At 38.4% G+C, this 116534-nt stretch overlaps 24 protein-coding genes, 1 long non-coding RNA gene and 1 other non-coding gene across 64 annotated transcripts; 16 read left to right on the plus strand and 10 right to left on the minus strand.

Moving 5' to 3' along the window:
- Positions 1–326: 326 nt before the first annotated feature.
- Positions 327–8421, plus strand: LOC103338882 (protein argonaute 1-like). 2 transcript variants are annotated; one of them, XM_089041072.1, is made up of 22 exons: positions 327–491; positions 821–1635; positions 1739–1947; positions 2024–2173; positions 2278–2411; positions 2586–2695; positions 3133–3239; positions 3880–4018; positions 4090–4206; positions 4337–4444; positions 4552–4623; positions 5691–5813; positions 5897–6062; positions 6170–6432; positions 6538–6680; positions 6811–6873; positions 6950–7013; positions 7165–7300; positions 7390–7463; positions 7548–7642; positions 7733–7764; positions 7928–8421. In XM_089041072.1, exons 2-22 carry the CDS (start codon positions 847–849, stop codon positions 8137–8139), a joined length of 3306 nt encoding a protein of 1101 aa, XP_088897198.1. In that variant the 5' UTR covers positions 327–491; positions 821–846; the 3' UTR covers positions 8140–8421. The 2 variants fall into 2 exon arrangements, with proteins under 2 accessions (XP_088897198.1, XP_088897197.1); XM_089041071.1 differs by lacking the exon at positions 7733–7764 and having other exon boundaries at positions 329–491.
- Positions 8422–11732: 3311 nt separating this feature from the next.
- Positions 11733–19290, plus strand: LOC103338881 (protein argonaute 1-like). Its single transcript, XM_008242147.2, has 22 exons — positions 11733–11966; positions 12992–13677; positions 13764–13972; positions 14062–14211; positions 14303–14436; positions 14593–14702; positions 15033–15139; positions 15406–15544; positions 15619–15735; positions 16052–16159; positions 16233–16304; positions 16549–16671; positions 16759–16924; positions 17039–17298; positions 17398–17540; positions 17641–17703; positions 17793–17856; positions 17944–18079; positions 18171–18244; positions 18331–18425; positions 18551–18582; positions 18707–19290. Exons 2-22 carry the CDS (start codon positions 13000–13002, stop codon positions 18913–18915), a joined length of 3189 nt encoding a protein of 1062 aa, XP_008240369.1. The 5' UTR covers positions 11733–11966; positions 12992–12999; the 3' UTR covers positions 18916–19290.
- A 589-nt stretch (positions 19291–19879) lies between these two features.
- Positions 19880–24367, plus strand: LOC103338879 (sucrose synthase 6-like). 2 transcript variants are annotated; one of them, XM_089055889.1, is made up of 14 exons: positions 19880–20104; positions 20221–20353; positions 20448–20602; positions 20711–20909; positions 21026–21144; positions 21237–21549; positions 21669–21842; positions 21973–22089; positions 22194–22360; positions 22452–22676; positions 22859–23425; positions 23512–23650; positions 23791–23924; positions 24074–24367. In XM_089055889.1, exons 1-14 carry the CDS (start codon positions 20004–20006, stop codon positions 24243–24245), a joined length of 2715 nt encoding a protein of 904 aa, XP_088912015.1. In that variant the 5' UTR covers positions 19880–20003; the 3' UTR covers positions 24246–24367. The 2 variants fall into 2 exon arrangements, with proteins under 2 accessions (XP_088912015.1, XP_008240368.2); XM_008242146.3 differs by having other exon boundaries at positions 19881–20104; positions 24089–24367.
- Positions 24368–26578: 2211 nt separating this feature from the next.
- On the plus strand, positions 26579–29633 carry LOC103338878 (uncharacterized protein At4g15970-like). Its single transcript, XM_008242145.3, has 5 exons — positions 26579–27152; positions 27870–28232; positions 28362–28843; positions 29124–29221; positions 29447–29633. The coding sequence occupies exons 1-4, from the start codon at positions 26838–26840 to the stop codon at positions 29155–29157; spliced, it is 1194 nt and encodes a 397-aa protein (XP_008240367.2). The 5' UTR covers positions 26579–26837; the 3' UTR covers positions 29158–29221; positions 29447–29633.
- Positions 29634–30257: 624 nt separating this feature from the next.
- Positions 30258–32004, plus strand: LOC103338877 (uncharacterized). Its single transcript, XM_008242144.3, has 2 exons — positions 30258–30839; positions 31660–32004. Exon 1 carries the CDS (start codon positions 30406–30408, stop codon positions 30781–30783), a length of 378 nt encoding a protein of 125 aa, XP_008240366.2. The 5' UTR covers positions 30258–30405; the 3' UTR covers positions 30784–30839; positions 31660–32004.
- A 228-nt stretch (positions 32005–32232) lies between these two features.
- Positions 32233–35970, minus strand: LOC103338876 (Rhodanese/Cell cycle control phosphatase superfamily protein). The gene is made up of 7 exons (XM_008242143.3): positions 35419–35970; positions 35177–35326; positions 34834–34996; positions 34395–34486; positions 33721–33824; positions 33023–33295; positions 32233–32868 (listed from the first exon to the last, which is right to left on the minus strand). The coding sequence occupies exons 1-7, from the start codon at positions 35863–35865 to the stop codon at positions 32715–32717; spliced, it is 1383 nt and encodes a 460-aa protein (XP_008240365.2). The 5' UTR covers positions 35866–35970; the 3' UTR covers positions 32233–32714.
- A 236-nt stretch (positions 35971–36206) lies between these two features.
- Positions 36207–44718, plus strand: LOC103338875 (transcription regulator NOT2/NOT3/NOT5 family protein). 7 transcript variants are annotated; one of them, XR_016128560.1, is made up of 17 exons: positions 36207–36509; positions 36589–36720; positions 36839–36976; positions 37368–37418; positions 37866–37955; positions 38034–38180; positions 38315–38425; positions 39114–39170; positions 39838–40578; positions 40823–40990; positions 41495–41660; positions 41978–42123; positions 42822–43100; positions 43202–43336; positions 43430–43611; positions 44206–44328; positions 44489–44718. XR_016128560.1 is itself a non-coding variant. In XM_089055869.1 (16 exons), exons 1-16 carry the CDS (start codon positions 36417–36419, stop codon positions 44270–44272), a joined length of 2703 nt encoding a protein of 900 aa, XP_088911995.1. In that variant the 5' UTR covers positions 36212–36416; the 3' UTR covers positions 44273–44330. The 7 variants fall into 7 exon arrangements, 1 of the variants encoding a protein (XP_088911995.1); XR_016128561.1 differs by having other exon boundaries at positions 36222–36509; positions 36860–36976; XR_016128564.1 differs by having other exon boundaries at positions 36241–36509; positions 36844–36976.
- A 985-nt stretch (positions 44719–45703) lies between these two features.
- LOC103338874 (tetratricopeptide repeat (TPR)-containing protein) lies at positions 45704–51663 on the plus strand. 10 transcript variants are annotated; one of them, XR_016128570.1, is made up of 5 exons: positions 45704–46356; positions 46518–46655; positions 46761–46776; positions 47150–47283; positions 51332–51663. XR_016128570.1 is itself a non-coding variant. In XM_016795896.2 (4 exons), the coding sequence occupies exons 1-4, from the start codon at positions 45772–45774 to the stop codon at positions 47167–47169; spliced, it is 759 nt and encodes a 252-aa protein (XP_016651382.2). In that variant the 5' UTR covers positions 45704–45771; the 3' UTR covers positions 47170–47476. The 10 variants fall into 10 exon arrangements, 2 of the variants coding, with proteins under 2 accessions (XP_016651382.2, XP_008240358.2); XR_016128571.1 differs by having other exon boundaries at positions 51335–51663; XR_016128569.1 differs by lacking the exon at positions 51332–51663 and adding an exon at positions 47545–47927.
- On the minus strand, positions 48235–51590 carry LOC103338873 (Kinase interacting (KIP1-like) family protein). Of its 12 annotated transcripts, none has more exons than XM_008242131.3 (4): positions 51397–51590; positions 50653–50767; positions 50213–50430; positions 48235–49474 (listed from the first exon to the last, which is right to left on the minus strand). In XM_008242131.3, exons 3-4 carry the CDS (start codon positions 50394–50396, stop codon positions 48420–48422), a joined length of 1239 nt encoding a protein of 412 aa, XP_008240353.2. In that variant the 5' UTR covers positions 50397–50430; positions 50653–50767; positions 51397–51590; the 3' UTR covers positions 48235–48419. The 12 variants fall into 12 exon arrangements, with proteins under 12 accessions (XP_008240353.2, XP_088912001.1, XP_008240354.2 ...); XM_089055875.1 differs by having other exon boundaries at positions 50213–50426; positions 50653–50763; positions 51397–51538; XM_008242132.3 differs by having other exon boundaries at positions 50653–50763; positions 51397–51538.
- A 294-nt stretch (positions 51664–51957) lies between the features above and the next one.
- Positions 51958–55922, minus strand: LOC103338872 (dehydrogenase/reductase SDR family member FEY-like). The gene is made up of 8 exons (XM_008242129.2): positions 55477–55922; positions 55095–55215; positions 54827–54944; positions 54589–54725; positions 54265–54366; positions 53573–53665; positions 53295–53367; positions 51958–52585 (listed from the first exon to the last, which is right to left on the minus strand). Exons 1-8 carry the CDS (start codon positions 55698–55700, stop codon positions 52323–52325), a joined length of 1131 nt encoding a protein of 376 aa, XP_008240351.1. The 5' UTR covers positions 55701–55922; the 3' UTR covers positions 51958–52322.
- Positions 55923–57886: 1964 nt separating this feature from the next.
- LOC103338922 (Cupredoxin superfamily protein) lies at positions 57887–59948 on the plus strand. Its single transcript, XM_008242194.3, has 3 exons — positions 57887–58109; positions 58421–58665; positions 59209–59948. The coding sequence occupies exons 2-3, from the start codon at positions 58464–58466 to the stop codon at positions 59688–59690; spliced, it is 684 nt and encodes a 227-aa protein (XP_008240416.3). The 5' UTR covers positions 57887–58109; positions 58421–58463; the 3' UTR covers positions 59691–59948.
- A 1161-nt stretch (positions 59949–61109) lies between these two features.
- On the minus strand, positions 61110–63365 carry LOC103338871 (uncharacterized). Its single transcript, XM_008242127.2, has one exon. It carries the CDS (start codon positions 62465–62467, stop codon positions 61322–61324), a length of 1146 nt encoding a protein of 381 aa, XP_008240349.1. The 5' UTR covers positions 62468–63365; the 3' UTR covers positions 61110–61321.
- Positions 63366–69359: 5994 nt separating this feature from the next.
- AGD15 (ARF-GAP domain 15) lies at positions 69360–74207 on the minus strand. Of its 2 annotated transcripts, XR_016122166.1 has the most exons (9): positions 73860–74207; positions 73702–73760; positions 73068–73158; positions 72640–72694; positions 72060–72150; positions 71757–71958; positions 70781–70961; positions 70396–70492; positions 69360–69760 (listed from the first exon to the last, which is right to left on the minus strand). XR_016122166.1 is itself a non-coding variant. In XM_089041709.1 (8 exons), coding segments are annotated over exons 1-8 (732 nt in total). In that variant the 5' UTR covers positions 73911–74207; the 3' UTR covers positions 69965–70490. The 2 variants fall into 2 exon arrangements, 1 of the variants encoding a protein (XP_088897835.1); XM_089041709.1 differs by lacking the exon at positions 69360–69760 and having other exon boundaries at positions 69965–70492.
- Positions 74208–74347: 140 nt separating this feature from the next.
- LOC148915458 (BolA-like family protein) lies at positions 74348–74939 on the minus strand. Its single transcript, XM_089041710.1, has one exon. The coding sequence runs from the start codon at positions 74819–74821 to the stop codon at positions 74495–74497; it is 327 nt and encodes a 108-aa protein (XP_088897836.1). The 5' UTR covers positions 74822–74939; the 3' UTR covers positions 74348–74494.
- A 74-nt stretch (positions 74940–75013) lies between these two features.
- TRNAF-GAA (transfer RNA phenylalanine (anticodon GAA)) lies at positions 75014–75086 on the minus strand. Its single transcript has one exon. It is a non-coding gene; the product is annotated as a tRNA-Phe (tRNA).
- A 75-nt stretch (positions 75087–75161) lies between these two features.
- LOC103338869 (uncharacterized) lies at positions 75162–76182 on the minus strand. Its single transcript, XM_008242125.2, has 2 exons — positions 75991–76182; positions 75162–75854 (listed from the first exon to the last, which is right to left on the minus strand). The coding sequence occupies exons 1-2, from the start codon at positions 76091–76093 to the stop codon at positions 75322–75324; spliced, it is 636 nt and encodes a 211-aa protein (XP_008240347.2). The 5' UTR covers positions 76094–76182; the 3' UTR covers positions 75162–75321.
- Positions 76183–76358: 176 nt separating this feature from the next.
- On the plus strand, positions 76359–78985 carry LOC103338867 (pentatricopeptide repeat-containing protein At2g13600-like). The gene has a single exon (XM_008242124.3). The coding sequence runs from the start codon at positions 76965–76967 to the stop codon at positions 78723–78725; it is 1761 nt and encodes a 586-aa protein (XP_008240346.2). The 5' UTR covers positions 76359–76964; the 3' UTR covers positions 78726–78985.
- A 1756-nt stretch (positions 78986–80741) lies between these two features.
- LOC103338866 (RING/U-box superfamily protein) lies at positions 80742–84464 on the plus strand. Of its 4 annotated transcripts, XR_514620.2 has the most exons (3): positions 80742–82151; positions 84148–84209; positions 84300–84464. XR_514620.2 is itself a non-coding variant. In XM_008242123.2 (2 exons), the coding sequence occupies exon 1, from the start codon at positions 80997–80999 to the stop codon at positions 82140–82142; it is 1146 nt and encodes a 381-aa protein (XP_008240345.1). In that variant the 5' UTR covers positions 80742–80996; the 3' UTR covers positions 82143–82151; positions 84148–84464. The 4 variants fall into 4 exon arrangements, 3 of the variants coding, with proteins under 3 accessions (XP_008240345.1, XP_088897724.1, XP_088897723.1); XM_008242123.2 differs by having other exon boundaries at positions 84148–84464; XM_089041598.1 differs by lacking the exons at positions 84148–84209; positions 84300–84464 and adding an exon at positions 83221–83837.
- Positions 84465–86617: 2153 nt separating this feature from the next.
- LOC103338865 (uncharacterized) lies at positions 86618–89455 on the plus strand. Its single transcript, XM_008242122.3, has 3 exons — positions 86618–87320; positions 87632–87747; positions 88198–89455. Exons 1-3 carry the CDS (start codon positions 87180–87182, stop codon positions 88982–88984), a joined length of 1044 nt encoding a protein of 347 aa, XP_008240344.1. The 5' UTR covers positions 86618–87179; the 3' UTR covers positions 88985–89455.
- An 8-nt stretch (positions 89456–89463) lies between these two features.
- On the plus strand, positions 89464–89849 carry LOC148915459 (uncharacterized). The gene is made up of 2 exons (XR_016122100.1): positions 89464–89578; positions 89698–89849. It is a non-coding gene; the product is annotated as an uncharacterized LOC148915459 (long non-coding RNA).
- An 83-nt stretch (positions 89850–89932) lies between these two features.
- Positions 89933–90629, minus strand: INH3 (inhibitor-3). Its single transcript, XM_016795621.2, has one exon. It carries the CDS (start codon positions 90512–90514, stop codon positions 90170–90172), a length of 345 nt encoding a protein of 114 aa, XP_016651107.2. The 5' UTR covers positions 90515–90629; the 3' UTR covers positions 89933–90169.
- Positions 90630–91302: 673 nt separating this feature from the next.
- Positions 91303–95713, minus strand: STT3B (staurosporin and temperature sensitive 3-like b). The gene is made up of 6 exons (XM_008242120.2): positions 94492–95713; positions 93719–94255; positions 92913–93367; positions 92551–92673; positions 91865–91924; positions 91303–91739 (listed from the first exon to the last, which is right to left on the minus strand). The coding sequence occupies exons 1-6, from the start codon at positions 95428–95430 to the stop codon at positions 91610–91612; spliced, it is 2244 nt and encodes a 747-aa protein (XP_008240342.2). The 5' UTR covers positions 95431–95713; the 3' UTR covers positions 91303–91609.
- Positions 95714–96531: 818 nt separating this feature from the next.
- Positions 96532–99316, plus strand: LOC103338862 (DNA-directed RNA polymerase II subunit RPB7-like). 2 transcript variants are annotated; one of them, XM_089055607.1, is made up of 6 exons: positions 96532–96754; positions 97396–97587; positions 97696–97746; positions 98312–98377; positions 98470–98538; positions 98930–99316. In XM_089055607.1, the coding sequence occupies exons 1-6, from the start codon at positions 96656–96658 to the stop codon at positions 98990–98992; spliced, it is 540 nt and encodes a 179-aa protein (XP_088911733.1). In that variant the 5' UTR covers positions 96532–96655; the 3' UTR covers positions 98993–99316. The 2 variants fall into 2 exon arrangements, with proteins under 2 accessions (XP_088911733.1, XP_088911732.1); XM_089055606.1 differs by having other exon boundaries at positions 96533–96771; positions 97422–97587.
- A 168-nt stretch (positions 99317–99484) lies between these two features.
- On the plus strand, positions 99485–105001 carry PARC6 (plastid division protein). 2 transcript variants are annotated; one of them, XM_089055600.1, is made up of 12 exons: positions 99485–100002; positions 100498–100611; positions 100727–100864; positions 101239–101343; positions 101440–101562; positions 101919–102287; positions 102469–102564; positions 102725–102922; positions 103058–103123; positions 103206–103979; positions 104218–104408; positions 104529–105001. In XM_089055600.1, the coding sequence occupies exons 1-12, from the start codon at positions 99739–99741 to the stop codon at positions 104611–104613; spliced, it is 2523 nt and encodes an 840-aa protein (XP_088911726.1). In that variant the 5' UTR covers positions 99485–99738; the 3' UTR covers positions 104614–105001. The 2 variants fall into 2 exon arrangements, with proteins under 2 accessions (XP_088911726.1, XP_008240341.2); XM_008242119.3 differs by having other exon boundaries at positions 99486–100002; positions 102725–102844.
- Positions 105002–105375: 374 nt separating this feature from the next.
- LOC103338860 (succinate--CoA ligase [ADP-forming] subunit alpha-2, mitochondrial) lies at positions 105376–109345 on the plus strand. The gene is made up of 7 exons (XM_008242117.2): positions 105376–105814; positions 106380–106589; positions 106935–107105; positions 107340–107463; positions 108239–108300; positions 108726–108807; positions 108926–109345. The coding sequence occupies exons 1-7, from the start codon at positions 105593–105595 to the stop codon at positions 109063–109065; spliced, it is 1011 nt and encodes a 336-aa protein (XP_008240339.2). The 5' UTR covers positions 105376–105592; the 3' UTR covers positions 109066–109345.
- A 264-nt stretch (positions 109346–109609) lies between these two features.
- RHL1 (root hair initiation protein root hairless 1 (RHL1)) lies at positions 109610–114966 on the plus strand. Of its 5 annotated transcripts, none has more exons than XM_089055601.1 (12): positions 109613–110033; positions 110127–110237; positions 110962–111048; positions 111138–111340; positions 112071–112186; positions 112360–112586; positions 112824–112917; positions 112981–113053; positions 113194–113242; positions 113460–113494; positions 114118–114159; positions 114559–114966. In XM_089055601.1, the coding sequence occupies exons 1-12, from the start codon at positions 109713–109715 to the stop codon at positions 114617–114619; spliced, it is 1419 nt and encodes a 472-aa protein (XP_088911727.1). In that variant the 5' UTR covers positions 109613–109712; the 3' UTR covers positions 114620–114966. The 5 variants fall into 5 exon arrangements, with proteins under 5 accessions (XP_088911729.1, XP_088911728.1, XP_088911730.1 ...); XM_008242116.3 differs by having other exon boundaries at positions 109615–110033; positions 113004–113053; XM_089055602.1 differs by lacking the exon at positions 110127–110237 and having other exon boundaries at positions 109611–110033.
- The last annotated feature ends 1568 nt before the right edge of the window (positions 114967–116534 follow it).

Here is a 116534-nt window from a genome sequence, read left to right on the forward strand (position 1 = left end):
ATTGTTTAAGAAGAAGGTCATTTTATTTGTTTGGCGGTGGTGGTGGTGTGCACAAGTGAAGCACCAAAGAAGAGGACGAGACTCCAGAGGTGGTTTCTTGCCGCCTTTCACTGGCGGAGGCGGAGTTGTCATTTTCAAAGACCTACCAGCGGTCATTGTTAATTGCGGGTTTCACTAAGTTTTAAAATTCAAGATACCGTTACATAATATATATTTATTTATTTTATTAAACTAATACTAATTCTACGTCTACCTCTAGTACCTCTACCCTCAAAAAAAACAAAAAAACAAAAAAATTCATATTGTACTACAATAATATATTTTGTATCGTACCACATCATATTCATTGGAAAATTTCATCTTTCTCCTCTCTCTCTCTCTCTCACAGAGAAAGAATACAAGAGAAGAGAAAGAAGAGAGAGAACCCAGAACCAGGAGAAGCAAAGCAATTGCTCCTCTGACGAACTGCCGTTTCATTTCAATTTTCTGAGGTCAGTTATACAACCTCTCCCTCTCCCTGCCTCTCTCTCTCTCTCTCTCTCTCTCTCTCTCTCTGTGCATAGGGGTTTCTGTTTTTGCTTTTCTTAATTATTTTATTTTATTTTATTCTTATTTTAAAGGCTTATATAAAGTATTTGCTTTGCTTATTCAACGATATGTATGGGTCTGCTCGATTTGGCCATGAATTTCAGTCTCAAGTGTCTTTGAATGTTGATTTTCTTGCTTATTTAGTCTCAAATAGTTTTTGAGCTTCTTCTTAGAGTGGGTAAGTTCCAAATCAACTATGGTTTGATCTGTGTGCTGTGCACTCGCTCTGCAGTCAGCCATCAATAGTTGGAAACCATCATGGGGAGGAAGAAGCGAACTCAAAATCCTAGTGGAGGTGAAACCTCCGAGCCTCAGGAAGGTAGTGGGGGCAGTGATCAAGCCTTCCAAAGGACTTCCCCTTCACCTTCACCTTCACCTTCACCTTCACCCCAACAACACAATGAAGGACCAAGAGGAGGAAGTTACCAAGGTGGAAGAGCCTGGGCCCCGCAAGGACCACAAGGGCCACAAGGACCACAAGGACCACAAGGAGGCCAGAGAGGCTATGGTGGTGGTGGTGGCCGTGGCCGTGGGATGCCACAACAGCAGCAATATAGTTATGCTGGGACCTCGGCTCAGGCGCATGAATATCGAGGTAGGGGCAGGGGTGGTCAGGGAGGAGGAGGCCCAAATCAGGCAGGAGGAGGTCGTGGCGGTCATGGCGGCGGCGGTCGTGGCCGTGGGGGAGGAGGACCTTCTTATGTTGGTGGTCCAGCCAGACCATCAGTTCCCGACCTGCACCAAGCGACCCCTGCTCCATATGTTGCCGGGGTCACCCCTCAGCCCACAGGCCCCACAGCCTATGCACCCTATACGCCCTATGAGCCTCAGTCTTCAGAATTGGTACAGCCTTTTCAACAGATTTCTATCCAGCAAGAAGGTGCTCCTGCTCCTGCTCCTGTCCATGCAATTCAACCCATTCCAGCCTCAAGTAAGTCTGTGAGGTTCCCTCTTCGCCCTGGCAGAGGCACCACTGGCATAAAATGTATAGTCAAGGCAAACCACTTCTTCGCTGAATTGCCAGACAAAGATTTGCACCAGTATGATGTGAGTTCTTTTACACTCCATCTATGTCTCTATCCTTCTGATATTGTTCTAAAACTTATGTTGATCATGGTTGCTTTCAAATGCATATATTACTTATTAACAGGTTACAATTACACCTGACATTGCATCACGGAGGTTGAATCGGGCTGTGATGAAGCGGCTGGTGGATTTATACAGGGAATCCCATCTTGGAAATCGGCTCCCTGCCTACGATGGGCGCAAGAGTCTGTATACTGCTGGGCCACTTCCTTTCTCATCAAAAGAGTTTAAGATCGCACTTATGGATGACGATGATGGATCAGGCGGGCAAAGGTGGGATACTCAGTGCTCAGTTTGTATTTGTACATAGGTTTTGTATACAGTCTTCTTACTCATCTTCTTGATGCAGGAGGGAGAGAGAATTTAAAGTGGTGATCAAATTTGCTGCACGTGCTGACCTGCACCATCTAGAACTCTTTCTGCAGGGGAGGCAAGCTGAGGCTCCTCAGGAAGCCCTTCAGGTTCTTGACATTGTTCTGCGTGAATTGCCTACTGCTAGGTATACAATATCTATCTTCTAATTGTGCCCAATACATGCCAATAATTGCACATTACTTTGACATTGTTCTAGCGCTAACTCTGTGTTGTCTTGATTGATTGTAGTTACTATCCTGTGGGGCGTTCATTTTATTCCCCTGATCTGGGGAGAAGGCAGTCACTTGGTGAGGGTTTGGAAAGTTGGCGTGGATTCTATCAAAGTATTCGTCCAACACAGATGGGGCTGTCTCTGAATATTGGTACCTGATCTTTGAAGTTTTTTAATTGAAATTTTATGCAATTATCATGATTTTTTTTCCTCTCCTGTTCACCACCTATTATCAATTTGACTGTCCCACAAGTGATGCATACTGTGTACATTTTCTTCCACTGCCATGTTTTATGTTACATTGACAAAATTATCAATGGTCCAGATATGTCCTCCACGGCTTTCATTGAGCCACTGCCGGTCATTGAATTTGTCAATGAGCTGCTCAATCGAGATATTTCATCTAGACCATTGTCTGATGCTGATCGGGTGAAGGTTAGATTTTTCTCATTGTCTTGGTCTTGATACTTCTGTCTGCAGTGCTTGTGATGATTTGTGTTGATAATTTTGGTTTATATTTTTTTATTTCTCCTAGAGCTTCCACTGTGGCATTGTGCTTGTGTTGGATCATGTTTTATGCCACACCTTTTGAATGGTGAAGTCCATTTATTTTCCCGCAGGTGTAGGATCCCGCAGCAGAAGCTCCCTCTTATTTTTCCTTTCTACTTATGTTGTGTCAAAATCAACTTTCATGTTATCCTTCTAAAAAAATAAAAATAAATAAAGGCTAATATATTCATTGTGACAAAGTGATCTTGTTTGTTTTATGCAACTTTCTGGATGGGATGTCTACACAGTCTATGGAGAATTTGAATTTTGCCTTAATTTATAGCAGATATCAGAATCACAGCCTTCTATTTGTGCATGAACAGATAAAGAAGGCTCTACGAGGAATCAAGGTTGAGGTCACTCACCGTGGAAATATGCGCAGAAAATACCGCATATCTGGTTTGACATCGCAGGCAACAAGAGAACTGACGTGAGTATTGACATCTTATGTCTTCGTTGGTTACGTGTGTCCATGTAGAAACATGAGGATTAATGTTTGCTTAAGATTATATATTTTAAGAAAATATCATAAACCCCCATACTTTGGGGCCGATTCTAGTGCCCCCACCCTAAATGTCTAATTTCATCAATGTTCATCCTAAACTATGGATGTGCTTTTTATATGCTCGGCCTTGCCTGTCAAAAGTGGAAGGATAGAGAAGGAAAAATAAGAGGAAAGTGAAAGAACAAAAATAATACACTTGAATTGAAAGTGAGTGAGAAGAGAGATGATAGAGATGCGCGTGATAGGAGAAAAAATACATATAATGGTGTATAAGTTAAAAACTAAAATCAATTAAAGTAGTTTTTAGTTTTACATTTCTCATGCCTCTCTTCACCTTTATGATCTTTTATCTCCCTCTCTCTTTTCTATCATCTGTCTCATTTGTCTCTCAAATAAGAAAAAGAAAACTGAAAATTAGAATCTTTATCAAACAGGCCCTTAGTTTTTCACCTGAGGGATGTACCATGAAATCTGTAGCTGATTCTTAAAATTAAACCAATTCATATCAGATGCATCCAAAACTTTTTAAAAAATTTATTCTGATGTTGTTCCTTGATTTTTTTAGTTTTCCACTTGATGAAAGAGGTACTATGAAATCAGTTGTTGAGTACTTTCATGAAACCTATGGTTTCATTATTAAGCACACCCAACTGCCTTGTCTACAAGTGGGAAATCAACAAAGATCTAATTATTTGCCCATGGAGGTAAATAACTGTAACTATTTTTGGTAATTATAAACTGGGAAAGCATGCTAATAGGCCGTTATTGTGTTCAGGTCTGTAAAATTGTTGAGGGTCAAAGGTACTCAAGGAGGTTGAATGAGAGACAGATTACTGCTTTGCTGAAGGTGACCTGTCAGCGTCCTCATGAAAGGGAACTTGATATCATGCAGGTTTGATATTGTGGAAATTTTCTTTCTTGTAGTGAAATTAAAGGTTGTCACCTGATGTTTGACACTCCATAGGACTGATATGTAAAATATACTCACTTGGTATGTGTTGGTTGAAATTTTCACTCCTCAGACAGTTCGTCAAAATGCTTACCACGCAGATCCTTATGCTCAAGAGTTTGGAATTAAAATAAGTGAGAATCTCACTTTAGTTGAAGCTCGCATCCTTCCTGCACCAAGGGTAAGAGATATTTAATTTTCTGCTGTCTAATAGTTTTTTCTAACTGGTGCCACCCTTTGTTCCTTCACTATTTGGATGGTAATTAAGTTTTGAATCTTGTGTCGCAGCTTAAATATCATGATACGGGTAGAGAAAAAGATTGCCTGCCTCGCGTTGGACAGTGGAACATGATGAATAAGGTATCTTTTGCATAGATTTATGGTCTCCTTATTTAGAATACCTCTTTAATTTAAGAACAGATGAAGCTGGATATCTATATGTATCTGTTTGCATGCGTACCCAATTAATTTGGCCGCGTCCTATGAAATCTGTTATCGACTTTGTGCTACATTAGCATGTTTGTTTCCCTGTGATGGAGATGTTAGGGGTTCCTGTTAATCCTGTAGCACTGGCTTAGAAATTAATTGGTAAAACTAAAATAAGTAGGTGGTGGTGGGTTCAAGAAACATTGTGTTTGCATTGTGAAGGAAAGCAAGTATTTCAATTTTTTCCCAGTTCTTTTTCTTCTTTTGGCGGCTGGGTGGAGGGAAAGGGAAAGTGCAAGACAAGCCACAGATATTATGAGTCAGGTGATCATTAGAAATTTAGCAAAGTTATGGCTTGTTTTGAAATTGCTTGTGGAACAATAATGGTCTTGGGCACTGGTCGGCTGCTGGCTTTCAACTATCATTAGTCAAGATTCTGTTTAAGAGTTATCACCTCTGCAATATGAAGTGGATTGCATATCTGGAGTGGCATGTGGTCTGAAATTTTGCTTCTTCTGGACTAAGTTGCTAACTACATCAGTTGTTGATTTGGTTGGCCTTGCACATGCTATCCTGCCCTATCATCTGCTGGCAATTAAAACACATATTTTTTGTGTTGAGTCCCAGTGGGTTTTCAAATAACAAGTGTTACAACCAATGGTTGTAATTTTTTGGGGGCTGTTGATTCAGTCATGCACTAAATATAGCTTTTCCAATGGGTGACATTTGCCTGTTGAGCAATGTAGCTATTTTAGCCACTAATTGGTCACTTTCATGTTGAGTAGGTTTAATTGATACTGCTCATGCATGATTTTGCTTTTCTATACCCTAATACATTTCTTGTGTGTTAGTGTATGCGTGTGTTTTTTTTCATTCCCCAGGAGGGAGGAAGATGATTGTGCCTTTTGTTGAAGTCATTAGTAAACTTCCGTAAGAGTTTCAAAATAGAGAGATTATGTTATTCTCTTTAGGCTTTTTTTATTTACTATATATTGTTACAGAAAATGGTTAATGGGGGCACAGTCAACAATTGGATGTGCATAAATTTCTCATGGAACGTGCAAGATGCTGCTGCCCGTCGGTTCTGTCATGAACTTGCTCAAATGTGTAACATTTCTGGCATGGTATGAGGCCTGTGATGCTCTTATATTTTTCCCTTCTCTTCTAAATCTGAGATGTCTCATGTTAGTGTTTGATTTCTCTCTAGGCATTTAATCCAGAACCAGTTCTTCCACCTATTAGTGCTCGTCCAGATCAGGTAGAGAGGGCCCTAAAAACTCGCTACCACGAAGCGATGACCAAACTCCAGCCACAGGGCCAGGAGCTTGAGCTGCTTATTGCTATTTTGCCTGATAATAATGGCTCTCTTTACGGTTTGGAACTTGAACTAAATTCACCACATTATGCCTTTTCAAAAGTTGTCATTATTTAATCTTAGCATTAAAACTTGGACTTAAATATGTCATGATTTGTTATCCAGGTGATTTGAAACGAATTTGTGAAACAGATCTTGGCCTTGTTTCCCAGTGCTGTTTAACGAAGCACGTATTTAAGACAAATAAGCAACAGTATTTGGCAAATGTAACATTGAAGATTAATGTGAAGGTTGGGGGAAGGAATACAGTGCTAGTTGATGCTCTGTCAAGGCGAATTCCTTTAGTCAGCGACCGACCTACCATCATTTTCGGTGCTGATGTCACCCATCCTCATCCTGGAGAGGATTCAAGTCCATCAATTGCGGCTGTGAGTTACTGACCATACATATGTGCTTTAGCTTGCATATGAATTTATTCTCTGTTCCACCTTGAGTAGCTTTTGACTGTTTCAAGATTTTAATTTAAAAATCAGGTTGTGGCTTCTCAAGATTGGCCTGAAGTTACAAAGTATGCTGGTTTGGTTTCTGCTCAAGCCCATCGACAGGAACTCATCCAAGATTTGTTCAAAACATGGCAGGATCCAGCAAGAGGGACAATGTCTGGTGGCATGATCAAGTATGACTCTCTCATTCATTTAGGTTCTTGTAGTATGTAGCTGTCTTCATTATGATTATTTAATTTAATTTTTTTTAATAAACGTGTTTTGGGTAGTAGGATTGAGTTATATTTATTCTTTTGAATACAGGGAATTGCTCATATCTTTCCGTAGATCAACTGGGCAGAAACCTCAACGCATCATATTTTACAGGCACGTCTTATATTATGCTGCCACTGCATTTCATCCATTCTTTTTCTTATCTAATGGTCTATTTATTGCTTTACAGGGATGGTGTCAGTGAAGGACAGTTTTATCAAGTTTTGCTGTATGAACTTGACGCCATTCGTAAAGTAAATCTACTTTGCTAAATTATCAATTTCTCCAGTTTTCATTTATATATTGTAAATTTCTTTTAAGTTTTGCAGCTGTCTGGAAATTGATAAACGTCAGTCAATCACTTCCTCATCTTAATGTATATATTTCTGTTCTCTGTGAACTCAGGCATGTGCCTCTTTGGAGCCCGACTATCAGCCTCCCGTGACTTTTGTTGTGGTTCAGAAGCGACATCATACCAGGTTGTTTGCCAACAACCATTCTGACCCCAAAGCTGTTGACAGAAGTGGGAATATATTACCTGGTATTCATTCTGCTTGATTTGAATTTTTTTTTTCCATGATTTTCAGAACATACATATGTGATATAAAACAGTTTGACATTAATTTACAGGTACCGTTGTCGACTCCAAAATCTGTCATCCAACTGAATTTGACTTCTACTTGTGCAGCCATGCTGGAATCCAGGTAGTGATTGGTTAATTCTATGTTTATATATACTCTAACAAGTTTTGGGAGTGTTGTTAAATTGGTAGTCATCATGTCAAACAGGGCACTAGCCGTCCAGCTCATTACCATGTGCTATGGGATGAAAACAAGTTTTCAGCTGATGGATTGCAGACCCTTACAAATAACCTTTGCTATACGTAAGTTTTTGATATATTTCTTAATTTCATGTTCAATGTATTGGTTATGTTCTTTTCTGGGGGGTTAATGATTGTGTTCAACTCATGCAGATATGCAAGGTGCACACGTTCTGTGTCCGTTGGTGAGCTCTCTCTCTCTCTCTCTCTCTCTCTCTTTCTCTCTCTCAAATAAACACAGAAGTGACAAAACACACATCCTCTGTCTTATGCATTTGTATTTGATGCTTGTTATTTTGTGACAATTATTAGTCAATGGTAAAATTGATGAGTTATGTAATTTGGCAGTGCCCCCTGCATACTATGCACATCTTGCTGCATTCCGAGCGCGTTTCTATCTGGAACCACAGACGTCAGAAGGGGGGTCAGTGACAAGTGGTGCGAATGCTGGACGTGGGTACACGGGTGGACGGGGCACGCGAACACCGAATGCAAATGCTGCTGTGAGGCCTTTACCTGCTCTGAAGGAGAATGTGAAAAGGGTTATGTTCTACTGTTAGGGATGGATAGTCTGTCTGGCCTGGGCCCTAAACCCTGGTGCGGTAATCATAATAATAATGGGCACTCACTTCACTTGATGGTTGTAATTAAGTTAAGATAATATAGTCGTAGTAAGTAATGATGATGTATGTGTTTGCTTGCTAGTTGCTGCGCATCATCCTGGCTGGTGATGTGTTAAGTATGTGATACATGAGTTGAGATGCTGAATAATTTGTCCGTCCACAGGGACGGGGACCTTTCCTTTGCTTGTCTATGACAATGCATATATGTTTTGAGTGACTTATCCTGGGCTGGGCCTTGTGAATTGTGAACTGATAATGTGTTTTGTTGAACCGGTTGCTGGTGACTCATCTGATGGAACTGGAAAAGCTTGAAGCTGTCTGAGATGGTATTTGGACTGTGCCTGCCCGCCTGCCTGCACTGATTAAATTAGATTATTAAGGTTTAAGTGTACAAATACTGATGAGTAGTTTTGTTTGGTTTGGACACTGTTTGTTTAGCAATATATATTGAGGCTCAATTGGAGCGAGGGGCCCAATTAGGGCTGGCAATGGGTCGTGTCGTGTCGGGTTCGTGTCGGGATATTAAACGTGTCAAGAATGCTCAACCCGAACCCAACCCATTTAATAAACGTGTCGTGTCGGGTTCGGGTCGTCTTTTATCGTGCGGGTTTCGAGTCGTGTAACGGGTTGATAAATAATAACATGCATGTTATAAAAGTCACAACTGAAAAAATTTAAATAAAATAAACAGCGAGAGGAGAGAAAATATAAGGAAAAGAAAGAAAAAAAAGGATAGAGAGAGGAGAGAAGAGAGAATGAAAACAAAAAAAAATAGAGAGAGGAGAGAAAAGAGAAGGAAAACAAAAAAAAATTGAGAGAGAGAGAGAGAGAGAGAAGAGAGAAGGAAAGAAATAAAAATAAAAAAGAGAGGAGAGAAAACTAAAGAGAAGGAAAAGAAAAAAATAAGAGAGGAGAGAAAACTAAAGAGAAGTAAAAAAAGAGAGGAGAAAAGAGAGAAGGAAAAGAAATTAAAAAAGAGAGAGGAGAAGATAGACGGAAAAAAAAGAAAAACAAAAGAAGAAAAAGAAACATTATAAATATCAAAAGGCATAGTATATAATTACAAAGTTGTATCTAGCATGGTGGATAAGGTGTTGGAGAGTAATGAGGATGGAGGAGGTTCGAAACTCCATATGTGTGTTTTGAAGTCTCTATTTCCCTATATTTTTTCGCGGGTTGGCGTGTCTTACACGGGTTGACACGACCGTGACACGACCCGTTAATAAACGGGTTACACATGTATTTTAACGGGTTGGCGGGTTGACCCGAAACCCACCCGTTTAATAAACGGGTCAAAACGGTTGACCGAAAATTACCCAATTATTAATCGTGCGGGTTCGAGTCGTGTTTTTTGCGGGTTTGAGTCGTGTAACGGGTCGGGTAGGAAATTGCCACCCCTAGGCCCAATGGGCAAATGGGTATATTTGTAATTTTGAGAAAGCATCAGTCCGTTAGTACCGTACAAATGTCAGGGAAAAGAAGAGGGAGGGAGGTGCGAAGTGGGCGAAGTGGCGGTTTGTGTCGCTTTATCGAGTAGAAATGAAAACAAAGCCGTCTGTGTTGTGGTGTGGCTCTTTTCTTTGGACATTGGGTGGGCGTTGGGTTGTGCAGTGCAGTGCCCTGTCTGTCTGTGTCTGTGTCTGTCTGTGGTGTATTATCGAGACGGGTCGCGGGTCGTAGCCAATCTTGTGATTTGGAATTGGAGTTGTTGAGTGGACTGAACGACTACCCGTTGACCATCACCTTTTCATAAATTAATTAATAATCTCATTTCTCTCTCTCTCTCTCTCTCCTCCCCCGTAGCTTGCTTATGCCACGTCACTATCCATGTAGACATTTTATCTTCTAATCATTAGAGCGACCAGGTCCAGCAGCACCTCTTCTTTCTCTTCACCGTTTTAAAATTTAATTTATATCCGACGACGACTAGCCATCTTCCTTAATTAATCCCACTCTCACTCTGCGCTTAGATATAAATCATAATTATAAAAATAGAGAGACATTGATGGATGATATTACTGTAGCGTAGGAGGATCCATGAATAATAATTATATCATCCAATAAATATTTAAGCCTGAATAAAATCCACCCAACCAATGGAACTTAACTTATGCATGCGTCGCCGCCCACGTACCATGTTTATATTTGCGGCATGCATGCGGTGGGGGGGGTCGAAGCAAGCAAGCTAGTGATTGAAGTATCAGTCTTAACATTTTTCTTTTTCCTTGCATAATATTAATATACGTCATTTAGGTCTTCTTAACTTCCATAACAAATCATTTTGATCCTTTTTTACTTTTGACTGTGTGGTTACCAAGGCCAAATAATATTTTAACTTGTGTTGTGATGATCCTTGTGACAAAATTGGTCACTAATCTGAGCTATATGGACATTTTCATCTTTCCATGTCACCATCAATGCTGCACATGCCAGTAACCCCCACCTCCCAACCAAATCTCCCTCTAATTTTCCCTTATGATCAGTTACCAATCCAGCCCGAAATTCATTTTGGGTTGGCAAGTTACGGGTATGATTTGATTTTTGTACTAATTATATAGACTTAGTTCAGTTGGTTGACTTCGTTCAGCTCTACTCACGTGAGTAGAAGTTCAAAATCCCCAAGCACCTCGCCCCCCCAAACTCGCACCCAATAACTTGTACTAAAAAAAATCATATATGAATTAGGCCGGTCAATTGGAATACATTTTACTGTGGGTTTTTTTTTTTACCATTCATGATTTCATCTCATTGCTAAAAGCTATGTAGAGGTAAATGTACCATTAAACTTCTACTAAATGCGGAGTTTCATGCCTTTTTAAAATTTATTTATTGGAGAACGTCTCATATACACTTAACAAAATTGTACCCAACTCATTAACACGATTTATGTATGAAAAATTGTGGGTTGATATGCAACTTAATAGATAATATTGATAAAAGGATGGACCCGTTAGTTACCCACTAAAATAACAGATTGTTTCATGTGACCACGTTATGTATAATACCTAATATTTTTTGACTTTTTAATTATAAATTATATTAAAAAATTTATTTAGTAGTCTAGTGAATTTCATTTTTTAAAATTACGGGTGAAATGGTGTTAACATTTGTTTGTTGGGTCGTGTCAAACTAATATTTGTTTTGTTGTCTTAATGGATGAAATGACTCGTTTTGGATAATTTTGCCAGTTGTGTTTATGTTTGGACTTTCTCACCCGTTAGCTTAATAGGCCGTTTTATGTCAACTAGTTAAAAAAATTAGTTGGGTCATATATACGATGGATTAAATCCTTTAAGGAAAGACTCTATTGAAAAAGAAAAATAAAAGAATCCAGGATTGACTATAACTCAAATTTTTAAATATATTTTTAATTATAAAAGCATCGCAATTGAATAATTAAATAGATAGAAGAGAGTATAAAAAAAGAAAAAGATAGAAGAGAAGAGTATTTGGTTAATACAAAGGACGCAGTGGTCATTTCGAAAGACCTACCCCTCGGTGGGGTTATATAAAAGCACATTGCGAAACGCGTTGCTGCTTTGGGTTGGGTTTGGGTTTTTTAACACACAGGCACAGCATAAATATATAGAATATTCAAGAGTGTGTGAGAGAGAGAGAGAGAGAAAGAGAGAGAGTAACTATCGAGTGGGCAGGGGAAGCCCCTTTTCTTTTTTCCATTTTCATCCTTCTCTCTCGCCTCTGAAGCACCAAAAGCAACCACTGCTGTGGTCTTGTACGACGTTCATCGGTATTCCGCTTTTACGGTAAACACCCCAACCGAGTCGTTTTAGGGTTTCCTACTGTCCTTTTTTTCGTTGATATTTTCTTTTTCGTTCTCACTTTTCTCTTTCTTTGCAAATTTGTGGTATGGATCTGCACTTCTTTCGCCATAAATTGGTGTTGCCTCCACTCTCTGGCGTAAAGATCTGTTTTCATTTTTCGTTTTTGTTTTGTTTTTTGTTTTTCCGTAAGGCCTTGTCGTCGCTCTCTTTTTATTTGGGTTTTGTTTTGTTAGATCGTTAGATCTCGTGCATTTTGGCAATGCTGGGAAGCATAGGTGTCTGTTTGGCCTCATAATAAGTTGATTTTTTAGGGTTTATAGTGAGTATTTCGATTTCTTCTTTCTATTCTTTTTTTTCCCTTTCTGGGTTTGCTATTGAACTTTGAGGTTTGGTGTTAGAGTTCGTGAGTTTGTATCGAAGTAGCCATTTTCTGTTCTGTTTTTTATTTTCATATTTTGTTGTATTCATTTCAGAAACATAATTTTACATGAAATTCCTCCTACATTATGGATTTTCGAAATGATCACTCCACTTGTTGTGAAGTAAATAGCAAACACCCACCCATTTGTTTGTAGTGGTGTAGAAGAGAACCAAGTGGATATACACACTGCAGTCATTTCGGAATTCCAAGACCCTTTCAAAAACGGTCCGTCAGGAAAAATATATTCCTTACTTTTCAGTCTGATTGAAGATTTTTATTTCAATTTTTTGAAGAAAAACTCAAATAAAAGAGCATTTATGGATATAGTTTTTGTTTGTTTGCTATTATTTCTGGCTAATAAGTATATTTTGGTTTAGATATGTAACTTCCGGCCTTTTGAAAGCCCGTGTATATATGTCTGTAATGATTTTATGGAAAACCCTAGCGTGCTTTGCGGCTCTACTTTGTGCATTAATTTCTTTTAGAGTATCCATTCTTTTGCTCTGTGTCATTATTTTGTTTTGGGTTTGTAGCTTATTCTTTTCTAGTGTTGCTTTTGATGCATTCTTGCTTTCTCTTTGTGTAGAAATCATTATGGTGAGGAAGAGGAGAACTGAACTTCCTAGTGGAGGTGAAAGCTCTGAGTCGCATGAACCTTCGGGGGGTAGTGGTCGTGGTTCTCAGCGGGCTGCTGAAAGGACTCCACCACAACAACAGGGTGGAGGAAGCTACCAAGGTGGAAGGGGATTGGGCCCCCAGGGAGGACGTGGAGGCAGCTATGGTGGGGGTCGTGGAGGCCGTGGAGTGCCACAACAGCAGCAGTATGGTGGGCCCCAAGAATATCAAGGCAGGGGAAGGGGAGGGCCGACTCAGCAAGGAGGTCGTGGAGGATATGGAGGTGGTCGTGGCAGTGGTGGTCGTGGAGGACCACCTTCTCCGGGTGGCCCAGCCAGACCACAATTCCCCGAGCTGCACCAAGCAACCCCAGTTCCTTATCAAGCTGGGGTCACCCCTCAGCCTGCGTATGAGGCGAGTTCGTCGTCATCGTCCCAGCCACCCGAGCCTTCAGAAGTGGTGGCGCAGTTTAAGGACCTTTCCATCGAGCAAGAGACTGCACCTTCACAGGCTATTCAACCTGTGGCGCCAGCGCCCTCAAGTAAGTCAGTCAGGTTCCCTCTTCGCCCTGGTAAGGGTAGCACCGGCATAAGGTGTACAGTCAAGGCAAACCATTTCTTTGCTGAACTACCAGACAAAGATCTCCACCAATATGATGTGAGCTCTTTCGTCCTATGTGTCTGTCTTCTTATATTGTACTTGTTTGACAGTTGATAATATATTCTTTTTCTTACACATATTAGGTTACTATTACTCCAGAGGTCACATCGAGGGGTGTAAACCGTGCTGTGATGGAGCAGCTAGTGAAACTGTATAGGGAATCCCATCTTGGAAAGCGTCTTCCAGCTTATGATGGACGAAAGAGCCTGTATACTGCTGGACCACTTCCTTTTCTTTCAAAGGAGTTCAAAATCATTCTCATTGATGACGACGATGGACCAGGTGGACAGAGGTACTGCTGCTCATAATTTTAGTTGCATATTTATTATGCGTGCACTCTTCTTTACCATTTATTTTATCTTGGTTTTCTTCTTGATGCAGGAGAGAGAGGGAGTTCAGAGTAGTCATCAAGTTTGCTGCACGCGCTGACCTGCACCATTTAGGTCTCTTTTTGCAAGGGAGGCAAGCTGATGCACCTCAGGAGGCGCTTCAGGTTCTGGACATTGTTCTACGTGAATTACCTACTTCTAGGTAAGCGATGTTTCTTCTATTTGTGTTCATGACACGATGACACATTCTTGTTTGATTTGTTTGAGAGCTAATTTGTCCTGTTCGGTTTTAGGTACTGTCCTGTGGGCCGTTCATTTTATGCCCCTGATTTGGGCAGAAGACAGTCACTTGGAGAGGGTTTGGAAAGTTGGCGTGGTTTCTATCAGAGTATTCGTCCAACTCAGATGGGGCTGTCTCTGAATATTGGTACCTAGTTTTATGCTATCTTTAAATGTATTATTATTTATGCACTACTTTCATGAATTTAATTGTTGTAAGAGTGATGTGTTTCGCTGCATAATTATTCCACACTCCTTGCTCTGACGTGTATACAATTTTGCTCACCAATTATCTGTTCTCCAGATATGTCATCTACTGCCTTTATTGAGCCATTACCAGTTATTGAATTTGTAACTCAGCTACTGAATCGGGATGTTACACATAGGCCACTTTCTGATTCTGATCGTGTAAAGGTTAGGTTTTGCTCATTGTCTTTGTCTTGGTAATTTGATTGTTTCTCTTCTGAGTGTTTGCTCCAAAGTATGATAATGATTTTGTTGGTATGTTTAATTGGTTCCATTTTTCGTTGTCTTTTTGTTTGTTAAATTAACTTTCATGTGTGTCAAACTTTTTGGCTGGGGTTTCTCATGTAGTTTTGTAAGAGGTTTATGTTCTTAAAACTATATTGTTTTTAAAATCTTATTCCGTTGAAGGTGCATGTATCATGATGAATGTACAATTTAATTTCCCATTAATTTTCTATATTATATGTCATCACCATTTTATTTTACTTGTGTAAACAGATAAAAAAGGCTCTTCGTGGAGTCAAGGTTGAAGTAACACACCGAGGAAATATGCGAAGAAAATACCGTATATCTGGTTTAACGTCGCAGGCAACTAGAGAATTGACGTGAGTAATAGTCTCGTAGGCTATCATATCCTTGTATATTTCTTAATGTCATATTGTTTTTGAGGTCACATTGAGATGCATGTATCTTAGGCTATACCACTTAGATGTATGCATCCTATGCGCAGAAAATGCGTATTATATTTCTTAATGACGAGAGTGTATCTTAGGCTATCATATGCTTGTATTGTTCTCAATGTCATTGTTTTTAAGATCGCATTGAGCTGCATGAAACTTGTTTCCCTGACATTGTGTTTTTGTCTTGTCAGTTTTCCTGTTGATGAAAGAGGAACTATGAAATCTGTTGTTGAGTACTTCTATGAAACCTACGGTTTTGTCATTCAACATACACAATGGCCTTGCCTTCAAGTTGGAAATCAGCAGCGGCCGAACTATTTACCCATGGAGGTGAGTCGTTGCTATAATTACTAGCCTGTAATACTGTGGGGTTATGCATGCTAATAGATAGTCATTGCTTTCAGGTTTGTAAAATTGTCGAAGGGCAGAGGTACTCTAAGAGATTGAATGAGAGGCAGATAACTGCTTTGCTTAAGGTGACCTGTCAGCGCCCTCACGACAGAGAACAAGATATCATGCGGGTGCGTTATCTTTTGCTTCTTCTATTTTCTTTCCTCCTCCCCCCTTTCTCTGTCTCCTTCTTTCCCTCTATATCTCGACATACAAGAATTAATTTTATTGCTATAGAGTTTCTTTTGAGCTTGGCTTATCCTGGTGTTGCATATGTCACTAGTGTTGATTCTGATGCTTTCACCTTGTGATCCTTAACTTTGTATCTTGTGTCATAATTTAAGTGATGGTGTTACTTGATATTTTATTGGCATGTTATGCTCTATCTCGAAATTCTGTTGATGGTGATATTTTAAGTTCTTACATTTATGTCTATGCAAATATCAGACTGTCCGTCATAATGCTTACCATGAAGATCCTTATGCAAAGGAATTTGGAATCAAAATTAGTGAGAATCTGGCTCAGGTTGAAGCTCGCATTCTTCCTCCACCCTGGGTAGGATCTGTTATTGTTTTTTGTCCAAAAATGTATTGTGGATGGTACATCTATATTGACTTTGGTCTTGCAGCTTAAATATCATGATACTGGAAGGGAAAAGGATTGCTTACCCCAAGTTGGACAATGGAACATGATGAATAAGGTACTATTCTGCATCAATGTTATATTATTGTATGCAGTATACGTTTCACCTGTACAGTGCTGATGCCACCCCTCTAGACCATTGATTACATTGGCTTAATTGTGTGGTCAATGCCTTGTGGTTGTGCCCTATTTTTCGACCAAAGAACAAAGAGGCCTGTTTACTTATCTATACATCGAGTTTTTTAATTCCTTTAATTCCCATGTCTTGTTGAATTATTACAGACCATTTCTTATTGTTGCAGAAAATGGTGAATGGGGGAAAAGTAAACAATTGGATTTGCATTAATTTCTCAAGGAATGTCCAGGACAGTGTGGCCCGTGGATTCTGTTCTGAACTTGCCCAAATGTGTTACATTTCTGGCATGGTACGATGCGTTTCTGCTGGCTTTAATTATACTTTACAGTTTCTATATTTGTAAATTCCTGATTGCTGAAATGTTGCTTGTATTTAGGCTTTTAATCCAGAACCAGTTCTTCCACCGTTCAGTGCTCGACCTGATCAGGTGGAGAAGGTCTTGAAAACTCGGTACCATGATGCGATGACTAAGCTTCGGGTCCAGGGCAAGGAGCTTGACTTGCTTGTTGTTATTTTGCCAGATAATAATGGTTCTCTTTATGGTACGTGTTTGAAATCAATTGACTCCATTCTCTCATTATTTTTCCTTAGAATAATGTGTAGACTTTTATTGGCCTAAAGTTTTTGACTCATGTATGTTATGATATCTGATCCAGGTGACTTGAAACGAATCTGTGAGACGGATCTTGGCCTGGTATCCCAGTGCTGTTTGACGAAACATGTATTTAGAATGAGTAAACAATATTTGGCAAATGTGGCATTGAAGATAAATGTAAAGGTTGGGGGAAGGAACACAGTGCTTGTTGATGCACTGTCAAGACGTATTCCCTTAGTCAGCGACCGGCCTACTATAATTTTTGGTGCTGATGTTACCCATCCTCATCCAGGGGAGGATTCAAGCCCATCAATTGCAGCTGTATGTTATCGAACATATCTACGAGCTTGTAGATATATTTGTTTTGAATTCATTTAGAGTTGGGCCTTAATTATTCAAATGTATTTCTTTATAACACAGGTTGTGGCTTCTCAAGACTGGCCTGAGATTACCAAGTATGCTGGTTTGGTTTGTGCTCAAGCCCATCGCCAGGAGCTCATCCAGGATCTTTTTAAAACCTGGCAGGATCCTGCGAGGGGGACTGTATCTGGTGGAATGATAAAGTCAATCTCTCTCTCTCTCTCTGTGTAAACTTTTGTTATTTTTTTACTATGGATTCTTAGGAATTGAAGAACTGAATTTTAAAAAAAATTATTAATGCAGGGAACTGCTTATTTCGTTTCGTAGAGCAACAGGGCAGAAGCCACAGCGCATCATATTTTACAGGCATTTTTAAAACTCCTTTTGCCATTGTTTGCGTCTTATGTACTTCTCCTATGTCTAATGATGGTATGTATGCACCTTTTTTTTTTCAGGGATGGTGTCAGTGAGGGGCAGTTCTACCAAGTTCTACTATATGAACTTGATGCAATTCGTAAGGTAAAGCTAATATTGTTGAGATTAATCTTCGGTTATCTATTGTCGTGTATTAATCTGTCTTTCCTCTTGTCAATTTTTTTTCTTCAGGCTTGTGCTTCATTGGAGCCAAACTATCAGCCTCCTGTGACTTTTGTTGTGGTTCAGAAACGTCATCATACAAGGTTGTTTGCCAACAACCATCATGACCGCAATACAGTTGACAGGAGTGGGAATATCTTACCTGGTAATTAATCGTTTTAAATATGAAATGTTCTAACCATGTAGCTCAGTTTTCATGCTTGTGTTATGGAACTTTCACCCTATTGTTTCTTCAGGTACGGTCGTGGACTCCAAAATCTGTCATCCAACGGAGTTTGACTTCTACCTGTGCAGTCATGCAGGAATTCAGGCAACGAGTCTTCCTTGTGTTTCTCTTGAGTGTGTGTGTGTTTTAAGGAGAATGTTTATAAATGTGTTGCCAATGTGTTATGACAGGGTACAAGCCGTCCAGCTCATTACCATGTGTTGTGGGATGAAAACAAGTTTACAGCTGATGCACTGCAGTCACTCACAAATAATCTTTGCTATACGTAAGCTTGCTGATTTTTCCCCATGCCATATGCCCTAAACAACCATTTTAATTATTCGCAAGTAGTTTTGTATTTTTTATGCCTTAAATCTAGTACTGAATAGTTGACCTTTTGAACTCCTGCAGATATGCAAGATGCACTCGTTCGGTTTCCATTGGTAAGCTCTCACCGCTGATTCACACAATTGTATACATGTTTGAGCCAATATGCATCCACTGCTTTTATTTATTTTTTTGCTCGTGTTTATGTGAATACTGTGCTGATTAGTCTTTAATTGGCAGTTCCTCCTGCGTACTATGCCCATCTTGCTGCGTTTCGAGCTCGGTTCTACATGGAACCCGAGACATCAGACAGTGGATCGATGACAAGTGGTGCTCCTGGACGTGGGGGCATGGGTGCACGTAGCACACGAGCACCAGGTGCAAATGCTGCTGTGAGGCCTTTGCCAGCCCTCAAGGAAAATGTCAAAAGGGTTATGTTCTACTGTTAGAGGGGCCTTCCTTGGTAGAAGTTAAGTTGACAATGTTCCATAAGAATGTAGTAGATGCACACATTGTAATGTCGTTTTGGAATTTGCGGAGGGTGTTATAGGCTTGGTGCTCTCGTTAGGTGTTGTGGTCAAGAATCTGAAATTTCCCATCGCAACTGGTTTTTGGGATGCTTAGTTTAGTTATATGTTTCGTGAGATGGAATTGGACAACTAGTGGCTTTCAGTTATATTGAAAGGGAGGAAAAACAATTGGTAGACTTGAAATTGAATCTGGTGTAGGAAGGAAGTAACCTTTGGAAATGAATGCATTGCTCCGCTCTTGTATTTTCAGATGATTAAACATTTGATTGAAGTGGATTCTTGTTCTTGGTGTCATGATTCGAGCATTTAAAATTAGAGATTAGCATTGTAAAGATGACATTCCAAAGAAAAATTGTAGAGGAAAAAATAATTAACTCTGAAAACATCATCCTGCACTTGTACGTGAATATAAGAACATCGGTGAACATAGAGGAAAGAAGTAGGATAATAAATACTTTCATTTTCTTCTTGAAAAAGGAATGGCCCAGTCAAATGATTTAGGTTGGTGTGGTGTTGCTCGCTCGTTTGCTCGTACAAGTAGAATGAAGGAGTACGCATAGATTAGACAATTTGAGACAGCGTGTATGTAACCTTAGAGATTGAAACAACAAACAAGTAAAGAATCAAAATACACACGTTACGGAAAAGCCCAACAACGAATTACTTGAGATTCTTTCCCTCCACTTTAAAGATTAGATACAGGCAGAGACACAAAAAGGCCAAAATCCGATTTGCTAGCTTCTAACCAGTCTTAAAAATTCCTTTCTTTCCTACAAATGACATTAAAGAATAAAGTCTGGGTGTTCTTTCTTTCTCCTCCCATGGCAACTTTGTGCCAGCCATGCATATAATATATATACATTAAGTTCCCTATAACTTCATAACATCAAACCAACTTGAATATTGGTTGTATATCTATCTTTGTTTTAGTTTACTGAATATTCGTCTCTTTTTTCTTTTTTCGTAATACTGGTACTGCCTTGCCTTAAGCCTTGTTGATTTCATAAATGGCTTCTACCCCGGCCCTGAAGCGATCGGATACGATTGCTGAAACCATGCCAGACGCACTGAGACAGAGCCGCTACCACATGAAGAAATGTTTTGCCAGGTTCTTTATTTTAATTTGATCGAGAATGTATAATATATATTATACATATGTGTGTGTGTGTTAGCGAAATTTGATGCTGATCTTCTTGTTCAATTTATGTATATGGGAACAAAAAGGTTTGTTGCAATGGGGAAAAGGTTAATGAAGATGCAGCATGTAATGGAGGAGTTGGAAAAATCAATAGAAGACAAGCATGAAAGAAGCAAGGTCTTGGAGGGATTACTTGGTTACATCATCAGCTCCACTCAGGTATATATAATATATACTCGTACAGGCTATATATAGCAATCAGGGCATGCAATTTTAAATTTGAATTATTTACAATAAACATGAACTGGCGCAGGAGGCGGCTGTTGTTCCACCGTATGTTGCTTTTGCGGTAAGACCGAATCCTGGTTTCTGGGAATTTGTGAAGGTGAATGCTGATGATCTAGCAGTGGATGGCATCACTGCTTCCGAATACTTGAAGTTCAAAGAAATGATATTCGACGAGAACTGGTACGTATAGTATTTGTATTTGTATCTGTATGTGCAATATATTTTGCAAGCTGCAGCTATATTGAGTTGAGCTTACTTGCATGCATTGCTTTGCACTGCACTCCACAGGGCCAATGATGAAAATGCTCTGGAAATAGATTTTGGAGGCATTGACTTCGCCACTCCTCGCATGAAGCTTCCTTCTTCAATCGGGAATGGTCTCAACTTTATCTTAAAGTTAATCTCCTCAAGGCTGGCTACTGCCAACTCATCCGATTATGCCAAACCCTTGCTTGACTACTTGTTACAACTTCATTATCATGGAGAGGTACTTGATCTCATTACATTGTTTCATGTTAATTATTTTTAATATTAATTACTCCATCTTCAATTTGTGACCTGTATTTTCTTCTCATATTATAATTATCCATGTATACATGCCAGAATCTTATGATCAACGAAACTCTGGATATGGTTGCAAAACTTCAAACAGCTTTGATCCAAGCAGAAGTAGTTGTGTCTACACTCCCAAAAGCCACACCATTTCCGAATTTTGAGCAAAGGTCTCTCTCGCTCTTACCTTAATTGTTTAATAAATTTTAGGATTTAGGACTCACTTGTACGTATATATATTAATAGTTTTGATGATGATCAGGTTAAAGGAGTTGGGTTTTGAGAAAGGATGGGGGGATACAGCAGAAAGAGTTGTAGAGACAATGAAGATGCTCTCAGAAGTACTCCAAGCACCAGACTCAGCCAAGTTGGAGTGTTTCTTTAGCAGACTTCCTAACACATTCAACATCGTCATCTTCTCTCCTCACGGCTACTTTGGCCAGTCTGACGTTCTTGGATTGCCCGACACTGGCGGCCAGGTGGTTTATATTCTTGATCAAGTCAGAGCCTTAGAGGAAGAGTTGCTCCTCAGAATAAAGCAGCAAGGACTTGCTGTCAAGCCACAGATTCTTGTGGTGAGCTAGACTCCTGTTATAAACAAACAACTGATGATCCTTGTTGTCTTGCAACTTGCAATTCTAATTCATTTTTACTTGTACCTACATCATCATATACATACGTACGCTGTACACAGGTGACACGACTCATACCAGATGCTCGAGGAACAAAATGCAACCAGGAGTTGGAAGCTATCATCAACACTAAGCACTCCCACATCCTTAGGGTCCCATTCAGGACACACAGAGGCATTCTCCGCCAATGGCTTTCTCGTTTTGATATCTACCCTTATCTTGAGACATTTGCACAGGTATCAATTCTTCTTCACAATCTTCTGTCCTATAAATACATACATTAAACATACATACTCATTTATTTTTGGACCAACGTGTACAACTTTATTGATTTTTTTTTTTCCTTTTGTTCTCATTGTTAATTAGGATGCAACTGCAAAGATCTTAGAACGCATGGAATGCAAACCAGACCTCATAATTGGGAACTACAGTGATGGAAACTTGGTGGCCTCTTTGATGGCTGGCAAACTTGGAATAACTCAGGTGTCTAAGTTCAACCACCTCTCCCTCCTTCGATAATTGTTTCAAAAACAGATTAATTTTACTTTGAATCTGAAATTAACATGTTCTGAACATCTGTCCTGCAGGGAACAATCGCTCATGCTCTAGAAAAGACCAAGTACGAAGATTCAGATGCCAAATGGAAGGAGTTTGATCCAAAGTACCACTTCTCTTGTCAGTTCACAGCTGACATAATCTCTATGAATTCAGCTGATTTTGTCATAACGAGCACCTTTCAAGAAATAGCCGGAGGGTTAGTAGCACTAGTCTTTCTTGCCAAAAGGTCTACTTTCGTGATGCCATTCAAAATCATAATCAGTGTGTTTATTTCTTCATGTATGCAGCAAAGACCGGCCTGGACAGTATGAAAGCCATACAGCATTTACAATGCCAGGACTTTATCGAGTAGTTTCAGGCATTGATGTATTTGATCCAAAGTTCAACATTGCGGCCCCTGGGGCTGACCAATCTGTCTACTTTCCCTGCTCCGAGAAACAGAGACGCTTTACCAAATTTCATCCTGCCATTGAAGAACTGCTCTACAATAAGGCGGAAAACGATGAGCACACGTAATTAAACTCTCTCCCTCTCTCTCTTTCTCTCACTCACTGTCTACAATTGAGAAAATTTACTGAAGAGTCTGTCAACACACACACACACAGTTGTTGTACTACCCCACCACATTACTCTTTTCAATTGCCTAACAACAAACTCTTACAAAATTATAAATTAAAAAAAATGCTTGGAACAGAGGATATTTGGCAGACAAGAAGAAACCCATCATCTTCTCAATGGCAAGACTGGATACAGTGAAGAACCTCTCAGGACTAGTTGAATGGTTCGGGAAGAACAAGAGGCTGAGGAGTTTGGTCAATCTTGTTATAGTAGGAGGATTCTTTGACCCATCCAAATCCAAAGACAGAGAAGAAATTGCAGAAATTAAGAAGATACATGCCTTGGTACAAGAATACAAACTGACTGGTCAGTTCAGATGGATAGCAGCTCAGACTGATCGATATCGCAACGGAGAGCTGTACCGCTGCATTGCAGATACAAGGGGAGCATTTGTGCAGCCAGCACTGTATGAAGCTTTTGGTCTAACAGTGATTGAGGCCATGAACTGTGGCTTACCCACATTTGCAACCAACCAAGGAGGCCCTGCAGAAATTATTGTTGATGGGTTATCAGGCTTCCACATTGATCCAACCAATGGTGATGAATCCAGCAACAAAATTGCTGACTTTTTTGAGAAATGCAAGACGGATGGGGAATATTGGAACAAGATGTCAGCAGCCGGTTTGCAGCGTATATACGAATGGTAATTAGTTACTTAGTTATACTATACTTAGAATAATGCGTAAAGTTTTATGAATGAATGTTATATATTTTTGTTTTTGGTTGCAGCTATACATGGAAGATATATGCAAACAAAGTGTTGAACATGGGATCCACTTATGGATTCTGGAGGCAGTTGAGAAAGGAGCAAAAGCTTGCCAATCAAACATACATTCATATGTTTTACAGTCTCCTCTTTAGGCATTTGGTAAGTCCACTACTCTAACTCTGCTTGGATTTGGACTTTGCAGTATACTATATTTATGCATACATACATAATACATTATACATATACTTACTATGCGTAATAGTATGAGGCAGTAAAAAGTTGCGTTTTTCGTGCTGCAGGCAAGGAATGTAGGTGTCCCAAGTGATGGTTTCGAACAACCAACGGCCAAGGCGATAACTGCAGCTGGCCAAGCAACCCCAGTAATTGCACCACCAACCTCGCCAATCCCTCAGCTGATGACTTCAACACCAAGGTTTCATCATTATTTAGATTAGTAGCTTAATTACACTGCATGCATGCATAATATTGTGTTATGCTACTTTGATTTCCTGTTTAATAATATGACATTGAGAATTTTGGTTAGTTTTGCTTTACTTACTTCAAGTCTTGAAGTGAGAATAGATATTTTAATGGCAGGGAGAGGGATGAAGGTTTGGAGGAGAAGCAGAAACAGCAGCAGCTGGGCGAACTTCGAAGCCCCACGGCTCGCTGCATCTTGAATTGCTGTTGCGTGATCATTGGTTTTCTCATCCTTGTTTACTACAAGATCAGGAATATGTACAACTACAACTAATGGAGCTCGTTTTGTTGTGTGTATTGATGTAAGATGATCAACTCACAAACAAAACAAAGAATGAATGGTCATGTAAATTCTCCAATTTCCAATAAATTCAATAAACATATCATTAATTGTCACACTGTATCAATCAATCAATCAATCAATCAACTGGACAAGAATACAGAGGGAAGGGAAAGAAAGACATAATCACAGCTCACCGTATCTGGCACTGGCAGCCATGAATCATGGTTATTGGTGTTTGATATGACATGGTGTTTGATATGACATGGTGTTTAAAGGTGGTGTTTGATTGGTCATGGTTATTGAAGGTGGCTAGGATGTAGAAAGGGTCAAGTACCATGATGGAGCTCTGATACCACCTTCAAACACCATGTCCAATTGGTGTTTGAAGGTGGTTTTTCTTTGGGATTTGTTTGATTTTGGTTCAATTTGGGGTTTTTTGTTTGATTTGGTTTTAATCGGACCTAGTCAACCGGCCATACAATCTCAAGAAAGTAAATGGTTGAATGTTTTGTCGTGTTCCAAACATCAAATAGTACAATACATACATACATGTATAGCCTTCTATCAATCTTACTATTAAGGCTTTGAATGCTTGATTCAATATTAGTGGGATTTGACCCTCACTAATTTGGGCAAGTAAAGATATTACAAATATTTACAAAGATATTTCTTAATAAATTTGGACAAATTATCTTTGGAGATATGGGATGATTTGTTAGAGGAAAAAAAAAAAGGAATTTGATTTGGGAATACAGCTTGAATTTATGAGACCGTATTATTATTAATTTTCGTCTGGCGACAAGTTTAATTGATGTATGTGATTAATTAGTTAATAATCTCTTTGGTATCAAATATGTAGCTCAAATTTCTTTGTTGGACGTTAGCCCCGTTTCTTCACTCAAAAACAGAAGGTCCCTTTTGTATCGTAATAATGCAGGAAATGAATGAGAGCCACCCACGACTCCACGAGATAAGACAACATAAGCTTGTGGATGGATTCATGGATGGATGGAATATATTTGGGAATCTTTGAATTATAATAATACACTCGACTGGATTATATTTGGCAAATACAAATTATACAATACAATGATTGATTCATTAATTGCTCAACCTAGACTTTGCATATTCAGATCAAAATCAAAATCAAATACGCAAATTCCCTAAACCTAGACTTTTGCCTTCCTGCCTTCCTGCCTCCTTCGTCATCCTCATCCTCGTCGTCATCATAGATAGAGGCAGAGTTAGTCGGTGAGTGAGTGAGTGAGTCGTAGTTCTCGTAGATGAATTTCATTGGCACAAAAGAAAACAGTTTGAAAAGTCCTCTCCCTCCGTCGAAATATCTCTTTGTAAATTGTCAACAACATCTTCTCTCTTCTCTTCTGAATCGTGTCTAATAACAAGTCTTTTAGAAAAACAAACAAGAGTAATAATATAATATAATATAACAGAGGTAGCCATCAGTTGACTCGACCAAAACTCTCTCAAACTCAATTCAGGAAAATTCGTTCCTCTAGAGACTTTTACAACTCCAAATTCATTTTTTTTTTTAAATGTTGAATAAAGCTTTTTGATTGGTGTGTGAAAGATTTTACATTTAGCGGACACAACAGAAGAGGACATAACATGTATCAATTCCTAGTCACTAGTTAGAAAGGGCGGGAGGCCCCCTGCTGCCTTGTTTTGTCTGTCCGCTATGTGCAATGATTAAGTGGTTATCTTTATATTTCAATTCAAGTTAAAATATTATAATTATATATAGGATTTCGAGTCTCTGTATTTAGCGATTAAGCATTCACTCGTATTTCATTAAATTTAGACTATTATAATAATCTAATCCTTTTGAATATGACACACCATCAATTTTTTTCTTCTTCTCTAAACAGATGTTAACTATTTCTGTTAGTTCGGAATTTTTTTTTGCTTCTGCATTGGCGTCTGGTCCACTTAGAGCTTTTCGCTTTCTCTTTTTCGTGTTATGATCATTTTTGTCTTTCTTCTTGCTTGATTGATGGCCTCTCCCTATATGGATGGAAAAACGCGGTTGTATTAATCTTCAAACCCAACCAAGTAAAAAATAGATATTTTCTTTTTTTCGTCATGCATAAACTCACAAATAAAATTTAACGTCTGTTTAGAAAAGGAAAAAAATACTTGATGATGTGCCACGTTTTAAGGGATTAGATTATTATGATGGTCTAAATTTTACTACCCTAGTTAGTAGTTACCTTACCTAGTAGATAGTACCCTCCCTCTTCGGTTGCTTGGTTCGTTTTTCCATTTATATATAATAAAAAATAGGGGTGTCGGGGGTATTTTATATGTAGATTTATTTTATTTTATTTTATGAGAGAGGTTTTTAGGTTTAAAAAAATGAAGTAATATTATGAGAGACTTTGGAAAAACACAAAGCGGACAGCCCGGCAGAGAAGGCTAGCGATTCTAGCCAGGCAACGAGTAGTTGGCTTGAACGTATAAAGGATGCATAATTAGCAAAAACAAAGAGGAAGGAAGGCTAGCCAATCCAGATTCCAGTTCATAAATCATAATCCTAGACGAGACATCGACCACAAGTAAGTAAGAATGAATAAGTCACCGGTCGGCGGCGAAGGAGGAGGAGGAGTCTTCCATGACCCTGAAGTTGACGGCAACGGCAAGGCCAATACTATTATCAATAATACAACTAGTAGTATTGATCAGAATACGAAAGCAATAATATCCAGCGGCGGGATTGGGAGTGGGAGTGGATTGGTGACGAAGAAGAAGAAGAATATTGTGCGGATGACACTGCTGTTTGTGGGGATGACTGTGGCTTGCTTTATTTTCTACAATTCTGTCTTTCCTTCCAGATTTCTCCCCATATCCTTGTATGACTACACCGGAACCACATCTTCTCAGGCAAGTCAACTTCTTTTCTGCCATCAATCAAATTCGAATATTCAAACTCCTCTGGATCATGTCTTGATCCCAATTCTTTTTTTATTTTTCTTCTGGGGGAGTCATAATCCCAATCCCAACACCGGCATGCTCTGCTCTGCTCTACTTTTACTTTTACTTTTACTTCTTGCGTTGTGTGACGATGAAGATTCATAATATTATTATTATACACACAAGCATGACAATCAAATACTAGTCGCACACTGGTGGATTCTTTTTCCGGTCAAAGCTGCTGTAATTTCATTCCAAACTAAACCAGCCTTTGTAAATTCTAATATCTTCATTGGATCCATCCATGGATTTCCATGCCATCCCACCTTTCTTATTCAATCAATGCGGGCTTCATTTGGATTCTTTTCTTTTCTGTTCTCTCTTCTTAGTAAATATGATTATATCGTTGTTTGTTTCCTCTGTCTTTTTTGGTGTGTGGATGCTAGCTTTTTCAATTCAACTTCAACCAATAAATTTCACTCAAAAAGACATAATGCTTTTACACATGTATGCCCGGCTGTCCACTGGGCGGCCTTTACTCCCTTGGGCATGGGGCCTGCCCATCTTATCTTATGCAATTCCTTCCACTACCAACTCTTCAAGGTGGTTGGTGGGTTAAATGATTAAATCCAATCCTTTGCCATTGCTGGTTTGATCTTGACTTGGTGATGCAAATTGCAATTGCAGGGCAACGACCATCTATTGGATGCGGTTCTGAAAAATGCATCCATGAAGGACAGAACCATTCTGGTAACTACATTAAACGATGCTTGGGCTGAACCCAATTCCATATTTGATCTGTTTCTGGAGAGCTTTCACATCGGAAGCAACACAAAATGGCTGCTCAACCATCTGGTTGTGATCTGCTTGGACAAGAAAGCATATGCTCTTTGCTTAGCCTTACACCCTCACTGTTACGAGCTCTACACTGAAGGTGCCAACTTCACCAGCGAGGCATCTTTCATGTCTTCCGACTACTTGCAAATGATGTGGAGACGGATCAAATTTATGTCCAAAATTCTCGACAAAGGCTACAACTTTGTCTTTACGGTGAGAACCTTTTTTTTCTTCTAATATCCTTTGAGGAATGCTAGCTCTGTCCCCTCCCCATTTTGTGTTTTTCTGATTCAAGTTGAGTGAAATACGTGACACTTACTTTCGCAATCATCCAATGCACAGGACACTGATATCATGTGGCTCCGGAATCCCTTCCCACAATTCTATCCGGATGCGGATTTTCAAATCGCATGTGATTTCTTCGTGGGTGATTCTTACAGCATAAATAATTTTCCCAACGGAGGATTTACCTATGTCAAGTCCAATGAGCGCACAATTTGGTTCTATAAGTTTTGGTACTTCTCCAGAAAGGCGTATCCAAAGATGCATGACCAGGACGTCCTAAACAAGATCAAATCCGATCGCTCGATTTCCCAAATTGGATTGAAAATGAGGTTCTTGGATACCCAATACTTCGGTGGCTTCTGTCAGCCCAGTAAGGATTTTAACAAAGTTTGTACCATGCATGCGAATTGCTGTGTTGGTCTCGATAACAAAGTCAATGATCTTAGAATTTTGCTTCAAGTTTGGAGAAAGTTCATGGCATTGCCTCCCAACGCCGCCGCCACGGCACAGACTTCATGGACCGTTCCACAAAATTGCAGGTATTCCTAATTAATTATTTTTCTTATCTTTTTGAGACTTTTACATTTGAGTCGGTCCTCATGTCGTGGGTGGGGGCCCCACGATCTCACGGGCCCCACGCCATGTGATGAAATTGAAAGCAAAATAATTCATTTTTAAAGCATTTTCTTCTAGAACTAGAAGTTAGAATAGAACCATGCGGTTGGTTTCTTTTTATTTTCTTTTTGGCACTTTGTTGTAGAATCTAGAACTAGACGGTTTGATCCCTTTTACTGTTTGACTTTTTATTCGATTTCCAAGTACTTCCTTCCAACGCCTTGGAAAGCACTCGTGACAAGAGAAGGGAATATTGACGAAATTCTTACGATGTGTAGAGCTTTGTAACATATAATTTACAGGTAAGTCTTGTGTATAAATATATATATGTATTTTGTTTATAACTGAATTGCCTCGAATACATCTAACTTGTATACAAGAAAGAATCATGTGATGCCTCCGAAAACACTTTTACAATGTTTCATTATTTATAACGTTCCAACAAAAACATTAATTTGATATTCCTTGGTAACCAATTGGATCAACTTGCGTTTTGTAATTGATATTGACATATTGTCATATTTCAGGTTGAAGAAAAGGATTGCTTTGTCAAGTCCCTCTCCCATCCATGCCACCTGTGGAAATGGCACCTTGCTCATCAATCAATCACGTCATTTTACAACTTTTTTGGTTGTATGTTTGTTTTATTTTGTTTGGCGGAAAACAACGAAAACAAACTAATACATAAGGATTTATTCCAGTTGTTTTAGACAATATTAGTTTTTTTTTTATTTTAAGGAAGACAATATTAGTATTTTAAATCACAATATGAGCATGCATGAAGACGGATATCCACACCACACGTACATGAACAAAGGAAATATAATCCTACGTTTGAAATGACTCGTTCTTTTTTTAGTTATAGATATAAGAAAATACTAGACACACCGCATTTATATATCAAATTGTGTACAACTTCTCTATAATAGAGGTTGATTCTATTGTATTGGTGAGCTCTATCCCTATTGCCTCTATTAGAAAAATGATACACAATAATAATGCGATATATAAATATAATAAGCCTAACATTACCCATTGATATATATATACATACCGCGGAATATAGTTTTGAAAGCCACGTGACTCGGGAGAATAAATATTTGGGCAACCATTAGGCAATATCGTATTAATGTACATATATATCTAAAATGAATTGAAAAGAAATTAGGTCCAGGTCCATCCATCTATCCGCACATTTTTCCCTAAGTTAAACGAAAAGAATTAGTCCATGTTCATGTTGGGTTGGTCTATTCCACTGGGTTGTATTTGTTTGGGCCTTAAATAATCAGCATGTGACATGCACGTGGTAAAACCCTTGACTTGAAGGGATTTGGGATTTAGGGATTTGGGCATCAAACCAGGACCAGCCAAGAAACTTGAGAGAGAAAGAGGAAAAGGAAAATTGAAAACAGGGAGTGAGGGAGGATAGTGACTCGTGAATAACTCAGAAGAAGAAGAGGGCAAATCAAAGATTACAAAAGAAGGGATGTCAGATCCGTTCGAGAGAGTGAAAGCAGGCAGGCTGACCTTCAAAGATGGAAGTGTGGCCACTCGCAGCAAAGCCATCGACAAGAAGAAGAACAAGAAGAAAAAGAAGAAGCAGCAGCTTAATCCTAACGACGATGGCCCTAACTCTACTGGGCCCACCGACCTTGATGTGGTGCCTGAGGACGCAGGCGCAGAAGCAGCAGCCGGAGGACCGGAGGCTTACACCATTGACGCGGCGAAGCGCATGAAGTACGATCAACTCTTCCCCGTCGAGGCCAAGAAGTTCGGTTACGATCCCAAATCTGTCGCACACAAGTCCATCGAGGACGCTCTTGACGACCGTGTCAAGAAGAAAGCCGACCGCTACTGTAAATAGATATCAATTTCACACATATCGGTTTCCAATTCTTCTTCTTCTTCCCCAATTCCCAGGTCCGTCCCCTTCTTCTTCTTTTACTCGTTCGATTCTTTGTATTTATAATTATTTATTATTAGGGTAGGGATGTGCTTTCTGTATTTCTTAATGTTTTATTGAAATTATGCTTCATTGTGTGTTAGAAATTTGTTTCTTTTTATTGTCATTTATTTTAAGCTGCTACTGGTTTCTTTGAATTTGAATTGAATGATCAATGTTTGTTTTGTTTGGAACTCTGTCCCCTTTGTATACTACGGCTTATTGTTTATTACCATAACAAATGATCCACATTTCCTTCTCACCTATGTAAGTTGGTCACTTGAAATAACCATTTTTCTCTTTAATGTTCCTGAATTGTTACATGCTTCTATCTTTTTTTGTACCAATAGAATAATCATGATATGCATGGCGTATAATATTTGCTCATGTGCTCTGCCGCCTATCTTCTGCTTAGAGGTCTCACCAACTGACCCTTAATTTGTAATGAGGGCTATTATCACTATCAATCATGCACCTCATCCTGCCTTACACCCATTCCCACTACAACTTTTTTCTAATTTGTACAAGTTCGTAGAAATTTGCAGCATCTAGTATCAGCTGAACCTAGTTAAAAGTTAGAACTTGTTTTGGTAGGGTTGTTGAAAAGATCTTAATGTTACCTTACCTGACATGTTCCTACATCAATATCATGTTGCATCTTGTTCCTTATTGTTTTTGTTGCAAGTTACTAAATTGTCTCATACCCTCTTTGTTGCCTTCCAGAAGTATGTGCTCGTGCATGAGTACAGTGAGCTGCTCATTTGTCTCCTAACATGTTTTTGATTTAATTGATGGCAGGAACGGCATGGTGGAGTTGCTGAGTTTGCAGGAATTCTTATTTAGAGACTGCCATTGCATAATTGACCAAACGTACTCAGTTCTGTACTTTTAATTCAAGGATTGCTCCATGCTTACCGTACCCTTGAATATGTTCTATTAGCGGGGCGTCGCTGCATCTTGTGGTTGCCTATTTTGTTGTTGCTCTGAATCTTCTTGTTTGTTTTTACCTTACCTTGTCATATTATTTAGGCATGAATGGATCCATTTATAATTGTACTCGCACTGCCACGTAGTCACAAGCTGTTAAATTTTGGCTCTTGATCTAGTCTACGCATGAATGCAAAGTCCGCAGCCATTCGTTTAGTTGGTTGATGATCCAAAGCATATGAATTCAGAATCGATCGTTCTCCATGGAGATTTGTTTTAGTTTTTTCTCATTGTTTATAAAATGAAAATCGCTGTGGAGACAAGAGAGTAGGCATTGTATGTACCTACTCTTAATATTACTATATTCAACTTTTAAAAATACAATTGACAAAGGAGCCAAAGAAAAATATCTCAGAATGTATGCAAGTCCTGGCATGAAAACAGTTGGGCATTAACACCGAGCCTGCACATCGTTGGTACCTGGACATAAATTTTTTGTCTCAGCTATGAGATAATGTCACACTTACTGTTGACATTACAGTATTTGAATATGCCAGTTCCCTTCAAGATTTAGGGAACATAATTCCATAAAAAAGAACAAAAATGGTATACAATACAAGCAAAGCACCAGGAGCTCTGAATTATTCTTCTGCCTAGATGATTCAGGTCCTGGTCTCGTTTCGTTTGGCATCTGTCTTTTCCTATAATAGGCTGATGTAGATTGCAGAGATTGAGAGAGAAGGCTGCAAGCTGAATATTGCAATTTGCTAGCCTAGAAAAGAAAATAGAAGGGAAATTCAAGGAACATCTCCACCTTGCATTGCAATTTGCAACAAGTCAAAGGGAAGCACAAACAAGATGCACTGATTTGGATAAGTGATGATGATGAATATGTAGTTTCCGCCTCAAGGGATTTGAGAGTCTGATCAAGCTATCAACTTGCTTTGTGAGATTGTATCTCGATATATGTGCCACTTTTTATATCTCTGGAACCCAGGAAGAACAGGTCTAAGTCGAGGAGCACCTGTGCACTCCAAACGGCAGCATCCTCTTAAATCCTTCACACAGTTCATACAGCATCTGAAACAGAAAGGTGCTTATGTAAGTGAGCATTCAGTCTTCAACTAGTAGTAGTAGACAGACAGACTCCAACACCCAAGCCCAAACGGCTTCTCTGGACAGAAATTGGCTTTCCAAATTTTGGGAGAAAGAATAGCTGGCAAAAGGAACTTACAGATAGAGCAGGTTGCAGTCAAGATTTGCACAGTTTCTATGTCTTAACTCAGAGACTTGTAAACCGCATATATAGCATTGAGCAAATGTATTGTTCTCGGAAACTTCATGCCTGTTTGGTTTAGCTATGGCTTCAGGCTTGTAGGCAGGCGGTGGGAGAGAGAGACGAGAGTCAAATACAAACAAATTCCCAACCCATTGGGCAGGACCTTCATTCTCCAGATAATGAGAAACACCACCCTTTAAGGTGTATAAGTTTTGAAAGCCCTGTTGTCTGCCACATGAAATTAAATTAGACCTATAAATGGCCAAAATAAGAAAATTTAAAAAGAGCTACTTCCAACATTGCAACATTATCCTTCCCTCACAACTTTTTTCATTAATCATGCAGTGCAGTGCAGTTGAATGGGTGACTCTTTAACAAAGCAAATCTGTGGTGAGTGCTTGATTCGGAAAGGTACCAGATGGGAAAAGTAGCGACCATGACTAGACCAATACGCAGGCCTTTGAATTGATCACGCTAATACAAAGATTTGAATGTTATTCACTAGCTGTTGTAATGCAGGTGATATTCACTGACAGTAAGAAATGAAAACACACACACACACAACTTTTTCAATTGTGCATCGGAAACAAGTACAATTTAACCTGGTTGGTCTGCGTAAAGGAAAACAGGTTGTAGAAAAAATGCTGTGTTACCTTAAAATTGTAGAATATACATCACAGCGGATACCTCCAGTGCAATACATCAATATATCTGTTTTTTCTTTATCAACATTTTCTAACGGATCTGCAGCAATGACCTGAAACAGAGACAGAAAGTAGTATGTTCACATCCATCACCAGAAATTGAAGTTTCTTGTGTCTTTCATAACATAATAATGCCTAAATGTTCGTATTCCTGTGGACTGATAAATAAATATAAAAAAGTAGAGGCTGCAACATTCATGCTGACATACTTATGTACAGCAGAGGAAGTAAGAAAACGACAAGACGGCTACAAAAATGGGTTGCTTGGCTACAAATTTTATACCTATAATTCTGCCTGATCTTAAAATCCCCATAACAAGGAAAAGACCTTCATCAAATGATGGGAGAAAGACATACTAAGACTAAGATGGAGGCGCATCGGAACTTTATATCAAACCATTTACACCTTTTGGCTGCCAATTCAGCCAGCAATAAGTCCTTGATCTTTCTCTATTAATTATGCTTCTACACAGTTTTTTGGCTAAAACAACACTACTCCAGCCATCACAATTTGGCTACAAACAGAATGTCTCCGCATGTAGCATGTTATTGAACTAAAAGTCACATAGCAAAAGTTACAGCTCCAAATACACCAATTGGTAATATAGTGTATAAGGCCAAACCTCTGGCTGGGATAACCCAAAAGAAGTGCTCCTAAAGCAGTCCACATCGGGTCGTCGAGCCCCATTAAAATGACCAATATCCCACTCATAACCTGATAACAAACAGCGACAAAATCTTCACACTTCCTATGGCTGAAATTATGAACATGATTGCTGTAAATTATATAGAGGCTACAGAAATAACAGGAATTGCACGTACAGTTAAACATACATCAGAAACATGAACAAGGGCAACATGTCAAACAACATAAGAAGTGCTATATAAACTACCAATGTTAAACAAAGTTAGCTATCAAGGCCATTCAAATGTACAGTCAAGCATAAATGTATATGATTCACAGCATTGTTCCATCCATCATGAATACAAAATCGAAAAGAATTTCCAGATTAAAGCATATGAGGAAAAATCATTTAATTGAAAAGGCTGGGAAGTAAATACCGTTTCTCACATCCAATAAAATTTGGTTCGTTTTAAGATCCTTATTTGATGCTTCACTAGTTGTATTGGCTGCTTCCAATCTTTTCCGCCATTCGGATGGCGTAAGAGGTGTTGCTCGCATTGAAGGGTCCAGCAAAGGAAGATGCGAAATACCTCCTTCTAACTGAACGTGGGGGTGAAAAGAAAATAGATGTAGACATTAGCTCACTCACATAAATTGTAATTAATTCAAAAGTCAAGAAGGAAAAAAAGAAAAAGTTTAAAAGCGAATGGAAAGGATTTAAAAGCACAAGGTGTAGAAGAAAAAGAAGAAGAAGAAGAAGAGAAAGCGATTGGAGCTTGCCTGAACCAGTGAAGGCTTATAGCGTAACTTGAGTTTTGGAAAGGCATGCCCATCCAGTGCTGCAGAAATCTGCACAAGAATGTCGGAAAATCTCTCATCCCCTCTTAACCATTCAACATATGCAAGCGCATCTCTTGACGGTCCACTGTACTGCACATAAGAATTCATACAAACGATTGATTACAAAAGGAAACCAAAGCAATATCATTATAGTTTATTTATACCAAGACCAAAATACATACCTGTGCATTTATCCCTTGTTGATTCACATAAATCCGCCCACGTATGTCACGACCCTCTAAGAAAGAGAGATGCTTGGCCACCTCTGCCTCTGCGTCTTTGATGAACACAAAATGGTAAAAATTGACGACCACCCACTCCTTGTCCTCTCTGCTTTCGTACGTGCATTGTTGCTGTTGTACTTGTAAAGCAACTCCCACACTACGTCCACCTTTCCATTTGCTTCTTTCTGAAAACCAAACGCATTCTCTTCGTCTTTGTCTTTGTCTTTGAATTTGGCTTTGCTGGTTATGTTCCTTATGGATTAACAAGGCAAAGCAAGTTGAGGTTGAGGAGCAGACTGAGAATTCAAAAGGATCTTTCTTTCTTCTGCTCCCTAAAACAATTTGAGTCATTGTCGAGCTCGCTGCACCGGAGATAACCGCCGGCGCCGGAAAACACCCTCCCATCTTCTCTCTCTCTCTCTCTCTGTCTCTCTATCTCTAATAGCCTCTTATCTGCTGGAGGAGCTACCGTCAGTTTCAGCAATCCGTCAGTCCGAAATTACCGACTGTGGTGAGAGTGAGCATTCCATTACTTATACGGTGTCGTTTTCCCCCCGGTTTTCCTTGGTTGCCCAGCCCAAAATTAGAGGCCCGATTCAGATGAGGCAAAGAGCCGTCCCTGAACAAGTCAGGCTCAGGCCCAAACAAAAATGGCATAAATAAATAAGTACAGTTTTTATTTTTTTTAATTTTTTAAATACGGTTCTTTTGGTTGGAAAATACGGTTTAACTTTACGCCGCAAGTGAAAATGACTCAATCCAACAACATAAAAAAGTAAAAATGACTCGATACGCTTTGTGACCGAAGAAAAAGAAAAGAAATAAAATAGATAGATTGATCCTGCTGTTCTTGTTTGAGCGCAGCGAGCACGCAAGCAATCAAAACCCTAACCCTACGGTATTGCAATTAAATTTTTTCGATTCGTTTCGATTCGATTCGATTGGGGAATTAAAGGATGGGGGCGAGTCGAAAACTTCAGGGCGAGATCGACCGCGTTCTCAAGAAGGTCCAAGAAGGCGTGGATGTCTTCGATAGCATATGGAACAAGGTTTGTGCCTCGTTTTTTTGCTTAGACAACGCAAACCAGAGCTGATAAATGACTAATGGGTTCTGTGCAATGTGATTAGGTTTATGATACGGACAATGCGAACCAGAAGGAAAAGTTTGAGGCGGACCTAAAGAAGGAGATTAAGAAGCTCCAGAGGTACAGGGACCAAATCAAGACTTGGATTCAATCCAGTGAAATCAAGGATAAGAAGGTCTTTCTCTTTCTAGTTGTGTGAAATATGTTCAATATGCAATTATGAATTCTTTTCTACCTTGTACTTGATCATTTTGGACATGACAATTAATTCATTTTGATACATGTTGACGTAGGTCAGTGCCTCTTATGAGCAGGCTCTGGTGGATGCTCGCAAGCTTATCGAGCGTGAAATGGAAAGGTTTAAGATTTGTGAAAAGGAGACCAAAACAAAAGCATTTTCTAAAGAAGGCTTGGGCCAACAACCTAAAACCGTAATTGCCACTCCTTTGCATTTCCTTCTCTTCCCACCTCATTTTTAATCGATTCCTTTTTTTTTTTGGGTTGATCATGTCGTTGTGGCAATGCTTATTTCCTCATTGCATTTGTTGATCTTGTTTTCTGGAATGTAATTTTAGTTATTCTTCATGCTTCTTGTTTATAATGAGCGGTGCATACTCTGATTTCTTGTAGTTTTAGTGTAATACTAATAATAATCATAATGGATATAATGATGAGAGGAATATTAATAATAGTAGTCATAATAATAATAATCATCATCATCATCATTATTGTACTTGTTATAGCTTATACAGTGTAGCCCTTTTATCCTTATGAGAATTTATTTAGTAGTTGTTATCTAATTGTCATTCTTCTTAATGATAGGATCCGAGGGAGAAGGCCAAGTCTGAGACAAGGGATTGGATAAACAATGTGGTATGTGAAACACTTTTGCTTAAGGTCTATTTTTACCGATTTATGTACCTTAGAAAGCGCATGAGTAGAGAAAGCAATATGTTTTAAGACGTGTCTGCTGCATTTTTGGTTTAATCATCCCTGCTTCATGTTTGGCTTGTGTCTGTTATATGTTTAATTATGTGGTAATACTGTTGAATGGTTGTGTTTCTTCCATGTGTTGTGGTGTTTTAAAAGTAGAGTTCTTTAATAGGCTGATAGTTGAAATTGGTGCCTGGTGCCACTAATTGAGCTTATTGTAATGTTGTTCTATTTTGGTTCAATTATTGTTTAACTCCCAATTGTATGTTGTTTCATTATAACTTGCAAATAATGGTCTTGCAATCACATTTTATGCGGTCAAATTTAAAAGTTGAAATTGTAAATTATCATTCAGTTAATACTTTTGTGTTCAATTGTGTTGAGAAGGTTGGGGAGTTGGAATCTCAGATTGACAGCTTTGAAGCTGAGATTGAAGGCCTATCTTTCAGGAAAGGGAAGGGCAGACCACCCAGACTGGTAGGAGAAAGAAAAGCACACCAATAGAAAATGTTGGGGTTTTCAGCATACTTTGACATTGTTTCTTTGTTCTGGCAGACCCATCTAGAGACATCTATTACTCGGCATAAGGCTCACATAATGAAGTTAGAACTGATCCTGAGGCTATTGGATAATGATGAACTGAGTCCTGAGCAGGTCAATGATGTCAAAGACTTCTTGGAAGACTATGTTGAACGCAATCAGGTTTGTGGTGATTTACATTTTACCTTTGTTTCTTCAGCATCTCTTAAAAAAATTCTTATATGGCATTCTCCGCCATGCTTATGTATGTACTTCACATTACCTATATCAGACTTTTTTTAAAATGTTATTTTTAGGAGGATTTTGATGAATTTAGTGAAGTTGATGAGCTTTACAACACCTTACCATTGGACAAAGTGGAGTCGCTTGAAGATCTGGTTACTATCGTCCCTCCTGGTCTTGTCAAGGTAATTTTTCTTTATGCAGTTTTTATTTAAGGTTCTTATGTTCAGTTGGAGTTTGTAGTTTTTTTTATTATAAGTTTTTTCAGAAAGGTCTCTTGTCAGTTGAAATGGATATGTGGAAACAGGAAATTGTTGACCAACTGCCTTTTTTTATGGGCATCATATATAAGAGTTTGCTCATGTTGTTTTATGAAGTATAGAGAAGAGTCAAATTACTCGAAATTGATTGCAAAACTCTGCAATGCCAGCAGAGATTTCTGTTTGGTGGTTTGTGGAAAGTTAATTTTGGATCTTGCACTCCACTCAGATAACCATAGTTTCTACACTTCAGTGTTGTCATTCATTTTATACAAGTTTTCCTGACGTGTAAGAAAACTGGAGACTAGATGGCTTCTATATTCCACGCTAATAGAGGTTCTCATTAGTAGTTAAGTTCAGATGCCAAGTTGACTCATCCTCTGTTAACTGAGTTCTTAGTTGCGACTTGTGGTTGACTAATTTAAGCCTATTCCCAGTTGTTTCTTTAACTGTACAAATCAATTGTTTGCTTATGAATTTTGTTGCTTTTGTGATCTGGATTGCATGATCTTTTTCCTGGCATCAGGTGTCATTGATTTCTTAATATACTAAGATCGAAGGATTAATGAGCACGTAAAAACCCAGTTTAATTTTTCCTTTTTTTGGGGGGCAGGGTGCACCAGTGCTTGGCTTGAAGACTTCTTTGGCAGTATCCGCATCTCCAATGCCTGTACGTCCTCAGAATCTTGAGTCAATGTTATTGTAATGAGTAGGGTGTTGAGGAGTTGAAGCTGTATGGGTTCTGTTGAAGAAGCTGAAATTCACATATTTAATTTTGTATTTAAAAAAAAATTGCATCCTTAAGTTGTGTAATGGTGCAGAATGCTGTTGAGATGTGTTTGTGGTAGACATTTTGCTACCTTTATCACATGGTGTCATCCTTGTCTCAGAGGATGGGGTCAATAGTTGGTGGAGCACGGTCATCTGTTGTTGATCAAAGATGGACTTGTGTTTGCCTATAAAAATGACTGTGCAGTTGATTGACTAGCATGTACTTAAGGTGATCGTTAATGGAATTAGGTTCACTTCTAATATAAAGTGTCATTTTGCTTGCTGATATAGAACACTAAACATGAAAGATTTATCTAATTGTTAATTTATTTATTTTCATTCGTTTTTAGTAGATTTTATATCAAATTTGGTAATCAATTTAAGTTATCTTTGGTTTGTAGGAAGTTTAAATTGAACCCTAAAACCTAGTCTCTTTGCCTTCTGGTTTCCTCAGTAGAATCTTTTAGAACTTGTGGATATGTTGATGACCTCTGCTTTCTTTCTGTAAGATGTTTTATCTCAATTGATGCTGCTGTACTAAGGGTTAATTTTTTTTTTTTTCCAAGGCCGCAGCTACTTCCACTACTCAGCAGAGTACTTCTGTACAAGAGCCAGTTGAAGATACAGTTTCCCAGGACAGTAATGTTGATAATATTCCTAGGACTCCACCTCCTAAAAGTAGTGCACTTGCTTCTTCTCCTGCATCAACACCAGTTGGGGGTCATGCAAGTCCTCTCTCTGTGAGTGTTTCATCTCACAATCTGCCTGGTGCGCCAAGTGTTTCAGCCGTTCCAGGTTCAATTGCTGTTCGTGGTGTCACAGAGAATGCAGGAGCTTCTAATTCTTCATCTCCTGTAAGTCTGTCCGCTTCTGTGAAGGAAGAAGAATTAGCAAGCTTCCCAGGCCGTAGACCATCGCCATCTCTTTCTGATGCTGGGCTTGTGAGGGGCATTGGTAGAGGTGGCCTCTCTGCACAGATTCCATCTAGTATCCCTCTTAGTTCTAGCAATGTAGCTCCTAGTAATAGTACCCTTAGTGCAGCTCCTTCGGTTTCTGATGTGACAAAGAGAAATATATTGGGAGCTGATGAGAGAATTGGGAGTAGTAGCGTAGCGCAGCCTCTTGTTTCCCCTCTAAGTAACAGATTGATCTTGCCTCAAGCTGCCAAGGCTAGTGATGGAAGTATTCCAGTTGATTCTGGTAATGCTGGTGAGGCTGCTGCTATTCCTGGCAGAGCATTTTCTCCTTCTATGGTCTCTAGCATGCAATGGAGGCCTGGAAGTTCCTTCCAAAACCAGAACGAAGCGGTATGTTATTTTCCACTAATAAGCTTTTCCCCTCTCTCTCTGCCGCTTTTATGCTCATATGGATGCAATGTCTAATGCTAGATTAATTAGCTCCTTGCATGTCTACCATTTGTAGAATTCAATATATGTTTGTGTATTGCTGCTTTGCCATTATATATCTTCTTTATTTGACTGAATCATAGGAAAGAAATTTTGTTGACCAGATCCGTGTGGTGCTATTTTAATTGAACTTACCAATTATCAGGGGTTGTTTCGTGGAAGAACTGAAATAGCACCTGATCAGAGGGAGAAATTTTTGCAGCGGCTCCAACAAGTGCAGCAAGGTCACAGTACCATTCTCGGCATGCCTCCTCTTGCTGGTGGAAATCATAAGCAATTTTCTGGACAGCAGCAAAATCCACTCTTACAACAGGTATTTTTTTATTTTTTTGGCAGATTTCACTTTTAGCTTCTGTTTTCTTCTGATTCCGCGAACCTCTTGTGGACAAATTCAATATTTGAAAAAGAGCAATTACTGTATTTTATTGATCTTAATTTATATCATACTTTCATGGAAACAGGTTTATGTTTTTTTATTTCCAGAAACATCCCTTTGGTCGCACTTTGTTTGCTGATCCAATTAGCAACATCTATTTTCTATTACTGAATAAGATATGTTTATTTGGTGCAAAAGACCAACCTGGGGGTTAGTTTTAGGCCCATGGTTTGCTCCCATGTGGACTGAGGTTTGAAACCCCAAAAGGTGCCTGTCTAGCTATTTGTTAGTGTTTCCTGCCTTCCAAAGATTGTAGGGGCGGCCCCAGTTTAAAAGCTATGTCCGCTAAGCGGATTGGTGGATTTCTGGGTATCAAAAGCAAAAAACAAAAACAATAGTTGCAAAATAATTGTTTTACATGAGATTTGATCATATGTGCAGTTTAATTCTCCGAACTCATCTGTATCTTCTCAAGCTGGCCTTGGACTAGGGGTACAAGCCCCAGGTCTTGGTACTGTTGCACCTACCACCTTACAGCAGCAGCTAAATTCTATCCATCAACAATCTAACCAACAGGCATTGATGTCGAGTGGACCAAAAGAAGCTGGTAATCTCCATCTTTATTCAGTTCACGCTATTGTTAAAATATTTTCATTTTATTTACTGGCGCTATTTCGTCATGAGGACACTTTGATTTCTTCCACCAAGAATTGAAACTCTGAATTGAATGCAGAAAGTGCAAAGTACGTCTTCCGAAATAATAAGAATTCCATAACCAACAAAGAGTGAAAGTTTACTGTCCAAACTCCCACTACTCAAACACTTGGGTTCGGATTTAACAAATAGTGGACTGTATTGAGCAGCCCTGTGTACGTGGGTGCAATATGATCGAAACTGAATAATCTCCTGTTTTATGCGATGCAGATGTTGGTCATCCAAAAGTTGAGGACCAGCAGCAACAACAAAATGCACCTGATGATTCAACTGCAGACTCTACTCCGGTTTCTGGGCTTGTAAAGAATCTAATTAATGAGGATGATTTGAAAGCCTCATATGCAATTGATTCTTTGGTATGTGGAATAGTTTTCTTGATTACTATATTATGAGTCCTTGCCGACTATATAATTTTTTACTAGTTATACATTATTCTTGCATAGGTCAGGTAGTTAATTGTTATCAAAATTTATTATATGATTCTGTTAAACAATGGATAGACAGGGTAAGATGAACATGGTGGCTACTCTATATGTACTGCCTGCCTAAGTAGAATCTATACAACGATAGGCATAAAAAGTTGTGTCAAACTTAATTTATTCCAAAATGCCTTAAATATAATAAATTACCAATAATAATGATGATAATTCGATATATTTATACAAGTCTTTAGGCTAATTTAGTTGAGTTACAGATGTTATGTTCTCCATAACTCTCTGCATTTCTCTACGTACTATTCCATGCTTTTCATTGTGGTCAATCAATATCAATACTTGTATTCAAATATAATCCTCATAATGTGTTTAAATATAATTGTTTACTTGATATGTCTAATCTTAGGGCCCATATTATTTATTTAATACATTTGGGAACATATATTATATCAGAGTCTCTGGTGGTGTCTTTTTTCTTTTATCGGGCCATTGTTTTGCTCCTGATTTGTGTAAATCATATTTTTTCTGTAAGATGATTGCAGTGTGCATCATGGACACGCTGATTTATTTGGAGAAGAATGGATGGTGAATGTGACTTGTAAAATCTTTGTGTTTTGTAGGCTGGAGTTTCTGGCTCTTCGACAGAGCCTGCTCAAGTACCACGAGATATCGATCTCTCTCCTGGGCAACCTTTACAGCCCAATCAACCTTCTAGTAGTCTTGGTGTTATTGGCCGAAGAAGTGTTTCTGACCTTGGTGCAATTGGTGATAACCTATCTGGATCAACTCCTAATTCTGGGGGAACGCATGATCAGTTGTATAATTTGCAGATGCTTGAGGCTGCTTATTACAAACTTCCACAACCCAAAGACTCGGAACGTGCAAGGAGCTACACTCCAGTATGGACCCAATTATCTTTACTATTTAATTTCCTTTTTATTGCGCATGAATCTTAATTTTTTTCTTCAATACCTATCTTCCTTCCTTTTGCCATCTACAGAGGCACCCTGCAATAACTCCTCCTAGCTACCCCCAAGCACAAGCACCTATTGTTAACAATCCTGCCTTCTGGGAACGTTTGGGTCTTGAACCATACGGCACTGATACCCTGTTCTTTGCATTTTACTATCAGCAGGTACTTCTTATAAGTTCATTTACATTCGATGCTGTCCTTTGATACATTCACTATGAAGTATGAACTTGTTCTCAAGTGCATTACTGTATGCAGAACACTTATCAGCAATATTTGGCGGCCAAAGAGTTGAAGAAGCAATCTTGGAGATACCACAGGAAATATAACACTTGGTTTCAACGACACGAGGAGCCAAAAGTTGCCACTGATGAATATGAACAGGGGACATATGTGTACTTTGACTTCCATATCGCAAATGATGATCTACAACATGGATGGTATGATTTTATTGATCCTTAAGTTTCAAGTTCAAGTTTCTGTGTTTCTTCGTACTACTTGTTCTTATGTGGAGTCTAAGGTGCAAGTTTTCATTTGGATGCTCTTATGTATATTTCAACTTGTGGAGATACTCTACCTCCCTTTGCCTCAAAATATTTGAGTAAGAGGAGCAAGATTTTATTATTGGAGAGATCATTTATGAGGCATGTGGTTGCTGTTATTTTCTCTACATCTAGCGTAGGGAGAGTCTCTTCGATGTAAAATTTGCTTCAATTTTCTCCCAGTTTGGCTCTTTGATGCTTTGATGATTGACAGTCATTATCTTTTATCTATTTACATTTTTGTGGCTTTGGGGCTTGGCTTGCATGAGGGAGTGGTGCTCATCCTCCTGGCATGTATGCGGGCATCTGCATGCACAACGCATATGCACACACATCGTCCCAAACAACACACATGTGAATAGTGAAACAATCACTTAATTTGGGAGGCACGCTTATGCTTGACATTTTTGTTTCCTTTGATGATATAATATCTCTTTTCCAATTACATAATGATTTAACGATGGTTATATGTGATGTTTTGATATGGTACAGGTGTCAAAGGATCAAAACCGAGTTTACTTTTGAATATAACTATCTTGAAGATGAACTTATCGTTTAGAAAATGTTGAGAGGATGCTATGCTACCACATTGAGCATGTCATGGTCAACTTCCTGGTTTGTAATTTTTCCTTTCCTTTTTTGTCATGTCATGTGCCTCTCGTCTCGTTCATAGTATATATTTTAGGCTCCTGGTTGGTACCTTATGGTAACATAGAGAGTTGAACTGGAAACATGTGAGGCTTTATTAAATGGTTTGGGTCTTTGTTGTTTGCAGGTAATAATACAGTCAGAATATTGGTGGTGGGAGCTTGTTGATGGTTACAGGTTTACTAGGCTTAATGATGTCTATCAAGTGTGTGATCTTTTTTTTAAATGTAAAAGGGAGACAATTTTTTTCTTTTACGTCTATAATGAAATACACATGCATTGTTGTTTCTCCACTTTTATTTTATTTAGCACATTATGTATATTGACGAAAGCAAAAGGCAAAGTTGAAAGCTCAAAGCTCAATTGCTTGCTAGTACTAGTAGTCTAGTAGGGTGCTATGCTATTGGCCGCTAATTTATTCTAGGTTATTAAACTTTGATAGTAGCTCTTTTTAATTTTAACGTGGTAAAGCAAATGCTGCTGAATCTTTTACTTTGATTTTCCACTAGCCAGAGCAACTATTTGTTGAACCCGATTTACTCTTAATAATGTTACTTCACTCGAATTATTGACTGACATCAAGCAAACCAGAGTTAGAATGAAGACGATACTGTATTCGGTTATCCTTTTCTATTATTACCAAATCTAAATCTTGGTGGTTTAAAACTTTGAATGCTTGAAACTGTTCATATGTGTGTTCATTCATACCTCCGTTGATACAAAATTAAAATATTGATTTTTCTTTCATGCATAAGAGCATTTACGATAGGGGGGTGTATGTTAAATATACACCCAGAGTCACTGGAATCGTCTCTAATGGGGAGATGTAAATAGATGTAAATATACATTACCCCCATGGAGATGTAAAATAAAATTTATATTTACATATATTGTTACTTCTCTTACAGGCAGGATTCACTCGAGAAAAGAGAAGAAAAATAAAGAAAAGTCAACATAAAAGGCTGGGATCCACGGCTACACCCCCAAATTTACACCCCCACATTAGAGGAAAAAAAATATTTACACCTCTCGGAGGTGTAAAGGGATGTAAAAGTGGCTTTACACCCCTGAATTTACATCCCCCCACTGTGGATGCTCTAACGACTCGAGAACGTGAACACGAGTTAAAGAGCAATTGTTCTTCTTATTAATATTACAACCAAATTAACGACCTTAATTGACGATCAAAACCACTAATAAAGTCATGGAATGATTGTTTGAACTGGTTCAGCATCGCACAGTGCACACAGTAAGTTAGTCAAAGTCCTAAGTGGAAAAAAAATGGTAAGTTAATAAAAGTCGAAGTTGGTAAAAGTGGTGTTTACAATAAGCTGTGAATGAGAGACGTGGCAAGGTTCTAGCAAGGGAGCTAACCAAGCGAAGCGAGAAGCGAGAAGCGAGAAGCGAGAAATGGAGGTGGTGGTGTTACCTCTACCTGGTTCCGGATCCAATAACAAGTCCCTCTGCGGTCTCTCCTCCTCCACCGCTGCCGCCACATCATATTTTAGACGACGCCGTATTGTCGCCGTCACCAATTCCACCATCAACGGTTCTCACTCTTCTTCATCTGCGGAGGCAGAGGAGGACATCCAGATTGAGGAAATCAGGGTGTGCACCAACCGGACTTGCCGTAGACAAGGTTCCTTTCAAACCCTTGACACTCTCACCGCTCTCGCGCCCTCCAACGTCGCCGTCAAATCCTCCGGCTGCTTGGGCCGCTGCGGCGCCGGCCCCAACCTCGTCGCGCTGCCTGCCGCCACTTTTGTCGCTCACTGCGGGACCACAGCTCGAGCCGTGGAGGTCCTCGTGGCACTAGTACTACTCAGCCGCCGCCGACGAGGAGGAGGTGTTTCGAATTCGGACGGGGCTAATGCTAATAAGAACATTGAAAAAATTGCAAACAAGAGTTTGGAAGCGCTTGCGTTGAGAAACAAGGCTCGGAATGAGCTTCTTCACAACAACAATTTCTCCCAGGCTGACCTCTTCCTCTCTCAGGTTACTATTAACACTAATATTTAATTGATCATTTCATTTCATGATTAATTAATTAATTATGCATGCATGCATGTTGGTTGTTCCTTCCTTCCTTGCTTGCGTGCTTGAAATTTGATTTACTGAGCCTTGAATTAATTGGTGGATGCCTTGCTTCCTTGCAGGCTATAGAATTAAAACCAATTGGTGGTATCCATATTATGTATAAAGACAGGTCCCTTGCAAGACTGGCATTGGGCAATTATTCCGGGGCTCTTGAAGATGCTGCCCAAGCTTTGGCTTTAAATCCTCTCTATCCTGAGGTGCCCTCATTATTTACTTCACTCCTTCATTAATTTCTCATTCCACCAAGTTTATTACTCACTTTCAAAGTCCTATAAAAGTTCATCATAATGTGCATCTTGCAGGCTTACATTTGCCAAGGTGATGCATTCTTGGCTCTGAACCAATTTGATTCTGCTCATAACTCATATATGGCTTCTTTAGAGATAGATCCTTCTCTTCGATGTTCCAAATCTTTCAAGGTATAAATGTATTAGCTATTAGTCTATTTCGATGACCGACCTCAGATTCTATATATCTCTATTTTGATCTTTTGGTTTTAATCTTGGGAAAGTTGGTCACTCCTCCAAATAGTTCTTTGTGGAGTGTTTTGGAAGTTGCATGTAATAGTTTCTTCTTTCCTTATTTTACGATCTCTGCATAGCTCAGCTGCACAGTCAAATAATCCGTGATGTCATCAGCATTGCATTGTTTCACATTTTATTGCTATCATATTTTCTTACCATTTATGCAGGCTCGGATTGCAAACCTTGAGAAACTCACCACTGGAAATATGCCTTAAGATCTGCAATGTGCTTGGAGCTGTTTATAAATCAATTACAGAGCTTTGATGATAAAAGGCACAGTGTTTATTCATCTTCTATCCAGGTTGGTTTCTGTCTTTCAAATTTTACTCATACATCATCAGTTTTTCTTGCTATAACTGTTTGCAGGTTTTAGACTTTTCACTGTAAACATGTAAATACTAATAGCAATACTTACTATAAATCATTTTAAGAATGTAATACTAATGATAATTTTTCATAACAATAATAAATCGAAACAAGCAAAAAAAGAAAAACTCTGTTCCTTTCACTGCACTATACTTACCAGGACATCACAGACATGAATTCTATTTCCCAATCTCAGTTCCTGGAATTTGTGAGAAGTGCCCAGCCATTTTTGGCCTCGATGGTGTGGGTTGTACCACTATATTAAAGGAAGGTAGTAAGGAGGAGGAGGAAGATGATTGTACTGATGAATGGGTCTTGCTATAGGAGGAGCATTTTTATCTTTTTCCTTTTGAATCAATTGCAACTGCTATGATAGTATGCATATATTGAAAGTTGTAAGTTTTTTTTTTGGTTCATGAGCCTAGCACTATGTCATAGGATGGGTGGGGGTAGCTCACATTATGCTGATGTTACCTGATTTGGTTGTCATGTAATCTACCTTAGACTTTTGTTATACTAAGGATCAGTATCCATTGTTTATTTATACTGATCTTCTAATCTACATGACACGTTACGTTACGTTACGTTACGTTACGTAGTGCTCTCATTACCAATTATTTAGAGACATTCATCAACAAGTTTCAGAAGTGTCATTTTTTCATCTTGACTCTTGAGTGTGGTGGAATCGAATATGTTTAAAGAAGGGTTCCGCGGAGTCCAACTGCCTACTGTACAGTTGCCAAAACACAACTCAAACTCAGCAAATTCATTTCAAGGCTTGGAAGTTTTGTCAGGGATTAAATATTCAATACATTCATGATTTGGGGCCTTTGGTGTTCAATTTGCTTCCCCTGCAAACTTAATGTAGACATTGCAAGAGATCATCTCATAAGATTCTTTTGGATTTGGATGATGAACTTAACATATAGACACACATATATATATTAGGGTACCAAGTGTCGCCATAAGAATGTAGTATCCGAATTTCTCTATTGAGAAAATTTAATATGCTAGGCTGCTAGTACTACTAGAATGACCATAGAGCGAAGTCAACAGGGTACAACCATTAAGTTACGTAGAGTTTTGATTACGTCCACATAGAAACAAATCCATGTTCTTGACCCTTTCCCACAAACTAGAAGAAGAACCCTTCTTCTCCTTTCCGACGCCAATCTCCTTCCCACTACCATTACTATTACCTCCTCTCTTGATCAGCCTCCGATTAATCTTCCGTATCTGAAAGCAAACCTCCAAATTCACCTGATTACCATTTATCTTGCTCTTGTTGATGTTGCAACTCTCTTCTTCTTCTTGTACAAGTTGGAAGGATCGTTGGTCTCTCTTCACAAGTTGCTCATAGTAGTCCTTGTTCCTCTTCTCCAAGCCATAAATCTGTCCCTGAAGGTCCTCGATTTTACGGCTAAGCATGCACACCCTCTGGTCTTCCCTCGTCTTGAGCAAACACCGAGCTAGCTCGCCAGCCTTCCTCCTGATGAAGAGAGACTCGGACGCAAGGGCTTTGTTCTCTTCCACCAAGGCACCCACTTTATACCCCAACTTGGCATTCTCATTGAGTAAGATGAGCCTCTCAGACTCCAACACCTCTAGCAAGCTCTTCTGCAGCTCTATCTTCCTGGATGCATCCTTGTATCGCCTCTCCGTGATGTTGGCCTCATCAAGTAAGATATCATATTCAACATTCTTCACCACAATGTCCGTAACGATGGAATCTAAATCAAACAACATGGTGTCATCATGTTGAGTAGCAACAGAAGCAGCGAGTAGTAATGTTGGAGGCAATTGCTGATAGGAGAGGGAACTCTCTACGTCCGAATCAATGTGGCTTGTGTAAGCATCATCATCTTCTTCTTGGTCGTCATAGTCATAGTAGTCATTATCTATTACTGAGATTTGGGAAGAGGGTGGACGGTGATGCTGAGTCTTGGCGAGAGTTTGAATGTAACGGTCAGATAAGGTGAGGTAGGAATTGTACAAGTCTCGAATCAGGGAGAGCAGCTGAGGACGTCTTTTGTAGTAAGCTTCAGCACGTTCAGCGAAGGTGTCCCCAATCTCTTGTTGAGCTGTGGCTCTGCTACATCCCAACATCTTCATCTTCTCTTCCACATCTGACATAAAATTACATTTACAAATAGTGTATTATTGTTTGAATATTACAATTAAATTTAAATGACATCCATTATTCATGTCCTATAATTTCGAATTGCATTCCAATTCCAACGTGCAACAATTGAAGTTTGAAGTTTGAAGAGAGAAATTGAGATAAGCACCAAATTGGAAAAAAGATATTGAATTCTCATAAAAAAATTTAAAAAAAGATATTGCATTTCACGACGACAGAAGAAAGCAGAAGGGCTGACGCGTATTTAATGTATGGTCAGACAGAGAGAGTCATGTTCCTATCCTATTAGTAGTGTGCCTATTTATTTGTAGCAGAAAACACCAAACCAAACGAAAAAAATGAAGGACACGTCACTCTCAATCTTTCCATTCCAGGGAGATTCCCTCTTGTAATTATTTAAGGCGTCAAGTTTAAATCGAATTTGAAAAGAAACAGATCATTTCATTGGCAGCCAAGCAAATGAGATGCATATTGTAATAATAAACTGAAAAAAGGGCATATGGAGGAATGCGCGTTGAAAGCGACGTTGGGAAAGAAAGGTCGCTGCCTCGAATATCAACAAAATCAATTATATAGTGCGACAAGGCAAAAGCCTATCCTAGCTTAGCTTTCGTCAAATCAGAGTTTCAAATTCAAATTACACAGCACAGCGTCATATCACATCGTCAGATTCAGTCAGATGCAAAAACAGGAAGAGAGAGAGAGAGAGAGAGAGAGGTGGTACCAGCAAGGATGGACAAAAGCCATTTGGGTTTCATGGTGGACGGGTTGGTGGAGGTGGTGGTGCAACTGTTATTGCCGCTGCTGCTACTGCTTAAGCTCCTCCGTCTTGGAGTTGGAGTTGGAGCTGGAGTTGGAGCTGAGTGAATGGAAGCCGACATTATTATTGGTTTCTCCAGTGTCTTCATATCTCTACGTCCTTGGACCAAACACGTTACCTTACTAGCAGACACAGAGAGAGTCGGTCAATAAACTTGATGTGAAAAGCACACAAACATTTATTATTATTATTATACAGTATATACACAGTATACTTGTTAATATTATTACTACCATTGATCAGACCAGTATTATTAGGAGGGAGGGATGATGGAGGGAGGAGGGAGGAGTGGAGAATAGAAATACAAGAGTGGTTTGTGAAACGCATTAAATACGAGGCCCTACAATTGTCTTCTTCTATCTAATTCTTCTGACTTGTGTTGTGTTGGGGTGTGAAAATACAACAGCTTTGCTCTTCTTCTTCAAGCATGTCGCCTGTCGCCTGTCGCCTGTCGCCTGTCTAGTACGACAAGTTGTTTTGTACAACAGAAGAAGAAGAGAAGAGAAGACATTTCAAAAAGCGCAGATCTCGAGAAAAGAAAGAAACCTAATGATAATAATAAAAGAGAAACATCAAATCAAAACTATTCATAGATATCAATGAACATCGCCGCGTTGCAACTTGCAACAGCAGTTACTTTCTGCTCATGAGGACTCCACTCAATTCCCCATGCACATTATTATTTTTTCTTTTCTTTTCTTTGAAGCTCCATGACCATGATTTTTGTTGCCACTTTGTTCTTAATTGTTTGTTAGTTTTGACTGAAAGAAGCTAAACTAAAGCTATTACGATGAGTTTGAAATTGTACGATACGCTAGTGCATGAGATTGGGAATTATCATAATTAACAATCAATAGCCTAATACATAATTAATAATAACATGAAGCAGCTAGCTAGCCAACCAAAATAACATGAAAATGGCTTTAATTAATAACAAGTTCCTGAGGAGGAAGAGGAAGAGGAGCACATATGTTTATATTTTGATGAATAATAATACTACATATGTCTATGTTTTGATGGTAGAAGAAGAACGATCCAAGCAGCAAGCACAACAGACAAGACAAGACAAGACGAGAAGAGTTACCTACTTCTTGGGTTATTTGTACCAATTTTGAAAACCCAGCAGCAGCAGCCCAGGCGGCCAGCCTCTTACTCAATACACAGAAAGAGTAACGTTTGATGATGTTATAAATAAATAATGAATGAGACGGAGGAGGAGGAGGAGGATTAGGAGGAGAGGAGGAGGGAATCGCTGTTGGGCGTTGTGTTTAGACGACAACACTTGTGGTGTTGAGTCTCAGAGTCTATTATATGTACTCTTATAAATGTACTAGTACAATTATTTCCTTCCTTTCTTCACTTTCTCCACTCAGAGACCGACACGTGTTTTCTCTCACCCCCCCACCTCCTCCCCCATTTCAATTCAAATTCTCTTTGGCTTTCCTGCTTTGCATTCGGGTTTCTCAATTTTTCTATATGCAAGCAAATCGAGCAGCAAAAGCTGGTATTTGCTTCTGATACTAATAAGATTTGAATAAACTGGAAAATATTTGTAATTAGTTAGTCATAGTCTCATAGACATTGCTTGCTCGACAGCATCCTCGAGTCAAGTCATTCACATCTCTACCAGACATTAATTAGTTAACTCATTCTTTTAACTTAAGACTCGTGGTATTATTGTCTTTATAGAATTCTCTAAATTGAAACATTAGTTTACAGAAACAGTTCCGCCAGTGACAACTGACAAGGGCGCGCGTGAAGCAAATAGGAACACCAAATCTTCATAATACTTTCTTTATGCGTCCACACTCCACACCCATGAAAACTTATCTAACAATAAAAATGGGGTACAAAGCAGAACCATCTCTTCAAATGCCTATCAGATGTTAGTGGTACTCCAGTCAGTCTTCCCTCCTTTTCAAAATTCAATCGCAATTGCTCCGCCATTCAACAACCAAAACAACCTTGAGATAAGCTCGCTTCTCGGACTCACTTTTCGTATCATCAAATAAGCCTACCCCTTATGACCACCATACCTGCACGCAACTTCTTCCCCTTCTATAAGCCTCTCCACTGCATCAGAAGGAAGGCCAATCATCTCAAATGTCTTCTCCCACACTTCGTGAGAAGTTTCAACATTATGAGCCTCTTCAGAAGGATTCGTTGGACGGCAATCTTGAGAAATGAACGCACAAACCGGCCAGTCATCCGCTTTCAACAATTCACAGTACTCAGGAACCTGGGGATCAGTGGCTGCAAAGAGAGCACTCCTGGAACCTGCATTGAATAAACCATTACAAGGCTTGGTTTTCACATTTCCTCACCTCCCCTCTTTTGTAATTCTCTCTTTTGATTTGGGCTCATTATTGCCACTATTGGAAAACATCAAAGAAAACCAGCTTTTGTTCTTTTTATTTTATTTTAAAAAAACTAATAAGCTCATGACATGATCTCTTGTCACATTTTGCAATGACCTATATGGCGATCAGTTGCTCAGTGTTCTAATAAGTACAGAGAGGTACTACCTTAAAGATTTCTAATGTGCTAGCAGTTAAATTAGGCGACTACAGTAAGTGAGATCAGATCTGCTAAGTATATCACTTTTGGAGATCCTTCAAGTAGAAGAGTCGAAAAGTAGAGAAGTACTACATTAAAGATTTCAAATTTTTGGCCTCTATTCAAGTTACATGTTCCATATGTTATCAATATAAGTCTCCTATGCCTTATGTGGTTAGAAAAGTTGGATAGAATCTTGACTACCTTGGAGCTAGCTAGTTAAACAGCACCTCCTGATAGGTTAATTCTTCTTAAGGTTAACAAGCTACAGGCTTATATGACTAAAATTATGGCCAAACTCTAATTGTACGGACATAATGACATTAATTCATCAACGATTACAGTTACCAACCTCACTTCTGGTTGGTTTCATCAACTTATATATAAGAAGGTGGAATGGTAAATCAAATGTAATAGCAAGAAGACACACCTTCTTGAGCACTAAAGATAAAATAGGGTATTAGATGATAAGCAGCTTGAACAATTTTGGGAAGATCCCTTGCCTGCAATTAATTGAAACCCAATGTGATGCACCAATGCACTAAAGTTTATATATAAAGAAGATTTGAATGTAAAATCTAGAAGGTAAATAAAACCTATAACATGATACACTGTCAATTATAACTATTATATATAAAAAATAGAAGGTACATCCTTTTTCTAGATAAAAATGAAGAGGAGGGTGAAGGAATGCGTCACGATACTTACAACATTAGTCTGCACAATTCCAGGTGAAACACATGCTACAGTAATGCCAGATTCGGCAGGGAGCCGCTTATGTAGAACACTACTAAACATAATCTGCAATCCAAATATAACTATGTTATAGTTTTCTTGTTACAGCTTCAGAAATTATATAGATAACCACAATAGTTAATTCACGTTTCATTATGTGCAAGTGTGCAGCCTTGGGTGGTAGATATTCCGCTTTCACAAACTAATAGAGAAAAGAGATCAGAGCTGAAACAGCCCAAAAAAAGCCAATGTACAGCACCAATTAATTAAAAAGATCTAACTGAAGGTAGACACATCTGTATTTCAAATATATAAATATTATATCTATGTATGGGACATTCTCCCATAAGTATTTAAGTTAAGGATGGATTACATACTTCTAATCTCGGCCGTTGGATTGCATCTAAGAGAGTACCAACACATTTAATGAATGCAATCCAACAGCCAATATTAGAAGTATGTAACCAATCCTTTAACATAAAATAGTTGTTGGAGAATCTCCCATCTATGTGTATATATATAAATGTATATTGAGTAGCTAAACAATTTGCAGATCCAAAGGACCTGAATTCAGTTTGACAAGCCTATATAGGAACACAAGCTTGTAAGAGCTTGTGCCAGCTAAAATATGGAAACCATCAATCAATAAAGATTTCCTAGAGCACCTGTGCCAGCTTGCTGCTTGAGTAACCCACTAAGCTTGTATATTTTCTTTTCCCAGAAACGACATTCATGTCTTCTGTGTCAACAAAGCCAACATAATGCATCTACATAAAGAAGGACAGAGGTTTCTCAGATTTAAATAACATGACAATAAAATAAGAGTATCAAAATGTGAAACTAACTTTAAAAGAGCCTATGAATAGATCTAATTCTAGTTAGCACGTACACCGACTAGCTTTTCTTTCCATGTGTGCTTATATATGGGTGTGTGAATGTACACGTATCATATATACCTACAACAGAATGATGATGGTGATGGAACTTACAACGGAATTCAAATTAATAATTCGACTTGGAGAGCCTCTGATAAGGGATGGCAATAGCAAAACTGAGAGCAGTGCTGGAGCAAGATGATTGACTTGTAAGTGTTCTTCGTACCCATCTTTTGAAAGTTTTTGTGGCTCTGAACATACCAAAGCCAGAGGTATATCAGTAAATGACAAATCAGATTCTGAAGGGATGTAGCTTTGAAATTAAGTAAATTATATCAATAAAAAGACCAACCTCCAATTGAAAATATCCCAGCATTGTTGATAAGAACATGGAGAGGTCCTAAGCGTGCATTCCACGCTTCAGCAAATCTCACAACAGAATCCAAGGAGAGCAAATCAAGTTCCATTACCTAAAAAAGTCACAATCTTATTCTACGTTAATAAATGTTATAAATTTGATATAGTGGGTTTGTTTTTCTGGGGTTTTACCACCCCCAAGTTCATCAAAAAAAAAAAAAATTATTGATTTGGTGGTGTTGCAACATGGAGTTGAGGCAGACCTCAATATTGAGAGGAAGGCCCATTCCAGTCCATTCATTCTGCCACTTCTGGATCAACTCATTAGCTGCTTTCGTGTTCCTCACCGCCATCACAACATGCGCCCCAGCTTCCGCCAACTGCCTGTTCAGTACATAATAACCAACACCAGACCACACATCCTTTTCAGTTTTCATGTTCAGGCACTCGGTCTAATTCAAAATTCAAAACTGAAATTGGGACCAAATTTCTTTTGTATCATTTTCTCAGCAACCAAACAGAAGGACACCCACCCCTTTCTTTGCATAGTGAGTTAAGTTATTACTAAAACAAACAAGGAAAGTAAAAAATATATATGAAATGAACTCATCAATCTTTGTAGATTTGAAGAAAGGAGACGCTGACCTGGCAATTTCGCGGCCGATACCACTGGTGGATCCAGTGACAATGCAAGTGAGATCGTTGACAGGAGGCAAAGGCATGGGGTTTTGCAAGTGGCTGGCCGTGATTCTCTGGAACAGCATCTCGTACACCAGATACAACCAACCCCTTGCCCACTCTATCCATCCCAATCCCTCCTTCTTCTTCTTCTTCACTTCCTCTTTCGGATGAGACGACGTCGTTGCCATCCCAGCCTCCTCCCTCTTCTCTCTCTGAATCTCTGATGCGGTATTGGGTTTAATTTGGGGAACTCAGGACAAAACAGTAGCTTGGGCCTGTGACTTTACTGGCGAGTGACTAGTGACCATTTGGCCGGCGACCATATATTGGTGTGTGTAATTTGTGCTGACTTAAAAATCTAAAATAATCTTCATAATTCTGGAATCTGGAGTTGCTTGTAATTTTCAACCAAAATAATAAGGGCCCGTCTGGTAACGTTTTAAATGTTTTCGAGAATATTTTCAGAGAATGAAACAAGAAACAAATTTGCATTTTTGGAAATGAAAATGCGTCAGTAGATAATTAGAAAACTTGTTTAAAACAAAACAACGAAACGTTCCCAGAAGACAATTGTTTTTCATGTATTTTTACTAATTTCAGTTCTACTTTTTTAAAATTCTGATATTTTTAGAGGCTAAAATTATTATAAACAATGAAAATATGTAGTACAAATTGAGAATAATATTATGTGAATTATTTTTCAAGGGTATTTTTGCTAATTTCTGTTTTGAAAAAATATTTTTAAAAATGTATAATTTAACAAATGAAAAATTCTATTGTTTTTTAAAAGATAAAACTATCTTTTTTCTCCTTTCTTTTTTATTTTTTATTTTCTCCTTTTTCTCCTTTTCTTTCTTTCTTTCTTCCTCTATTCTTCCTCTTTTCTTCCCAGACCCGTTCCTTTTTGTTTCCTTCTTCCTCTTCTCTACTTTCTCTCTTCTTCTTCCTTCCTTCTTTTTCACTCACTCCTCCTTCCTTCCATTACATGAATCCCATCAACCCATCTCTCCGGTTCCACTAATTAATGGTTGTGGTGGTTAGATTGGGTGGTGATGGTGGTTGAGCTGGGTATGTGGTGGCTGGTTTCTCTCATCTCTCTCTCTGCAACTCTCTCTCTCTCTCTCTTTTTTCCCTTTCCCTTCTTTTCCCTCTTTCTGATTCTTTCTCTTCTTTTTCTTCCCCTTTTTTTTCTTTTCTTCTTCCTCTCTGTCTTTTTTTCTTAGTTGCAGATTTGTGTGATTATGAGTTTTTTTTTTCTAGAAATTTTGGGGTTGATTATGGTTGGAAGGAGGAGATTTGATTGTTTTGGATATAATTTGATTGGATTGTTTGCTCAAGTGACGGAGGAGAGTTGGCTTTGATTCGGAGAGATTGAAAACAAAAACGCCGAAAACGAAAACGACTTTCTGGCGTTTTCAACATTTACTCATACTTTCGTTTTCATTCTCAGAAAACAATTTCAGCTTGTTTCTCAAAACAACCCACCGAACACGTTTTCATGTGAAAACAGAAAACAAAAACAGAAAATGGCCCTTGAAAATGATACCGAACGGGCCCTAAGTATCTTGTAATTTGGTCATTGCTTGGGTGCAACTCGGAATATAATTGGAGGAGACAATGGAATATAAATTTTTTGGTGTTAAATACTACTAATCATTTGAATTAGAAATGTAACTTACATTCGAGTTTGAATTTGAGACTCAACTTCAAATAGTACACTCAAACTTAATTAGCGACATTTTATTAAGAGTGTTAGATTTCGGATAAAGAATTTATTGGATATTTCAAATTTGAGACCCCAACTTCAACCAAGTAGAAGATAGACACTCCAATTCAAACCTAATTAGTGAATAACTTTCTAGAATCATGTTAGATTCAAATCCACCGGTTTAACACATGTGATGCATTATATCAACTCAATGTACAAAAATACACGAAATTAGTATGGATTCTGAATTCGGGTTAAAACAATAATTATTATATAATACATGTTGATAGTCTATCAATATAGCATAAAATAAAATGATTAACCATTTAAAAAGAAAAATATTATATCATGATTTGAACGGAGTTTAAATGTTAATTATTTAACAACAAGTACAATTTATAGTGGGTTTATATGTTGTGAACTTTGAAGGCGATGATTGGTAAAATGATGTGGGCTTGTTATGCACGCGCGCAGGCGCAACAATGGCACCAATAGCATTGTGAATAATATAATAGAAATAGGAGGGACACGTGGCATTTCCTATAACAGAATTCTCACCAGAAGAGAAACAACGACAGTGTGCCACCTTTCTCTATATATATATATATATATATATATATATATGTATATATCTCTCTCTCTCTCTCTCTCTCTCTCTCTCTATAACTAAAAGTTTGCAAGGAAGGAGCCAATACAATGCTAGCTACGCTGTCCAATCGATTGAGCAATTCGTCGCTTCGCTTCTCCAGCATTTATTAATATTCCAGAACTTTCTTCTACTCATTCACTATACACTCTCGCTCGTCGTCATCTTCGTTCCAGTGACAGGCGCTGTGAGAAAAGTTGAACGATTTTCTTTCATCATTTCAACGAATCAAGAACCGCAAAAGTACGTACGCATTATTTGAGAAAGGAAATTTAGTCTGCTGCCTTTCTTTGACTTCCATTGACGTTTGAATTTCAGTTTCTTTCTTGTTAAGATTTTCTTCATCTAATTTGTCATATATATGTAACTAAAGTCTAATGCGTTTATCTTCAAATCAGTGTCTAATTTGGTTGGTTATTTTCTTGATCGAGAAAGTCACAGCAAATTGTTCTTGTTTTCTTTAATTAATGTGATATTATGTATAAATATATAATATTAATAGCACTGCATCTGCATGCATGTTTGGTTTGGTTGCTGATGATTTCGGTGAACAGGATTGTGAAAGAATACTATATAATATCGATCCAGATTGAAAAGATGAAGGGAGGAGTGAGAGCAGGATTGGCAGTGAAGGCGATCGTTGTGGTGATATTCACATCCATGTGGTTCCGTTGCGTCTCTGCTTTTGCTGCTGCTATCAACACCAACCACTCTGTTGGCGGAGCTTCGGGTTGGGATCTCTCCTCCAACCTCCAAGCATGGGCCACTCACGCCACTTTCCATGTCGGCGACTCTCTTGGTACGTATCTAATTTAATTTAGTTATCCTTTTGCTCTGTTTTTCTACCTTCATCCATCCATCTCTGTCTTTCTTTATTAGCTTCATCTTTAATTCACTATATATGTTTGGTTCGTCAGAAAATGACGAGGGAAAGAAAGATTATGATTTTCTTGATTTAGTAATTTGAAGATTATATGAGTTTTTCACTTTATTTTCTTTGATTTTCTTGATAACCAAACAAACGCTCCCTAAATTGTAATGTGTACATTGTGTAGTAAAATGATAAATATGAAACTGTGCGATGGTAGGCTCCTGTGAGTGAGGAATTGAGGCGGTGAAGAGAAACAAAACAGGGCATAGGGTATAGGCTATATAGGATATAGGCATTCGATAGAGAGAGGGGGTAGGTGGATAAGGACATAGGATCGGCTGTTGGTTGAATTTGGGTGACACAGACTGCATATTGGAATTAGAGAAAAAGGTTGAAACTTATTAATTGCTTAATCATTTTGAAATGAATCCTTGTATGCATGATTGATGGTGGTGGATGGGTGAGTGGCAGTGTTCAGGTACACACCGGTGCACGATGTGCTAGAAGTGAAGAAAACAGACTACGATAGGTGTCACACAGTGGACCCAATGGAGACGCACGACGAAGGGGAGACAGTGATCCAGCTGAGGGAAGTAGGAAACAGGTACTTCATATGTGGGCGGCTGGGACATTGTGCTATGGGCCTCAAGCTCCATGTCCAAGTTTTCCCTGCACAGCTTATGACTAATAATGCAACCTCGCCCACTGCTCCTCCTCCTACTACTTCTGATCATCATCATGATCATCCAAACGACAACAACAACAGCAGCCATGGGATGATGCTGCCTTCTCCGCCGCCTGCAGATTCTAATTACTCCAATAATAATGATGCCGTAGCAGCCAAGACTTCTTCTACTAGTACTACTGCTGGTACTGCTGCTGCTGCTGCTGCTGCTTTTTTAGTAGTTGTCTTCGTCGCTATGCATGCAGTTGCAGAGCACTCTGCATCATAGGATAAGATAGCAAGCAAATAGCTCTACTCTAATCTTCAAATACCAAATATCATCCATCACCTATCTGCCTGCCTGCCTGCCTCCCCTCAGCATGCAGCAAATATTATTACAAGGTTGATGATATGTTTGGCACAGCCAACCCATTTGATATATTTGATCCCTCTTGTCTACTTCTAGTATGAACAATCACCAATTGCCTAGTTATATGAATTCAACTCACACAATATTATTTTCTCAAATTCACCATTTTCATTTCAATTACAATCTTACACACACACCACACTCATATTCATGTATGTTACATAGCCTTAATATTTCTACTTTTTCTCTTTTTTGGGTACAAATAATTTCTACTTATCTTCACTTAATTGTTATCCTTTCCTTTGGGTTTATGAGCTACAAATATATGAGGCCCAGTCAGGTGAACTTGTAAATTAACCTTCATTTTCTCTGCCAAGCAAAACGAATGCTACTACCAAAAGGTATATTGATGAGGAATGAAAACAAAAAAACAAGCAAAAAGAAGACAATTTATTGAAGGTTATCAAAGTGTCTAGCATTTTATAATAAGCTAGGTCGTCCATCATTCACGGTCTCAAAGTTTTCCCGTCTGTCGTGACTTAACGTAATCATCCCAAATTCTGAAATGCTTTTTTTTCTTTTTCTTTTTCTGTTTTGGGGCTTCATATCATATAGAAGCAGCCAGTGGCTGGTGGCGCTTTCAACCGACCAGCTCTGAATTTGAGTTGGCACCCATTAGTTACTTCACCAGCAAAATCCATGATGCTCACTCCCTTCCCTTTTTTTGTGGAGGGGAGTGAGTCGATGGACCCAATATTAATAGTTGGGTCAAGTTAAATGTCCATATCCCATCCCCATCAAGAGCCCAAAAAGTCTTCATTAGGCTCAAGCACAAGCATGGGAGAAAGTTCCATTGTGTGATTCTTCTTCTTCCAATCCTGATTCCTACTCCTACCTTACCTTGGTCAAGGAAATTAAGGGGACCTCTGGTTCTTCTATGTTGGTTTTATGCCCCTTCATAAATTCAAAAGGTACTCACTCTGTACTAACCTACTACTGGCTGACTAAAGCAAATGCAAACTCTGCACACATGGGAGCCCTGACTGATAAAACTTATACGAAAAGAAGAAGAGAATTTCACAGCTGAGAGCTCCGACTCTGAGCCCTACTGATAAAACTTTTATGAAAATAACTGCATGAAACCAGTGATAGGAATGTGAATGTGATGTACCTTCAAAGTTGAGAGCTCCGACTCTGAGCCCTACTGATAAAACTTTTATGAAAATAACTGCATGAAACCAGTGATAGGAATGTGAATGTGATGTACCTTCAAAGTTGAGAGCTCCGACTCTGAGCCCTACTGATAAAACTTTTATGAAAATAACTGCATGAAACCAGTGATAGGAATGTGAATGTGATGTACCTTCAAAGTTGACTCTGAGAATCTCTCATAGTTCTTGTTCTATTTAGTTTACTACTTGCAAGCAAACTATACTATAGTCTATAGGTTATAGCATACAACAACACACAAAATTTGCATTTACAAGAAGACAAACAAAGTACAAACACACCAAAATTAATAAGCATATATATCATTAAGAGAAGCTAAGCTAGAGGCCACCGTTCACAATCTCCCTGAAACGGCGTTGATCAGATTCTAGCCTCTGAAGCCTCATGTCATTGTTGAACTTCTTGATGAACGCCTCTGCTCGCTGGTTCAACTCTTCCTGAGTCATGGACTTTTCCCTTCTCAACGACACCCTGTCGCTAAAAGTGTCTGATTTCTTCAGCTCCTGGCGAGCCCATGTCACTGCATCATCCTCTCCATCACCATCATCATCATTATCATCATCATCACCATCTAAGTTAGAGTGATGTAATTGTAATTGATGGTCAAGACCCCCTTTGAGCTTATTCCTTGTGAGGGCGAATTGGGTTAAGCGAGGAGGGGTGTCCCAAGTGTCACTCTTTTTTAGGTGCCTACCAATTGCCTTGCCTTGCCCCTCCATGATGGCCTTCCATGTGGTGTCCAGTGTGTTAATATGCTCTCCCACCTCCACCTCCAGTCTCGGCATCTCCACAGATTTCGTCAACAAGTCACCGGAGGGCATTTCCGGTGAAGGGTCAAATCCCTGATCATTATCATCATCGTCTTCTGCTGCTGCTTCTTGTTTGCCATCATCAGCTTGTACCATGTGTATGTCATGCCAGCTCATCAGTTCATTATTCGAGTGGCCATGAGAGGATGGAGAAAATAATAGAGCAGTTACATCCTCTTTGGAAAGACTTTGGATTGTGTCTTTGGAATGACTTTGGATTTTGGGCTGCTGCTGTTGCTGCTGGGACAGAGACTCGTATTGGATGCTGCTGTTGTTGTTGTCTGGACTATAGATATAATTGCTACCACTGTCAATATTGTCGGCGGTTTTGGCTGCATTGTCACTAATGAAGGAGCTGAAGCCTACAGAAGAAGAAGAGGGCTGCTGGTGTTGCTTTTGGTTTTGGAATGTGGAGGAGGCAGCAATGGTGATGATGATGAAGTTGAGGATGATGTAGATGTAAAGTGGAGATAAGAAGCAGCTTTTGAAAGAGGCCCATAGCTGGGGAACAATGGAAACAGTGAGATTCAGAAGGTAAGGAATGATTGCCGCTTTGAAGAATACCAAAGTGGAGACTGTCCCTACACAAAGCAGTAACAGCTTTGCAGCCCAGATTGCTGTTTCCAATCTTGCTCTTTTCAACACATCCACCGTCATGTTTCCTGATCCGATTGCTTTCTCTCCCAAATTCAAAACAAACCGGTCTTGAGATAATTTGAGAAATTCAAATTCAATCAAGTCTAATAAAGTTGTGGAAGATTAATGCTATGAAGAAGGAAGAAAGAAAGAAAGAAAGAAACGAGCATGAATGTGTCAAAAACCACATGCTCTGCTCCTGCTCAACAAAAGAGACCCGAAATAGCATCTAAAACCGCCATTTTAAAACAGGGACTTGGAATTTGGATACGCTATACTATACAAAGAAGAGGCGGATGAGAGAGACAACAAAAGGGAGGGTTCCTAAATCAGCATTAAAAAAATATAATTGCTGGTTTGTATACCTCAAGGTTCAAGACTGAAGACTCAAGAGAAGAAGAAGTGTCTGCCTGCCACTTGATGAAAAATGTTTCAGCTGAGGTTAAGGAAGGAGAAAGTAGCTTAGCTAGGAATTACAGGATCACATAAAAAGTTGGATCACTCCTTTCCTCCTATATATTTATATGCAAAAAAAGAATAAAAAAGTTTTGAACTGAAATTGAAATGAGAGTGAGCAGCTGCTAGCCTGGTAGAGAAAGAGAGAGTGAAAAGAAACATATGAAATTAAGGTTGACCTTCATAAACAGCTAAGAATGGCCAGAAAGTAAAGCAAAGATTGGATGCAGTTTGCAGAGGGACTTTGCATCTCTACTCTACTTCCCAATGGTTATGGTACGCTCGCTACTAACATAAACCAGACACCAGCTGCTGTTGCTGCTGCTGCTGCCTATATATGAAATATGAAATGAAAAGAATGACCACTGCTAGGTAGTAGCTAGCCAGGGAGGAGGAGGAGAAGAGTCTCAGACAGAGTAGAAGAACCCAAAAAGACCACAAGGCAAGGCAAGGCATGGCTTAAATGCACGAAATGGCCTTTGCCTTTATGTATGTGTGTGTGAGAGGCAGGGCTTAGACTCCTAACAACTATTCTTCCTTGATCAAATCTCTGCCGTCCAATGTTCAAATCCTCTGCTGAATTATTTGACGTTTAAGATTTCATTATTACTTGTCTGTTTGTATGTTTACTTTATTATGGTCATGGCCCAACAAGTTCATCTTAGAAAAAAGGAAATTGTTACGGATACCAACTTTAGATATCAACTTGTGTACCAACTCTCTAATAGAGTGTGGGACTCATTATATTGGTGGGCTCCACCTCTATTAGAGAGTTAGTAAACAAGTTGGTATCTAAAGTTGGTCTCTCTAGCATGACTCTAGAAAAAAAGTTAAAGATATTTAAACCAAAATCTAATCCCCATAAACGCGCCGCTTTCATCCGCGGCCATGTTGTATACCATCATGATAAGTGGCCAACTCATTAACGCAGAGCCATGTCGTGTATATAAATGTCAAGCCTATGCTATGCCTTTCCTTCTTTTACTCACACAGATATCTACTTTAATTAATTTGCATCCCCTTAAGTTAAGTTAAGTTAAGTTGAGTTAAGCCCACTCCACTCAAATCTCAAAACCACAAACTTGATTGTTTAGCTGAATCAATTATTACAAATTGAATAATGAATGAAGGAAATATCATTAATTAGTATTTAGGTTTTGGGTCAGATTGTGTGGGTATGGACACTTAGGCAGGGGCCATTGGGGTCTCTTGTCTGAGCCCAGGGAACACCCACAGCCATGCACTCAGTACCCACCCCACCCACCGTTAGGCTGCCTGCTCTTTAGCTTTCTTAATTCCTTCCTTCCTTCCTTTCCTTCCTTGAAGTTGTTTTCTTATTTTTAAATATTTATATAATTACTCCTCATCAAACTAATAGTGATAGCTCACTAGCTACGTACCAAAAGCCACTCTGTGCTGTGCTGTGCTGTGCTATGCATGCCATTGCCAAGCCCCAACAAATTTATTTAACCTCTCCTCTCCCTAAATCAGTAAGTATTATCTCATTGATAAATTGAGCTGTGTGCCTGCAGAGTCTGCAACTTCTCATTTTCTATGTGATTCCATTCCCATTACTCACTCAATCTCGATCCATTGATTTTTTTCATGCTTTCTTATTTATATATATATGTCGTCAAATTAACGATACGATATACGTATTCCAATTACTCTCATTCTTCTGTTTTATATGTACTGCCTTGCCTTGCATTGCCTTATTGCCAGCCTCATTACATTGCCAAGAGTAAGAGATGAGGAATAATGACAGGGAGGAGGAGACTGATGAAGAAAATTCAAGATTATGTAGGACAGACAGACGGACGACAAAGGCCTTGGTGTAAGTTTGGGAACCGTCAATTCAGTTCAGAAGAGCATGCATTGATTTGATTGAAGTACCCAACCATGGCCCATATATAAATGTTAAAAAGTGTGTTAAAACTAAAACTTAGCTGTAACAACGTCACTTGCTGCTATGAGAGCTAGCTACAATACAATTTACGAAGTCATTGAATTCACAACATCAACTTTAAGAGAGATGAAAGTTCAGTAAGTGGTATATTTTGCTGTCGTTGAAAAAACATATATGCATATGAAATATCTTCTTCACACTAGGACGGATGGATCACTCACTAGTACTAGCTAGGTGCAGGCTGGCTGGCTCCATCAGCCATCATTCATCAGTGATCATGGCCAACAGTAATCTATCTGCTATCATGCTCTTGGAGTTTTCCTTTTTAGTAAATTTAGATTTTGGCTATAAAAAAAATTTCAATTTTGAAAAAAACCAAAGTTTTTTCAAAAAAAACAAAAAAACCTCTCAACTTTCAAATCAAAGACATGCAAATGTAAAAGATTCCTTAGAAAATCCAAAAATAAATAAAGGCAATTTTATCCATTTTTGCTTCTTTTACAAAATTTCTCTCTCCTTTGTGTTTTTCCAAAGTCTCCCTCCTTTTTCATTTGATGCTGTGCAAATATGCATACATCTTTTATAACTGTAACCCTAGTCAAAAAGAGTATTAATTCACTTTCCCAATAGAATTCAAGAATTCTTTATATTTATGTATCAGACTAACTAACAAGTCCCAAGTTTGAATTCCTCTAATCCTCCTTTTAATTCAAAAATTAGAGAGCATAATGGACCCTAGGCAAAAGTATAATGAAAAAAAAACTTTATCATATGCAAACAGAGTCAAAAGGAAAGAATTATCTCTATCTTTATTGAGATTATTTTTTCCATATATATTATATAAAAAAATACAGGCAGGCAGGTGTAACAATTATATTTGCTGTATAGAATAATAGATAGGTGAAATTTGTCCAAAGACTGATTTTATAAGTTACCACTTACCAGCAGAGCAGCATACCATTGTCCTCTCTCTACCATTTTAAAATGGTTTGAGAAGGTTCCACTTTGACTTTGACTGCCAATTCAATTTTCTTTGGATCGGCAGCAAGATTAAACAATTCCATATCATTATGGAATGGAATGTTCCATATGTTATGTATGGGAAGGTGAGCTGATCATCTTGAGTTGAGGTTGAGGTTCAATTAATGCGTGTGAGAATGCAAAGGTAAAGAGTTTCACATTAGAAAGTTGAGAAACTTAGTAAGAGCTTATAAGGAGTTGGGCTACTCTCCTCATTGCCAATTGGTTTTGGGATGGAACCCCAACTTCCTTCATAGTAATCAGAAACTTGCAATAATAATTAGAATTGAACCCAGAACTTGCTCTTTAATATATATATACCTGCACACTGCACTGCAGAGTCTATCTATGTGTTGCATTGCAACCTACAAAGGGATAAGCCAACCAGTGCTAATAGCAATGGAATGCACTATTCTTGGATCTTTTAGCAAGATGGAGACATATTGGTAGTAGCTAGGGGGCTCTATGTCTATATGTATAAAAAAGCCTCCTTCCTGTTCCTAATTTCCTAATGTTGAGACTCAGTTGAGTTGTGTTGAGGCATCCATCCACTAGAAACCAAACCACATTTGCCAGAGAGAAGCGCTAGTGGTGAGTCTCCACCAAGCGGCGCCCTATCCCTTTAACCTTTTCCATTACCCAATTGCCAAGTGGCCAATGGCCCTGGCTCTCCTTTTAACTTCTCCTCTCACTGTCACTAGTACTATTATACACAAGGAAAGATCATTATGATTAGGGTGATGGGCATAAAAACTACTGAATTGTCAAAACATATCTAACCTACAAGATTTGGTTTGGTTTGGTTTGGCTCGGTTATACTAGTGATTTTCCGTAACACCGTATTTAATTTGAACTGAGACATGAGTGACAATTCTATAGCTGATTAAAGTGGTATAGTACGGATCGAATCGACCTGTGCTCACCTCTAATTTCAATATATTAACAATCTAACATGGATTTGGATGTTTCATGATATTTCAGTCCTTATCGAATCATTTGAATTATGAATAATGGCTGGCTGAATGGGTCCCCTGGAGTCTAAAATTGGAGTGGTCTTGTACTGAGCATGCGTCTATAAATTGCTTGCTTGGGCTGGAAGGCTAGGCCCCCAATTTGCTGGGCGGCACCTGCTTTGCTCCCAAGCTAAGCTAAGCACTAATATTGCGCTTTTGCGTATTTTTACCAAATATTATTCTTATATAATTATTATATGTGGGTGTGTGGGTGTGTGGGTGTGTGGGTGTGTGGGTGGCCCTCTTTTCATGATTCCTTTTCTCCATCACCCTAAATATCATCAGTTTTCTTCTTCTAGTGCCATTACCTTGTCCTCTTTCTTTATCCAATATAATTATTTCCACCGCACCATATAATATAACACGAGCATTTCAAAGCACAGCGCTCTCTCTCTCTCTCTCTCTCTCTCTCTCTCTCTTACCAAGTGTTGTTGCATATTGCGTTGCACCTTTTAAATAGTTCCATAAAAGAAAAGAAACCTATATATCTTTTATATTTGAGGAGAATTAATGCAAATTAATCACTAAATCATGTATAGAGTTGATTAATTAACGAGTATTTAACCCAAGACAATATCATATATGTGATTCCTGCTATGCTTATACCAAAACCACCAATAAGTTCAAATTATGATACAGTAGAGTAGTAGTTGCTTCCGTCCAACAACGGTTCTATGAGTGATGACTTGGTTGGTGCCGTGCCAGTGCCAACGCCAATGCCAATGCCAATTCCAATTCCAATGCCAATGCCATAGAGTTGTTGTTAGGGCAAGGACAAGAATCTATGGTTCTATGATTGAGAGAACCCTACCAAATACCAAATACCAGGAGAGGAGGTCCTGGTCCTCCTCCACAAGATAAAAAAAAAAAAGCAAGGACAAAACAGAAAACGAAAATCTTTTCTTTGGATGGGTTGGTCCCTTGTACTTTCTTGTACATATATATGAAATAACAAATGTCGTGTTCTAGGTCATACTAATTTTCTTTGACATTTTGCTTTGCCCCCCTGCTAAGTCAAATTAATAGTTTCTCTCTTGGTGCTCGCTCACTTCCACACAGTTGGTTCCAAAGACCAACGTACTATCTGTATTATGTATGAGGGAAGGGCCACGGGCCAGGCCCTGAATGAATGAATTAACTAGTGTGTGTCTTGGAATATTGGAGAGAGAAAAGAAAAGAAAAAGGAAAGATTATCTAGGTTATTAGTTGTTAATTAGTTTCAAGTTTGAATGGATTATATATGTATCATGTATGGATGATGAGCATCGTCAAGCATCCTCAAGCATCAAGCATCTCCATCACAATGAAACATGAGACAGTATATATTATAAGAAATCAATTTTCATCTAATGACTCACTCAACCCATGTGCACATGATTTTGTTGGCTTGGCTTGACGACGATCCTTTGCAATATATATTCATTTCTGTCATTCAAAAAGATAATTAATCTTCTAATTAATCTATTCTATGGCACAAGAAGAATAAGAAATGTCCATGCATGTACGTGTACCCTAACAACCTTGGCCTACTTCCCCTTTCTTTAAAATACCATCTTTATTAATTTGCTACGTCCTTGTCCTTCATTATACGGCAAATTTTATATTATATATGGCTACAGAATCGTGGACTTAGCATATACAATCTTTCAATAAAAGAGAACTGTATATATTTAAAATAGTCGATAATTTCATTGTAGATATAGAGTATGCCATGCATTGTGTATATATGTGTATCATTCTGCAGAGCACAGTCAGTCCTATTAGTTCGGTTATTTTCTTTGCACTAGTCATATGTATCAGAAGAATGAAAGATGCGATCAGGAAGGAAGGAGGGAGGAAAGGAGAGAACAGTTGAGATGTCATTTCACTGTTATTGCTGGGAATAATAATAATAATAATACTGTGGGGAAAGTTATTGCTTTGCCTCCATCTTTAGAGGCAAATGGGTCAAGCCTGCCAAACCCGTTCGAATTGGACATTTGTTTTAATTTATCAAGAGTTGAGTTGATTATAATTATAAATAAATAGCATACAATTATTGTTTTCCTGACATTCTGTATTATAAAAATGAACCCAATCCATGAGCGATGAGGCCAAGACAACGAACACTACTTGTTTTAAATATTGTTTAGATGGTTGATTCGTTGGCCGAGCATCTAATTCAAGTATGTGTGTGTGTGAGTGCATTCTAATTAAGAATTAAGAATTAATTAGATGCTTGGCCAAGACAACGCGCGCGCACACACATACTTGGATCTGCAATGAAATGAAAGGTGATTCATTCAGATTTTTCCCCCAACCTCATTGGATCTGCAAAACAGACGCCTCCTCATTCAGGATCAGGAACATGTGTCGGCAAATTTGACCCTACAATAATTCATACACAATCTAATAATGAGGGCTAAGTTTGACCATATTATATGATCCATAATCTAATGAAAGCTACTTCCTCCTTCTCGAGATGATGAAGTTGCTGCGAGTGTTTGGAGAATTCTGTCATGATAAACAACCAAAACAATGCCCAAATTGGTGCTACATTCGTTTACTGCCCAAAAAAATAATAAATCCATTCATACTGTCTGCTCAACTTCTTAAAAACAAAAAAGAAACATGACGGTGAAAAATGTAGGAACAACATCATATCTTAGCCACCCGCTCTCCTGTCTTCTTAGTAAGACCTACGAAATCTTGTAAAATCAAATGCTCACTTTTTTTCTTCTTCCCTCTAGATTCTAGTATTAATATTACGTTCTTTCTCAGGTACTGTACTGATCTGATACTACAGATTCCCTCTGTAATATGCAAACTATGTTTTTTTTTCTCAGAGATGATGCCAGGCTTTCAAAAGTACCATATCTCAGCACCACAGAGGAGAAGGCGGTGTGGTGTAACACTGTATATCTTGACTGAGATCCAACCCTGTGTTGCCGCGCAGAAAGAAGGAAATATTAATCATTCAGACAGGATAGAACTTTTAAAGGTGACATGAGAACAACTAAATTAAGAGGGGTATCGAACTGAACAATATAAATAAAAGCGAAGGCTGTCCTACACAAGCGCGAGAGAAGAAGAAGAGACAGGTTCACAGACCCTACTCTTGTTCCATTGAAGGATTTGCCAAACTGGAAGGTATACTATAGGCATCTACAATTATCTCAAATAGAAAGTTTTGACACACAACATTTGCGACAGTAAGGTCTAGAGGAAGATGCAGGACATACTTTTCCCTTTCTCCCATCAAGGCAATGCAATAAACTATATTTACTGGGATCTTATGAAATAATTTACAACATGGATTTAATTCCAGTATATAATGCAAAACAAAACCATTGCTCTCAGGTGCTACGAACATTAGATGCAACTTTGACATGTGGATTGGTGCAAAAGTGCCAGGTAGTTTGGTTGGTAAGTCTTTTGGTATCGGGGAAAGATTTAAAATTAAATCCCTCCTTCTCAACAGGGTTATCTCCTCTGTGGTGTTAGTCCATAGGCCCAAACGGGCCTCCAATGCACTGATTAGAAAAGGTTGACTTATAGTACTTAAAATAGCAAACCTTGGTGAAGAGGTATATATCCTGTCAAAACTGTTCGGTAGGAATACACACTGCCCACTCCAGTAATTCCATGGGCTTCACTCAAAAATATCTTCTCCTGCAAAAATTGATTTGGATTTGAGAGTTCAGAATGTAGCAAATCTTGAATGATCACAAGGTCAGAGCTGTGTCCAATGCCATGATAAGCTTATGTTTATCCGGCTTTTTTTTTTTTTTTTTTTTGTTGAAAAAGGAAGAAGAGGAACAAGAAAAAGGAAAGATTGCTTCCACGTCTTTTTCTTCTGACCCATAGTTCAATTTCAGTAGTTTCTTGAGAAACCCAACTAAAAATATTAAATAAATAATAATATTTCTTTTTAAAAAAAAGTAGCACCAGTTCTCTTACAATCAAAAGTTTGCCAGCGTGGAGGAGTGGGATAGTCCTGTTTTGCATCAGGGACATAAAGCAAGCTGAATAAATCTGTTGTACCGTTGCTCTTGTTTGAGGCTGTATCACATTCCATCATAGGTGGTGGCCCATTTGGTGGAGGTGAAGTAGTAAACTTATGATTCAAATCTAAGGAAATCTGCAACGAACAAAACAAATATTAACCAGTGAACTCTTTAAACTTGGTCAAATGTACCACAAAAAATGACTTATAGCAAAAGGAGCATTACAAACACATTTGAAAAAGCACGTAGAGAAACATGAAAGATTAGAAGGCATACATCAAATCGCAGAAGCAGATAGGCCCTGGAAAGTAGTGACCTTTCCCTTTTGTTTTATCTTTTTGACACTCGAAATCAGTCATATTACATGTTAATTGCTATGGATAAAAATTTTTTGTAGAAGACAATTTTAAGAGAGGCCTAAGTATGGTATGTTAGGTATATTAAAAAAGGGTAGAGGCAAATAGCAACTCGACAACCCATGAACTCAAATGATATCATTTACCCCAAAATAAAAAATAAAAAACTAGGAAAATCAATATTGTAAAACTTCTTTGTGCTTCACCATCAGACCTAATTTCTCAATCTCATTAACTCCAAAGAAAGCAACCCGCCCAGAATGAATCTGGACTTTCTTACTCTCAGCTTTAAACCGCCAAGTTCTAAAGCTCCCTCGTTGATCCACGAATGAGCATGACCCAACTCAATTAAGGATCAGAAATAAACATAAAGAAGTCTAATTATAGTGGAATATTCTACAAACACACCAAGTGGTAGAAGCACCCTAATCAATGATATCTACAAAACAGGTTTGTTACAAATGCAAAGTACGAGGAAGGAGCAATAAACATTTTTATATACCTAATAACTACAAACAAATTAATGGTTTTATGCAAGAAAAAATAAAAAACTTAATAAGATACAAAATTTACCCCACGGGATCTTGCCACTGAAGGAGCACTTTGTCCCAGGTGCTTAGAAAGTACTGCTTCTTCAAGAGAATGTCTCCTTGTTTTCTTGGGAACTTCGCTTGTAGCTCCACCTTCTACCAACTTGTTGGAACTGATGCTCATTTCAACTAGTTTAGGAGCCGGTTGTTTTGCGTTCTTTGCAACCCACATTTTTCCTTCATACCTAAAAGTTACTAAGAAAGTTAAGAACAAAAGGAAATAATAAACAACAAATTCTTCAAGTTGCACATGAAAGCTCATAATTAGCTTCACCAAACAACTTACTTGGCACGAATAAACTTTTCAATCTCGCTTCTTTCAAAATGTGCCGGCAATTCTTTTTCCCAATAACTGTTTGCCTTTTCATTACCCACAGCTACGCAAAGATACACAGAAAGTTGATTAGTATGATAATGAATCAGAACATAATAGTCAGTTAGACAAGAGATAAAAACCATCCAGAGCAAAATGTGAATACTGAAGTGATGTTCCCTAACAGCTACTTCAGTCCAATTATTTAGGGGGAAAAAAAAAAGGAAATAGAGGAAAAATATATATTCACTAAGATGAGAGCAATGCATATGCACCAGTTACCGTAGGAATGCCCATGTTTCTGAACCATATAAACAATGATGACAGAAGCTGCCTGCTTGTATGGTTTACCAAATTTGTGTAGTCCTGTCTTACTAAATTGAGAGTGTTTATGCTTGTATAACATGACCATGCATGTATGTGGGGTAGATAGATAGATAGATCATCTATTATAGATGATAATATATATATATATATATATATATATATAGAGAGAGAGAGAGAGAGAGAGAGAGAGAGAGAGAAGATGAGAGAAGCTGAATGGTGTTCTTACATTCCATAAAAGCAACCTGTTCTGGCAGCCATGTATCCAAAGTAGCAGACCGTACCTATTTCAAAAACAAACCAGGCTACGCTATCATTAGAACATAGAGCTGCAATTATATGAAACATAATCTATTCAAACAGATTAACGATCAAATAAAGAAAATTACTGAATTTTGGTAAACCAACAGGTCAATAGCCAGAACATATAAATAGCTTATAGTATATTCAAGCTATGCCAGTAACCAAACATAATTTTACATTTACATGACTATATAATAATGAAGAGTGAAGCCATTCCCAGATAACTTCTCATTAGTACCAAACCAATTGAATTTTAAAAGCCAGAGAAGGAAAGAATAAAAACAAGAAAAGTTTACTGACTAAAAAAGGATATGAAATAGAGGAAATAGAGAAATGATAGGTAGGCAAATAAACCTTTGAAATATGCACTCCAAGGCTACGATGAATTCCTGAACATTGCATGCAAATAAATATTCCCAGGTTCACACTTGCCCATCGTGGGGCTCTGAAAGAAAAATATTGCAGCACAAAAATTTCATTAATATCCATATCAGATTGCCACCAGGCTTGGGAAAACAATCTAAAACTGAAATTGAAGAGTTTTAGCAGTTGGTTTAAAAAGCTTTAACACTTAAAAGAACCTTCCCAAACCTAAGGAAAGAGATTTTGGGATAAATAATTGAGGGTCCAAGATGAGTAACTCTAACTCAAAGGATTCTCAATTTCAAGATTGTGTGTTATACAAAATTATTCTACTTGCGCACGCATACTTGTTTTCCTAAATGAGACCACAGTCAGAGAGATGATGACTACCTACAAACTAAATGCACAGGAACATGAACATGGATGTGTACACAACAAGAAAGAGAGAGAAATTTGAAGATATGAGTCTGCCTTAAATTTAATTAAGCATCATCAAGAAATGGCCATAAAAAAATCGGATTTTAACCAAATACTATGAAATGTAGCAAATTAAAGTATTTTAAGACAGAAGAAAAAATATGGTAGACGACACATTAAATAAGGAAATGGATTGCGAAATGTGTACTTGCTCCGACAATCAGCACATTCCCTGTTTTGCGGCAGCTTAAGAAGACCTTCTAAAATCTGGACGCACATGTAACAACACAGCAGACAGAATAATTGCAATTGTAATAGATGAATGTCAAATAATAAAAAAAGTTGAAACAGAAAAAGAAAGGAGACCTTGGAGTGTTTGGCGTTGAGCTCCTTGGAAACGGAGGCTTTGTCATTCATTGTTGATTGCGAGTGTGCCTCCCTTCGTTACTGTGTTGGTTTGGTTGATATGGAACCTGAAACAACAACAACACAATAACACATAGACAACAGAAGCAACGCGGGGGGAGAGAGAGAGAGAGAGAGAGAGAGAGAGAGAGAGAGGCAAGCAGACAGACAGACACAGATTGAGTCTTGAATGAAGGTAGAGGCTCAACAAATTCCAAGGGGAAACGGTTGGCATTCCTTAAAACACGCCACATTCAGTGTTACTTCAATTTTCCATTTTCCTTCCAACTATACTATATACATATATATACTCATTCTATTCTATAAATCTATTTGAGTTTTGAATTTTGACTGACCATCTCACCTCAAAAAGCAAGCATTATGCCCTGCTACTCATTCAACAACAGAATCCAGATGACAAATTTATAGTTGTAAAATTATAACGCATATTTCTGAAAGAGATTGGTATTTCAATTTCAAAGTTCGACTCAGTAAAAATGCATACATCATCTGATAAATCGATTCATAAAAGATAGAACGAGAAACCCTCATAAACAGTGACAAGGAAGGAAATAGCAGGTGGAAATTGGAATGGCTTAGTTGGGGCCAATCTCTTGGGGAGTCTTGGCCACAATAGACAGCGCATGGAGACCAGACTGAAGCTCGTCGGCTAAGGCGTCGTACACCATGCGGTGTCGTTTCACCAGGCTCTGCCCCTCGAATTTTGGGGACACGACCTTGAGGTTGAAGTGCGTTTCGCCATCCTTGTTGTTAGCGTTGGCCCTCATGGCGGCGTGGCCTGCGTGCTGATGCGACACGTCTTCTATCTCCAAAACGCTCGCTTCCAACGCCGTCTGCAATTTCGTCCTCATTCTGCTCGCTCGAGACAGCTGCAAAACCTTCGCTCCCCCCCTTGAACCCATTTTTCTTTTTCTTTTTTCCTTCCTTCCCTATACTCACTCCAGCTGCAGCACAAACACAATACTCACACACTAACTCAGTCAGGAGGTTGAGGTTGAGGCTGTGCATTCACTTAAGAATTCTTTTAGAGACATAAAAAAAATGGAAGAAAATAAAAACAAAGATTAAAAAATGGAAGCAAAAAAACAAAAGTCTGCGGTGAGCGTGGATCGAACACGCGACCTTCAGATCTTCAGTCTGACGCTCTCCCAACTGAGCTATCCCCGCAATTGTTGACATTTAATGAATGATAGATTTCTTTATCTCTAACATAACAGAATGTACAAGCCAACAAACAGAAAATAACCATATGAAAAAGAATCAGACTTCAATATATTCGTATATACGAATCATACACCCGTAATTTCAAATTCAAAGGGGCATGTTTATTAGTTAATTAAATCGCAGTATATATACATAAGTGTAAGTGTAACATGATGATCACGAGTTTGGAAACAAATAACTAATAGGAATAGGAATATGGGTGTCCATGTTTGTAATATTTGACAACATATGCCCCGAAACCAAAAGCGACCACCGCCACCGCCACCGCCACCCCAAGCTTGAGCGCAACATCTTTTCCCACTAATTTGGATCTTGAAAGTAAAGCAGTTCTGGTACCACAAGAAGAAGTCCTTTGGCCTTTACATTCATTATTATTATTATTTTTGTAATCACTTATTTGGTCTTTAATTGTAGTTTTGTCTTGTTGAAGATGATCAGCTGGTACCACTAGTTTTTCCTTTTGAGTACTAGTAGTAGTGTTCTTGGGAGGACTGGAAATGCGGACGTTGGAAACTTTCTGAGGCATCGTAACTGTAAGAACTCCTCCCGCAAGCTTGGCACGAACTTCATTTGGATCGCAATTCTTGTCTGCAAGTTTGATTTCTTTGTGGAAGCGGCTCCATGTGTTCATGAGACTCAGGGGACGTTCTCCATGGATTGTAAGAATCCCCAAATTATTGGTTTGGACCTTGAGGTGTTCCTTTCTGAAACCTGATATGACAGTCACACACACACACATCATCGTCCATTATCACTACATTAATTCATTGTATATAAACCCTTGGTTAGCTATATAAACCCAATACAAAATCTAATTTACTAGCTAGTGCAAATCACAAATACATACCATCTGGAAGATGGATCTCAACCGTGTCGGGCTTATTCCATTTGCAGTAGGGTTCAAAGTCTTCATAAATACGTTGGGGTTCAGCTCCGGCGTTGTTTTCCATGGTAATATCTAGACTTTAGAACACAAGAATTAATGTCTAGATATATATATATATATGTTAGAGAAATATTAATTCTTGATACTGAGGAAGATCTATGTCTCTATGTCTCTATGTCTCTATTTATACTCCCCATTTTTTGTTGGGGAATGAATGAATACAAAGGCACCAAGCTAACTATATAGCTGGCTGATATTAGACGTTTCTTACGGTTGTCCTTTTAAGAGAGAAAGAGAATCATTCTTTTTTTATTTCCTAAGGTTTCTGGATTGCTTCTGTGCCTTCTTCATTTCAAGAATATTATTCAGGGAAGGGAACTCTTTCTTCAGAGTCCATGTTCATCTCCTCGCCTGCAAAGGTACTGCTACTGTCTTCTTTCATATGCAATACATTTTTACCTTCATCTTTTGGCAACATGCAGATGTAGTTGCGTGTCGGAAATGTTATGTAGCTATAAAGAACAATTAAAAATAAAAATACTGGGTCTATCCCAATGAAAAAGGGAATCCCCAGGACTATGTCATCGTAATTGTGTGTGTATGAGAAATCATCATCTTCTCTAGTTTATACTATAACTTGTACTCCAATAAAAAAAAAATGTAAAAATACCCTTGTGTTGGATGTGAAGTGGATTATGAGTTGTACGACTATTGGTCAAACCAATGTAGCCGCTTCATTGCAGCCGAATTCCAACGCCCCTATAAATTTAGACAAGAAATATCAATCTCATATTATTTTTATGCGACAAAGTAACAAGGTTTTTTTGTTGCTAAAATCCAGTGTCAAAGGTTGGACTAGGGCTAGAAGCAGTAGAAATGATAGACCATGTTGTAAATCATCACGTTAGACAAAAAAATTTAAATTAAGTAGATAGATGCTCCGCCCGCGCCCAGGTAGTCGTGCTCTTTCTGGAGACGCATTTACGCTTGCCGCATCAAAATCCACACACATCTTGGCCACAGAGGAAGAGACTTACTCCCACTTGTTGCGTACATGTGGCCAAACCTCTAACTTACCCCATGGCAGAGCAATTCATGCAAAACTCATCAAGGGCTCTCTGCCCTTTTCGCCTTTTCTTCAAAATCATTTACTCAACATGTATGCTAAATGTGGCGATCTTAGCAATGGTCTCCAACTGTTTGATGAAATGCCTCACAAAAATGTTGTGTCGTGGTCTGCGGTTATTACGGGCTTTGTCCAACATGGCTGTCCTAAAGAAGCCCTATCTTTGTTTGGTCGTATGCACCAGGATAGCACGACCAAGCCCAATGAGTTTACCTTGGTTAGCGCGCTCCACGCATGTTCCTTGTATGGCAATCTGACTCAAGCTTACCAAGTTTACGCATTCATAGTTCGCCTAGGATTCCAGTGGAATGCTTTCCTGATGAATGCATTCTTGACTGTTTTAGTAAGACAGGGGGAATTAACAGAGGCTTTGGAAGTGTTTGAGAATTGCCCCAATAAAGATATTGTGTCTTGGAATGCTATCATGGCTGGCTACTTGCAGTGTTCTTATTTGGAAATACCAAACTTCTGGTGTCGTATGAATCGCGAGGGAGTGAAACCCGACGGCTACACATTTTCGAGTGTTCTCACTGGGTTGGCTGCTCTCACTGATCTTAAAATGGGTGTCCAGGTTCATGCACAGCTTGTCAGGTGTGGTCATGGGGATGAGATGTGTGTGGGGAACTCTTTGGCTGATATGTACATTAAAAATCATAAGTTAGTGGATGGCTTCAAAGCCTTTGATGAGATGCCTTCAAAAGATGTGTGTTCATGGACCCAAATGGCTGCCGGGTGCCTCCAATGTGGGGAACCAAGCAAAACGCTTGAGATTATTGCTCAAATGAAGACAGTGGGTATAAAGCCAAACAAGTTCACACTTGCAACTGCCCTGAATGCCTGTGCCAATTTGGCTTCCTTGGATGAAGGGAAGAAATTCCATGGCTTGAGAATTAAACTCGAAACTAGTACTGATGTTGATGTGTGCGTGGATAACGCTCTGCTAGACATGTATGCAAAATCTGGATGCATGGAGGGTGCATGGTGTGTTTTTCAGTCAATGAAGGATCGTTCTGTGGTGTCATGGACCACAATGATCATGGGGTGCGCACAAAATGGGCAAGCTAGAGAAGCTCTTGACATTTTTGATAAGATGAGGCTGGAGGAAGGTGTTGAGCCAAATTACATCACCTTCATATGCCTGCTTTATGCATGTAGCCAAGGAGGGTTTATTCATGAAGGATGGAAGTATTTTGCCTCCATGACTCATAACCATGGAATCTCCCCCGGAGAAGACCATTATGCATGCATGGTGAATCTTCTAGGCCGAGCTGGACGTATAAAGGAAGCTGAGCGATTAATCTTGAACATGCCCTTTAAACCAGGTGTTCTGGTTTGGCAAACTTTGCTTGGTGCTTGTCAGGTTCATGGCGATACAGAAACTGGAAAGCGTGCAGCAGAGCATGCATTAGATATAAACAGAACAGACCCATCAACGTATGTATTACTGTCAAACATGTTTGCTGGTTTGAGCAACTGGGACAGTGCTGGGATGCTGAGGAAACTAATGGAGTCTAGGGATGTAAAGAAATTGCCTGGATCCAGTTGGATTGAAATAGAAAAAGGCCACTGACCAACTCTAGCCCTCAAAAGATTTGCTTGAAATGCAATGGAGTGACGGGGGACGACCAACTTTTTTTCAATCTACTGTGAGATCGAGTAATGAACCAACTCTAGCCCTCAAAAGATTAGCTTGAAATGAAATGGAGTGACTACACTGAGATCGAGTAATGAACGATATTGTCTTTAAAGACTATTCTTTCTTTGTATTTGATTTCTTTCTTGGCGGTAAGCCAAGTAGTCATATGATCTGTGATCGCGATTCTGGCAAAATTTGATTTCATTCCTTATTCAAACTCAAGCACTCGTCTTGCAACGGAAATTCAACTATGGGCCGACTACTTCTTCACGGATCAGAGCCTCTTTGAGCCTTTCCTTGGAGCTTAATCGGCCCCCATATTCATTAGTTTTCAAGCCCAGTAAGGCAAAGAAATAGGAAAAACTATAAAAAGTAGACCCTCCATACGCCCAACGCTTATGCAATTGATGGATGGGTATTAAGGAGTTCCTCGTTATAATTTAGAGTATCCAATTAAAGGAAGGTCGCCGCTCCAACATATTTTTTTGTTCTTGAGGGATGTTAACTGAAATCTATTTCAGGATTTTTGTGAAAACTGTGGTAGAGTTTCGTAATTATGAGTGGGCATCAAACCAACCAAACTGTTCAAATTGACTCCAATATGACAAGTTTGGTTCGGTTTCAACACCAAACAAGTATAATTTTACACTGAACTGAATTGATCGTGATTAGTTTGGTTTATTTGATTTAGCCTATATGAAATTCGCCTATCCCAAATCAAACCACTTATGCTAATTTTATTAATTTTTGGCGCTAGGCATTTTACTTATTGTTTATTACTGTTAGCCTTTCCGCACGCTCTTCTACGCCACTAAGAGACTTTTAACAAAATTTTAAATTTATTTAGCTATACTATTATGTTTCATTATAGACATTGATATATCAACCTTTAAAGTAATGAGAGATTTAGAAATTATAATGATGGATCCAATGTTCGTTTTACATGTGTTCAAAAAATTATCCAGATTGTCAGGTTGTTGATTTTGACTCCATAAGATTATAAGTAAGAAATTTTTTGATGTGTTTGTTTCAATTTTCAAGTGTAGAATTGTTGTGTTTCATTTTGCATGACTATTAAATTTGAAAAGTGTGTAAATACAAGTTCTAAAAAATGAAACAATAAAAGTAATTATAGCTTTATATTGTCATTAAGCCAAATCACTATAGGAAAAAGAAAAAAAAACTAGGGTTGAGCTTAGGCTTAAATTCCCTAAACCACAAACCCTAAACCATTAATAATTAATTAGTTTTATCATAATTTAGAGATGAAACTAGCCCAAACATGATCATGCCCTCTTTTTTTAGAACAAATGATAATTCATTAATCAAGCATCAGAACATAAGAGTTGGCATGTAAGAGCACTTCCAGTGGTAGTGCTAACCTGGGCAAAAGGCCCCCTAGGTTCCCAAAACCCATTCCAGCAATGAAATCTAGTCAGGGAAAATGGTGGGCTCTACTAAGACTGGACAGCCCTGAAGACAAGAACAACTCGAGTTGTTGCATGAGGATTGTGATATTAGCGAAAAAAATAATTTAAAAATATATAAAAAAATTCTGAAAAATTATCAAAAAATATTTTTTTGATACACATACCTAGCAATTTTTCAATTATTAATCTCATACATATAAATAAAATTAATCCCATGTAAGTAGTAATTGCTCTTGAGTTGCCATGACAATAAGTGGAAAAGTAACAAAAATATTACTATTCATGTGAATATTAACCGCCCTTACTTGCCCCTGCCTTTTTGTCATAATAAATAGATGATAGGGCTCTAAAAGGAAATAAATTACACGTAAATAAATAAATTACATGTAATGCTAAAAAAGAAAAAAGAAAAAAGAAAAAAGAAAAAGGAAAATTGCCGTTGTTTGAGGATAGATAGGGAAAAGTGGGAAAAAAGAATTTGTAACTTAAAAACCATATAGGACGTAAATAAGTTTGTGTCATATTAGGACTGTAAGTCCGCTCCTAGTCACCCTCATCCGTCGTATACTCGTATATCGGCGTACACTCGCGAACAACGCCTAAACACTCACCATTCATCCATTTATTATTTATTTCAACTTTCCACAATCTCTCTCTCTCTCCTAAAATCCCTCCCTCCCTCCTTCAGTTTCAGGTCTTCCTCGTTTCGTCCTCCATATAAATCGCTCGCCTATCCTCTCTGTCGAAACTCTCTTTCTTTCTCAATCAAAGCGACATGTCGTCCTCGGGCGGCAACTCCGGCAGTGTTGGTGGCCCGATCGCTCCTCCTCAGCTTTACTTTTGCCACCAGTGCGATCGTACGGTTTCCCTCAACCCTCCACCTACCTCCGATCTCGTTTGCCCTATTTGCAGTGGTGGTTTCGTCGAAGAGATGGAAACCCCTAACTCTAACCCTTTCCCCCCCAATCCCTTCTTCTCCGTCCCCTCCTCCGACGCTCCTCCCTTCGCCTCCAGCGGCTTTCCCCTCCTCTTCTCCGCCCCCGGCCCTGGAAATTTCTCCGACGATCTCTCTGCCCTCTTCGGCGGCGCACCCGCACGCTCCTCGCCGTTTCAGGACCCCGACGCCTTCAACCCCTTTGTGTTCCTTCAAAACTATTTGCAAACCCTAAGAGCGAATGGTGCCAATGTCCAGTTCGTGATCGATAACAACCCCGGCGCCGGGGGGGACCCGGCAGGTTTTCGCGTCCCCCACAATCTTAATCTCGGCGACTACTTCTTCGGCCCGGGCCTCGAGCAATTGATCCAGCAGCTCGCGGAGAACGACCCAAACCGGTACGGCACGCCACCCGCTTCGAAATCCGCGGTGGAGGGCTTGCCGGTTGTGAAAATCTCAAAGGAGTTGTTGGATTCCGATTCGTCCCAGTGCGCTGTGTGTAAGGACTCGTTCGAGCTCGGCGAGGAGGCCAAGCAGATGCCCTGTAAGCACATATACCATTCGGATTGCATTCTGCCTTGGCTGGAATTGCACAACTCATGTCCTGTTTGTCGCTACGAGTTGCCCACCGATGATACTGATTACGAGCAGAGGCTTAGCGGGGCCCCCGCCAATGCCAATCGAGCTAATCAATCTGCGGCAGCTGGTGGGGTCAATATTTTTGCCGGAGTTGGTGGTGGGAGTGGGAGTGGGAGTGGGAGTGGGATTGGGATTGGGATTGGTGCGCCATCTCTAGACAATCAGAGTCCAACTCCCCGAACGGTGGAGCGGAGATTTACCATCTCCTTGCCACGCCTTTTCAGGGTATTTGGTGGTTCTGCTGAGACTAGTAATAGTGGGAGTGGAAACAATGATGAGTCGAACTCGGGAAATAGGGGAGGTCATAACTCTGGATCGGAGGAGCCTAGGCATGAAGATCTTGATTAAACACAAATGGTATTGCACTTGCTACCATACACATTCATTTTTGTCTTCCATTTTGTTTATGTTGTATGTCATTCAAAGAGAATCATCATTTACTCGTTTCATGCTTGCATCAGTAGTTTAACTGATACATATTGGGAATTTTTCTTATAATTGCGCTTCATGTGAAATGCTTGACTAATATTGACAAATATACTTGTATCTGTACTTGAATTTTTATGTTGATTACTTAAGAGTTAGGCCTTTCATGTGGCAAATTTGCAACTCTATTTTACCTTAGTGACATTGTTTTGCTTGAGTTATCTGTAGATGTTGCTTCAAAAAAAGTTATATGTAGCTGATTAATGGGGGAAGAATGACATATGATGGTCTTTAAAGGTTTGGTGAAAGGAAAAGCTATTATATGGAGTCGGGGCATATTTTTTCCAAAAGCATGAAGTTATAGCAACAACATGCAACCAACCAATGATATGACATAAAATACATGTACCTATAAATTGTTTCTGAATTACCATGAGATAAAAGTTGTATGTACTGTGTAGTAAAAAGACAAAGAAGTACAGTTGAGCTCCTTTCATGTTAAACTCCCAACAAACCCCCACAATCATATATTAGCCCTCTTTGAACTAGTAAACGTCAATTAAATAATGCATACAGAAGAATTCTAGAAATCATACCATAGTCTATCAGTGGTAACACACAGAAATGCCACACCGACTGTTACACGGAATTATTGATATTCTCGATATGTATCATATCTGCCATCTTGCAATGTGGGTATGAATCATCCATATCTTATGAAACAGTTGTAGGAGGTGACTTTCATGACATTTGTAGGATATTGAATGATATCCTAGACAGTAAGATACTTATTTTTAGGAGAGATAGGAGAGAGATCTACAAGGTGCATAATTACCACTTCCATGACAGACTAAGTTTTATTATGTCCCAAGGCATTATTGATCATCCTCTGCTACAGGAGGTTTATGTGGTCTAAACTCCTCGAATAATCCTTAATCTTTGTAGGATTGATCGTTCCCCATATCTAGTGACTGGGATGTTCTTTTGTTGTGTTGCTCAGGTGTCCGGGGCAGTCGTAAATCACATCCTGATAATGTTTGATTAGGGGATCAGCAGTTATCATAGTCCCTTCAGAATTGAGAATATGTGGCTTATCGTTCCTGATTTCAATGACAAAATCAAGTTGGGTGTCAGGGTTATGTGGTAGAGGTTGTTCCTAGTTTTTGCTTTTATTGGAAGTCCAGCTTTTGAAGCTAAATCTCAAAAAAGTCAAGAGAGATGAGGTTGGACGTATAGTTATGACTTATGATAATTAGATACATTGACTATTGGAATCATTTGATGCATCAGATTCTTGATAGGAGCATACTTGTCGCTGTCAAAATCAGCTGAACTTGTGTGCTGATGAGATTTTATAAGGTGTTCCATTTCAAAGAGTTGGACCGTTTTTTGTTTCATCCGAATCTAGGATCATTAAAGACTGCATTATGTGAGTCCAGCATAGAAAGCATATTTTGGTTATCTTTCGCTTTTTAACCGTCTTGTTTGTGTGCGGTCTTGTGTACTATGAGTATGTCTGAATTACTTAAGGTTTTTTAGCACAAGCCATACATAACAAAGTTCTTTTGTTCTACTTTATTGAAACTTGAGGAATCAATATGGAGCCTGGTTGGATCATTTCGACTGAATATTTTACTATATTTGCAGCAATTTATGCATATAATTCGTTTAATTTATCATGTATAATTGTTTTACATGCAGTAGGTGATTTAGTTACTCTAAGTTGTAAGACATTTTGCGTGTGTTTTTTTTTTCTTCTGGCTTGATATGTGTTGAGTGCAGTTTTGCTTGGCTTTTTAACAACCAACCCCCCCCCCCCCCATCCTCCTCTTTTTCTCTCCTCTCTCTCTCTCTCTCTCTCTCTCTCTCTCATGTTATAGTTTTATGAAGATTTCAATTAAAAGGTAATATTCTGTCTTTTTGGTAGGTGCAATGAGCAGCATGGATCTGCAACCATTGTTGAACAAAGAAAGATCTTATACATTAACAGTTAGTGACAGTTGCTTTTTAAAATATTTTGCCCTGATAATCATAGGTAAAATACTATTGTTAATGTCGTTGTTGCGAATTCTTTTATAGGTTCATCATCAATTTGTGCGAATTTGATGTGCATTATCAGCGTTGTGTTGTGTCCTGTAAAAAATTTCCATTTGGGTACCATGGTAATTTTTGGATGTCGTCTGTAATACGTGTATTACATGGTCTTGTTTCTTCTTCTACTACAAGGGGGCTTATTTGAGTTGAGAGGTGTCGTCAAGTGCTGTATCTATTTGCTTTCGTTTCATTCTCCATTTTGCGGACATGCACATGCACATGCCGACCCTTTTAAAAAGAGGCATTGCTTGCTGCAAGCATCCTTCTTGTGGTGGTGATGCATTGTGCATAAACATAATAATACGCATAAATAAATAAATACTGCTCTGCTCGCTGGGGCCTTTTCTTTTCCATCTTTTATCTATGTTTCCTTGTTTCTCGCACCCTCTCCCGCTCCCGCTCCCTCTCCCTCCCTTTGCTTAAAAAAGCCTTTCCAAATGAAACAATGAGCCATTCGACCGAAAAAAAAGTGAACCAGAGCCAAAGAGGATTTGACTGACTCACTGTTTTCTTTTTTTTTCTCCTGGGCGACTCGAATTAGAGGAGGAGAGGACTGCAATTTGATGCTATCCGTTTCGTTTATGTAAAAGATAAAACTTGGGTGGTGGGAGGGATATATTATTCCTCGCCAAAAGAATAAAGGCAACAAGGAAAAATTCGGTAGTTTATTTATTGCGTGGCAGGAAGCAGGAAGGAAAACTGAAAAAAAGAAGAGCTTGGACGCCTGGCGGCTAGAGACAATTTGACTAGTATGATATGATATGTACACAGTACATGTCAGTCAGACGATTTTACACATAATTTAAAATGAGATTTTCTATTTAAACTCCGCACTTCTCTTTGTTCACCTCAATATTTAAATCATTAAGTTGTAAGCTTTATTATTGTGTAAAAAAACAAAAAAAGTCATCTAACTTAATAATTAAACCTAGTATATTTATACACAAATTTTACATACCCCACAATTCTTTATATTAAGTTTTAGAAACTTCCTTCCGACTTCTTGTTAAACTCTCTCTCTCTCTCTCTCTCCCTCAACAATACTCAAGTGTTAGAATTTCAGTTACAGTTCTTAAAGAGAGGTAAAAATGTTCTCTTTCTCTAGAAAGTATTAAATTTCGGATTTGAGGTTTCAATTTTGTGTGTTTTTTTTTTGCTAGGAACAAAGAAAATTGTGGGGTTTAAATAGAAAATCTCTTTTAGTTCTTATATTTTTTAGTTTGGGAGTGTATTTAAGGGTAGTTTAGAAAGATAGCGGGGGTTTCTTAGAAATTGTGAAAATTTAAATTAAAAGTTGGGGTAAACTTAGAACATAGAGTGAAGTGTGGGATTTATATAAAAAATCTCTTTAAAATTATATAGTAGCCAATCAGTGTTCAGTCTAATAACACTCATAGTCGACTTTCTTTGAAGAAATCGCTTCAAATTTCACTGACGATAAAATTGATTTATTTAATAATTATTTAAGGTTTGTTTGGTATTATACTTAAAAAAAATTAATTCAAAAATTATGATTTATTTTTAAAATATGAGTTTTAAAAATTTAAAAACTTGTTTGGTATTAAACTCCAAACTATTTTTAAGATCTAAAAAAAATTGAAATTAAAATTAGAAACTCTAGACTTCCTAATTGAAATTTATAAATTAAAAAAAAAAAAAAAAGAAGAAGAAGAGAAGAGGAGAGAGGAGAGAAGGATGCGTGCTTCCTAAGTTTACCAGGAAAAAAATGAAGAGAGACGAGAGAGAGAGAGAGAGAGAGAGTGCAAATAGAGAGAAATTTTTTTGTAAAACCTCACTTTTTTTGTTTTTAGTAATGAGAGTGTTTTTGAGTTTTTTTTTGTTTGTTTGGGTTTTCAAAAATGGGCTTACCAAATGAGTTTTTATGATTTTGGACTAAATATCTGTTTTTAAGTTTATAAAATTGAATCTAAATAGGATATCAAAGGAGCTCTTAGCGACAAATATCAATATTTTGTGATAGTAAATTTTGATTTAGTAAACGGTAATACCATAAATATTAAATTTCAAATTGCATTAGTCCATCCACTTCCACTAGATGTATGCATAAATGATTTGAAGTCATTTTGTTCTCAAAAATTGAAATCTTGCGTGATATATCATATCATCAAATAAGTACAATAAATAAAATAAATCCACAAATAAAAGAAAAATAAAGAAAACAAGGACGGAAACGGAATATACATTACAATTTTACATACGAGATGAGGTGGAGGTGGGGGCCGCAAAGAGGCAGAGTCGTTTGTTTGCGTGACTGTATTGAGGGAGAGTCTCCCTTTTAATGTATGGAATAAAATATCATAAAAATGAATGAATGCTGCTAAGCTGAGCTGAGATGTGTCGGTAGTCGGTATCTCTCTCTTGCCCGCTGTCTTCCTCCTCCTCTCTCCTCTCTCCTCTCTCCTCATCCTTCAAGTCCTCAACTCAACTGTATCATTCCGCGTCAGGGGAAATACATACAAAATTAATATAATACTTTACCATTTCTATCTTTTTATATTCACAAATTCACAGCTCTCGTCTCTTCTCTTCTTTTTCTTTGGGGGAGACTTGGCTAGTTTGCTTTCTGCGTTTGAGGAATTTTTTTTTTTAATTTTTTTAATTTTATGAATAGAAATGCTGATGCTGCTTCTCCCGGACAGGAGAAGCATTTGACTTTTATGTAGACTCCATTTTTTTTAGTTTAATATTTTAGTTCTGTATGTATGGATCTGCTTTTGTGTCTCTTTCTTTTCTAAAACTCTTCTCAAGAAAGAAACCAAAGATTGGATTTGAGGGCAGCAGCAGCAGCTAATTAAGCTATAATATATACATATAAATACAACAAAGGAAAGAGATCGGGGAAGAATGTCTCCTTCCAATACAAGGTCGGTGGAGAATGGCAATAACGGAGGAGGAGGAGGAGGAGAAGGAGGCAAGAATTTCATAGAGCACCAAGTCTCCAAGATGGACACGCTTGCCGGCGTTGCCATCAAATACGGCGTCGAGGTTTCTAATTTCTCTGAAATCCCCCTGCTATATTTATATATGCTCTACTCAAATCCTGTCGTTAAATTAATTTGTCTCTGTTTTCAAATCCTGTCTTTAATTAGTTCGTTCCCTGGCTCTGATTATTTCCCGCTCTATTACTATTAGTTCTAGTCTATTGCTTCCTATTATTGCTATCATCATCAGCTGCAGCTTCATGCCCTCTTCTTCTTGGTCTTGTTCTAAGTTTCTCACTTTTCTTTAATGGTCTCGTGCTATTGCTAAAGGGTAAATGCTGATGATGCTTTGTAAATTTGTAATGAAACAAACAGGTGGCTGACATTAAAAGGATGAATGGGTTTGCTACAGATCTTCAAATGTTTGCTTTGAAGACTTTGAAAATACCTTTGCCAGGAAGACATCCGCCATCTTCCCCTCTTTCTCTACGGTAATCAACATCTTCTCAATTCTTTCTCTTCCATGTTCTCTCATTTTATCCCGCCTTCCTCTACTGTTCTACCCTCTTTCTTCTTAACTCCAATTCCAAACAATCTATAAGCATGAAATACCAACAACAAAACGATAATATCAAATGTTATTATTACTTACATTTTCACATGCTACCTTTTCCATTGCAACTATAATACATCCACCGAAGCATCACCCTAAACATGCTATAGTTCTACACCGGTCCTGCCTCTATATATGTAATCCATATCTAATGTACATCTGTTATTGCTGAAAAAAAAACCGAGGTTACGGCTTCTGCCTTAAGAATTTGTAATCTGCAATTCTAAATTCCCACTGTTTCTGGTAGCTGGATGCTCAAGTGCATCAATCGATCTTAGTCTGTATTTATAAGCATCAGTTAGCTTATAGTTTCTATGTCTTGCTGCAGAGAAAACAACACTGAAAAATCCACCCCATGTCTTGGCCAAGCTATTGTGCTAGAACCATTCCGCTCTGTGGGTTCAAAAGCTCCCAAAGAGAAAGTCACTCCAGCAATGAGCACTTTACAAAAATACTATGGTCTAAGATCTCCAAATTTGAGGGATACAGCTGAAGGCATGGAGATGGCAGTCTACAGAAGTCGAAGTTCAGAATACTTCAATGATGAGGTGCTCTCACCATTGTCTGAAAGTCACCCTAACAAGTCTAGGCATTCTTCAATTGATCTTTTGGCTGAGAATGGTGCAATGGCTGATTATACGCACCTTGCAGAACCTGGAAATGGGGAGGGTGAGAAATCTGATGAGAAATCGGTCCGAAGGCGTCAGAAAGCTGAAGTTGATAATGGTACTGGTACACCAGAAAGGCTGTTAAAAGGGGAAAACAGTGGTGGGAGCAGTGGTTTCTCTTCTTCAACAGGAAATGGTTTAGCCATGAGGCCGAAATCAGCAAGCCGAGCAGTACTGCAATCTGATTCAGAGTCAGGATGGTTGAACTCCATTCCAGTGGGATTAGGCGATTCTATCATGACTGACGAAATGGCTGTTGTTCGTAAATCATCAAGCACATCAAGCTTAAAAGACCAGGAGAGTAATAACACAGCATCAGTTTGGCCAACGTCAAGGTGGAGCTTGAAACAAGACTTGCAAGCTCTCTCAACTGCAACGATGGCTAGACCAATCTTTGATGGCTTACCGAAGCCAATAACTGGCCGCTGGAAAGCTGCCCTTGATTAGAGAAATTCATTTGCACTTTGATATAGATGATTTGTTTCCTTGCACTAGATCCAATGGGCTGAAATATCTCAGCTACAAAATTCGCCAAAGTTATACATGATATAGCTGCAGTAAAATCAGAGGGGGAGAAGTATAGAAGGAGAATACGGTAAATAAAGATTTATTTTCAACTATTGGATGATAATGATATGCGGCCATATGCTAAATAGCATTTCAAGTCTGAAGCAGTAGCTGCAGCAGTTTGAGAAAAGCTGTAATGGAGATGGTATGTGACCAAATTATTTATTATTTCGTTATTCTTGTGATGTGTTACTTTGAATCAAAAAATAGCAATCCCACTTGGACTGGGAATTTAAGTTGAGATCGGTCATGTTATCTTAATAAAGGTAGTAGTGTCAAGCTGTGCATTACAGTACAATTGTATCATCGCTTGCTTATTGGCAATGGAGATTGAATTTTTTTTTGGCACAACACTCTGACTTACACTAGTGCCTTTTCCCTTAACCTTTTAGCTTGTGAAAATCACTAGTTCTTTTTTCCATGAAAGGAGATATTGAAACAATGAAAGAAAGACAGACGTATGGATTAACAATGGTAATTGGTTGGTTGTTGATTACAATACAGATGTGTTCCTTGCGATTGATGTTTTGTGGGCTGTAGATACTGAATTAATCCATCAATGGTTGGCTATTGCCTTGTATTGTAATTTACAGGTTCCTTCAAGTAAAGTTTCATTTCATGTGAAGCCCAATCCGAGCTTGCTTTGTGGCACAGGCATGTAAGGTTTTAGGTCGTTTCTTTCGTTGAAATAACCAGAACCAGCCAATTGTTCATTAGAAGAAATCAACTTTCAAGTTTTAATTGACATTCAGCAATCAGCAATCAGCAATCAGCAATCAGCAATCAGCAACATCAAATCATTATCAACTCAACTGATCAACAATAACATATCACAACCGACCTCTGCTTTGTTTTGTAGAATGTAGATCACAATAAAACAAACAAGCAAGCAACCACCCATGGGGGACAAAGATTGAGGAGGCATTACATATATATTATATATGTTTGTTTATCACAGATCCTAATTCCTCCTCCCAACTCCTAAAGAATTATGAAATCACAGATCCAGATTTGTGAAACCAATCACTCTTCACTGGATTGAACAACTAGAAAGAAAGTATGCTTCTACGATTCATCACAACAGACGTTGTTTTGATGGCCCGAAGGTGAGGGGTGATGCTGATGGCGGTGATCCTCATCATCGCTATCGTCTTCGTCGAAGGGCTTCTGCTTGTGGAAGATGCAACACTTTTTGGAGCTCTTCTTCTGCATGAACTCGTTGTCCACCGTCCCCTCCTTCCATGTCACTTGCTTCTTCTTCTTCCGATTCAGCCGCAAAACCAAAGCATCCGATTGCGATGATGAAGATGCCGATGCCGATGCCGATGCCGATGCGTCGGGATTCTCAAGGGTGATGGTGGTCGTCACGCTCCCGCTCGTTATCGGTTGTGCTCTGCTGCCGCCGCTCATGCTTCGATGATTTCTTCGCAATCGCAAATCGCCCAATCGCCCAATCGCTCAATCGCTTGGCGTTTGTCCCGTTTACCTCGCTACCAGGTCTTAAACATCCGTCCGTGTGACCGTCGCTTATCTTTTACCTTTTTATTTTATTTTAATAATAAATGTTTTTAGGGACTACTACTAAATACTAATGATAATTGCTTTTAAATTTATGGACCTATACCTATCGGCACTTCTCTTTTTTACGGAAATAAATTCTTATTCCTGGGGCTCTGCCCCTTTGTTAATTTTTTTTTTTAAAAAATAAATAAAAAAATAAATCTTAGAACCCTCAACACAACATGCCGACAAGTACATTTTCTACATGTTGTGGGGAGCTCCAAGGGCTATGGTGGTGGATTTACCAATTTTGTAACTTTCATTACTTCTTTTTGGTGAGGCTTTACAACCGTGATCACATAAATTACCAACGCATTTCACCCAGCGCAATACTTTCCCAGGTAAAAAGGATTACAAGTTCGTGAACAGTTTATTTGAAAGAAATACAACCTTTTTAAGAAAATTCGTCGGAGAACTACTAAATGTAAATGCATGCATTGAAAAGAAAAGAAAAGACAGAAACAAGAGAGTTTCTTACAATTTTACTTCATTGTAATGGTAAACCAGCAACCCACATGGACTAGCGGAATGTAGAATTTAGGGAAGTACAAGCATTCTGGTGTTCTTTGCATTTTACTTTTTTTTTCCCTCCCCAAAATGTATTCCTTCTGTTGCAGTAATGATGGTAAGGCACTAAATTTATCATGAGATTTAAAGTTAAAATTAAAATTGCTCAAATGTTACATTGTGAATCTTATCTATGTCTCAACGATACAATGAACAAAACCGTTGTAATTAACCGAGGCAAAAAAGACCGCAAATCCATTTAGGGGGTTCCCGATCATATCAGTAAAGAGCCTTGAGTGCCACAAACCAACTCTAAAGGAAATCCATACGCTTTACTTACTATCACTAAAAACTATATTTCAAGACTCCAAGCTCTCAGGCTTTCATCTACCATGTTCAATTACTGTCTTTTCTGTAGCAGCAGCAAGAGAGATAGATCTACCACCTATTATTAGGTGGTTTGACTTTGTAAATACGAACAATCCAATTAGATGTCGTGAATGCCTCTTCCAGATGTTCAAGTTTGATATCCTTATTTCCAATTTCAACCCCCCGTGCACGATCATACCTGTCAAAAGCCCGCAACAAAAAACCAAAAAATTTAAAAAATCAGCAATTTGACATGAAAATTCCAGACTTGATACACCTAATGCACTGGAAACAAATAACCTATTCAAGACACATGAAACTTACCCAGGTGGTTTGCCATACTCTGTCGTCAGCTCTCCAAATCGATAGTAAGACAGCTTGTACCTAATCGCCAACAAAATTGAAAAACAAATCATTTTTGCACAAAACTTGACATCATACAAAGAATGGAACATCAATAGTATAATAATTTCCCAAATAAATAATTCACTTAAGGATCTAAGATTAATTTTAAGTGAGAAAGCACCCAGTAAATCCCACATTAGAACCAGTGGTCCAGCAGAATGAAACTCCATTTACTTTCCGTTATAGCTCGCTTACATCAATCAGTAGGCATTAGGGATTGCAACCCAAAACATTGTCAACACAATCATCTCTTTGACAAATTTCAGGCAAATGTAATATGTTAATTTAGTTTAAAGAAGAGTATGTTACGTTATTACAAAAAGTTTGAGAGAATTCATTCATAAAAGAACAACCATAATTATATGCTCCAGCATAAAATGCTCATTTTATAATAATTTTCTTTTCTTTCTCCCCCACAAATATGCACAAATTGTTCTGGATTACAGAACTCCTTTGGACACCTGTGCCTTTTGTTTTATTATGTTGATAAAATGAAGTAAGGTGTCGTTGGGAAAAATATGAAATTATTAGCTGTGTTTAAGAATTCTTAAATGCACCTACACATGACATAAGTTTACACATCTTAGCTGTGTTATGAAACTTACATGAGGCAGTTCAACATCTTGGGTGCTGCACCTTTGTCAACCCGATATTCACCATTAACGAGGTAATCGGGCTCCTTAATCACAGGAAACACTCCACCCCCAATTCTTACCATCCACAGAAATCTAGCATGGACAAATTGTATTACTATATGATGAAAGCAGAATGACAACACCCAAAATATTACTTCCAATTAAATTGAACAAAAGGGTTCTGAAAATGAATCAGAAATATTGATAGAGTTAAGAGAAACACACAAGCATAACTGCACTGCGCCACCAACACAATCATCAAATGCTTCTACAAGTATTATCAAATAACAAGAGATATTTCAAAATTTCCAATGAAATTCATATGAACTTACTTGTTGATATCATCAGAAGAATAACCAGTAACACCACCAAATACAACTAAGACATAATCCACATCAAGCGATCTCATTATCTCATATGCCTCATCTTCATAAGATGACATTGCACGCCCAACCGTAGCAATGTGTGTATTGTTCCAGGTGTTATTGTCAACTATGACAGTTCTGTTTCCCATTGCGGTGATTTGGTACCCATAATCCCACCATGACATCACTTTAGCATCTGGAGGAGTATTCTGACGAAGCCAAAAGTATGCCTCACGATAGTCATCAAAAATGACCCTGTTCCCATGGGCACCTCTTGCAGCCAAAACAATTGAGGGAGATGAGTATGCCTCTGACGTGACCCAGGTACAGTGGGTTGCATACTTACTAAGCAAGTAAAATGCACCAAAAAGTAAGACGGTAGCACCATTTCTTTGAAAAGGCTGAGATTGATCAACAGAGCCCTGTTTGTAAGACAAATGTGAGCAATGATAATTGTTATGTACTCTAATTTAAAAACAAAAACAAAAACTAGCGTTTGATATAAACCACCAAAACAAATATCAAAAGAAATCACCATGGACCAAAATTCCAGTAAGTACTAACTATGGATCAAAATTTGACAGCAAACATTTATTCAGAAAATAATTTTATTTTCAAGATTTGAATATCAGCCATTGGATTTGGTTCAAAAAGTTGGTGAGTATGGATTCTCTACTCAGCAATAAGCAAGAAATCAAAATTGTATAATGTATATGTATGTTTGTTTGTGTTGTATGCATGCACGTATGTATATAAAGGAGGAAAGATCTCACCTTCGAAGAGCCTTTTGTGCTGCTGCCTCCTTTGGTGGAACCCGTCTGGGAAACTTTGTTCTTTGCCCTTACCAACTGTGTCAAATTCTTTATAGTAGCAGAGACAGCAATGGCACTAATAAGACAAACCGCAGGTGTGGCAACAAGAATTAACCGAACCATGACACCAGCGAAATACATGCTTGTAAGACCATACATAACTATAAATATAGTGGCATCTGACAACCGCTTGAAGCAGAAGTAGAGACCAGCAGGGAAAAGGAAGAGTAAGATATGGAAATCAAACATAAAAGATGACCAAGCCGTTGGCTGATGCTCGGAGACAGATGCAATAATGGGAATGTGATCCTTGGCATATGTTGGGTCTAGCAAGGAATAAAACCGTCCGGTCCATGGAGAGATATACCCAGATGCAGTGCCGACTCCCAAAGCAACGGCACCAACGCCTACTGCACAGGTGACAGTGATCCTTAGAAAGGCTTGAAACATCTTTGTGTCACTCAGTAGGTGCCTGACCCAATCTAAGAAGTAAAATACCTGCCAACACCATCCCCACGCACCACCAAAGCAAAATGAATAAAGAAGTAAATGAATTGGGTAAGTTAGTTTATACTTTAACAATCTGTAAGATGACCAACGTGGTTACAAGGCTATCTTACAATAGAGATTTATTGGACTATATATCATACCATATACACCGAACGGAAGCGGAAACATGCAATACACTTCATATAATTGATAAGAGTAAATTGAATGTGCATGGAAAAGCAAACCTGCATCAAGAAGAAGACGCCCATGGCAGCCATATGCTCGCCAGACTGCACGTGCTGAAAGCCGACAAAGCGAATTTGCATAGCGAGCAACATTCCGATAATATAAGTGCAATTGTAGGCGACATATAACCTCATGGAATAGCGACCGGTGACCAAAAGCACCAAAACGTAAAGCGGAATCAAGTTGATAATAAAGACATAACCTCCCCAAGCAGAGACCATGTAGAAATAGCCGAACGCCGAGGCCAAGGCCCAAGCGAGCGAGCCGGTGTTGACGGCCTTCACAAACAAGTAAAAGGTCAAGAGCAGGGCGAAAATGGCGACACCTTCATTGTCATAGGAGCCGGCGACCGATCTGGAGATGTAACCGGGGCAAATGGCGATCAAAGCGGCGGCAACAAGGCCGGCGCCGGTGTCCCAAATCTCTTTGCCGAAGAAATAGGCGACGAGGGTGGTGTTGGAGGCGAAAAACGGCGCCGTTAAAACGCAGACCTCGCGAATGTGAACGGCGAAGCTGAGGAATCGGAGAGTCCAGTAGATGAGGGCGGCGGTGACCATGAGGCCAGGGTAGAGGGTGCCGCCGATGATCCGGCCGAGGGGGTACCAGCTCTCGGAGTCGAACCAGTTCCAGAAGTCGTAGAAGCCCTTCTCGGTCAAGTAGAGGGTAGTGCGGTAATTGAAATAGGGATCGAACTCGTGGATCATGGACTCGTAGCGAAGGACGCTGAAGAGGCGCGTAATGAAGGCGAGGATGTAGACTAAACAGAGGATGGAGACTCGGATCAGGAGCTCCTGCTGCTTGGTTTTGAGTTTTAGGGTTTTGAATGAGAGGTTGTTGAGGAGATCTGGTTTCAGCCCTGACATGGAGGTGGCCGGGGACGGAGATGGGCCGGTCTTCGCAGTGGCTGTGCCGTTGACCGGCTCAGGTTTTCCGACCATGTCTCCTTTGAGAATTGAGGAAGAAGGGGAAAATGAGTTATGGATTTGGGGGTTTTGCTTTCAGAGTTCGGGATTTGGCATTTGGATTGGGTCTATGAGAGTATGCTGAGACTGAGACTGAGACACCACTCCAGTGAGCAGACACCAGACAAGGAAATGTAGACACTGATCTGCGAACTGTATAGATAGATTCATAGATTCATAGAATGAATGACTTGGAGGGCTCTCACTGTTTGGAGAGAGAGAGAGAGGGAGACTAGAGATTTGGACTTTTTTATGGGCCATCTCTTGCCTCAAACTGGTCTTTCCTTTTGTTGGGCCGGCCTCTCACCCCATATGCTGCTTCTCAATTTCGTGCCTTGCTAGCTGTCTTTTTTCTTTTTCTTTTTTTCCAATTTTAATTGAAGCAAAATATATCCCTTTCCTTTTTTCTTGAGAAAATATAACCCCTCTCTGTTTCTATTAATTTATGACATATTTATTAAGGGCATGTTTACGTATCAGTAATGGAGAAACTAAGGAATCAGAGAATTTAGGAATCGGAGAACTACTGAATCGGTATGGGAAGAATCATTCCCATTAAGCTGTTTACTAAACATATGGAATTAGCAATGGAATGAGATTAATTCCCATTGTTATTGTTTAGTAATTTGCATGAATCAGAATCCAAATTAATTTTAGAATTATGGTAAAGTGATAAGGGTATTTATGGATGTTATTAAGAGAAAACATGAATGGGAATCGTATCGACTACTCCCCCTAGTTGATATGATTCCTAGTTTTGAGGGAATGTGATTACGGATTTTGAAGTGGGGCCCACTTATTTTTTCATTCATGATTGCAAGTAAACGCAGGAGAAGTCAGGAATGGAAATCATTCCCTTTCCTCCTATACCCATTACTGATACGTAAACATGCCCTAAGTTAGAAGGGATTGTTCCTGATTTTTGTTGTGTTTCCTAAAATCATGAGGATTGAAACTATTTTAGGAAACCATACACATTCATTATCTCAACATTGTAGAAAATTACGGTTGTGCCCAATGTGAAACTAGAAAAATATTAAAAAAAACCTTAAAATCAAATACCCTACGGGTTTTGGTCCAAAAAAGCCCACCCTCCCTCTCGATATGTCCTGCAACCGGTCCCTTTCTCTCTCTCATTCTATCTCTCTTAGCTGAGCAACAGTCGACGATTGTCATTACCTCCCTGAAGCTGTCAAAGAAGATGTTCTTCCATATAGTGTTGGAAAGAAACATGCAGCTTCATCCTCGTCACTTTGGCCGCAATCTTCGTGAAAATCTCGTGGCCAAGCTCATGAAAGATGTTGAAGGCACTTGTAGGTTCCCTCTCCTCTTCTTCTTCTTCTTCTTCTTCTTCTTATTAAATACAATCTAACCCTTGCAATTTTCTTTTGCTTTTTTTTTTTGGCTGCCTTGTAGCCCTACGAAATTTAAATCCGAGGAAAACTTAAACCTTTCGATTCTCTTTTCTTCTTTTCACTTTATTTGCTACATGCTTATTTGGGAATGGAAACCCTTATCTGTTTGATTATGGTTTAAACTTGGGTAAACAAAAACAAACCAAAAACTAAGTCTTGTCAGTCCTTGTGTAGACGCAGTAATGCTAAATACATTGAAATTTGACCCGATATTAATTTATAGGTAAATCCCATATCACATTGAGTTTGGTGAGGGGGGACACTCAGCACCGGTTCTTGTTCAGTTTTGACTTTGTGAAAGCTCATACCTTGGCCAATATAAGCTCCAATACGGCATGTATTTGTATTAACATGGCTCATTCTGCATAATTAATATTAGGTCAACTCCATTTTTAGTCACTTTATGATTGAATTTCACTAAGTTCTCCTGCTCAAGTTTAACTTTCAAGTGCTATATCTTTGAAAAACCAAGTATGTGGTAAATGTTCTTCGCTGTTTTTGCTACTCGGTGGGATGGATCAAGGAGTTGGTATATTTTCATCTTTTGTGCAATGGTCAACGTGGGTTTGTGGTTGCAATTACTGGCATAGAAAACATTGGGAAGAGACTGATTCGCGATGGGACAGGCTTTGTCACATTCCCTGTGAAGTACCAGTGTGTTGTTTTCAGACCATTCAAAGGAGAGATCTTAAAAGTTGTTGTTACTATGGTGAACAAGGTATGCTTTCCTCTTTTACCTTGATGGCATCAATATTCTTAATTTGTTTTTTCAATCACTTGTATTCTTAACTGCATAAAATATGTAATGGCATATGAATTCTTATAGATGGAATTTTTTGCTGAGGCTGGTCCTGTTCAAATCTTTGTTTCAAACCATGTAAGTATCCACCCTTCTTTATTCTGAGCAGTGATAAGCTTTTATCCATATCTTGTTAGAAAATTTTGTTTTCTTCAAATTTTGTCTTGTATGAAGTTATAAGCTTTTGCAAGGACTAAGGCGGGTTGCATTGGTGCTATTGTGTGTGTTTCTTTTTGCCTTCTATTTTTCCCCCTTCCTTCAAAATAACCATTTCTACTCAACTTTTTTAATAAAGTGCCACCTCTAAAGAATCATATACTTTTGGCCTTTAGGTCAGTAAATGTTGCATCTTTCTTTATAACATAGTCAATATTTTGTCTTTTGCTAACGTAGTCAATGTTGTATGCTAATTGTATATAAGCAGTAGTCTACTAGTCATATATATGAGAAAATTTATGTGTAAGTTGAAGTTCAATGAGAGTTATACTTTTTCAACTTCTCTAACCAATACTATAGGTTACTGGTTTTTGGAGTTTAAAGTGCTCCTCTCTTGTACCTTCTGAGTCATGGCTTCAAATATCATATCATAGTGATTATATCTTACAGATAGAGTATATGTTAACGTCCTCATCTTGTGTTGTAGTTGATACCGGATGATATGGAGTTCCAATCTGGAGATATGCCAAATTATACAACATCAGATGGATCAGTATGCTTCAGTTTCACCTGATTCTCTAAAGAGTAGTTGTTTCTTTTCTAGCTTAGTTTATATGGTTAAATTGATCTTTTGTTATTTTGTAGGTTAAGATTCAGAAAGATAGCGAAGTTCGGTTAAAGATAATTGGAACACGAGTAGATGCTACAGAAATTGTATGCGCTCACTCTGTTTTCTTTTCACTTAGTGATTCTTTAATTTGTTTTTATTGTTTTCATTTTCCTTGTGCTGTCCATGTGATTGGGAAAATGGAGTAAAGTCATCCGAGGAATGGTCCTTTTAATTGTTCCTTGATTAATCGGTGTGCCATGTTTTGAATTTTCAACCCTAAATCAAACTGAACGGTGGAGTGCTGGGATGATCATATCCTGCATTTCCATGAATCTCTTACTTGTTTGATCCTGGTTAGCTGCCATAGTTAGTTTTTGGCACACTTGGTCTCTTAGAACCGCTTGACAAAAGGCTCTTTTGTACAGCTGGGCTAGCATAGTGCAATTTAGATTCATTTTGTTTGCTTCTGATACTAGTTCTCCCTCTGCTTTGCAGTTCTGCATTGGTACAATAAAGGATGATTTCTTGGGTGTGATTAACGATCCTGCGACTGCTTAGTGAAGTTGGGAGTTCTGCATGCAAGATGGGCTTTTGCCTGTTTGCCTTGTGGTTCTGTTGAATAGCTCAGTAGCGTGGATTTTTTGTTTATAAAATAAATGTAATATAATAATACCGTCCTTGTATTTTCATCTTATTTCTCCTCACAACGTTCTTCTCTCATTTGTACGTTTCTTTTTTTGTTGGTCTGATTTGTGTTGTAAAGGATGAACTATGACAGAGATATAAGTTCTCAGGTGGGGGCAAAAGACATAAAACAAGCCAAATAATTAAAAACTCTGACAAAAAAAAAATAAATAAAAAACAACCAGATTGTAAGAAAAATAAATTCACAGCAACAAATACAAGCAGATACCTACCTGAGCGAAATATAAAATACAAGCAGATACCTACCTGAGCGAAAAAATAAAATAAAATAAAATAAAATAAAATACAAGCAGATAATTGTTAAAAAGAAAGGAACTGCACAAATATGATAAATGCCATCTCTACCCTTTCTGTTTTGTTATGGAGGAATTGGCTTTTCTGTTTGGCACCAAAATTTGGAGAAGCAAAGGAAAAGGAAAATGGTTGCATAAGAAATCCAAAGATTCATTTTGATGTCTCAGTCCAAAAACAATGAGTCTATCTCTGCTTTCACCTTTAAGAAAAGCAAATTGTTTCTTGTTCAACGCAAAAACCCTTACCATTCCATTTCTAAAGCTTCTACTTCATCAGTAAGATAGTTACAAAGGGAAAAAAGAGTCATGGCTGCTTTGTCTCACGCCTTTCCAAGCATTCCGTCTTCCTGTTGTCATTGCCGAATAAGTAATCTCAAGGAAGATCACAAGTTCTGCGTCTGGGGTTTCTCCAGAGAAATATGTGACAATGAAATCGGTGTTTCTAGGGTTAACAGGAAGAAGGATAATAATCATCTCACCGGTCGCTGGACTGTGAATGCAGTTGACACCCACATTGTGGAGACCGCTCCCCCTCGCACCACCGTTGAAATTCCCATTACTTGTTACCAGGTCACTGCTTCATTTTTCTCTTCCTTTAAAATCCTTATTATTTTTAATCTCTCTCCCTCTCTCTTGCTACTTGTAATGTGTAATGTTCGTGGGCTTTGTATTTGTTAAATCCTGATTATGTGTTAAATGTGTATTCATTCTGGTTTGGAGCTGAGAAAATCGGAAGGGGATAAAATTGCTTTCCCTCCACCTCCTTTTGCATTTTGTTCTGGCTCCGGATCCTGCAAGTCACTTGAGTCGCTCTTTAGTCTGCTGGCTAGTAGCATATCTGCAATAGTGCCATATTTAACATTTTCCTCAAGAGCTTCAATTGTTGAACATACTCTGCCATCCTTACACTTGAAGTGGCATAATTAAGTTATCAGAGTTTGTCTTGTGTGTACAATTTGTGTGATGTTTATGTGAATCTTGCGCTAACATATCCGTATTTTCTGAACTTTATTATTAGTCTGACTCTGCATTTAGTAACTTAATGCTAACGTAACGAATTTACAGCTTATTGGCGTTCCTGATCAAGCTGAAAAAGATGAGGTTGTTAAATCAGTGATGGATTTGAAGAGTGCTGAAATTGAAGAGGGTTACACCATGGATGCTGTTGCATCTCGCCAGGTTGAGACTTTAATTTTTTATTATTATATGTGGTAGATATACCAGGTGGAAAGAGCTTTCTGCTAGGTTGTTTAATTTCATCTTTAAATTATTTCTCTTGTGGGCTGCTTTGCAGGGTCTTTTAATGGATGTGAGAGATAAGCTTCTTTTTGAACCAGAATATGCTGGTAATATTAAGGAAAAGATCCCACCTAAATCTTCCCTACGAATCCCTTGGGCTTGGTTGCCAGGTGCTCTTTGCCTCCTTCAAGAGGTACAGATTTGTCTTTGTACAATCTACTTAGTCGAACATAGATTTTGTGGCTTAGTGTTTAGCCTTCAGCCTTTCAGGCTCTTTTTTTCTCCTTTAAAGAAAAATAAATATTGTTAAACACTAATTTAAGAGGGATTGAATTCTTTTCAGAATTTGATTGCTACAGTTTGTCGCGAAACTCATTTTTTCACCCCTACTTTTCATTGTGGATTCCTCTTGTAGATACACGTTGCCTAATTGCATTTATTAAGTGTGTAACATTGTCTTCTTCGTAATATCATAGAATATTTTTTTCTTGTTTAATTAGAAAAAAGAAGAAGAAAGGATTTTGTTTTCGAAGGTGGGTATAATGATATTGGATTTCTTCATTCTAGGTTGGAGAAGTTAAGCTTGTGCAAGATATTGGTCGCGTAGCTGTTCAGCATCCAGATGCTAAGCCGTATGTTCATGATCTTCTTCTTTCTATGGCACTAGCAGAGGTAAGGCATATCAGCAAAGAGGTCAGGATATTGTACTGTCCGTTTTGTTTCAGCATTGTTATGCCTCCTTTTCTTATCCTAGGTGCTTTCTTGAAGTGTGCAACTGCAAAGATTGGTTTTGAGAAGAACAAGGTGTCCCAAGGATTTGAAGCTCTTGCTCGTGCACAGAGTCTTCTAAGGAGTAAAAAGTCTCTTGGGAAAATAGCATTGTTATCTCAGGTAATCTCTCATCTTCTATGTGCTTTTGTGTCAATTTTTTTTTATCTGATATTTTTTTATGGCATTTACTGGTTCAATCCACTAATTGGCATCTGGTCTGTCACTCTGAAATGGAACTATTAGAATTCAAATCATCTGACTGTATCTTAGCGTTTGTTTTGCAAAGTAGAGAACATATATCTACATAACAAATCAAAGTATGGTGGACCAAATGTTGAGAAGTTAAGTTGTTCTTAGTCAGATTGACCTGGTGGTTGAAAATTCTAAAATGTGACAAATTTCTGTTAGACAGCATTTAACTTTATTCCATGCCTGTACTTGCCCTAAAGTAAACATATGTTGGTCATGTTTTATAGATAGAAGAATCTTTGGAGGAGCTTGCACCTGCTTGCACATTGGAATTGTTAGGCATGCCTCACTCACCTGAGAATGCTGAAAGAAGAAGAGGAGCAATTGCAGCCTTGCGTGAATTGGTCAGACAGGGGCTTGGTGTGGAAACGTCGTGTCGAGTGCAAGACTGGCCATGCTTCTTGAGCCAAGCATTTAATAGACTAATGGCTTCGGAGATAGTTGATCTTCTTCCATGGGATGATTTAGCTATTACAAGGAAGAATAAGAAATCACTTGAATCACAGAATCAAAGGGTTGTTATTGATTTTAATTGTTTGTACATGGTGTTGATAGCTCATATTGCCCTGGGGTTTTCAAGCAAGCAAAAGGAATTGGTAAATTCATTCTGCTCCTAGGTCCAAATTATTATTTTTGAATATGAAGTCTGCTGACATAGTAACTCTCTCTCTCTCTCTCTCTCTCTCTCTCTCTCTCTCTCTCTCTCTTACTTGGGGCAGAGGGTGTTGCTGCATGTTCCATTTTGTTAATTTCAGCCCTTATAATATGGTTGTGCAGATTGACAAAGCAAAGATTATATGCGAGTGTCTGATTGCATCAGAGGGTACTGATCTGAAACTTGAGGAAAATTTTTGCTTGTTCCTTCTTGGTCAGGTAAAATTTTCAGTTTCCTCCTAATTTTATTTATTGTGCTGTTTCATTAGAACAGTTTTGGATATCTTGCAGAAACTATGAATTTGTTTTTCCTTTTTTCTTATTGAATCCTTCTCTTATGTTTCCTCAATGGAATACTTGGTGATATCTCGGTTTCCAGGGTAATGAGGCTATGGTTGTTGAAAAGCTTCAGAAGCTTGAATTAAATTCAAATTCTGCTGCACGAAATCCAATCTCAGGGAAGGAAGTTAAGCATACTTGTGGAGCAAATCAAGCTTTGGTATATCTCTTATTGTGTGCTGGAATTCTCATCTTAGCTGTCATTAGGAGCATGCTTATCTTTACTTTGAAACATCGGGTAATGGGAAGGTCCTGAAAAATTCAATGTGTTCTATTTGTGCCACTTCACACGCTACGTATTTCACTACAAACTTTATGTTTGTTTTAAAGGCCAATACTTTCTCATGTCGGACTGCCTGCTGAACTTGATCAGGAAATGTGGCTGAAGGAGGCTGTCCTCGCTGTGTTTCCAGACTCACGAGATTGCCCTCCATCGTTGGTGAGATTCATGAGAAGGACTGTTAAAGGATAATAGCTTTAACTTTAGCAGAGGGTTTATGTATGTATGTATCTCTTTGCAGGCCAACTTTTTTGGTGGTGAAAGGAGGACTCCTTTGAGCAAGAAAAGCAAAGTAGCTCCACAGAATTTGCCTATTTTAAGTCACAGACCAATTTCCACTACTCTCGTGTCAGAACGGAGAGATTTCGATGAGTCTCTTTCCCATTTGAACTCTTCTCAACATCTTGGAACAGCTGTTAAGCAGCTGGCTCCAACTGATCTTCAGAGTCCCTTGATATTGGGCAAGACTGGCAGTGGTAGCAGTGCTAGTGCATCATCTGTTCAATTGAAAAGGAATCTTGGCATGCACCATGACAAAGTTTGGAATGGTTGGGTTGCTAGAGGAGTTTTGGTGGGAAGGATCACTTTTGTGGCAGTACTGGGGTGCATTGTTTTTGCTTCCTTAAGGTTAACAGGCATGAAGGGAAACAAGATGAGAAGTGCTTCTAAATGGGGCCCTAGTAAGCCAAATATGCACACAAGTTCTATTTCTTGGACAACAGATTCATCTGTGGATTCTAGTCTAGTACCTGCTTATATCAAGGGAAATGGACTAGCTGGCAGACTTAAGAAGTTTTTGGCGACTTTTATGAAGCAGGTCAGGACCTGCTCAGATGCTGAAAATCCACAAATTTCATATCTGTCTTCTTCGACATCTGTGTTCCGGAGGCTTATGTCTATTGAAGAAGCTGAAGACCTTGTGAAGCAATGGCAAGCAATTAAAGCTGAAGCTCTGGGGCCTAGCCATGAAATTGATAGCCTCTGTGAAATCCTTGATCAGTCAATGCTTGTTCAGGTATAATTTGTGGAGGTTTTTGAATATTTGATATTGTTATTTAAATAGTATTATCTTAACAAAGTTCAGTCTATGAATACTTATGACATGGAATAAGTTGGATATGTCACAAGCATTTTATTGTAATAATAAGCTCAGTAATTTACTTTCACATGTTTTCTTTTCGTTGATGCTTCATTTAAGTTTACTGCTTTACTCTACGTATTTGTTTGGTTACTTTCGCATGCATGGTTCACAGTGGCAGGCTTTGGCTGATGCTGCAAAAGCGAGGTCTTGTTATTGGAGATTTGTTTTGCTACAATTGTCTGTCCTGCGAGCTGAAATTTTATCAGATGAAGTTGGAGGAGAGATAGCAGAAATCGAGGCTGTGCTGGAGGAAGCAGCTGAACTTGTTAATGAATCTGAACAAAAGAACCCAAGTTATTACAGGTGAGTTGAATTTATGATGTGTATTTAATGGAGAATCTGTATTTGAGTTTTAGATTTTGGTTTGCATGTTTTTAATGTTAAATTTGATATTTGACTTCTTTTTTCTTGGATTGATTGCAGCACGTATAAAATTTGGTATGTTCTAAGAAGGCAAGCAGATGGTTCATGGAGGTTCTGTGAAGGGGAAGTGCAAACACCATCATGACATTGGCCTAGTTAGTGGAATATGCATGAACCAGCAGCTGTCCCACACCGAATAATGCTTTGCTAACTTGGTTCCTCGCATCTATAATTCTTCTTGTGGAGGTCCCAACTAATTAGAAATGTGGATCTAAATTTAGGAGGTTTTTGGCAGATTTCCAAAATTGCAATTGGGTTGTTTAGTTTTGTTGATGTTGATAACTTTTACTTGTAGCTGAAATAGAATGAGCGGAAAATAGTTATTGATCTCCTTTCGTCCGTGTCGTTGTCTCCGATTACTAGAGGCATTTAAGGCTAATTGAAATTGAATTGTTCGACATGAACTATCGGACTACTGTACAGATTATCTAAGTTTCAAAATTTACTATGTCATCTGATTGTGCTTATTTTAATTTATTATTATTTTTGGGTCTGAGTGCTTATTAGTTTGTTTGGGCCTGAACTGAAGCCGTTAGTTTTTTATTATTAATTTTTCGATGAAATTATGTAAATTTGAGCTTGAGATGTAACACTTTTGACGTTACTAATTGCACTTCACTACTTAATCATGTGTGATTTTAGCTAGGTTAAGAAAATATAATTTCTTCGTTGCGGGAGGTGGAAGACGTTATGATCTTTTAATTCTTTTCCTGTTTTGTCAGATTTAGTAATCAATCAGTATATATATAAACAAGACAAATGCTTGCGAATAATCCCTTTGCTAATTTCAACCTTAATTAAACCGGGAAAAAAGGGACCAATAAGAAATATATATATCTTTTTATCAAACAATAAGAAATAAATTATTATTTTTTTGTCAGAACAATAAGAAATAATTTAGGGCATCATTTTATCAGAGAACGCAGCCCAACTACAAAACTCTCTCAAGAAGAAGCCCATATTAAAGCAGAGCAGAATCTGAAGCTCCTTCAAAAGACTAGACTAGAGAGAGAAGCAGTTTGTTGATCGAATCCTTGAATTGAAGCACAGCATCAAAAGAGGTGATGGGTCGCCAAGCCGTAGCCAAGCTGATCGGTTCGATCGCATCACGCAAACCATCTCCGTCTCCGTCAACTTCTATTCTTCAGCGTCGACATTACTCCCCGGCTCCGCCACCGCCGCCGGCGGTGTTTGTCGACAAAAACACTCGTGTCATATGCCAGGGCATCACCGGCAAGAATGGCACTTTCCACACCGAACAAGCCATCGAATATGGCACCAAAATGGTATCACTAACAAACATGCCTCTCTCTCTCTTCTTCTCGTCTCTTTTATTTGCTTTATTTAGTTTTTGTGTTCTTCTTCTTTCTTCTATTTTTGTTTTTCGTAACCCAAGCTCGGAAATCAATTACGGAATTAAGAAAATTAGGCTTTATTCTAGTGCCGCTGAGATTATTTTGCTGTATTACAGTTTTGGGATTTTCACTGATACTGGTACTGCATTATTTGTGCTTAGATTCATTTTCTCATTTGCTTAAACATCTATGTCTCTTACTATCAAAAGGGGAGTTTGAATTGGTGAAAATAATTGGAAAATGAGTTCTTGTTGACATGTGAAACTGAGAATATGGGTTTCTTATGCTAATGCATTAAAATTAAATGGACTCCTAGATTAAAATGGTCACGACTTTCACAATTAATTGACTAAGTTTGAAGGTTTGAATTTCCCATGATAAGTTTTCCTCTGAAATGCTACATAACGTTATAAATTATAATCACCTTCTTTGTTTCAAACTGTTATGTATTTTTCCTTCCTTTCTTTCATTTCTTTATACTATTGTGCTGAAACAGGTGGGTGGTGTAACACCAAAGAAGGGTGGGACCGAGCATTTGGGACTCCCTGTTTTCAACTCAGTTGCAGAAGCAAAAGCTGAAACAAAGGCTAATGCCTCAGTCATTTATGTTCCCCCACCATTTGCTGCTGCTGCAATTATGGAGGCAATGGAAGCAGAGCTGGATCTTGTTGTGTGCATCACTGAGGGGATCCCGCAACATGATATGGTAGTATATTTTTATCATTTTAAATACGAAAGTTAAGTTTACATGTTCATACATCACAATTTGAATCTTGGGTATGACATTTTGTTTTGTCGATATAATTCAATTTGTATCACAATCCTATTAGCTGATATGTCAGTTCTCAAATGTTTTGGGACTTCCAAATGCTTGGTTATTGAGTTTTGTCCTTCCTGGACTATCATATGATTTGTAATGTGAACTTTATTGAACTTGGTCATAGCTCTGATTATTAATTTTAATTGACTGCAAGCCCAGTTGTTAAGCTTGAGTTTAGTGTTCTGTGATTCATGTGAAACTGTCCTTGAACCTAATAATTATGAAATTCAGGTACGTGTGAAGGCTGCTCTTAACAGGCAATCTAAAACTCGGCTCATTGGACCAAACTGCCCTGGAATTATCAAGCCAGGTGAATGCAAAATCGGAATTATGCCTGGTTACATTCATAAACCTGGTCGTGTAGGAATTGTTTCTCGATCTGGTACCTTGACCTATGAAGCGGTGAGTACTAATTGTGACCCAGTTAGGATGTACGAGGGGAGAAAGAAATATTTTGCCTTTCCAACAGAAAATTTTGATACTAATTTGGTTTTTCGGAAGATTGGGTACTACTATTATGGTCATATCTTCATCCTCTTCTTGTTCGATGTTTGGATTTTGTGGGTACCACCTCCAATTTACATATTATGCCAGTTTTCTTATACTTCTAACTAATTTTGTCCCTTTACCTTGCAGGTTTTCCAAACAACTGCTGTTGGCCTTGGACAGTCCACCTGTGTTGGTATTGGAGGTGATCCTTTTAACGGTACAAACTTTGTTGATTGCATTGACAGATTCCTAGAAGATCCTCAGACAGAAGGTTAGTAGTTCGTATTTTTTGGTGGCATGATCCTCAGGCGGAGCTTGCTTCTATGAATTTGCTCTGGAGATATATCTATGCACTCTATTTGTTTCTGGTTGCATGTATAGGTCCATGGTTTGCCTTTTACTCACCAGATCTGTTCGTGTTTTAATGCGTGACTGTGCTTCATGAAAGCTATTACTAGTGCTCATTTATGAAGAATGTTGTGTATCATATAAAATATCAGGATACTCTGGGCCTTAAGAGCAAATGTATAGAACTCTCTCTCTCTCTCTCTCTCTCTCTCTCTCTCTCTCTGCCATTTGCTTGAAATATTTATATCCATCAACTATAATGTTGGTGGTTGCCCATTTTTAAAGTAATGAACCTAGGCTTGATCTTTTGTGATTCAGATTTGTGTGGTGTGCCTCTGCGTGAGTTCTTGAATACTTACCATTCAAGTTCAACCTTTAGGACTTTTGTCTTTTCTAATTGTGGATGCTCGCCTGACTGTTTTTTATTGCTTAAAAATTCCATTGAGCACATTTTATTGATATAGTATTGTATGCAAGCTAAACTTCATTGATTGGAAAAGAATTATGTGGATATAAGAAAAACAAATTAAATAACTCTTGTGTGATGAATTTTTTTTAACGTGCCCCTTTTAACTTGATGTAAGGTTTCTTACCCTTTAATTTGTGCGGATGATTTGGGTAAGATGTACAGAAAAATAAAATGTGTTGAAGTAGGGGACATGTGATTTGAACGTAATTCTAGGATGTATGTGTTTCAGGTATCATTCTTATTGGAGAGATAGGTGGGACTGCAGAAGAGGATGCTGCTGCATTGATAAAGGTAACAATCCCACTTTCAGCCCCACCCTCTGAGCAGAGTAGAAAGTTTGATAAACCCTTTTAGCATTTCTATTTATAACATAGTACTCGTAAATATGCTCTACGAGTCAAGAATTGAGTTTTGCTAGGGGGATAACGAGAGAGAATTATCTTTTTGTTGATCCTTACTTTTGAAGAATCAATTGATCCACATATTTAATTTTAGATGAACATTTTGGGCCTCTTCCCTTTCCATTTAAGGAAAGACTCCCAAAGCCCCCACATAACCCCACCCCCCCTAAAACACACACACACACACACACACACACACACACACACACACACGAGACTCTCAGCATCGTAAATTCTCACAGTTAGCTTCACTGCTACCATCTTTATCTGTTGCCTGTATATGGGTGGCGACTGATTATCTGACCAATCAAACAGGAAAGTGGAACTGAGAAGCCTATTGTTGCTTTTATTGCTGGACTAACTGCTCCTCCTGGCCGTCGTATGGGTCATGCTGGAGGTATATGATTCATTACTCTCTCTCTCTCTCTCTCTCTCATTGTCTATGGTTGAGTGTGGTTTCATATCATTCTCATAACATGATAATCACACGTGATTGGTGGCATCTGCTTGTGCAGCTATTGTGTCAGGGGGGAAGGGTACAGCACAAGACAAAATCAAGACCCTTAGGGAAGCTGGGGTGACAGTGGTGGAGTCTCCAGCAAAAATAGGGGTTGCGATGCTTGACGTCTTCAAACAGAGGGGCCTTGTGAATTAGCTTGGACAATAGCAGTTCATTTGCAGTCACCTGCCTACAATGTTTTATGGCAAGATGCCCAAAACAACATGATTATCTCCAATTCTTCACTGCTTATAACTGTGGTAGAGCATTTGAGTGCTCAGAGTTTTCTCTGCCGTTTGCCACATTGGGTGGTGTTTGGGGATCCATTAATTTGTTTATGAGATTGTTTTTCATACATGAAGTGATTTTGAACGGTGTCCAGAATACAAATATAAGCTCTTGCAATAAAAAAGCTAAGGGCATGGTTGACAGATTATGCACGTTTTTCACTTGTGAGTTTAAAGCTGAATACGGAGCCAACATAAATTTTGTAACAATCTGATTAGAGACCCAAAAAAAAGGTTGGGGGTGAGGGGTTGGTGGATACACACTAGGCTTCTGTTTTTTCGTTGATTTGTCAAATGATTCCTTCCCTCCCTACCGTTAAAATTTATATTATCAAATGATTGCTACCGTTAAACGTTAAGTTATCAAATAAAATAAAAAGGTAATAAGAATAAAGTTGGGGTTTTTCTTTTCTTCCCGCCTTCCTTCTGAAGTCAACAAAAACCCTACAAATCAATATCAAATAATAGTCGGAGGAACAGACAGAGAGAAAAAGAGAAAAGTCCGGAGGAATCAAAATGGCGCGAACCTCGTCATCGAAGAAGAAGCGCAAAGACGAAGAGGATCCAAACCCAGAGGTGACGCAGCGCAAGAGGCTCAAAGCCCTCGCCTTCTCCAACAACCTACTCTCAGAGGTCCCTGCTAAGCCCCACGTGCCTCTCACCCCCTCAAACACTGTTGTTAAGCACCATGGCAAAGACATTCTCAAGAAATCTCAGCGAAAGAACAGGTTCCTCTTCTCCTTCCCTGGCCTCCTTGCCCCCATTGGAGGCGGTAAGATCGGTGAGCTCAAGGATTTGGGCACCAAGAACCCCGTGTTATACCTCGATTTCCCTCAGGTCTACTACTTTCATCCTTCATCCTTTTCTAATTTTATTTTGCTTGTTTGGTTTCTGAGAAAAATTTTAAAATTTTAATTTTGGGGTTTTCAGGGTCGGATGAAGTTGTTTGGGACTATTGTGTTCCCTAAGAACAGGTATCTGACTATGCAGTTCCCTAGGGGTGGGAAGAGTGTCATGTGCGAGGACTACTTCGATAATATGGTCAGCTACTTTCTACAGTCTGTTTGCCGCATTGATTGTTAAGTTTCTATTTCAAATATATTTGGGGTCGTAGAAAGATGCATATCTACCATTTTGTTCATAGGCTTGGTTGATGATCAGTGCAGAACTGTAAATTATGATATAAATTTGAAGACAAGTTGACCTTTTATCATATCATTTGAATTATGACTTTCTTTTGAGGGTTATTAGAAGTCAATAATTGCATGTCTGAATAAGTTAGAACTGCTACTTGTTTTTAACTGGTAATTGATTCAGTTAAGACTCATAGAACTAAGTATTAGTTGGTTGGGAATGATGCAAAAGAACTGCAAAGCTGATATTTCGTGGAAACTTGTACTCTGAAAGTTGCATCTCATAAGGCAAAAGAACTACATAAATTTTATTCTTGTATCTTTTGGGTTGATTGAAATAGCATGTCTTCATTGTATTCATACTAATTACCCTATGCTTGCAACTTCTCTCTTTGTGTGCTTTTATACTTTGTGTACATAATGTTTCAGAGCTATTGTTTCATACAACTTCCACCAAGAATCTTCTTCTTGTTCTTCTTACAGAGTGTGGTAACGCCATTTTGCAGTCCCTTTCCAAAAAATCCACATCTTTTGTTTTTTTTGTCTATGGCCATCTGCTTGTTATATGAAACTGAGTTTCTCAAAGCATTTTTTACACATATATATCTCAGCCTTAGCTTTTCATGTCCCAGATTGTATTTTCCGATGCTTGGTGGATTGGGACACAAGCTGAGAACCCCGAAGAAGCCCAACTTGATTTCCCTAAGGAACTTACTGAGGTTAGTTTCTGTTCATATAAGTCCGTCGTGTTGATAAAATGTACATATCACTTTTTGATGATCCACTCTCAGGAATTTGTTGGTTTCAGGGACAACATGCAGAATATGACTTTAAAGGTGGTGCAGGTTCAACATCTGCAAACAAGCAAAGCGATCATAAAAATGAAACTACATATGTAGAACATTCCCCAAATGTTAAGGTTGAAGATAATGTATCAGATGATGGAAACAAGGATTTGATGAGAGCAACACCTGTTCGGCATTCAGCAAGAACTGCCGGAAAACGATTCAAGTACTGGCCTAAACATTTTATTGCACTCACTAGATACTGTCATAAGAGATTAGAAGCTGGGGGAATTAAGTACACACATACTAATTATGCAAAGTAGATACATATATACGTACACATATTTGTACAGTAACATTCAAACACACACACCCACACAATGTACCTTATAGGTGCTGAGGCCATCTCTGAGTGATAATATTGGAAACAAAATATATATTTTTTCATTTGTACTGCATTACCATATTTGCCTTTTCAGACCTATCTGATATACCTATGAGTAAGTAGTTCTGATCATCCAAAAGAAAAAGGGAAAAAAAAAATAGATGAAACATATTGCAAATAGTTACAAAGGGCACTGATGCCCATTGTCCATTCTGACGTCACTTATTGAAGGCCTGAATGCACTCATTGCTTTTCAGCAGATGAGTTGTTATGTGGAAATGTCATGTAGCCTCTATGGATATTAAATATGTAAATTATTAGTTGATTATCTCCATGATTGTTGTGGAACCTTTAGTTAGATTATCATAGATAATTAACCATTTTGATATATTTTCTTTTTACTGGAGAATAATAAAAGAAACGAGAGTGCTTGTTGATCATCCAGAAGGCACACATTTTCCTGTGATGTGTCCACACATGCTTCAGTGAACTCTTCTTTTGTCACCAATTAATTGTAGATGTTGTATCATGCTTACCTTTCCATTTATCTCTGACATTTTTGTTGGTACAGTTTTGGAAGTGCTTCTTCTGGAGATGATTCTTTTGAAAGTGATACTTACTTAAGTGAAGGAGAAGATGAAAAAATTGGGGGACTTGATTCACCATCCGGGAAGCATGCTAGTGGGAATATCCTTATATTAAGTTTGTCTTAATTTGGTGAATTCCGACATTAAAATTTTACTTTTGTATGTACCCACCAGCTAATTTGTAAATTGAACTTGGGTTTACCATACATTCATTACATCAACCTTCCATCTCAGTTAGCTATACCTTGATTGATTCCTTTAACTAGTAGATACAGACTGAAAATCTCAGCTTTGGAGACGTTGACATTGATAATGAGGATTCTGTGAAACGAGCTCAAATTCCCAAACAAAATCAGGAGTCCTCTGTGTCAGAAGCTAAATCAAAGAAACAATCGCATTCTACCTTTGCAGTGACTACATCTGTGGAGGACTCTCATAGAAATCACAGTTCGCTTATTCAGGCTACTATATCTACATTGTTTAAGAAAGTGGAGAAAAAGGTAAACTTTTATGGTTTTTATTGTTAGTTTTATTACTCGTGGGAACTTTTTGTTGTGTAGCTATGGTATGTTGCAGGACTATTAAGAAGCCTGAAACTGAAAACCAAAACCTGGTCAGGTTGGGATCTCTGAGTTTCTTGGGCATATGAAAATAAAATAGCGCACCATGCATTGCCATTTTGCCTTCAACTCCTGCTTAATGCTTATCATGCTCTGAAATTTCTGAATTTTATACAGAAAGTGGACTCCATTATGCAAAGTCAAGTACAGCTTCCTTCTTCAAAGGTTCATGAAACACCAAAAAATCCAAAGAAACCTGCATCCCCAAAAGGTTGCTATTTTCCCAACTAGTTTTCTTATTATGAATATATTGGTATCTGAATACTCAGAACAGTGAAAACTGTTGATGTTTTCCAGTTTCTGGCCAGAAGTCGCGCCAAACTGATTCAAAGAAGAAGGTTAATCAGGTTACTGTCAGTTCTTAATGGTCCTTTCCACTTCTCCCTGCCCTTTCAAACAACAATTCTGGCTAATTTTTCCTTTTCTTAGCCATGGCTGCTTTGCATCGGAGTGTTACCCCAGCTGAGGTAGTTTTTTGCCCTTGCAGGATGGACGACCTAAGGAAAAGGCAAAAACTATCGAGGAAAAGGATTCAGGTCTCTCTCTCTCTCTCTCTCTCTCTCTCTCTCTTAACAAAATACTATTCAAATGTTATGGGATTGATTACCTTTTTATTATCATACTTCTTCTGGATAGTTACTTTTTCCTGCTTGTATTATTTGTTTATTCTGAAAGTTCTTCATAACAGTTCCTCTTAAGTATGCATCTACATGTGGGCAAGTTAGCTTATAATTGACCTCTGTGTTTGTGTAGGAGGCAAAAGCTTGGCAAAGAAAAAACAAGATGAGGTATGTTTGTGTCTGGCATAATATGTGTTTTTCTTTGTAACATGGTCATTGGGTTTTCAGTTTCCCTGTTTTTTTCTTCCCTTAATTTTTTTTTTTTTAATTTCATTAGAACTTATATTTTGTGATTGTTATCAAAGCACTGCTCTAATTTATCCTCCAAAAGAAGCTCTACTCTAATCAAAATGTATTTCTCAATGTAAAAATAAGATTGTTGATTCTTGTGATTCCCTTAGATTTGGAGGATGGAGGTGGAAAGAAGAGGTTAATAGAGTGAATTTCTGGCCCCACTCTTGTTTGAATATGATCAGGTGGTTAGTTTTCCTTGAATGAAAACTAACAAACCACCAAGAAAGAAGTCTTTTAGAGCATTATCTCACATAGAAATATGCTTCATACGGATGAAATATATTCTATTGGCCATAAATTAGGTTGTTGCGACTTCATAAATGATTTTTCCTCAACAGGAAATTCTCGCAACACCCAATTGTGAAATCTTTCAATTGTTCACTAGCATGAATCTTTTTGTATTAATGCAAATTTGGAGGTGATTTATATTGCAGCTTGAGTTTTACTTTCAAGCACGACCTCTTAAATGGTAATTCAAATTGCACATAAACATGTAGGTTGAAGAGGATGATATTGAAGAATTATCAAGTAGCTCACAGGTAATCTCTAGTTTATTTAAATCTCTCTTCTACTGTTTTGGAGATGGATATATATAATTTGTAAGTCCTTGAAGATGGCACAGAGTTGATTGGTAATTCAGTGCTGATCACTTGAAATTGGCATGTAAAGCCAGATGATAATGATTTGTTTCAAAATGTTATTTCCTAGTTGAAACTGTGATTGATATTTGCTAGAGTAACGTACGTATGATCCTCCCATGCATGAAATGCAACAATCATATTCTTAATGCATGCGGTGCTCTAGCAAAATACCATTTCCATTACTTTTATTATTTTTACTGGAATTAAACCTTAATTGTTGCTCTTGGTAGCCATTGGTGGTGATGGCACAACATTTGTCTGGAAAAGGCTGAGTTTTTGAGCTTTTGCGTTGTGCAGGACACTGATCTTAGTGATGAGGATTGGGCTGCTTGAGATGGTAACGACACAGGGTGTATAGAGAATTAGAGATGCACCGGTGTCAAGCAAAGTGATGTGATATTACTCCCCTGTGCAAGGCCCAAGGGATGATGATGATGATGATTATGATGAGAGTGTTGAAGAGCTTGCTCGCTCGCTCATCTGGTGTTATAAGAAGAGCTCCTCAAAAATTGACACATTGCCTGCCTGCCTGCCTGCCTGCCTGCCTGCCACACGCTGTAGTCATCACTTTCTTATTATTAGCAGGCATAGATTGTTTTCATAAATGTTTTAAGATGACACATCCGCCCTCTTGTTCCTCTTTCGTCTTTATATCTGATTTTATCCGAAACTAATAAATAAAGCATTTGACATCTTAAATTTTAATGTGGACAAGGTATAGCCATGGTGTTGACTCTTGAGTCGGGATACTACAAAGCCCTTGAGACTTGAAATCTGGATGCGATTCAATTAGTTTCTGAGTATATTTCTTAGATAATTATCTTTGTTTTTGTTGGTTTTTGAGTTTTTGCGAATGGGTACTGATCGTTTCTGGTTTCACTAATGAATTTTCTCATTTGGGGTTTTACTAATGAATTTTCGCACTTCGGGGTTTCACAAATAAATTTTCGCATTCCAGAGTTTCACAAATAAATAATTGCATTTTGGGGTTTCATGAATGAATTGTCTCATTTTGGGGGTTTCGTGAACAAATTTTCGCATTTTGGAGTTTCAAAAATTAATTTTTGCCTTTTGGGTTTTAGCGAAACCCCAAAATGCAACAATTCATTAACAAAACTAAAAAAATACAAAAACTTATTTGCGAAACCCAACATGTGAAAATTCATTAACGAAACTCCGAAGTGAGACAAGTCATTAATGAAACCCTAAAATGCGAAAATTCATTAGCGACACATCAAAATATGAACATTCATTTATGAAACTTCGAAATTTGATAATTCAATATCGAAACCCTAAAATAGGAAAATTCATCCGTAAACAAATAATGTGAAAACTCATTTGCGAAACCCAAAAATGTAAAAACTCATTAATGAAATTCTAAAATGCGACATTCATTGACATAACCCCAGCGAAACCAAAAATGCGAAAATTCATTAACGAAACCCTAAACTGCGACAATCCACTAATGAAACAAAAAAAAAATTGGGTAAATTTATTAAAAAAAACAAAAATTCATTAGTGAAACTCCAAAATGTGACCACTTATTAGAGAAACCCTAAAGTGCGAAAATTCATACCAAAAAATGTGAAAACTCAATAATGAAACCCCATAATGTGCTAATTCACTAGCGAAACATGCAAATGCGACAGTGCGAAAATTCATTAACGAAACATGCAAATGCGACAGTGCGAAAATTCATAACTTTTTTAATGCACTTGTGCTAATTCGAAATTGATCAATACAATCAACTTCTTTTCCATTGTACATACGGTTCAAATAAGATCGCATTTCTTCATCCCAATCATGTGAAGGCTCTTTAACATGAAAATTATCATAATATCATTGTATTAGCGCAACCATAAAAGAGATCATTGTACAGACAATAATTTTCTTCTCTTCACTATAGCACGCTTCTGTCTTAACCTCGTTAACATGTTATCAACATTAATAGTAGCCATACCTGTTTATATGTGTGAATTAAACAACTACAGAGCAAGGGAACGATATAAAAAGTAGAGAAGACAAAAATCGATAAACTTAATAAACAACTACATAGCAAGGAAACGAAAGGCTCTATTGCTGACAAGTAGTTTTGCCATTACTTTTTAGATGCTTCTTTGCTACACCTTTCAAATTCAGATGCTTGTAAGTTTTATAATGTTGAGGAACATGAAGGTTAGGAATTAGTATTCCCTTTTTACTGGTGTCCTCTGAATGGAATAGATAAGTGGGGGTTAAATGTGTTCCATCATTGACTGGACTGAGTGGTCTCT

Source organism: Prunus mume, linkage group LG7 (genome assembly GCF_029339155.1).
Source record: "Prunus mume cultivar Tortuosa linkage group LG7, ASM2933915v1, whole genome shotgun sequence".
Classification (NCBI taxonomy): Eukaryota; Viridiplantae; Streptophyta; class Magnoliopsida; order Rosales; family Rosaceae; genus Prunus; species Prunus mume.

Bases quoted from the DNA above. Each gene is read 5' to 3' on its own strand.
- LOC148915458 (XM_089041710.1), bottom strand. From the start codon at position 74,821: ATGGGTTCAAGGGGGGGAGCGAAGGTTTTGCAGCTGTCTCGAGCGAGC.
- LOC103338882 (XM_089041071.1), top strand. From the start codon at position 847: ATGGGGAGGAAGAAGCGAACTCAAAATCCTAGTGGAGGTGAAACCTCC. The intron at 3,240-3,879 runs GTGAGTATTGAC...TGATTTTTTTAG, and splicing joins CAGGCAACAAGAGAACTGAC to TTTTCCACTTGATGAAAGAG. The intron at 6,063-6,169 runs GTTTGGAACTTG...TTTGTTATCCAG, and splicing joins TAATAATGGCTCTCTTTACG to GTGATTTGAAACGAATTTGT.
- LOC103338877 (XM_008242144.3), top strand. From the start codon at position 30,406: ATGTCAGATCCGTTCGAGAGAGTGAAAGCAGGCAGGCTGACCTTCAAA.
- LOC103338873 (XM_008242131.3), bottom strand. From the start codon at position 50,396: ATGAAGACACTGGAGAAACCAATAATAATGTCGGCTTCCATTCACTCA. The intron at 49,475-50,212 runs GTACCACCTCTC...ATTTTATGTCAG, and splicing joins GCTTTTGTCCATCCTTGCTG to ATGTGGAAGAGAAGATGAAG.
- LOC103338860 (XM_008242117.2), top strand. From the start codon at position 105,593: ATGGGTCGCCAAGCCGTAGCCAAGCTGATCGGTTCGATCGCATCACGC. The intron at 106,590-106,934 runs GTAGTATATTTT...TATGAAATTCAG, and splicing joins GGATCCCGCAACATGATATG to GTACGTGTGAAGGCTGCTCT. The intron at 108,301-108,725 runs GTAACAATCCCA...CCAATCAAACAG, and splicing joins ATGCTGCTGCATTGATAAAG to GAAAGTGGAACTGAGAAGCC.
- LOC103338862 (XM_089055607.1), top strand. From the start codon at position 96,656: ATGTTCTTCCATATAGTGTTGGAAAGAAACATGCAGCTTCATCCTCGT. The intron at 97,588-97,695 runs GTATGCTTTCCT...GAATTCTTATAG, and splicing joins TTGTTACTATGGTGAACAAG to ATGGAATTTTTTGCTGAGGC. The intron at 98,378-98,469 runs GTATGCTTCAGT...GTTATTTTGTAG, and splicing joins ATACAACATCAGATGGATCA to GTTAAGATTCAGAAAGATAG.
- STT3B (XM_008242120.2), bottom strand. From the start codon at position 95,430: ATGGTCGGAAAACCTGAGCCGGTCAACGGCACAGCCACTGCGAAGACC. The intron at 94,256-94,491 runs GTTTGCTTTTCC...TGGTGTTGGCAG, and splicing joins GCGTCTTCTTCTTGATGCAG to GTATTTTACTTCTTAGATTG. The intron at 91,740-91,864 runs GTAAGTTTCATG...GGCTTTTGACAG, and splicing joins GAGTATGGCAAACCACCTGG to GTATGATCGTGCACGGGGGG.
- LOC103338865 (XM_008242122.3), top strand. From the start codon at position 87,180: ATGTCTCCTTCCAATACAAGGTCGGTGGAGAATGGCAATAACGGAGGA. The intron at 87,321-87,631 runs GTTTCTAATTTC...TGAAACAAACAG, and splicing joins CCATCAAATACGGCGTCGAG to GTGGCTGACATTAAAAGGAT. The intron at 87,748-88,197 runs GTAATCAACATC...GTCTTGCTGCAG, and splicing joins TCTTCCCCTCTTTCTCTACG to AGAAAACAACACTGAAAAAT.
- LOC103338881 (XM_008242147.2), top strand. From the start codon at position 13,000: ATGGTGAGGAAGAGGAGAACTGAACTTCCTAGTGGAGGTGAAAGCTCT. The intron at 14,437-14,592 runs GTACCTAGTTTT...TCTGTTCTCCAG, and splicing joins GGGGCTGTCTCTGAATATTG to ATATGTCATCTACTGCCTTT. The intron at 18,583-18,706 runs GTAAGCTCTCAC...TTTAATTGGCAG, and splicing joins CACTCGTTCGGTTTCCATTG to TTCCTCCTGCGTACTATGCC.
- AGD15 (XM_089041709.1), bottom strand. From the start codon at position 73,910: ATGAATGACAAAGCCTCCGTTTCCAAGGAGCTCAACGCCAAACACTCC. The intron at 73,761-73,859 runs GTCTCCTTTCTT...ATGTGCGTCCAG, and splicing joins TCAACGCCAAACACTCCAAG to ATTTTAGAAGGTCTTCTTAA. The intron at 71,959-72,059 runs GTAAGTTGTTTG...AGTAACTTTTAG, and splicing joins GAAAAGTTTATTCGTGCCAA to GTATGAAGGAAAAATGTGGG.
- LOC103338869 (XM_008242125.2), bottom strand. From the start codon at position 76,093: ATGGAAAACAACGCCGGAGCTGAACCCCAACGTATTTATGAAGACTTT. The intron at 75,855-75,990 runs GTATGTATTTGT...CTGTCATATCAG, and splicing joins TGAGATCCATCTTCCAGATG to GTTTCAGAAAGGAACACCTC.
- LOC103338879 (XM_089055889.1), top strand. From the start codon at position 20,004: ATGGCTTCTACCCCGGCCCTGAAGCGATCGGATACGATTGCTGAAACC. The intron at 21,843-21,972 runs GTATCAATTCTT...ATTGTTAATTAG, and splicing joins ATCTTGAGACATTTGCACAG to GATGCAACTGCAAAGATCTT. The intron at 23,426-23,511 runs GTAATTAGTTAC...TTTTGGTTGCAG, and splicing joins TTGCAGCGTATATACGAATG to CTATACATGGAAGATATATG.
- LOC103338922 (XM_008242194.3), top strand. From the start codon at position 58,464: ATGAAGGGAGGAGTGAGAGCAGGATTGGCAGTGAAGGCGATCGTTGTG. The intron at 58,666-59,208 runs GTACGTATCTAA...GGTGAGTGGCAG, and splicing joins CCATGTCGGCGACTCTCTTG to TGTTCAGGTACACACCGGTG.
- LOC103338876 (XM_008242143.3), bottom strand. From the start codon at position 35,865: ATGGGAGGGTGTTTTCCGGCGCCGGCGGTTATCTCCGGTGCAGCGAGC. The intron at 35,327-35,418 runs GTATGTATTTTG...TCTTATGTGCAG, and splicing joins AACAAGGGATAAATGCACAG to TACAGTGGACCGTCAAGAGA. The intron at 33,296-33,720 runs GTAACACAGCAT...TTCATGTGGCAG, and splicing joins GTATATTCTACAATTTTAAG to ACAACAGGGCTTTCAAAACT.
- LOC103338875 (XM_089055869.1), top strand. From the start codon at position 36,417: ATGGGGGCGAGTCGAAAACTTCAGGGCGAGATCGACCGCGTTCTCAAG. The intron at 36,510-36,588 runs GTTTGTGCCTCG...CAATGTGATTAG, and splicing joins TCGATAGCATATGGAACAAG to GTTTATGATACGGACAATGC. The intron at 37,956-38,033 runs GTAGGAGAAAGA...TTGTTCTGGCAG, and splicing joins AGGGCAGACCACCCAGACTG to ACCCATCTAGAGACATCTAT.
- PARC6 (XM_089055600.1), top strand. From the start codon at position 99,739: ATGGCTGCTTTGTCTCACGCCTTTCCAAGCATTCCGTCTTCCTGTTGT. The intron at 101,563-101,918 runs GTAATCTCTCAT...CATGTTTTATAG, and splicing joins AAATAGCATTGTTATCTCAG to ATAGAAGAATCTTTGGAGGA. The intron at 103,980-104,217 runs GTATAATTTGTG...CATGGTTCACAG, and splicing joins ATCAGTCAATGCTTGTTCAG to TGGCAGGCTTTGGCTGATGC.
- INH3 (XM_016795621.2), bottom strand. From the start codon at position 90,514: ATGAGCGGCGGCAGCAGAGCACAACCGATAACGAGCGGGAGCGTGACG.
- LOC103338878 (XM_008242145.3), top strand. From the start codon at position 26,838: ATGAATAAGTCACCGGTCGGCGGCGAAGGAGGAGGAGGAGTCTTCCAT. The intron at 28,233-28,361 runs GTGAGAACCTTT...TCCAATGCACAG, and splicing joins GCTACAACTTTGTCTTTACG to GACACTGATATCATGTGGCT. The intron at 28,844-29,123 runs GTATTCCTAATT...TCGATTTCCAAG, and splicing joins ACCGTTCCACAAAATTGCAG to TACTTCCTTCCAACGCCTTG.
- LOC103338866 (XM_008242123.2), top strand. From the start codon at position 80,997: ATGTCGTCCTCGGGCGGCAACTCCGGCAGTGTTGGTGGCCCGATCGCT.
- LOC103338872 (XM_008242129.2), bottom strand. From the start codon at position 55,700: ATGGCAACGACGTCGTCTCATCCGAAAGAGGAAGTGAAGAAGAAGAAG. The intron at 55,216-55,476 runs GTCAGCGTCTCC...TGTACTGAACAG, and splicing joins ATCGGCCGCGAAATTGCCAG to GCAGTTGGCGGAAGCTGGGG. The intron at 52,586-53,294 runs GTGTGTCTTCTT...TATTCAATGCAG, and splicing joins TATCTTTAGTGCTCAAGAAG to GTTCCAGGAGTGCTCTCTTT.
- LOC103338867 (XM_008242124.3), top strand. From the start codon at position 76,965: ATGCTCCGCCCGCGCCCAGGTAGTCGTGCTCTTTCTGGAGACGCATTT.
- RHL1 (XM_089055601.1), top strand. From the start codon at position 109,713: ATGGCGCGAACCTCGTCATCGAAGAAGAAGCGCAAAGACGAAGAGGAT. The intron at 111,049-111,137 runs GTTAGTTTCTGT...TGTTGGTTTCAG, and splicing joins TCCCTAAGGAACTTACTGAG to GGACAACATGCAGAATATGA. The intron at 114,160-114,558 runs GTAATCTCTAGT...TGCGTTGTGCAG, and splicing joins AATTATCAAGTAGCTCACAG to GACACTGATCTTAGTGATGA.
- LOC103338871 (XM_008242127.2), bottom strand. From the start codon at position 62,467: ATGACGGTGGATGTGTTGAAAAGAGCAAGATTGGAAACAGCAATCTGG.
- LOC103338874 (XM_008242136.3), top strand. From the start codon at position 45,772: ATGGAGGTGGTGGTGTTACCTCTACCTGGTTCCGGATCCAATAACAAG. The intron at 46,656-46,760 runs GTGCCCTCATTA...TGCATCTTGCAG, and splicing joins TAAATCCTCTCTATCCTGAG to GCTTACATTTGCCAAGGTGA. The intron at 46,878-47,149 runs GTATAAATGTAT...CCATTTATGCAG, and splicing joins GATGTTCCAAATCTTTCAAG to GCTCGGATTGCAAACCTTGA.